At 46.6% G+C, this 144,179-nt stretch overlaps 1 protein-coding gene and 1 non-coding gene across 3 annotated transcripts; both read left to right on the forward strand.

The window, feature by feature from the left end:
• The first annotated feature begins 11,075 nt into the window (after positions 1 to 11,075).
• On the forward strand, positions 11,076 to 97,501 carry LOC119969328 (lysosome membrane protein 2-like). 2 transcript variants are annotated; one of them, XM_038802825.1, is made up of 13 exons: positions 11,076 to 11,515; positions 21,869 to 22,026; positions 37,673 to 37,817; positions 45,213 to 45,413; positions 48,856 to 48,947; positions 49,894 to 50,013; positions 58,522 to 58,691; positions 74,760 to 74,878; positions 79,712 to 79,785; positions 82,345 to 82,396; positions 96,844 to 97,005; positions 97,121 to 97,207; positions 97,295 to 97,501. In XM_038802825.1, the coding sequence occupies exons 1-12, from the start codon at positions 11,156 to 11,158 to the stop codon at positions 97,163 to 97,165; spliced, it is 1,698 nt and encodes a 565-aa protein (XP_038658753.1). In that variant the 5' UTR covers positions 11,076 to 11,155; the 3' UTR covers positions 97,166 to 97,207; positions 97,295 to 97,501. The 2 variants fall into 2 exon arrangements, with proteins under 2 accessions (XP_038658753.1, XP_038658752.1); XM_038802824.1 differs by lacking the exon at positions 97,121 to 97,207 and having other exon boundaries at positions 11,089 to 11,515.
• A 43,336-nt stretch (positions 97,502 to 140,837) lies between these two features.
• trnar-ccu lies at positions 140,838 to 140,910 on the forward strand. The gene has a single exon. It is a non-coding gene; the product is annotated as a tRNA-Arg (tRNA).
• Positions 140,911 to 144,179: the final 3,269 nt, after the last annotated feature.

The following is a 144,179-nucleotide window of genomic DNA, read 5'->3' on the forward strand; positions in this document are numbered from 1 at the left end:
TTTGGAATGGTATTTACTGAGAATGACACTTCATTAGGAGATGGTATTTACTGAGAATGAAACTTCATTTGGCGATGATATTTACTGACAATGACATTTCATTAAGAGATGGTATTTTCTGAGAATGACACTTCATTAGGAGATGGTATTACTCATAATTACAGTTCATTAGGAGATTTGTATTTACTGAGAATGACACTTCATTAGGAGATGGTATTTACTCTGAATGACACTTCATTGGGAGATGGTACTTACTGAGAGCGATTCTTCATTAAGAGATGGTATTTACTCTGAATGACACTTCATTAGGAGGTGGTAATGACACTTCATTAGGCGATTCCTGAGAATGTCACTTCATTGGGAAATGGTATTTACTGAGAATGACACTACATTCTGGGATGGTATTTACTGAGACTGACACTTCATTTGGGGATGGTATTTACTGAAAATGACATTTCATTAGGAGATGGTATTTACTGAGAGTGACACTTCATTAGGTGATGATATTTACTGAGAATGATATTTCCTTAGGAGATGGTATTTACTGACAATGACACTTCATTGGGAGATGGTATTTACTGAAAATGACATTTCATTAGGCGATAGTATTTACTGAGAATGGCACTTCATTTGACGATGATATTTACTGACAATGACATTTCGTTTTGGGATGGTATTTACTGAGAATGACATTTGATTATGAGATGGTATTTGCTGAGAATGACACTTCATTAGGGGACGGTATTTACTGGGAATGAAACTTCATTGGGAGATGGTTTTTACTGAGAATGACACTTCATTAGGAGATTTTATTTACTGAGAATGACACTTCATAAGAGGATGGTATTTACTGAAAATGACACTTCATTCTGCGATGGTATTTACTGAGAATGACACTTCATTGGGAGATGGTATGACTGAGAATGATATTTCATTAGGTGATGGTATTCACTGAGAATGACACTTCATTTGGGGATGGTATTTACTGAGAACGACATTCTGTTAGGAGATGGTAATTACAGAGAATGTCATTTCATTGGGAGATGGTATTTACTGAGAATGACATTTCATTCGGAGATAGTATTTACTGAGAATGACCCTTCATTTGGTGATGATATTTACTGACAATGACATTTCATTAGGAGATGGTATTTACTGAGAATGACACTTCAGTAGGAAATTTTATTTACTGGGAATGAGACTTCATTGGGAGATGGTATTTACTGAGAGTGACACTTCATTAGGAGATGGTATTTACTGAGAATGACACTTGGTTAGGAGACGGTATTTACTGAGAATGACACTTCATTATGAGATGGCATTTACTGAGAGTGACACTTAATTAGGGGATGGTATTTACTGAGAATGATATTTCATTAGGAGATGGTATTTTCTGAAAATGACACTTCATTGGAAGATGGTATTTACTGAGAATGACGTTTCATTAGGAGATGGTATTTACTGAGAATGGCACTTCATTTGGCGATGATATTTACTGACAATGACATTTCATTTTGGAATGGTATTTACTGAGAATGACATTTCATTAGGAGATGGTATTTACTGAGAATGAAACTTCATTTGGCGATGATATTTACTGACAGTGACATTTCATTAAGAGAGTGTACTTACTGAGAATGACACTTCATTAGGAGATGGTATTACTCAGAATGACAGTTCATTAGGAGATTTGTATTTACTGAGAATGACACTTCATTAGGAGATGGTATTTACTGAGAATGACACTTCATTGGGAGATGGTATTTACTGAGACCGACACTTCATTAATAGATGGTATTTACTCTGAATGACACTTCATTTTGGGATGGTATTTACTGAGAACGAGACTTCATTTGGGGATTGTATTTACTGAAAATGACATTTCATTAGGAAATGGTATTTACTGAGAATGTCACCTCATTGGGAGATGGTATTTACTAACACTGACACCATTTGGAGATGGTATTTACTGAGAATGACACTTCATTGGGAGATGGTATTTACTGATAGTGACATTTCATTAGGAGATTGTATTTACTGAGAATGATACTTCATTTGAGGATGGCATTTACTGTGAATGGCACTTCATTTTGGGATGGTATTTACTGAGAATGACATTTCATTTGTAGATGGTATTTACTGAGAATGACACTTCATTCGGAGATGGGATTTACTGAGAATGACATTTCATTATGAGATGGGATTTACTGAGAATGACATTTCATTAGGAGATGGTATTGACTGAGAATGACACTTCATTTGACGATGATAATTACTGAGAATGATACTTCATTTGAGGTTGGTGTTACTGAGAATGACATTTCATCAGATGGTATTTACTCAAAATGACACTTGATTGGGAAAGGGTATTTACTGACAGTGACACTTCATTAGGAGATGGTATTTACTGTGAATTGCACTTCATTTTGGGATGGTATTTACTGAGAATGACATTTCATTAGGAGACGGTATTTACTGAGAATGACACTTCATTAGGGGTTGGTATTTACTGCGAATGACATTTCATTGGGAGATGGTATGACTGAGAATGATATTTCATTAGGTGATGGTATTCACTGAGAATGACACTTCATTTGGGGATGGTAATTACTGAGAATGATACTTCATTTGAGGATGGTGTTACTGAGAATGACATTTCATCAGATGGTATTTACTCAAAATGACACTTGATTGGGAAATGGTATTTACTGACAGTGACACTTCATTAGGAGATGGTATTTACTGTGAATTGCACTTCATTTTGGGATGGTATTTACTGAGAATGACATTTCATTAGGAGACGGTATTTACTGAGAATGACACTTCATTTGAGGATGGTGTGACTGAGAATGACATTTCATTAGGAGATGGTATCTTCTGAGAATGCCACTTCATTTGGGGATGGTATTTACTGAAAATGACATTTCATTAGGAAATGGTATTTATTAAGAATGTCACCTCATTGGGAGGTGGTATTTACTGATACTGACACTTCATTTTGGGATGGTATTTACTGAGAATGACATTTCATTAGGAGATGGTATTTACTGAGAATGACACTTCATTAGGGGATGGTATTTCCTGAGAATGACACTTCATTTGAGGATGGTATTTACTGAGAATGACACTTCATTTGAGGATGGTATTACTGAGAATGACATTTCATCATATGGTATTTACTGAAAATGACACTTCACTGGGAAATGGTATTTACTGAGAGTGACACTTCATTAGGAGATGGTATTTACTGAGAATGACATTTCATTAGGGGATGGATTTACTGCGAATGACATTTCATTGGGAGATGGTATTTACAAAGAATGACATTTCATTAGGAGACGGTATTTACTGACAATGACATTTCATTTGGAATGGTATTTACTGAGAATGACATTTCATTAGGAGATGGTATTTACTGATAATGAAACTTCATTTGGCGATGATATTTACTGACAATGACATTTCATTAAGAGATGGTATTTTCTGAGAATGACACTTCATTAGGAGATGGTATTACTCATAATTACAGTTCATTAGGAGATTTGTATTTACTGAGAATGACACTTCATTAGGAGATGGTATTTACTCTGAATGACACTTCATTGGGAGATGGTATTTACTGAGAGCGATTCTTCATTAAGAGATGGTATTTACTCTGAATGACACTTCATTAGGAGGTGGTAATGACACTTCATTAGGCGATTCCTGAGAATGTCACTTCATTGGGAAATGGTATTTACTGAGAATGACACTACATTCTGGGATGGTATTTACTGAGACTGACACTTCATTTGGGGATGGTATTTACTGAAAATGACATTTCATTAGGAGATGGTATTTACTGAGAGTGACACTTCATTAGGTGATGATATTTACTGAGAATGATATTTCCTTAGGAGATGGTATTTACTGACAATGACACTTCATTGGGAGATGGTATTTACTGAAAATGACATTTCATTAGGCGATAGTATTTACTGAGAATGGCACTTCATTTGACGATGATATTTACTGACAATGACATTTCGTTTTGGGATGGTATTTACTGAGAATGACATTTGATTATGAGATGGTATTTGCTGAGAATGACACTTCATTAGGGGACGGTATTTACTGGGAATGAAACTTCATTGGGAGATGGTTTTTACTGAGAATGACACTTCATTAGGAGATTTTATTTACTGAGAATGACACTTCATAAGAGGATGGTATTTACTGAAAATGACACTTCATTCTGCGATGGTATTTACTGAGAATGACACTTCATTGGGAGATGGTATGACTGAGAATGATATTTCATTAGGTGATGGTATTCACTGAGAATGACACTTCATTTGGGGATGGTATTTACTGAGAACGACATTCTGTTAGGAGATGGTAATTACAGAGAATGTCATTTCATTGGGAGATGGTATTTACTGAGAATGACATTTCATTCGGAGATAGTATTTACTGAGAATGACCCTTCATTTGGTGATGATATTTACTGACAATGACATTTCATTAGGAGATGGTATTTACTGAGAATGACACTTCAGTAGGAAATTTTATTTACTGGGAATGAGACTTCATTGGGAGATGGTATTTACTGAGAGTGACACTTCATTAGGAGATGGTATTTACTGAGAATGACACTTGGTTAGGAGACGGTATTTACTGAGAATGACACTTCATTATGAGATGGCATTTACTGAGAGTGACACTTAATTAGGGGATGGTATTTACTGAGAATGATATTTCATTAGGAGATGGTATTTTCTGAAAATGACACTTCATTGGAAGATGGTATTTACTGAGAATGACGTTTCATTAGGAGATGGTATTTACTGAGAATGGCACTTCATTTGGCGATGATATTTACTGACAATGACATTTCATTTTGGAATGGTATTTACTGAGAATGACATTTCATTAGGAGATGGTATTTACTGAGAATGAAACTTCATTTGGCGATGATATTTACTGACAGTGACATTTCATTAAGAGAGTGTACTTACTGAGAATGACACTTCATTAGGAGATGGTATTACTCAGAATGACAGCTTCATTAGGAGATTTGTATTTACTGAGAATGACACTTCATTAGGAGATGGTATTTACTGAGAATGACACTTCATTGGGAGATGGTATTTACTGAGACCGACACTTCATTAATAGATGGTATTTACTCTGAATGACACTTCATTTTGGGATGGTATTTACTGAGAATGACATTTCATTAGGAGATGGTATTTACTGAGAATGACATTTCATTAGGAAATGGTATTTACTGAGAATGTCACCTCATTGGGAGATGGTATTTACTAACACTGACACTCATTTGGAGATGGTATTTACTGAGAATGACACTTCATTGGGAGATGGTATTTACTGATAGTGACATTTCATTAGGAGATTGTATTTACTGAGAATGATACTTCATTTGAGGATGGCATTTACTGTGAATGGCACTTCATTTTGGGATGGTATTTACTGAGAATGACATTTCATTTGTAGATGATATTTACTGAGAATGACACTTCATTCGGAGATGGGATTTACTGAGAATGACATTTCATTATGAGATGGGATTTACTGAGAATGACATTTCATTAGGAGATGGTATTGACTGAGAATGACACTTCATTTGACGATGATAATTACTGAGAATGATACTTCATTTGAGGTTGGTGTTACTGAGAATGACATTTCATCAGATGGTATTTACTCAAAATGACACTTGATTGGGAAAGGGTATTTACTGACAGTGACACTTCATTAGGAGATGGTATTTACTGTGAATTGCACTTCATTTTGGGATGGTATTTACTGAGAATGACATTTCATTAGGAGACGGTATTTACTGAGAATGACACTTCATTAGGGGTTGGTATTTACTGCGAATGACATTTCATTGGGAGATGGTATGACTGAGAATGATATTTCATTAGGTGATGGTATTCACTGAGAATGACACTTCATTTGGGGATGGTAATTACTGAGAATGATACTTCATTTGAGGATGGTGTTACTGAGAATGACATTTCATCAGATGGTATTTACTCAAAATGACACTTGATTGGGAAATGGTATTTACTGACAGTGACACTTCATTAGGAGATGGTATTTACTGTGAATTGCACTTCATTTTGGGATGGTATTTACTGAGAATGACATTTCATTAGGAGACTGTATTTACTGAGAATGACACTTCATTTGAGGATGGTGTGACTGAGAATGACATTTCATTAGGAGATGGTATCTTCTGAGAATGCCACTTCATTTGGGGATGGTATTTACTGAAAATGACATTTCATTAGGAAATGGTATTTATTAAGAATGTCACCTCATTGGGAGGTGGTATTTACTGATACTGACACTTCATTTTGGGATGGTATTTACTGAGAATGACATTTCATTAGGAGATGGTATTTACTGAGAATGACACTTCATTAGGGGATGGTATTTCCTGAGAATGACACTTCATTTGAGGATGGTATTTACTGAGAATGACACTTCATTTGAGGATGGTATTACTGAGAATGACATTTCATCATATGGTATTTACTGAAAATGACACTTCACTGGGAAATGGTATTTACTGAGAGTGACACTTCATTAGGAGATGGTATTTACTGAGAATGACATTTCATTAGGGGATGGATTTACTGCGAATGACATTTCATTGGGAGATGGTATTTACAAAGAATGACATTTCATTAGGAGACGGTATTTACTGACAATGACATTTCATTTGGAATGGTATTTACTGAGAATGACATTTCATTAGGAGATGGTATTTACTGATAATGAAACTTCATTTGGCGATGATATTTACTGACAATGATATTTCATTAAGAGGTGGCATTTTCTGAGAATGACACTTCATTAGGAGATGGTATTACTCAGAATGACAGTTCATTAGGAGATTTGTATTTTCTGAGAATGACACTTCATTAGGAGATGGTATTTACTGAGAATGACACTTCATTGGGAGATGGTATTTACTGAGAGCGACACTTCATTAAGGGATGGTATTTACTGAGAATGACACTTCATTTGGGGATAGTATTTACTGAGAATGACACTTTATTTGAGGATGGTATTACTGAGAATGACATTTCATCATATGGTATTTACTGAAAATGACACTTCACTGGGAAATGGTATTTACTGAGAGTGACACTTCATTAGGAGATGGTATTTACTGAGAATGACATTTCATTAGGGGATGGATTTACTGCGAATGACATTTCATTGGGAGATGGTATTTACAAAGAATGACATTTCATTAGGAGATGGTATTTACTGACAATGACATTTCATTTTGGAATGGTATTTACTGAGAATGACACTTCATTAGGAGATGGTATTTACTGAGAATGAAACTTCATTTGGCGATGATATTTACTGACAATGACATTTCATTAAGAGATGGTATTTTCTGAGAATGACACTTCATTAGGAGATGGTATTACTCATAATTACAGTTCATTAGGAGATTTGTATTTACTGAGAATGACACTTCATTAGGAGATGGTATTTACTCTGAATGACACTTCATTGGGAGATGGTACTTACTGAGAGCGATTCTTCATTAAGAGATGGTATTTACTCTGAATGACACTTCATTAGGAGGTGGTAATGACACTTCATTAGGCGATTCCTGAGAATGTCACTTCATTGGGAAATGGTATTTACTGAGAATGACACTACATTCTGGGATGGTATTTACTGAGACTGACACTTCATTTGGGGATGGTATTTACTGAAAATGACATTTCATTAGGAGATGGTATTTACTGAGAGTGACACTTCATTAGGTGATGATATTTACTGAGAATGATATTTCCTTAGGAGATGGTATTTACTGACAATGACACTTCATTGGGAGATGGTATTTACTGAAAATGACATTTCATTAGGAGATAGTATTTACTGAGAATGGCACTTCATTTGACGATGATATTTACTGACAATGACATTTCGTTTTGGGATGGTATTTACTGAGAATGACATTTGATTATGAGATGGTATTTGCTGAGAATGACACTTCATTAGGGGACGGTATTTACTGGGAATGAAACTTCATTGGGAGATGGTTTTTACTGAGAATGACACTTCATTAGGAGATTTTATTTACTGAGAATGACACTTCATAAGAGGATGGTATTTACTGAAAATGACACTTCATTCTGCGATGGTATTTACTGAGAATGACACTTCATTGGGAGATGGTATGACTGAGAATGATATTTCATTAGGTGATGGTATTCACTGAGAATGACACTTCATTTGGGGATGGTATTTACTGAGAACGACATTCCGTTAGGAGATGGTAATTACAGAGAATGTCACTTCATTGGGAGATGGTATTTACTGAGAATGACATTTCATTCGGAGTTAGTATTTACTGAGAATGACCCTTCATTTGGTGATGATATTTACTGACAATGACATTTCATTAGGAGATGGTATTTACTGAGAATGACACTTCAGTAGGAAATTTTATTTACTGGGAATGAGACTTCATTGGGAGATGGTATTTACTGAGAGTGACACTTCATTAGGAGATGGTATTTACTGAGAATGACACTTGGTTAGGAGACGGTATTTACTGAGAATGACACTTCATTATGAGATGGCATTTACTGAGAGTGACACTTAATTAGGGGATGGTATTTACTGAGAATGATATTTCATTAGGAGATGGTATTTTCTGAAAATGACACTTCATTGGAAGATGGTATTTACTGAGAATGACACTTCATTTGAGGATGGTGTGACTGAGAATGACGTTTCATTAGGAGATGGTATTTACTGAGAATGGCACTTCATTTGGCGATGATATTTACTGACAATGACATTTCATTTTGGAATGGTATTTACTGAGAATGACATTTCATTAGGAGATGGTATTTACTGAGAATGAATATCATTTGGCGATGATATTTACTGACAGTTACATTTCATTAAGAGAGTGTACTTACTGAGAATGACACTTCATTAGGAGATGGTATTACTCAGAATGACACTTCATTAGGAGATTTGTATTTACTGAGAATGACACTTCATTAGGAGATGGTATTTACTGAGAATGACACTTCATTGGGAGATGGTATTTACTGAGACCGACACTTCATTAATAGATGGTATTTACTCTGAATGACACTTCATTTTGGGATGGTATTTACTGAGAATGAGACTTCATTTGGGGATTGTATTTACTGAAAATGACATTTCATTAGGAAATGGTATTTACTGAGAATGTCACCTCATTGGGAGATGGTATTTACTGACACTGACACTTCATTTGGAGATGGTATTTACTGAGAATGACACTTCATTGGGAGATGGTATTTACTGATAGTGACATTTCATTAGGAGATTGTATTTACTGAGAATGATACTTCATTTGAGGATGGCATTTACTGTGAATGGCACTTCATTTTGGGATGGTATTTACTGAGAATGACATTTCATTTGTAGATGGTATTTACTGAGAATGACACTTCATTCGGAGATGGGATTTACTGAGAATGACATTTCATTATGAGATGGGATTTACTGAGAATGACATTTCATTAGGAGATGGTATTGACTGAGAATGACACTTCATTTGACGATGGTAATTACTGAGAATGATACTTCATTTGAGGATGGTGTTACTGAGAATGACATTTCATCAGATGGTATTTACTCAAAATGACACTTGATTGGGAAATGGTATTTACTGACAGTGACACTTCATTAGGAGATGGTATTTACTGTGAATTGCACTTCATTTTGGGATGATATTTACTGAGAATGACATTTCATTAGGAGACGGTATTTACTGAGAATGACACTTCATTAGGGGATGGTATTTACTGCGAATGACATTTCATTGGGAGATGGTATTTACTAAGAATGACATTTCATTAGGAGATGGTATTTACTGTGAATTGCACTTCATTTTGGAATGGTATTTACTGAGAATGACATTTCATTAGGAGATGGTATTTACTGAGAATGACACTTCATTAGGGATGGTATTTACTGCGAATGACATTTCATTGGGAGATGGTATTTACTAAGAATGACATTTCATTAGGAGATGGTATTGACTGAGAATGGCACTTCATTAGGAGATGGTATTTACTGAGAGTGATATTTCATTAGGAGATGGTATTTACTGTGAATGACATTTCATTAGGCAATGGTATATACTGAGAGTGACACTTCATTTGGGGTGGTATTTACTGTGAATGACTCTTCATTTGGGGATGGTATTTACTGAGAATGACATTTCATTAGGAGATGGTATTTACTGAGAATGGCACTTCATTTTGCGATGATATTTACTGACAATGACATTTCATTTTGGGATAGTATTTACTGAGAATGACATTTCATTAGGAGAAGGTATTTTCTGAGAATGAAACTTCATTGGGAGATGAGCTTTACTGAGAATGACGCTTAATTGGAAGATGGTATTTACTGAGAATGACACTTCATTCTGGGATGGTATTTACTGAGAGTGACACTTCATTGGGAGCTGGTATTTACTGAGAATGAAACTTCATTTGGCGATGGTATTACTCAGAATGACAGTTCATTAGGAGATGGTATTTACTGAGAATGACACTTCATTAGGAGATGGTATTACTCAGAATGACAGTTCATAAGGAGATGGTATTTCCTGAGAATGACACTTCATTAGGAGATGGTATTATTCAGAATGACAGTTCATAAGGAGATGGTATTTCCTGAGAATGACACTTCATTGGGAGATGATATTTATTGAAAGTGCCCCCCTCCCCCCCTGCCCTGGAATTATCTTCTCTACTTTGGCCTTTGTGCCTAATTGTGAGTAAGAAGTTAATGTTTATGACTTCAATTATCAGTCGCTTGAAAAGCAAATATTGCAGCCTGTAAATGAATTTTTTCTCTCTCTCTCTTTCTCTCTTTATCACTATTTGGGTGTGATTTGAGGTACGACTGTTGCCTGGCAAAATTACCGTTCCCCTTGTTAACACGTCAGCACGACAGCATGCTGGGACTCCAAGATACTGTCCTCCATATTCCCCTGAAATATTTTCCCCGTTTGGATCAGTCTTTGGATTGAAATATGTTTCACGTTATATCGTTATTGAGAGCACAAACTAAAATCTGAAAACAAGCTGTCACTCTCTAAATGGTTCGGTATTTGGAGAGTTTGTCCTGCTTTTGTGATTGGCTGCAGGGTGACCTTCCTCAGTCGGCATGTCATGGACCTTTGGTCAGGCTCGGAACATTGAGGCAGGAAACACATTCAGACATTCCAGTGGCAAATTTTATTACTCCGGCTCCACAATCAAATATTGTCAGGAGAGATATCTCTCTGGGTTCCTTTTCAATTGTGTTTTTGTTATTTTCGCGCGTTGCAACAGTTATGGTTCGCCTAAGAAACAAAGCTGCTCTGATTGGTGGGTTCGCTCTGTGTTGCTTCATCATCTTTCTGATACTGATCGTTAAAGATGTTTTTAAGAATTTAGTGGAAGACCAGATCAAAAAGGTAAGAATGAGCAACTGCTGCCCAAGTTCACACCGCACAGCAGCCTTTTCATATATCATTTATAATTAAGGTGTTTGGTAGATTTATGAAAAGATCATTTACATGACGTGGTATAAAATTGACAAAACATTTAACATCGATGTTTCCAGCGAGAGAGTCCGTTAATTTAACTTTGATCTCTTTCCATTCATTAAGCAAATGATAACACAAATGGGTCATGTCATGTAAACCATGTGAGGTGGGAGAATGAAGAGCTAATATGAAACCCTATGTGCAGGCATTTCGGGAAGTGCCTGCCACTCCTGTATGAAGATGTCCTTGCAGTGGGGGCAATCTCTTGAAGGTGGTGGTGGCATCTCCTGACTCTATCTGCTGCCTCATAAACCACTTCATCTTGTAAGAAAGAATGGAGTGTGCTGTGAACTGCTTTGAGAATGTGGCCATTGTAGAATAGTTCAGAAGTTGTTTTGTATTTAATCGTATGTCCTCAGTCACAAGTCATAACAAAGGATCAAGGGCAGCACCACGTGGCACAGTGGTTAGCACTGCTGCCTCATGGCCCTGAGGACCCGGGTTCGATCCTTGGGTCACTGTTTGTGTGGAGTTTGCACGTTCTCCCCTTGTCTGCGTGGGTCTCACCCCCACAATCCAAAGATGTGCAAGGTTAGGTGAATTGGCCACGCTAAATTGCTCCTTAAAAAATTTAAAAATAGCAAAGGATCACGAGGCAAATGAAATGCTTTATTGTGAGGAAGATGGAATATATCCAAGGATATGTGTCCTATCGAAAGGACAGGCAGATGGGCAGAGGGGGAGGATTGCATTGTCAGTAAGAAATTGAGTTAAATCGATAGCAAGAAGCAATATAAGATCAGAAAATTTTGAATCTGTGTGCGTAAAGTTGAGGAGTCACAAAGGAAAAAAGACCCTGATGGGAGTTATGTACATGCCCCCCCCCCTCCCACAGTAGTCAGGATGTGGGGCAGCAAATAAATCAGGAGTTAGAAAAAGCATATATGGAAGGCAATATTACAATAATAATGGGGGTCTTCAATATGCAGGTGGACTGGGAAAATCAGGTTGGTCGTGGATCCCAAGAAAAGGAATTTGTGGAATGTCTAAGAGATGTTTTTTTGCAGCTACTTGAGACAGAGTCGACGAGGGAACAGGCAATTCTGGATTTGGTGATGTGTAATGAGGCAGATTTGATTAGGGAACTTAAGCTGAGGGAACGCTTAGGGGGCAGTGGCCACAATATGATAGAATTCACCCTGCCGTTTGAGAGGGAGAAGGTGGAATTGGATGTACGTACAAAGACATGAGGGAGGAGCTGGCCAGAGTTGATTGGAAGGGGACCCTAGCAGGAAGACAGTGGAACAGCAATGGCAGGGGTTTTTGGGGGTTATTAGGGAGGCACAGCAGAAATTCATCCCAAGGAGGAGCAAACATGCTAAGAAGAGGGTGAGGCATCCATGGCTGACGAGCATAAAAACAAAAGAAAAAGCATACAAGGTGGTGAGAATTATTGGGAAGCCAGGGGATTGGGAAGCCTTTAAAAGTGAACAGAGGACAATTAAAAAAACAATAAGGGGAAGCAGATGAAATATGAGTGTAAGATAGCGAGTAATATAAAAGAAGATTGCAAGAGGTTTTTTTTGATATATGAAAGGTAAGAGAGAAGCAAGAATGGACATTGAATCACTGGAAAATGAGGCTGGAGAAGTAGCAATAGGAAACAAAGAAATGAGGGAGGAACTTCACAGTGGAAGACACTAGTGGGAGACCAGAGCTCCAGGAGAATCAGGGGGCAGAGATGAGTGTAGTGGCCATCACTGAGGAGAAGGTTCTGGGGAAACTGTAAGGTCTGAAAAAGTGGATAAATCACCCGGGCCAGATGGACTACACCCTAAGGATCTGAAAGCTGAGGAGATTGTGGAGGCATTGGTGGTGAACTTTCAGGAATCACTAGAGTCAGGAAGGGTCCTAGAGGACTGGAAAATGGCCAATATAACACCCCTGTTCAAGAGGTGAGGGAGGCAGAAGATGGGAAATTAAAGAATTGTTCGTCTGACTTTGGTTGTCAATAGGATTTTAGAGACGGTTATTAAGGATGAGATTGTGGAGTACTTGGAGTTACATGGTAAAATAGGGCTGAGTTAGCATGGCTTTGCCAAGGGGAGGTCGCGTCTGACAAATCTGTTAGAGTTCTTTGAGGAGGTAACAAGGAAATTAGACAATGGATAGCCAGTGAAAGTGATTTATTTGGATTTCCAGAAGGTCTTTAACAAGGCGCCGTATAGGAGACTGCTAAATAAATTAAGAACCCATGGTGTTTGGGGCAAGGCACTGACATGGATAAAGAATTGGCTGACTGGCAGAAGGCAGAGAGTGGGGATAAAGGGGTCTTTATCAAGATGTCTACCGGTGACTCATGGTGTTCCGCAGGGATCAGTGTTGGGACAACAACTATTCATTAATGATCGGGAAGAAGGAACTGAAGGCACTGTTGCTATGTTTGCAGATGATACAAAGATATGCAGAGGGACAGGTATTATTTCGGAAGTGGGGGGTGGGGGTGCTGCAGAACGACTTGGACAGGCTAGGAGAAGTGGGGGGCTACAGAAGGACTTGGACAGGCTAGGAGAGTGGGCAAAGAAGTGGCACATGGAATACAATGTGGAAAAGTGTGGAGGTTATGCATTTTGGCAGGAGACATAGAGGCATAGACTAATTTCTAAATGGGGAGATGCTTAGGAAATCAGAAGCTCAAAGGGACTTGGGAGTCCTTGTTCAAGATTCTCCAGGTTAACATGCAGGTTCAGTTGGCAGTTAGGAAAGCAAATGCAATGTTAGTATTCATGTCGAGAGGGCTAGAATACAAGACCAGGGATATACTTCTGAGGCTGTATAAGGCTCTGGTCAGACCCCATTTGGAGTATCGCGAGCAATTTTGGGACCCCTATTTAAGGTAGGATGTGCTGGACTTGGAGAGGGCCCAGAAGAGATTCACAAGAATGATCCCTGGAATGAAGGGCTTGTCATATGAGGAGCGGTTGAGGACTCTGGGTCTGTACTCATTGGAGTTTAGAAGGATGAGGGGAAGATCTCATTGAAACTTGTAGGATACTGAGAGGCCTAGATAGAGTGGACAAGGAGAGGATATTTCCACTAGTAGGAGAAACTAGAACCCAAGGGCACAGTCTCAGATTGAAGGAACGATCCTTTAAAACAGAGATGAGGAGGAATTTCTTGAGCCAGAGGTTGCGAATCTGTGGAACTCTTTGCCGCAGAAGGCTGTGGAGGCCAAATCACTGAGTGTCTTTAAGACAGAGAAATGATACGTTCTTGATTAATAAGGGGATCAAGGGTTATGTGGAAAAGGCAGGAGAATGGGGATGAGAAAATATCAGCCATGATTGAATGGTGGAGCAGATTCAATGGGCCTCATGGCATAATTCTGCTCCGATATCTTATGGTCTTATGTTCTTTATTCAAAAAGGAAGGAGACAGGAAAGTACAGACTAGTTGCCTTAGTATTTGTCACAGAGAAAATGTTAGAAGCTATTATTACAGACGTTATAGCAGGGCACTTGGAAAAATTCAAGGTAATCAGATAGAGTCAACATGGGCCGAAATCCCTTGGGTGGGAATAGCTGCAGGTATTTCCCAGCGTGGACTTCGTGGTGGGCCAAGGGGGAAAACCCTTAAGGAAGTTGCCCCCAAAATCCATCTTAGAGCCATACTCCCCCCCTCCCCCCAACAATGCCAGACCTGCACACCCCACCTCCATCAGAGCCCCCACCACACACCAAAACCCTAAATAATCTTTATTGTCATAAGTAGCCTTACATTAACACTGCAATTAAGTCACTTTGAAAAGTCCCTCGTCACCACCTTCCGGCGCCTGATCGGGTCCACGGAGGGAGAATTCAGAATGTCCAAACTACCTAACAAGCACGTTTTTTGGGACTTGTGGGAAGAAACCGGAGCGCCCGGAGGAAACCCACGCAGACACAGGGAGAACGTGCAGACTCCGCACAGACAGTGACTCAAGACGGGAATCAAACCCAAGTCCCTGGCGCAGTGAAGCAACAGTGCTAACCACTGTACAACCATGCCACCCATAAAGTGACCCCTACAGGACTCCCAGAAAAGAGACCTCTGTCAAGGGGCCCTCCAGAAAGGAGAAACCTGTCAGGTAGCCCCCCCCAGAAAATAGATATCTGTCTGGAAACTAGAGAAAAGTCCAGACAGAGCAGTGAAAAATTATACTGTTGCAACACTCACGTGGGCAATACACATGCTGGCTCAGACACAGGAAGCACAACATGTCAATTCATGGAAATAGATGCAGTCAGCTGTGTTTAAACTCCTCAGATCCTTGACCTGTAAGCTAATCATTCATTTCCCTTATTAAGCTGTGACTGACAGCTCCCCCACACACACACAGCTGTCAGCCTTGCTTCATTTATCTTCCTTCACGGTTGAGTAACTCTGAAGTGCTCTATACACAATGTGAAAATGAAAATGAAAAATGAAAATCGCTTATTGTCACGAGTAGGCTTCAATGAAGTTACTGTGAAAAGCCCCTAGTCGTCACATTCCGGCGCCTGTCCGGGGAGGCTGGTACGGGAATCGAACCGTGCTGCTGGCCTGCTTGGTCTGCTTTAAAAGCCAGCGATTTAGCCTTGTGAGCCAATGTTGGGAAACATCAACCACTTCAAAGAGAGTTAAGTGCTGTTAATTTCCAATTGAGCACTTCAAAATTACTCAAGGGTGAAGGGGGTATGGGAATGCACTTAACTCTCCCAAGTGGTTGATGTTTATAAACATTGTGGTTAGAGGAGGAGAGACGGGCGACCCTGTAACCCTGGGTGGGAGAAGGCTGCCACCCGCCACCATACACCAGGCCTGGGCGCAGGTGGCAGTCGGCGTGTGTGCTATGGGCCCCACCACCAGGCCTGGACAGCAGTGCAGAAAGCACCTGCACGACCCTCTCAGGGCAGCCAGGGTGAGTAGGCAGCTTCTGTGCCCCTGGCACCTATCCCTGTCCCACACGCCCACAACCCCACCCTCCCACCCGGAGGATGAGTGGACCCCACCTACCAGTAGTGTGTGCACTCTCCACCCTGCACCACATGCCAGCACTCATACCGATGCCATGGACGGGTGATCTGGCCATGGAGGCCACCAACTACCCACCCCTGTGCTGCATGCGTCGAACTACCTAACCAAGCCGCTAGCAGCGAGGAAGAGGAAGCGGACAATGATGTGAGCCCTCGAACTGCAGCCTGCGACACCTGACACCCGACAGCACCAATCCGGGATGACACTGACTTCCCATCACAGCTGTATCCAACACCCTCCGCCATCCCAGAGACACTCACCTCGCACTTTAGCGAGAGCATCCTGGGGCAATACCTGGTGCGCGCCACACACATGAGGTAGAGGAAGTTACCTTAAGAGGGCAGAGCGGCCCCAGGGACTAGCTGCTGTCTGAACGGGTTTTGGGCCTCTGGAAAGGGTGGTTCCATCGACTGGGGAGGTGCAGCCACAGAGCCAGGTACCAAATGAGCCAGAAAGGTAGACACCGGTTAAGTTGGCATGGGTGCAGCAACCATCCAGTGCCTGCAGCTGCAGTTGGAGGCCAACCACCTACAGGGGAAGGAGGTGGTGCCAACAATACGTGCCATCCAGGCTGATACTGCACAGGTGGAATCCACAGTGGAGGCCTTGGAAGCGAAGGTATCAGCCATGGGTCAGGGTGGCCAAGGCACAGGACAGGGCTGCCCACTCACAGGCAGCCATGTACAAGGGCCACCTGGACATTGCAGCCGCACTCCAGAGCTTCAACCAGAGGGTGGTGGCACAGTTACTGGGTGATGTGGCATAATCCCAGAGGAAGGAGGTCCGCTACCTGTGCTTCATGGCCGTGAGCTTTGAAACTCTGGACGAGATGGAAGAGGCCTCCAGGACTGGCAGTGCCAGTTAGTGGAGGAGCCTCAGGGGTTAGCTCCGCTCACACCCGCATCCCAAGGAGTAGCCCAGGGGTCATCGGGAACGCCAAGGGAGGAGGAGATGATGGGTCCCATGCCGGTGCTCCCAAGGAGGTGGTGCCGGATCACCGCAGTGCCTTGGACACCCCCCTCCCTCCTGTTACTGGCACATTTGATGGGCAGCGGGCAGAACAGGATGGCACAACACCACCTGGGCACCTGAACAGCAGCCGGACCCATCCAGGCCGGGTCACTCCAGAAGACAGCTGTCAAACGGACACAGGTCACAGGGTGGGAATCGCAGCAGGCTGCCTTTACTCCTGATGTACCGTCTGTGGATTCACCTAGACATAGCATTAGGATCTATAGGCCAGAAAGGTAGACACCGGTTAAGTTGGCATGGGGGCAGCGACAGTATAGCGATAGGGGCTAGGGCACAAATCTGTACAAATACATTCACCGTTTCACAATAAACACCTGTTCACAATATTTAGACCAACCTCGGTGCTCTGCCAGACGGGCATGAGGGCTGGGCTGGGATGGCTGCAGAGGGAGCACTGGGGGATGGGGGGGAGATGGGCGGACGTTGGTGATGGATTTGGGCCAGGGACCCCAGTTCAGCCATGCTCACCGCTTCGGTGCCCCATGCTCATCCCTCTCCAACCCATAACTCACCGTTACTCGCCCTCTGCCCCTGCTGCCCGCACCCCGCCACCCCAGGTGTTCGATGGGACCGTGTGAGGGAATGGCCAGCTCACATGCAGGGATCACCCAGGTGGACGGTGGAAAGTGCTACTGTGGGCTGGAGGCAGACATTGTCAAACGATCCGGAGCACCAGAGCCCATCGCAGAGCGGGACGCCATCATTCTCCATTCCATAGACTAGACCCGCTGTTACTGCCAACCTAGGCCCCACACCCCATTGTGAAGCAGGTAGGAATCACAGAGGAGGTTGCAAAGAGGGGGGGGGGGGGGCAATGGCACAGGGAGTATGGTCATGGGAATGGGTGATTGGCCAATGGAGGAGTTGTGGGAATGGATGTGGTGTTTGTGCTGCTGGCCAGGCCCCCTAATCTGTGGACCTGCAGGCCCAGGTGCACCCTTGTGTGGTCTCCTGTGCCTGCCCGGGCCCCATGTCCTGCCCCATGCGCCCCCTCCTCCGCACCCTCTTCGTTAGATGAGGCCTGGCATTCATCCTCCTTCTCCAGAACATTGCCCCTCTGCTGTGCAATGTTGTGGATGATGCAGCAGGCACCTGAACAATATCTTCAGAATGCCAAAGCACTGCTCGATAATGCCCCTGGTCGCATCATGGGCTTCGTTGTAGCGGGTCTTCACATCGGTCTGTGACCTCCAGATAGGCGCCATCTGCCATGACCGCAGCGGATAACCCATGTTTCCCAAGAGCCAACCCCTCACCCGGGGGTGCACCTCAAAGATGTCAGGAATCGTCGAGTGTTCCAAGATGAAGGCGTCGTGCACACTGTCTGGGTATCGGACACAGACGTGTATGATGTGCATGGCATGGTCGCACGTTCATCGAGTGGAACCGCTTTTGGTTTGTGAAGATCAGCCTACCATGGGCTGGTGCTCATAAGGAGACATAGGTCCCTGGGGCACCTCGGCGATGGCGGCGAACCTTGTTGTCTGGGCATCCTGGTGGGCTAGGTCCACATTGAATTTGATATATTGTGCCGAGCGGGCATACAGGGCTTTCGTCACCTGTGCACCGAGGTCTGTGAGATCTCGGACAGGTCCCCACTTGGTGCCTGCAAGGATCCCGTGGAGTAAATTCAGGGCGATCGTCACCTTGATGGCCACCGGGAGCGGCTATCCTCCCCCATTCCCCCGCAGTGCCAGGTGTGCCATGGTCTGGCAGATGTGACATACTGTCTCCCTGCTCAGTCGGAGTCTTCGACGGCATGCCCGGTCCGGCAGGTCCTCAAATGACAGACGCTGCTGGTCCACATGAGGCCTGATGCGGTTCCTCCTTCCCACCTCCACCTCAGCCTGTTGGGCGGTTGGCTCCCCATCCTCACCGGCTGCCTCCTGTCCCTCTGGGGCAGGCTCCATCGCTGCAGAATCCCTCCGCCCCCCCCAGGGCTGCGGTGGCCAGGATGAAGGTCACCATTCCTTGTTGGATTCTGATAGTCATTGTCTGCAGGGGGTGAAAGGCAGACATATTAGTGTGGTGCGAACCCCCGTGCCCAACCAGGTACACCGAGCTGCAGACCCTGCCCCCGCATACCTCCATCCCTCCTCCCCATCCGTAAACCCACACCCGGTCGTTCCCCATGGAGCCTGCCCTCCGCATCCCTAACCCCATCAGTGCCTGGCACTGTGGGGGGCCTCTGGTCCCAGAACCCATCCTTGCTGCCAAGTTACCGTTGGCTAATGCTACCCATGCCAGTGGAAGACTTCACGTCCCCCGTCTGGCGCCTTTCCCTAGGGGCCACTGCGGTCCTTGGGTGGGTCTAGTGATGCCCGCCAGTGGGTGGAGGCCGGTTGGGGGGGGGGGGGGGGTGTGAAGTTGGTGGGATGAGGGTGTGTGTGGGTGGAGGGTAGTGGGTGGAGTGCGGGGATGATGGGATGGGGCATCCCTATGGCTGGTCTCACTCTGCGTAACGACGGGCTATGGAGGGCAGTCAATAGGGTATGCTGCAAGATGGTTGCCTCGCGGACCGTGGCAATGGTGGTCCGTTCCTGGACGCCCCAGTTCCGGTGGGGTCACCCCGACCCCACAAATCATCCCCTGGTCACCCCCTCAAGCCATCCCTGCCAGAAGCAGGACGGGCAGCCCACGGTCGTGTCTCTGCCTATCCTACCTCTCTCTCCCTCATCAGCCACAGGGCCTGTTTCCCAATTTTTAAAACCACATGTGAAACTCGCCATCAGGAATTCCTTGAGGCGGAGGATCGTGGAGGCCCCGGAGAATAATGGATCAGGCCCACAAATGATATGCCATGGTGTTTACAGTACATAGGGAGTAGAACGCATGGACGCCGCTGTCATAGAATCATAGACTCAAATAATTTACCGTGCAGAAGGAGGCCATTCAGTCCATCGAGTCTGCACTGGCCCTTAGAATGAGCACCCTACTTAAGCCCATGCCTCCACCCCAACCCCGCAAGCCAGTAACCCCACCAAACCTTTTGGACACCGAGGGGCAATTTAGCATGGTCAATCCACCTAATCTGCTCATCTTTGGACTGTGGGAGGAAACTGGAGCACCCCGAGGAAACTCACGCACATATGGGGAGGAAGTGGAAACTCTATACAGTCATCCGAGGCCGGAATTGAACCCAGGTCCCTGGAGCTGTGAGGCAACAGTGCTAACTGTAATGATATGTATATTGACTTAGATGTAAAGAGTTAACAAATGAATGGTAATGCTTCTTACCACTAGAGGGAACCACAGAACAGTCATATATATATTATGTGACTTGGAGATTCTGGGAGTTAAGAGTTAAGAGTTACAAGGAGTTACAAAACTGTCACTAAACACTGTGCCACCATGCCGCCCTGTCGAGGCACTGGAGACTGGCATTCTGTCAGGCGCCCGGCGCCGTCCATGATTTTCACCTCATGCACGATCGCTTTTCCCGATTCTAGTATCGGCCGATGGAAAATCCTGCCCATAGTATCCCAGACAGAGAATCTCACCCCATATATGGAGTACTGTGTGCAGTATCGGTTCCCTTATTTAAGGAAGGATGTAGATGTAAACCTGGAATGGGTGGGTTGTCCTATGAGGAAAGGTTGGACAGGCTGGGCTTGTGTCCACTGGGGTTTAGAAGAGTAAGAAGTGATTTGATTGAAACATATAAGAACCTGAGGGGGTCTTGAGAGTGCGGATGTTGAGAGGATGGATGATGATGTTCGTCTTGTGGGAGAATCTAGTACTTGAACATCACTCATCCATAATCAACCATTTAAGATGCAAATGAGGATAATTTGTTTCTCTCAAAGGACCATGAGTCTCAGGAACTCTCTTCCTCAAAAGGCAGAGAGAGCAGAATCTTTGAATATTTTTAAGGCAGAGCCAGTAGATTCTTGACTAACGAGGGGATGAAAGTTCATCGGGGGTTAGGCAGGAATATGAGGTTGAGATTACAACCAGATCAGTCATGATCTTATTGAATGGCAGAGCAGGTTCAAGGGGCCGAATGGCCTACTCCAGATCCAAATTCGAGTGTTCATACAAAGAGAGAAAAAGCAAGAGATCGTATTTATAAGGGACTGTGCATTTGTTTCTGTGAAAGTCCATTTTTTAGTCAGATTATTGTGTTAACTTCAGGCTGGAAAGGAATAACTCATTACACTGGTAACTGTAAACTTTCTGAACTGATCTCGACAGCACACTAAGCTGAAGTTGAACGGCGAGGCATTCAAGAACTGGAAGGAGCCACCTGTCCCTGCTTACCTGCAATTCTACTTCTTCCATGTGGAAAACCAATTGCAAATATTACAGGGTGAGCGAGCCATCGTGAAACAACTTGGGCCGTACACATACAAGTAAGAGCCAGAGTTACTGCTGCTAGATCTCCAATCACATTTCATATAAAGATAAATACAAGTACAAGTTTCAATGTACTCTAATAATTAAGCTTACAATGAAATAGTTTAAAAATATAGACTGATTATTTGGAGATTTCTGTTTTTAATGAATGATCCCAAGTGGTTATGTTTTGCAGCAGTCAAACCACATCTCAAAGTTCTTAATGGCTGAGGGAATTTACGAGTATGGTTCCACAGAGCGAGGGATTTTAGGTACGAGGTTAGTTTAGAGAAACTGGGGTTGTTCTCCTTGGATCAAACAAGATTGAGGGGAGATTTTGTTTTCTTTATTCATTCAGAGGAAGTAGTTGTCACTGGCTGGACCAGCATTGTTTGCCCATCGGTGGCACAGTGGTTAGCACTGCTGCCTCACAGTGCCAGGGACCCGAGTTCAATTCCGGCCTCAGGTGACTGTGTTGAGTTTACATGTTCTCCCCGTGGCTGTGTGTTTCCTCCGGGTGCTCCGGTTTCCTCCCACAGTAAAAGATGTGCAGGTTAGGTTGATAGGCCACAATAAATTGTTCCTTTGTGTCTGAAACTGTGTAAATTAAGTAGGATTATGGGGCTAGGCCGGCGGAGTGGGTTTAGGTAGGGTACTCTTTCAGAGAGTGCAGGCTCGGTGGGCTGAATGGCCTCTTTCCACACTGGAGGGATTCTGTGATCCCTAATTACTCTTGCGAAGGTGGTGGTGAGCTGCCTTCTTAAACCGCTGCAGTCCACATGGTGTAGGTACACCCACAGTGCTGTTGGGGAGGGAGTACCAGGATTTTGACCTATCGACAGAGGTAGAAGTGTTGAAAATGATAACAGATTGAGATAAGTTACACAAAGAAAAGCTGTTCTAATTAACTGATGGTGCAAGGATTAGAGGACAGGGATTTATGGTTTTTGAGCAACAGATACAAGGGGTATGTGAAGAAGAACATTTTTATGTAGCGAGTGATAATAACCTGGAACTCATTACCCTTGAGTGCAGGGGAAGTGAAGATAATTAATTATTTCAAAAAGAAATTGGATGGGTACATGAGTGAAATAAACTTGCAGGGTGAAAGGGATGGTGCGGGATAATGGGACTGACTGGATTATTGTATAGAGGGCAGACATGGACTCAGCACAGCAAATGGCAATGGCTGAAGCAGGGACTTGCTGACTGACTCTCAGTCCACCCAGTTCTCAGGCTCCTCTGTTGTGCAGCCCTAGTAGTTTACCAGCTGTCCTACCTGTTCTCGCAGTGGGTGACCACTCCTTGTGTAGACGTTCACCAGACGCTTGTTCTGGCGTCAACCTGTGTAATGAACCTCTTTTAAATCCTTGACTGATCCTGGTTTCCTTCTAATGCCTGCCCTGCTGGCTGTTTTTAAAACTACAGACTATTGGTTTTGAACGGAACCCCATCCCACCCCCATTGCAAGCTGCTATTTGAACAAACCAAAGCATACCCCTTGATGCAGTGTGCTCTGTGGCAGAGCCCGTGTTGTCATTTTAAAGGACTTGGCTAGCAGTCAATCCCCTCTTCTGCAGTTCTGGGGCATTTTCTGTTTTTGATTGGGATTGGTAGAGCCTTTAGGAAGATTCTGGAACAGAAGGCAATCTCCATTTTAGTTCAGTTAAGTGAAAACCTACAATTCATGGTATCATAGAATTTACAGTGCAGAAGGAGGCCATTCAGCCCTACTGCATCAGATCTTGGAAAGAGCACCCTACTTAAGCCCACACCATCACCCTATCCCCATAACCCAGTAACCCCATCTAACCTTTATGGACACCAAGGGCAATTTAGCATAGCCAATCCAACTAACCTGCACATCTTTGGACTGTGGGAGGAAACCGCAGCACCCAGAGTAAACTCACGCAGACACGGGGAGAATATGCAAACTCCACACAGACAGTGACCCAAGCTGGGATTCGAACCTGGGACCCTGGAGCTGTGAAGCAACGGTGCTAACCACTGTGCTACTGTGCCACCTAGGAAGCAGCAGGAGCTGATTTAAACACTTTCTCTGACAAGCCTGCAAAGGTTTAACTCCTGATTTAAATGCTGTATCATTCTACCCAGCCAGGCCTGTGAAGTTTAACCTCTGACCAAAAAGCTGCTGGCAGACTCCAACCACGTCTGCAAAAGCTCTGTTTGGAAGGCTGGGGAAGACACAGTGCTAATAACTCTCCCCTGAGATCTCTATACGTCTGGAAGAAATTACCTTTTACTTTCTCTTCACTTACAGTTAATCTTGATCTGCAGAAGGAGTAGACAAGCATTCCAGAGGCAGAGAGAATAGAAACCCTTCTTTTAAATTCTCAGGTAGAGAATTTTAAGATAGTCTCAGTGGGAGTGAGGTCAGTCAAGTAAAAGTGACTCCCTGGAGGAACATAGAACATTACAGCGCAGTACGGGCCCTTCAGCCCTCGATGTTGCGCCGACCTGTGAAACCATCTGAAGCCTATCTGACCTACACTATTCCATTTTCATCCATATGTCTATCCAGTGACCACTTAAATGCCCTTAAAGTTGGCGAGTCTACTACTGTTGCAGGCAGGGCGTTCCACACCCCTACTACTCTCTGAGTAAAGAAACTGCCTCTGACATCTGTCCTATATCTACCACCCCTCAATTTAAAGCTATGTCCCCTCGTGTTGGTCATCACCATCCGAGGAAAGAGACTCTCACTGCCCACCCTATCTAACTCTCTGACTATCTTATATAAGGGCCTCACGGTAGCATGGTGGTTAGCATCAATGCTTCACAGCTCCAGGGTCCCAGGTTCGATTCCCGGCTGGGTCACTGTCTGTGTGGAGTCTGCACGTCCTCCCTGTGTGTGCGTGGGTTTCCTCCGGGTGCTCCGGTTTCCTCCCACAGTCCAAAGATGTGCGGGTTAGGTGGATTGGCCATGCTAAATTGCCCGTAGTGTAAGGTTAATGGGGGGGATTGTTGGGTTACGGGTATACGGGTTATGTGGGTTTAAGTAGGGTGATCATTGCTCGGCACAACATCGAGGGCCGAAGGGCCTGTTCTGTGCTGTACTGTTCTATGTTCTATGTTCTATGTCTCTATTAAGTCACCTCTCGGCCTTCTCCTCTCTAATGAAAACAACCTCAAGTCCCTGAGCCTTTCCTCGTAAGACCTTCCCTCCATACCAGGCAACATCCTAGTAAATCTCCTCTGAACCCTTTCCAAAGCATCCACATCCTTCCTATAATATGGTGACCAGAACTGCACGCAGTACTCCAGGAGCGGCCGCACCAGAGTTATGTACAGCTGCAGCATGACCTTGTGGCTCCGAAACTCAATCCCCCTACTGATAAAGGCTAGCACACCATATGCCTTCTTAACAGCCCTATTAACCTGGGTGGCAACTTTCAGGGATTTATGTACCTGGATGCCGAGATCTCTCTGTTCATCTACACTACCAAGAATCTTGCCTTAGCCCAATACTCTGCATTCCTGTTACTCCTTCCAAAGTGAACCACCTCATACTTTTCCACATTAAACTCCATCTGCCACCTCTCAGCCCAGCTCTGCAGCTTATCTATGTCCCTCTGTATCCTATAACATCCTTCAGCACTATCCACAACTCCACCGACCTTCGTGTCATCTGCAAATTTACTAACCCATCCTTCTACACCCTCTTCCAGGTCATTTATAAAAATGACAAACAGCAGTGGCCCCAAAACAGATCCTTGCGGTACACCACTAGTAACTGAACTCCAGGATGAACATTTGCCATCAACCACCACCCTCTGTCTTCTTTCAGCTAGCCAATTACTGATCCAAACCGCTAAATCACCTTCAATCCCATACTTCCGTATTTTCTGCAATAGCCTACCGTGGGGAACCTTATCAAACGCCTTACTGAAATCCATATACACCACATCAACCGCATTACCCTCATCCACCTATTTGGTCGCCTTCTCAAAAAACTCAATAAGGTTTGTGAAGCATGACCTACCCTTCACAAAACCGTGTTGACTATCGCTAATCAACTTGTTCTTTTCAAGGTGATTATAAACCCTATCTCTTATAACCTTTTCCAACATTTTACCCACAACCGAAGTAAGGCTCACAGGTCTATAATTACCAGGGTTGTCTCTACTCCCCTTCTTGAACAAGGGGACAACATTTGCTATCCTCCAGTCTTCCGGCACTATTCCTGTTGACAAAGACGACATAAAGATCAAGGACAAAGGCTCTGCAATCTCCTCCCTGGCTTCCCAGAGAATCCTAGGATAAATCCCATCTGGCCCAGGGGACTTATCTATTTTTACACTTTCCAAAATTGCTAACACCTCCTCCTTGTGAACCTCAATTCCATCTAGCCTGGTCGACTGAACCTGAGTATTCTCCTCGACAACATTGTCTTTCTCCAGTGTAAACACTGATGAAAAATATCCATTTAATGCTTCCCCTATCTCCTCTGATTCCACACACAACTTTCCACTACTATCCTTGATTGGCCCTAATCTTACTCTAGTCATTCTTTTGTTCCTGATATACCTATAGAAAGCCTTAGGGTTTTCCTTGATCCTATAGTTCTGCTAGTTACGAAGTTCTGCGAGTTCTAATTGGAGACAAACCTTAAACGATCCAAACCAACCAATGATTTCATGATCGCTGACTACAAATACTACCACATCCGCAGCAAAGATTAATCTCAGCTCTTTAGTTCCTGTTATTTTTTTGTATCCTTCCTTTGTGCCCCCCTGTGTCTGTCTTGTATGTCCGGGGGAGGGGAGTTTCGGGAATAGTTAGATTAGTAGACCATTGTTTTATTATTTCCATTACATGTTTATCTCTGCTCTTGTTCTAAATAGACAGTTTTTAATGCTTTACTTACAAATATGGTGCCTGTACATTATTGGAGATGTTGAGGGTCAGGGTATTAGGAAAACATAGCTCCTGGAGTACTGCGTGCAGTTCTGGTCACCACATTATAGGAAGGATGTGGAAGCTTTGGAAAGGGTTCAGAGGAGATTTACTAGGATGTTGCCTGGTATGGAGGGAAGGTCTTACGAGGAAAGGCTCAGGAACTTGAGGTTGTTTTCGTTAGAGTGGAGAAGGCTGAGAGGTGACTTAATAGAGACATATAAGATAGTCAGAGGGTTAGATAGGGTGGACAGTGAGAGTCTCTTTCCTCGGATGGTGATGACCAACATGAGGGGACATAGCTTTAAATTGAGGGGTAGTAGATATAGGACAGATATCAGAGGCAGTTTCTTTACTCAGAGAGTAGTAGGGGTGTGGAACGCCCTGCCTGCAACAGTAGTAGACTCGCCAACTTTAAGGGCATTTAAGTGGTCACTGGATAGACATATGGATGAAAATGGAATAGTGTAGGTCAGATAGGCTTCAGATGGTTTCACAGGTCGGAGAAACATCGAGGGCCGAAGGGCCCATACTGCGCTGTAATGTTCTATGTTCTATGTTCTATACACATTATTGGTTAATTCACTCATGCAGCACGGTAGCATGGTGGTTAGCATAAATGCTTCATAGCTCCAGGGTCCCAGGTTCGATTCCCGGCTGGGTCACTGTCTGTGCGGAGTCTGCACATCCTCCCCGTGTGTGCGTGGGTTTCCTCCGGGTGCTCCGGTTTCCTCCCACAGTCCAAAGGTGTGCGGGTTAGGTGGATTGGCCATGCTGAATTGCCCATAGTGTCCTAAAAAGTAAGGTTAAGGGGGGGGGGGGGGTTATTGGGTTACGGGTATAGGGTGGATACGTGGGTTTAAGTAGGGTGATCATGGCTCGGCACAACATCGAGGGCCGAAGGGCCTGTTCTGTGCTGTACTGTTCTATGTTCTATGTTTGGACTCCGGGGTCTGCGGGACTGGAATTGACTGCGCACTCGCCCAGAGTGTCGTAACATAAATTGGGGCACGTCCAGTATCTAGAACGTTGATGGCAAATCTGGGGTACATTGTAAAGTATAGAGAGACACCAGGTTTGTAGTAATATAACAGGTTGGCTATGGAAGTTGCTAAGCATTTTCTCCAGGTGGAAGGCTTGATTCTAGTTTACTTATTGGAGCTTAATAAAGACAGAGGCGGTTGATATGATTGCTAAACATTTGATGCAGGTGGCAGGAGTACAGGGAATCCGATGAGATAGTGAAGCATCAGAGACATCTGGTGGGGAAAAGGAGCTGGAGACGACTTGGTTGCAGTTAGAGCTTGAAAGGGAATTTTATAAAGTGGAGATAGAACATAGAACAGTACAGCACAGAACAGGCCCTTCGGCCCTCGATGTTGTGCCGAACAATGATCACCCTACTTTAAACCCACGTAACCCGTATACCCGTACCCAACAATCCCCCCATTAACCTTACACTATGGGCAATTTAGCATGGCCAATCCACCTAACCCGCACATCTTTGGACTGTGGGAGGAAACCGGAGCACCCGGAGGAAACCCACGCACACACAGGGATGAAGTAGGAAATAATGGAGATAAAGCAGAAAGAAATGGAGATAAAACAGAAAGAAATTGAGATGGAAATGAAAAGGCGAGAAAAAATAGAGAAAGAGAGCGAGAGGAAGGAAAAAAATGAGAGTAAAGAAAGAAACAGAGAACGGGAAAGTGGGAGAGAGGATAAAGAAAACAAGCGAGGAGAAAGAGAAAGTAACTGCCAGAACATAGAGGGGAGTCTAGTCATAGAATAGAACTCAGTGGTGGTATGTTTAAGTTTATACAGGCTCTCCCAAAATTTGAAGAGAAGGAAGTAGAAACGTTCTTTAGGGCTTTTGAGAAAATTGCAGCCCAAATGGAGTGGCCAAAAGAGAAGTGGGCATTACCCTTGCAGAGTAAGTTGGCAGGATGAGTACAGGAAGTTAAGGATTAGGACAGTCAAAAAGGCTATTCTAGATGTGTAAGAACTGGTTCCCGAACATACAGTCAGGAATGTTAGAAGTTTTTAAAAAAATATTTCTTTATTCTCCTCCTTTTTCGCATTTTCTCTCCAATTTACACCCACCAACAATAAACAATAATCAGTAAAAAAATATGTCAATCCCCATATCAATAACAACGATCCCATCCTCCCACCAAACCCAAAACATTCACCCACATGTTCACATAAACAACTGACAAAAAGGAATCAGGAATCCTCCATCGCCCCCATAAACACCGATCGCCCCCTCCCACCCAGCCCTCCCACCCACCCTCCCCAACTAATGTTCGATGTTATTCAGTTCTTGAAAGTGCAGAATGAATAATGCCCATGAATTTTAGAACCCTTCTGTCCTTCCCCTCAGTTCTAACTTAACCTTCTTAAGAGTCGAGAATTCCAACAGGTCCCCCCGCCATGCCAGGGCACAGGGTGGAGAGGCTGCTCTTCAACCCATCAGGATCCGCCTTTGGGGCGATCAACGAGGCGAAAGCCACATCTGCTCCGCACCCATTTCCAACCCTGGCTGGTCCGACACCCCGAATATAGCCTCCCGAGTGCCCGGGTCCAGTTTCACATGCACCACTTTAGAAATTATCCTAATAACCTCCTTCCGGTAATCCTCTAACTTGGGACAGGATCAAAACATATGAACGTGGTTAGCGGGGGCCCCCCGGCAACATTCACACACATCTTCTACTCCTTCGAAGAATCGGCTAAGAATTTTAGAATTAAGGAGACAGTTAAGGAGACAGTGGGACAGACCCATGCAGAATTTGAAAGGGTTAAACAGAACAATTCTAATAGATGGTTACAAGCACTGGCAGTTGAAACTACCCATGAGGCTCTGAGAGAGGTCATTCTCTTAGAGGAATTTAAGAATTCCTTACCTTCAAAAAAAGAACCCACATTTAAGACCAGAGGGGGCATACTGCCAGGCAAACAGCAATTATAGCTGACGATATGAGCTAATCCATAAATTTAAATCTGTGTTCCATCACCCCCATAATTTTGAAAAGGATAGGAAGTGGGCGAGTGCGAGGAAGGCAGGTAGCCAAGTATCACTTCAGACCAAAAAGGAAGGTTGATGGAAGTGACACTTGGAAACCTAGATGTTACCATTCAACAAGGTGGGACATGTTTGTTCAGCATGTTGCAAGTTACAAGGAAGGCGCATGAGCCTTGTGGGGGTTCATAGGGAGGATTCTGAAAAGGGAGCGAAGTGAAGAATGCTATGGCGCACGCTGGGTTCTCTATTCCTACTGCTATTCAAATACCCAGGCCCACGGGACACCCCACACACAGAGGGTTAGATAGGGTGGACAGCGAGAGCCTTCTCCCGCGGATGGGGGTGGCTAGCACGAGGGGACATAGCCTTAAATTGAGGGGTAATAGATATAGGACAGAGGTCAGAGGTGGGTTTTTTACGCAAAGAGTGGTGAGGCCGTGGAATGCCCTACCTGCAACAGTGGTGAACTCGCCAACATTGAGGGCATTTAAAAGTTTATTGGATAAGCATATGGATGATAATGGCATAGTGTAGGTTAGATGGCCTTTAGTTTTTTTTCCATGTCGGTGCAACATCGAGGGCCGAAGGGCCTGTACTGCGCTGTATCGTTCTATGTTCTATGTTCAATGTTAGCGAGTTCATTACTGTTGCAGGTAGGGCATCCCACGGCCTCACCACTCTTTGCGTAAAAAACCGACCTCTGACCTCTGTCCTATATCTATTACCCCTCAATTTAAGGCTATGTCCCCTCGTGCTAGCCACCTCCATCCGTGGGAGAAGGCTCTCACTGTCCACCCTATTTAACCCTCTGATCATTTTGTATGCCTCTATTAAGTCACCTCTTAACCTTCTTCTCTCTAACGAAAACAACCTCAAGTCCATCAGCCTTTCCTCATAAGATTTTCCCTCCATACCAGGCAACATCCTGGTAAATCTCCTCTGCACCTGTTCCAAAGCTTCCACGTCCTTCCTATAATGAGGCGACCAGAACTGCACGCAATACTCCAAATGCGGCCGTACCAGAGTTCTGTACAGCTGCAACATGACCTCATGGCTCCGGAACTCAATCCCTCTACCAATAAAGGCCATCACACCATAGGCCTTCTTCACAACCCTATCAACCTGGGTGGCAACTTTCAGGGATCTATGTACATGGACACCGAGATCCCTCTGCTCATCCACACTACCAGGAATTTTACCATTAGCCAAATAGTCCGCATTCCTGTTATTCTTTCCAAAGTACTTTGTAAGTGTAAGTACCTTACACTTCTCTACATTAAACTCCATTTGCCACCTCTCAGCCCTGCTCTGCAGCTTATCTATGTCCCTCTGTAACCTGCAACATCCTTCCACACTGTCTACAACTCCACCGAATTTAGTGTCGTCTGCAAATTTACTCACCCAACCTTCTGTGCCCTCCTCTAGGTCATTTATAAAAATGACAAACAGCAACGGCCCCAGAACAGATCCTTGTGGTACGCCACTCGTAACTGAACTCCATTCTGAACATTTCCCATCAACTACCACTCTCTGTCTTCTTTCAACTAGCCAATTTCTGATCCACATCTCTAAATCACCCTCAATCCCCAGCCTCCGTATTTTCTGCAATAGCCGACCGTGGGGAACCTTATCAAACGCTTTACTGAAATCCATATACACCACATCAACTGCTCTACCCTCGTCTACCTGTTCAGTCACCTTCTCAAAGAACTCGATAAGGTTTGTGAGGCATGACCTACCCTTCACAAAACCATGCTGACTATCCCTAATCATATTATTCCTATCTAGATGATTATAAATCGTATCTTTTATAATCCTCTCCAAGACTTTACCCACCACAGACGTTAGGCTCACCGGCCTATAGTTACCGGGGTTATCTCTACTCCCCTTCTTGAACAAAGGGACCACATTTGCTATCCTCCAGTCCTCTGGCACTATTCCTGTAGCCAATGATGACCTAAAAATCAAAGCCAAAGGCTCAGCAATCTCTTCCCTGGCTTCCCAGAGAATCCTAGGATAAATCCCATCCGGCCCCGGGGACTTATCTATTTTCACCTTGTCCAGAATTGCCAACACTTCTTCCCTACGCACCTCAATGCCATCTATTCTAATAGCCTGGGTCTCAGCATTCTCCTCCAACATATTATCTTTTTCTTGAGTGAATACTGACGAAAAATATTCATTTAGTATCTCGCTTATCTCCTCAGCCTCCACACACAACTTCCCACCACTGTCCTTGACTGGCCCTACTCTTACCCTAGTCATTCTTTTATTCCTGACATACCTATAGAAAGCTTTTGGGTTTTCCTTGATCCTACCTGCCGAAGACTTCTCATGCCCCCTCCTTGCTCGTCTTAGCTCTCTCTTTAGATCCTTCCTCGCTTCCTTGTAACTATCAAGCGCCACAACTGAAACTTCATGCCTCATCTTCACATAGGCCTCCTTCTTCCTCTTAACAAGAGATTCCACTTCTTTGGTAAACCACGGTTCCCTCGCTCGACCCCTTCCTCCCTGCCTGACTGGTACGTACTTATCAAGAACGTGCAATAGCTGTTCCTTGAACAAGCTCCACATATCCAGTGTGCCCAACCCTTGCAGCCTACTTCTCCAACCAACACATCCTAAGTCATGTCTAATGGCATCATAATTGCCCTTCCCCCAGCTATAACTCTTGCCCTGCGGGGTATACGTATCCCTTTCCATCACTAACGTAAAGGTCACCGAATTGTGGTCACTGTTTCCAAAGTGCTCACCTACCTCCAGATCTAACACCTGGCCTGGTTCATTACCCAAAACCAAATCCAATGTGGCCTCGCCTCTTGTTGGCCTGTCAACATATTGTGTCAGGAAACCCTCCTGCACACATTGTACAAAGAACGACCCATCTAATGTACTCGAACTATATCTTTTCCAGTCAATATTTGGAAAGTTGAAGTCTCCCATAACAACTACTCTGTTACTTTCGCTCTTTTCCAGATTCATCTTCGCCACCCTTTCCTCTACATCCCTAGAACTATTAGGTGGCCTATAGAAAACTCCCAACAGGGTGACCTCTCCTTTCCTGTTTCTAACCTCAGCCCATACTACCTCAGAAGAAGAGTCCCCATCTAGCATCCTTTCCGCCACCGTAATACTGTCCTTGACTAGCAGCGCCACACCTCCCCCTCTTTTGCCCCCTTCTCTGAGCTTACTAAAACACCTAAACCCCGGAACCTGCAACAACCATTCCTGTCCCTGCTCTATCCATGTCTCTGAAATGGCCACAACGTCGAAGTCCCAGGTACCAACCCATGCTGCCAGTTCCCCTACCTTATTTCGTATACTCCTTGCATTGAAGTAGACACACTTCAAACCACCTACCTGAACACTGGCACCCTCCTGCGAAGTCAAATCTGTGCTCCTGACCTCTATACTCTCAATCTCCTGTACCCCAAAACTACAATCCAGGTTCCCATGCCCCTGCTGAATTAGTTTAAACCCCCCCAAAGAGCACTAACAAATCTCCCCCCCAGGATATTGGTGCCCCTCAGGTTCAGATGTAGACCATCCTGTCTATAGAGGTCCCACCTTCCCCAGAAAGAGCCCCAGTTATCCAGAAATCTGAATCCCTCCCGCCTGCACCATCCCTGTAGCCACGTGTTTAATTGCTCTCTCTCCCTATTCCTCATCTCACTATCACGTGGCACGGGCAACAACCCAGAGATAACAACTCTGTTTGTTCTCGCTCTGAGCTTCCATCCTAGCTCCCTAAAGGCCTGCCTGACATCCTTGTCCCCTTTCCTACCTATGTCGTTAGTGCCAATGTGGACTACGACTTGGGGCTGCTCCCCTCCCCCTTAAGGACCCGGAAAACACGATCCGAGACATCACTTACCCTTGCACCTGGGAGGCAACATACCAAACGTGAGTCTCTCTCGCTCCCACAAAATCTCCTATCTGTGCCCCTGACTATTGAGTCCCCAATTACTAATGTTCTACTCCTTTGCTCCCTTCCCTTCTGAGCAACAGGGACAGACTCCGTGCCAGAGGCCCGTACCCCATGGCTTACCCCTGGTAAGTCGTCCCCCCCACAAGTATCCAAAACGGTATACTTGTTACTCAGGGGAACGACCGCAGGGGGTCCCTGCACTGACTGCTTCTTCCCAGTCCCTCTTACAGTTACCCATCTATCTCCAGTCTTTGGTGTAACTACTTCCCTGAAGCTCCTATCTATGACCCCCTCTGCCTCCCGAATGATCCGAAGTTCATCCAGCTCAAGCTCCAGGTCCCTAACACGGTTTTTGAGGAGCTGGAGTTGGGTGCACTTCCCACAGATGAAATCAGCAGGGACACTGACGGCGTCCCTCACCTCAAACATTCTGCAGGAGGAGCATTGTACTGCCTTTCCTGACATCACCTCTAGATTTTAAAAAAAACAAGAAAAAGAAAAAGAAAGGAAGAGCTTACCTGATATTACCTCAAACCCTGCTCCCGCTGAAAGGTAAGCAAATTTAAAGGCACTCACTCACCTTCACGACAGGCCCCTGCTCCCGCTTCCCAACCACCGTGGGGTGGGGGGGTTGGTTCGAGGAGGAGGTAGGGTGGGAAACACTCATGAAGTGTTTCGGGTTTAACTGTCACTTGCCAACAGCCCTTCCACAAACCACCTTCAACTTAGGCTGACCGCACTGCACGTATGCAAATTCCCCCAGAACAGCTGATCAGTAGCTTTGCTCTGCTGCCCTCTGCTGGATGCTTGCTTTCACTCAAACTCCTTGGGTCTCCTTCGCCGGTTCACCTTCAACTTAGGCTGACCGCACTGCACGTATGCAAATTCCCCCAGAACAGCTGATCAGTAGCTTTGCTCTGCTGCCCTCTGCTGGATGCTTGCTTTCACTCAAACTCCTTGGGTCTCCTTCGCCGGTTCACCTTCAACTTAGGCTGACCGCACTGCACGTATGCAAATTCCCCCAGAACAGCTGATCAGTAGCTTTGCTCTGCTGCCCTCTGCTGGATGCTTGCTTTCACTCAAACTCCTTGGGTCTCCTTCGCCGGTTCACCTTCAACTTAGGCTGACCGCACTGCACGTATGCAAATTCCCCCAGAACAGCTGATCAGTAGCTTTGCTCTGCTGCCCTCTGCTGGATGCTTGCTTTCACTCAAACTCCTTGGGTCTCCTTCGCCGGTTCACCTTCAACTTAGGCTGACCGCACTGCACGTATGCAAATTCCCCCAGAACAGCTGATCAGTAGCTTTGCTCTGCTGCCCTCTGCTGGATGCTTGCTTTCACTCAAACTCCTTGGGTCTCCTTCGCCGGTTCACCTTCAACTTAGGCTGACCGCACTGCACGTATGCAAATTCCCCCAGAACAGCTGATCAGTAGCTTTGCTCTGCTGCCCTCTGCTGGATGCTTGCTTTCACTCAAACTCCTTGGGTCTCCTTCGCCGGTTCACCTTCAACTTAGGCTGACCGCACTGCACGTATGCAAATTCCCCCAGAACAGCTAATCAGTAGCTTTGCTCTGCTGCCCTCTGCTGGATGCTTGCTTTCACTCAAACTCCTTGGGTCTCCTTCGCCGGTTCACCTTCAACTTAGGCTGACCGCACTGCACGTATGCAAATTCCCCCAGAACAGCTAATCAGTAGCTTTGCTCTGCTGCCCTCTGCTGGATGAACGTCCTAACGTTTTGAGTCCAGATGTCCCTTTGTCAAAGCTCAAAAACTCGAAACGTTCGCTCTTTTCTCTCCCTAGAGATGCTGCCAGGCCTGCTGAGATTTTCCAGCATTTTCTCGACTGCCAGGTAATAGTTCCTCACTCAGTGCAGGATTGTGACTTTTGAGGCAGTGTCCAAACAGGCCTCAAATCCTGCCCTAAGATTTAGGCAATGTCGACTTCAATGGGATGAGACAGAAACTGACCACAAAAAACTGGACAGATCTGTTAGTGGTTATATAGAGTCACGGATAGACCACATCTGGAGTTATTGTGAGCAGCTCTATTATCACAGAAAGGGGAAGTGGTGGTAGTGCGGCACTGGAGGCCGGTCATCCAGGTCACGCTGTACGACCTGACGGCCACAGTCAGTTCATTTTAGGCGGCCTGGCTGTCCTGTGGTTTACCCTCCAGGACCCTAAGGGGAACAGGACATCCCTCCTGGCCTTGACTGCATCCAGGAGCCACCCCAGGTCTGAGTCACCAAACCTTGGACCGGTCGTCTCGACGTGATGTTTGCAAGCTGAGGGGAACTGGCTGTGCAACTGCTTGTTAACGGGGGCCTGGCGAGCATAGTGCAGGGGAATGGTTGGCGAGTCTTCATTTGTGGCGAGAAGCCCGTGAAGCCTCGTTAAGTAGACCAATTAACATTAAATAGCGTTGCCGGCCTCGTTGGGTCGAGCGCTGGTAAGTTTGCGGCAGTTCCCACTCAACGCATACAGTTGAACCATGATCTTAATGAATGGCAGAGCAGGCCCTCGGGGCCAAATGACCCACTTCTTCCCCTATTTCATAAGTTTATATGTTCAAATTAGGTAACTTCATTGTATCCTGGGATCCTTCTTTGTTAAGAAGAATGTCTACTGTACATATTAAGAAGTCTTACAACACCAGGTTAAAGTCCAACAGGTTTGTTTCAAACACGAGCTTTCGGAGCACGGCTCCTGAAGGACTTTAACCTGGTGTTGTAAGACTTCTTACTGTGCTCACCCCAGTCCAACGCCGGCATCTCCACATCACTGTACATATTGTCACAGTTGAGATTGGCACCCCATCAAAAGTGAATTTATCCCACTGGTGTCAGTGTAGCAGAATTATAATCACTTGGAAATAAATAATGTTGCAGCTCAGAAACTGGACTTTCTAGTCCAACAGGTCTGTGTTTATGCTCTACAAAACCCTCCTCCTCGCTTCATTTAACCCTATCAACAAACCCTTCAATTCCTTTCTCCTTTAAACGCATTCTCTAAAAAGTAGTTACTCACTTGCAGTAGGAAAAACATTGTTTGTTCCACAATGATGTGCAGGTTTGGTTATGGGGTTGCGGGGAGGGTGGGTGGTGGGTGTTGGGTCTAGGTATCATGCTCCTTTGGAGAGTCTTTGCAAGCTTGATGTGCCGAATGGCCTCCTTCTTCACTGTAGGGATTGTCTGATTTAATGATATTAATGCCCCAGAATTTGCATAACCCCAGAGTAAGAATTGCTGTGGGGGGTGGTGTTGGGAGCACCAGTGTCAAGATTTGTTGAGCGGAGAAGAGGGGGCTTCATCTGCTGAAGGAAGGTTGGGGGGGGGGATAGTGTGGTTAAACGTGGTGGAGCTGTTTAAACTGCAGGGTTACAATGACACTCTCACAGGAGTTCTTTCAGCAACTGTCATGCCTCAGAATTCTGTCCACTAGGCTGCTCGCAACAATAAAATTGCTTGCGAGATTTAAAGGGACCTTGCAGCTGTTAACACTCAGTCAAGACAGCCATTGCTGACTCAGAACTCACAACACTAAAATCTGGTCTCATGACCCCACTGGGGTTCGTGACCCACAGGTTGGGGAGCCCTGACGTCAGGAATTGTAGATACAAAGCAGAGTCCCTCTAGAATCACACTGTGCGGTCTTAAATCCTGCTGCTTCCTTTAGTTTAAAATTATTTCATATTTGCTTCTTATTTTCTCATGTCCAAATGTTTAAATCTCCACCATGATGAATACTAGGGAGTGTTACCTAATGGCCCCCAATCAATCTCATTTCAAACAGGAAGCTCAGATACAGAGGCAAAGTGTCATTTTACAACAACGCTACTGTATCAGCTACTACTCACAGAAGCTTCATATTTGAACCAACAATGTCAGCAGGTGACCCGAGAAATGACCTCGTAACGACAATCAACATTCCATTTGTTGTAAGTAATAGTAGTAATCATTTTAATCCCAGTAGAGTTATGGTTTTTAAAAAAGAAACAATATCCAGGTATTTACTGAAAGAACTAAATCACCAGATTCTGCAGCTTAAATCAGGTGAATCTTGTGATACAAGAATTAAGTAAAACAAACACTGTTAACGACACAGTCTTAGGAATTACTTATACATTACATTGAAAAGCACAGTAAAACACAATCATGTATGCTGAAGGCTAAAATCTTCACTGTGTAGTGAATGTATTGCTATTACAATTCACCACTGTACTGTGTTATGTTATGTTGATGCCCTTGTGGGCTCTGCCTGTGGCTCCGTTACTTTGAGGCCTACCTCGTCGCCTCCTCCTCACCTGCCGTCACCGAGGCACAGAAGCTGAGTCTCCTCCATGCCCGGGTGAGCCACAGAATCTCCATACTAATCGAAGACGCGACCACGTACGCAGACGCGGTCGCAATCCGGAAGAGACATTACATGAGCCCGGTAAACGAAGTGTTCGCGCGGCATCTCCTCACCACTCGTCAACGCCCCGGGGAATCGCTGGAGGAATATCTACGCTACCTGAGGGTACTCACTCGAAACTGCAATTACAAGGACGTCACGGCCTCGCAGCACATGGCACTCGCCATCCGAGTCACATGTGGCTGGAGTCCGGTCCAACTATGTCAGACAGCGCTTGCTCGAAAAGGGCGCCCTCGACCGAGAAGAGACGGTAAAACTATCCACCTTGTTAGAGGTAGCCTTCAGAGCCTCAATGCTTTCCCCTCCGACCACGCGATACCCTCGTGGGCATCGGAGCCGCGACCATCACCCCAAGCCTGTGCCGCCCGACTGCCCGCGCAACCCGGGGGGCCGCCCTGCTATTTCTGCAGTCAGAACCAGCTCCTCAGGCAGCGTTGCCCGGCTCGGAATGTGACCTGCAGCGACTGCGCAAGAAAAGACATTTTGCCAAAGTCTGCTTGGCCCGACCCAAAGCTCCTAAATCGCAGGCCCGACTCACAGGCCCGCAGACCCCGCAGCGTGGCTGCCGGTACCCGCCCCCTTCGGATGCGTCATCAGCCTCGTGCTGTCCGTGGGGGCAGCCATCTTTAACTCTACCCGACACGTGCGACCGACGGGGGCCGCCTTCTTGGTCGCCATCTTCCATGACGCCCGACATGTGCGACCGATGGGGGCCGCCACCTTGGCCGCTGCCACCAACCACGCCGGCTACCCGCAACTGGGCACTGTCACTCTCGACCATTCACGGCCCAAGCACCTCAAGAACTCAATGATGACTGTGAATGGGCACAAAACGCCCTGTCTGTTTGACCCTGGGAGCATGGAGAGCTTCATACATCCGGACACGGTAAGGCGCTGTTCTCTCCAGATTTCTCCCGCATTCCAAACAAGCTCCCTCACTTCCGGATCGCATTCAGTGCAGATCTGGGGGTACTGTGTCGCGAACCTCGCGATACAGGGTGCCGAGTATGCCAATTTTAAACTGTATGTCCTTCCCCATCTTTTTGCTCCTCTCTTGTTAGGACTGGATTTCCAGTGCAACCTCAGGAGCCTGACCCTGAAGTTCGGCGGGCCCCTACCCCCTCTCACCGTATGTAGCCTCGCGACTCTTAAGGTCACCCCTCCCTCGCTCTTCGCGAACCTCACCTACGACTGTAAACCCGTTGCTTCCAGAAGCAGGCAGTATAGTGCCCAGGACAGGACTTTTATCAAGTCCAAGGTCCAGCGACTGTTGGGGGAGGGGATCATCGAGGCCAGCAATAGCCCCTGGAGAGCTCAGGTGGTGGTCGTCAAGACCGGGGAAAAGAACCGGATGGTTGTAGACTACAGCCAAACCGTAAATCGGTACACGCACCTCGATGCATATCCCCTTCCCCGTATAGCGGACATGGTGAATCAGATCGCACACTACCGGGTTTTCTCCACGGTAGATCTGAAGTCCGCATACCACCGGCTTCCAATCCGCCCGGAAGACCGCCACTACACGGCCTTTGAGGCAGACAGCCGCCTCTTCCACTTCCTCCGGCTTCCCTTCGGCGTCACCAATGGGGTCTCGGTCTTCCAAAGAACGATGGACCGAATGGTGGACCAGTACGGGCTGCGGGCCACGTTCCCGTACTTGGATAACGTCACCACCTGCAGCCATGATCAGCAGGTCCATGACGCTAACCTTCAGAAGTTCCTCCAAACCGCCCAAGCCCTCAGTCTCACCTACAACAAGGAGAAATGTATTTTCTGCACAACCCGACTAGCCATCCTCGGCTATGTCGTGGAAAATGGAGTCCTAGGGCCCGACCCCGACCGCATGCGCCCCCTCCTGCAACTCCCCCTCCCCCACTGCCCCAAGGCCCTGAAATATGCCTGGGTTCTTTTCATATTATGCCCAGTGGGTCCCCAACTATGCAGACAAAGCCCGCCCACTTATCAAAGCCACCATCTTCCCCCTGACGACTGAGGCCTGCCTGGCCTTCAGCCGCATCAAGGCAGACATTACCAAGGCCGCGATGTATGCGGTGGACGAGTCCATCCCCTTCCAGGTGGAGAGCGACGCGTCAGATGTTGCTCCGGCCGCTACCTTTAACCAGGCAGGCAGGCCCGTGGACTTTTTCTCCCCCGTACCATCAACGCCTCTGAGATTCGACACTCCTCGGTCGAAAAGGAAGCTCAAGCCATTATGGAAGCTGTGTGGCATTGGAGGCACTACCTGGCTGGTAGGAGGTTCACCCTCGTCACCGACCAACAGTCGGTAGCCTTTATGTTCTACAACACACAGCGGGGCAAGATCAAGAATGATGAAATCTTGAGGTGGAGAATCGAACTCTCCACCTATAATCACGATATTGTGTATCGTCTGGGGAAGCTTAATGAGCCCCCAGATTCCCTGTCCCGCGGCACATGCACCAGCGCACAAGATGACTGACTTCGGGCAGGGTCACCCGGCTTCTCCACTTCATCAAAGCCCGCAACCTGCCCTACTCCACCGTGGAGGTCAGTGCCATGACCAGGGACTCCCAAGTCTGCGCGGAGTGCAAGCCGCACTTCTATCGACCAGACAAGGCCCACCTGGTGAAGGCATCCCGCCCCTTTGAGCGCCTCAGCGTCGATTGCAAAGGGCCCCTCCACTGACCGCAACGTGTATTTTCTTAACATCGTTGATGAGTACTCCTGTTTCCTTTTTGCCGTCCCCTGCCCCGACATGACCGTGGCCACTGTCATTAAGGCCCTGCATAGCATCTTCATCCTGTTCGGTTTCCCCACTTACGTCCACAGTGACCGGGGCTCCTCATTTATGAGCGACGAGCTGTGTCAGTACCTGCTCGGTAAGGGCATTGCCTCGAGCAAGACTACCAGCTACAACCCCCGGGGAAACGGACAGGTGGAGAGGGAGAACGCGACGGTATGGAAGGCAGTCCTTCTGGACCTACAGTCTAGAAGTCTCCCAGTTTCCCGCTGGCAGGGGGTCCTCCCCGGCGCGCTCCACTCCATTTGGTCGCTCCTCTGCACAGCCACGAACGAGACCCCTCATGACCGTCGATTTGTCTTCCCCAGGAAATCCACCTCTGGGGTCTCGCTTCTATACTGGCTGACAACACCGGAGCCTGTCCTCCTCCAGAAGCACATGAGGAGCCATAAGTCTGACCCCCTGGTCGAGAAGGTCCAGCTCCTACACGCCAACCCTCAGTATGCCTACGTGGCGCACCACGATGGTCGACAGTCTCCCTCCGGGATCTGGCACTTGCCGGTTCCCCTGCGATCATCACCCACCGCCCCCACCCTACATTGAACACCGCCCCCGCCCCAACATGGCCTACACCCCCCCCTCCCCCCATCACAGACCTACAGTGATGAAGCTCCAGATGACACCCTCACGGAGTCAACGAGCCCAACATCGAAGGCCGAAGGGCCTGTTCTGTGCTGTACTGTTCTATGTTCTATGTATGCTATTACATTTCACCACTGTACTGTGTTGTATTATGTTGATGCCCTTGTGGGCTCCGCCTGAGGCTCCGCCCCTCGGGGGTGGTATATAAACCTGCAAGCCTGTCGGCGGCACTCAGTACAGAGCAGTCGCAGGCAGGCACAGACCTAGCTGCTTAAAACACTGCTTAAAATCACTTCTGCTAATCGTCTTGTGTGAATTGATGCTCGCATCACACTGCCCTTTCTGACAATATCCCCCCCCCCCCCCCCCCCCCCCCCCCCCACTACCAGCCAGGAAGTCTTTAGCTCCTTATTAGGTTCTTGAAGGTGATCCACTTTCTTTGGACTAACTCCAAAAGTTTACTAAAAGCTGTCTTATAGCCTGGGGTTTCTCAGCTTAACTTTGTGCTTCACTTTCAATTCCTGCTCAGTAACAGAAAATTAGAAACCATTTTGAATTCTGGTTTTTAATGGCTCCATTCTCCTGCTCCACCGCACCGGGAAAATTCAATTTCTCTGGCAAGATTAGGGAACCATGGATGACGGGTGGAATTGTGAGACTAGCTAAGCTGAAAAAGGAAGCATACATAAGATCGAGGCGACTCAAAACTGATGAAGCTTTGGAGGAATATCGGGAAAGTAGGACAAATCTCAAACGCGCAATAAAGAGGGCTAAAAGGGGTCATGAAATATCTTTGGCTAACAGGTTTACGGAAAATCCCAAAGCCTTTTATTCATATATAAGGAGCAAGAAGGTAACTAGAGAAAGGATTGGCCCACTCAAACACAAAAGAGGGAATTTATGCGTGGAGTCAGAGGAAATGAGTGAGATTCTTAATGAGTACTTTGCATTGGTATTCACCAAGGAGAGGGACATGATGGATGTTGAGGCTAGGGATGGATGTTTAAATACCCTAGGTCATGTCGGCATAAGGAAGGGGGCGGTTTTGGGTATTCTAAAAGGCATTAAAGTAGACAAGTCCCCAGGACCGGATGGGATCTATCCCAGGTTTCTGAGGGAAGCAAGGGACGAAATAGCTGGGGCCTTAACAGATATCTTTGCAGCAGCCTTGAGCACGGGAGAGGTCCCGGATGACTGGAGAATTGCTAATGTTGTCCCTTTGTTTAAGAAGGGTAGCAGGGATAATCCAGGGAATTATAGACCTGTGAGCTTGACGTCAGTGGTAGGCAATATGTTGGAGAAGATACTGAGGGACAGGATCTATTCAAATTTGGAAGAAAATAGACTTATCAGTGATAGGCAGCATGGTTTTGTGCAGGGAAGGTCATGTCCAATAACCGCTTGAAAGTTCCTAAAGTGTCCGACTCCACTATCACAGCAGGCAGCATATTCCACACCCTAACCACTCTCTGAGTAAAGAACCTACCTCGGACATCTCTCCTATATCTCCCACCCTGAATCTTATAGTTATGCCACCTTGTAACAGCAATGTATATTGGGCGCGGTTCTCCGAAGACCGTCGTGAAATCGACTGACTTTCACGACGGCCTCGGAGCCCGCTCCCCGCACCTAATTCACCCCCACCCGGGGGACTAGGAGCGGAGCTCCGTTCTTCTCGGATGCGCGGCCTAGACGCTCGCGTCAAAGCGGCGTGCCGAGAATGATGCGACGGTGGAGCCTATTAGACGTCAGCCACGCATGCGCAGGTTGGCCAGTTCCAACCCGCGCATGCGCGGCTGATGTCATGACGCTGACGGCACGAACCTGCGCATGCGCGGTGGCCGTCTTTCCCCTCAGCTGCCCCGCAAGACGTGGCGGCTTGACCTTGCTGGGCGGCGGAGGGGAAATAGTGCGTATGATTTGGACGCCGGCCCGACGATCGGTGGGCACCGATCGCGGTCCTGTCCCCTCCCGAGCACAGCCGTGGTGCTCTTTCCCCTGTACTCCCCCCACAAGCCCCAAACGGTCATATCTCACCCGTTTCACGACGGCAGCGACCAGGTGTGGTTGCCGCCGTCGTAAAAAGGTCGCGAACGGCAGGGTCGGCTCATCGGGGTCGGATCGTGAAAAACGGCGGCCTGCAATTCTTCCGAGCCGAGGGGGGGGGGGGATCGCGGGGGCGCGAGGGGGGCGTGAAAATTGTCGGGGGGTCCTCCCGTGATTCTCCCACGCTGCTTGGGGAGCGGAGAATCGCCCCCATTATTTATGAAATGAAATGAAAATCGCTTATTGTCACGAGTAGGCTTCAAATTAAGTTACTGTGAAAAGCCCCTTGTTGCCACATTCCGGCGCCTGTTCGGGGAGGCTGTTACGGGAGGCTGTTATTGTGTTGTTGTTATAATACCAAAAGATACCTCAATAAAATGTTTATTAAAAAAAAGGTTATCCACCCTGCCCCTCGGTTCCCTGATTGTTTAAAAATCTATCAATCTTATTCTTGAATAGACTCTGACTGAGCTTCCACAGCTCTCTTGGGAGAGAATTTTAAAGATTCACTACCCTCAGAGTGAAGGCATTGTGCCTCAACTCAGTCCTAAATGCCCCTTACCCTGAGACGATGGCACCTTGTTCTAGACTCTTAGGCCTCACACAACCATTATTGACAGAAAGACCCCTCTCTATTAGCCATTAGTGGGAGACTATCAGCTTTCAGCACCCAGATCCCTGCACCACTGAGAAGTGGACCAAGCACTTTTATTTTCTCTTATTGTCTTCGACTTATTTGTGTCATTACTGTTTCATTTGGGTCGCACTGTTTTCCGGTGGGGGTGGGGTGGGGTGGGGGCAGGGGAGAGCGGTGCATTTAGTATTTTAACTTTATAAGGGCAGCATGGTAGCATTGTAGATAGCACAAATGCTCCAGGGTCCCAGGTTCGAATCCTGGCTTGGGCCACTGTCTGTGTGGAGTCTGCACGTTCTCCCCGTGTCTGCGCGGGTTTCCTCCGGGTGCTCCGGTTTCCTCCCACAGTCCAAAGATGTGCAGGTTAGGTGGATTGGCCATGCTAAATTGCCCTTAGGGTTATTGGGTAGGGTGGAGGTATGGGCTTGGGTAGGGTGCTCTTTCCAAGAGCCGGTGCAGACTCGATGGGCTGAATGGCCTCCTTCTGCACTGTAAATTCTATGTAATCTATGTAATATAAAGGCTTCAATTAGTAAATGCAATCCTTATTTAATGGATTGGTTGGCAAGGTTAGTTTTTGAGTATTGGGATTACCCAGTAATGGACTGTGTAACATTGTTTTGACACTGCTTTCTACCCATTACTCAGTCTGTGGTTTATTCACTGTGATAAATCCTGGCTGAATTAACACTCGCTTTACCATTCGATAAGGTGACATTAAAACTACTGCATGTTTTTTTAAATCAATTTTTAAATACTTTATTTTTCTGACCCTTGTGATTGTTGGTTTCTAATGGGGGTTTCAACGTGCATTAGCTTTGGCAAGGCTTTGTTTGTGAGAAGGAGACTGATATTTCTCATTTAATTTCCTTTCCCAGACTCTGCTGCAAATGCTCAAGCACAGTGGGATGGCCAAGAAAGTCATTGCATCAACGTTATTTTCCTTGAAGAGAAACACGCTGTTCCAGACCCGCAGTGTGAATGACTGGCTGTGGGGTTATGAGGATCCTGTGCTGAAAGTCGGTCACCAACTGTTGCCAAGCATTTTCCCAAGTAGTCAATTCGGATTTTTTTATCAAGTGAGTAACCTGTGCATTGGAATGGGGTCCAAACAGCATCCCCCTCCCCACAGAATGATGTTTCTGCATGTTACCTTTTGAATAAAATCCATCTTTTACAGAGTCTAGAACTCACTGCCTGAAAGGGTGGTGGAGGCAAAGGTCCTCAAAAATTTAAGAAGTATTTAGATGGCCATTTGCGGTGCTAAGGCATACAGACAATGGGCCCAGTCCTGGAAAAGGGGATTAGAATACTGCGGTGGTTGTTTTTGACTGGCGCAAACATGATGGGCCGAAGAGCCTTTTCTGTGCTGTAGGCCTCAATGATGCTAAATGACCAAACACTAACTGTTCCTATTTGAGTTTCATTTTGACAATTACTTTTGATTGTAATTTTTCTCAATAATTACCATTCATCCAGCACATTTAAGAATGACCAATGACCTAAGGCTTTGCTCAACCTGCTTCACAAGAACACCAGAAATAGGGGCAGGAGTAGACCATTTGGCCCATCGAACCATGTCCACCTCTCAATCTGAGCATGGCTGATCTTGGGCTTCAACTCCTCATTCCCCTGGGATTCTGGTGGTGTAATGTAAGGGGAGGACGTGCACGAGGTGGCTTCCGCTAGAGTACTGCACTTTCTGCCCTTTTCTCGCAGTTTCAGGGGATATTTTCCTTTGAACCCCACATAATTAATGGGATAAGGAACCTACATGAGTGAAATGCTCCAAAACATCAGGGGAAAGACAGTAGAAATTCGGCAATGGAATCAGAGGCTTCTCAGAGCTCGTTGACAGATAAAATGGCGATGGCAGCTTCTGGGGCTCCGGCCACTCCACTAATGGCCGAGGTGCTTTCGAGTACCTTGGCGAACGAATTTGCTAAACACTAACGAATTGTGTGGGAGGATCTCCCTGTGGTGAAATTCATCAATGTAAATACACAAGGGGTTAATGTAGATACACTAGGACACTGTAAATACACAAGGGGTTAATATAAATACACTGGGACTAAATAAACACTAGAGGGAGCACCAGAGACATCATGACACACAGGCATTCAACCAATAGGTCAGTAAGATAGGACACGACCAATTGGCATTCAAGACACACCCAGAGGTGACACTACCACAAGGGGGCTACCCATATAAAAGGACAGAGCACACATTCTCTTTCTCTTTCCATAGGCAACACTCAGAGAGACGGGCAGATCAGGGAAGCATCACACCCACCGCATGGATTAGAGCAGACTGGTTAGTTAGATTGAGTTACTATAGCAAGATCAGCAGGAGAGTCGAACTCAAGTAGGAGAATTGTTAATGGTTCAAATAATGTGTTGAATCTATCTCCAAGTCTGAACCTTCCTTTGTCCGAGTGTACATCAAGGAAGCAGCTTATGCTACGTGAAGAAGCATAACACAACACTCCCGAAATAGATGGAAGAGACCTTGGCCCCATCCAAGCGGCCATGGAGAAGACCAACGAAACGTTGAAAGCCCATGGAGCCACGATAAAAGATATGGAAGTGGCCCTTTTGAGACACAGTGATCAATTCTTTTCACTCTATCATAGAATCGCAACAGTGCAAAAGGAGGTGGTTCAGCCCAATGAGCCTGCACTGACCCTCCGAAAGAGGGTCATCTGGTCACAGTCAGAAAATCATGTATATGTTTCAATCCAGGAACAGGCCACTAAGCTGAGATGATAGTTTGCTGGTGTTTATAGTACAGTGCGGGTTCAATCCTTGTACCGGTCGGGGTTATTCATGAGGGCCTCACCTTCTCAACCTTGCCCCTCGCCTGAGGTGTGGTGATCCTCAGGTTAAATCACAATCAATAAAGAACAAAGAAAATTACAGCACAGGAACAGGCCCTTCGGCCCACCAAGCCTGCACCAACCATGCTGCCCGTCTGAACTAAAACCCCCTACCCTTCCGGGGACCATCCCGCTATTGAAATGAAATGAAATGAAAATCGCTTATTGTCACGAGTAGGCTTCAATGAAGTTACTGTGAAAAGCCCCTAGTCGCCACATTCCGGCGCCTGTCCGGGGAGGCTGGTACGGGAATCGAACCGTGCTGCTGGCCTGCTTGGTCTGCTTTATAAGCCAGCGATTTAGCCTTGTGAGCTAAACCAGCCCCAGATTCCCATCCTATTCATGTATGTGTCAAGATGCCTCTTAAAAGTCACTATTGTGTTTGCTTCCACTATCTCCCCCGGCAGCGAGTTCCAGGCACCCATCACCCTCTGTGTAAAAAACATGCCTCGGACAACTTCTTTAAACCTTGCCCCTTGTGACGAGGATGGAGGAATCCTACAGCAAGATCTGGACAGATTGGGCGAGTGGGCAAACCAATGGCAGATGCAGTATAATTTGGATAAGTGTGAGGTTATTCATTTCGGAAGCAAAAACAGGAAGGCAGATTACTACCTGAATGGTTGTAAATTGAGAGAGGGGATTGTGCAGCGGGACCTGGGTGTCCTTGTGCACCATTCACTGAAGGTAAGCATGAAGGTGCAGCAGGCGGTAAAGAAGGCTAATGGTGTGTTGGTCTTCATTGCGAGAGGTTTTGAGTATAGAAGCTGATGTGTTGCTGCAATTGTACAGGGCCTTGGTGAGGCCACACTTGGAGCATTGTGTGCAGTTTTGATCTTCTTCTCTGAGGAAGGATGTTCTTTCTCTTGAGGGAGTGCAGCGAAGGTTTACCAGACTGATTCCAGGGATGGCCGGACTGTCATATGAGGAGAGATTGACGAGGTTGGGATTGTTCTCGCTGGAGTTCAGAAGATTGAGGGGGGATCTCATAGAGACTTATAAAATTCTAAACGGACTAGACAGGGTAGATGCAGGGAAGATGTTACCAATGATGGGTGTGTCCAGAACCAGGGGTCACAGCTGACGATTCAGGGTAAACCATTTCGGGCAGAGATAAGGAGACACTTCTTCACACAAAGAGTGTTGCGCCTGTGGAATTCATCACCACAGGATGTAGTTGATGTTAAAACTTTGAATACATTCAAAAGGCGGCTGTATGCAGCACTTGGGTAGAATGGGATCAAAGGCTATGGGGAGAAAGCAGGATTAGGGTATTGAGTTGGATGATCAGCCATGACTGTGATGAATGGCGGAGCAGGCTCGAAGGGCCAAAAGGCCTCCTCCTGCTCCTATCATCTATGTATCTATGTACCTATGTATGTACCTTAAACCTATGACCCCTAGTAATTGACTCTTCCACCCTGGGAAAAACCTTCTGACTATCCGCTCTGCCTATGGCACTCATAACCTTGTAGAATTCTATCAGGTCGCTCCTCAATCTTTGTTGCTCCAGTGAGAAAAAGCCAAGTTTCTCCAACCTCCCCTCGTAGCTAATGCCCTCCATGCCAGGCAACAGAGGAGAGATATAAATAGCGAGGTTCAGCGAAACCAGTCACATTCTATAACAGCATTTAATATGATTTCAGATGAATGGAACAGAAAATGGAGAATATTTATTCAACACAGGACAAAATGACTACATGAAATTCACCGAAATAATAACGTGGAATGGACAGAAGTGAGTAACTATTCATTATTACAATTGTCAAAGCTAAAATCTAATCTTGATTCAATATGAATGAACTGTCGGTGGATAGTCTATGCAATATTTGACGTACAATAGATTCTTGTAGCCATTTGCCTCAAGGTATTATACTGCTGTTAACAAAATGCAAACATCATTACCTGGCAAACTTGTATTTATAGAATACCTTTCATGATCTCAGTATTTCTCAAAGTGCAGGCATCCCCTGGGGGACATCCATGATTGACGTTCTGTCTGGTCCCCGTTTGTGGAGACCAGCACTGAACGGCACTCACCCGAGGTCTCCGAGACCAAGGGGTTAGATCCCAATGCCTCAGGTAGGTCATGGGAAAGCTTATTAGAGACAAGCTGTCTCAGTCTTACAAAATAGTAAACCCGTCTACAATGGGGATTCATTTCGCAATGTTTCACAATATCCCATTAGATCTCGCATGGAGAACTAGATAGATCCTGGAAGAGGGATACGCCGGCATCTACCGGCCGTGACATCTTTCGGGTGCAATGCAGGTGGTAGATTGTGCCCTAATATCCTCCCCAAAAGTGAGTTTGGAAGCCATTTCGTTGGGTGTTGTGTGTGCACCGAGGATGCAAAGCATCTTTTCATGATCTCAGATGCCTCAAAGGTCTTTACCAGCAGCGGCATCCTCTGAGAATGTTGTGAGGTGCCCCCCATTTCTTGGACATGGCAAGTACGTGGCCTTCTGTTTTTGAGGTTAAAGCGTATTGGTGGATTTGTTTGGAGGAACTTTAGACCTGGATGGACCCTAAATACTGTCTGGGAGTGCTTCATGTTAACACTTGATGCAGTACAACACTCTCCCAATGTGTTGTAACAATGTCCCAGGCCTTTGCCCAGAGAGAATTAGTCAAGACAAATCACTGAATGAATGACGCATATTGAATATTTTCTTTTGAACAGATCTCTAAACTGGTGGGCATCTAATTTTTGCAACATGATAAATGGAACCGATGGAGCGAGCTTCCACCCATTAATCAAAAAGAATGAAAAGCTTTACGTCTTTGCACCAGATATTTGCAGGTAATTGCACAGAGAAGGTGAGGAATATGTACAAGTCAGGTTTCTATAGGATGAGCGGTGTGCATGTGGCAGGTTTCTATAGGATGTGCGATGTGTACTAGTCCGATTTCTATAGGATGTGCGGTGTGTATGAGTCAGGTTTCTATAGGATGTGTGATGTGTACGATTCAGGTTTCTATAGGATGTGCAGTATGTACGGGTCAGATTTCTATAGGATGTGCGATGTGTATGAGTCATGTTTCGATAGGATGTGCGATGTGTATGAGTCGGGTTTCTATAGGATGTGTGATGTGTATGTGGCAGGTTTCTATAGGACGCGTGGTGTGTATGTGGCAGGTTTCTGTAGGATGTGCGATGTGTATGTGGTAGGTTTCTATAGAATGTACGATGTGTATGAGTCGGGTTTCTATAGGATGCGCAGTGTGTACAAGTCAGGTTTCTATAGGATGTGCAGTGTGTGTGTGACAGGTTTCTATAGGATGTGTGATGTGTACGAGTCAGGTTTCTATACGATGTGTGATGTGTATGTGGCAGTTTTCTATAGGATGTGTGATATGTATGTGGCAGGTTTCTATAGGATGTGTGATGTGTATGAGTCAGGTTTCTATAGGATGTGTAATGTGTATGTGGCAGGTTTCTATAGGATGTGTGGTGTGTACGAGTCAGGTTTCTATAGGATGTGTGATGAGTATGTGGCAGGCTTATATAGGATGTGTGGTGTGTATGTGACAGGTTTCTATAGGATGTGTGATGTGTATGTGGCAGGTTTCTGTAGGATGTGCAATGTGTACGAGCCAGGTTTCTATAGGATATGCGGTGTGTACAAGTCAGGTTTCTATAGGATGTGTGATGTGTATGTGGCAAGTTTCTATAGGATGTGTATGAGTCAGGTTTCTATAAGATGAGTGGTGTATACGGGTCAGGTTTTTGTAGAAGGAGATGTGAGTATGAGTCGAAATTCTATAGGATGAGCGGTGTGTACGAGTCGTATTTCTTTTGGATGAGCGGGGTATATGGGTCAGGTTACCACATGTCGAGCAGTGTGTATGAGTCAAGTTTCCATCGGATGAGCAGTGTGTATGAGTGTGGTTTCTTTCGGATGCGCAGCGTGTATGAGTCAGGTTTCCATAGGATGAGCAGTGTGTTTTTATAGGAGCAGTATGTGAGTGAGTTTCCATCGGGTGACCAGTGTGTACGAGTTGGGTTTCTATAGGATGAGCACCAAGTGTCCATAGAATGAGCAGTATGTATGAGTGGGGTTTCTATAGGATGAGCAGTGTGTATGAGTGGGGTTTTCATAGGATGAACAGTGTGGACGTGTCAGGTTTCCATAGGATGTGGAGTGTGTATGAGTTGGGTTTCTACAGGATAAGGAGTGTGTACGACTTGGGTGTCCATAGGGTGAGCAGTGTGTACGAGTCAGGTTTCTATAGCATAAGCATAGAACATAGAACATAGAACAGTACAGCACAGAACAGGCCCTTCGGCCCTCAATGTTGTGCCGAGCCATGATCACCCTACTCAAACCCACGTATCCACCCTATACCCGTAACCCAACAACCCCCCCCCCCCCCCAACCTTACTTTTATTAGGACACTACGGGCAATTTAGCATGGCCAATCCACCTAACCCGCACATCTTTGGACTGTGGGAGGAAACCGGAGCACCCGGAGGAAACCCACGCACACAGGGGGAGAACGTGCAGACTCCACACAGACAGTGACCCAGCCGGGAATTGAACCTGGGACCCTGGAGCTGTGAAGCATTTATGCTAACCACCATGCTACCCTGCTGCCCCAGTGTGTAGTGTGTAGGAGTCAGGTTTCTCTCGGGTGAAGAGTGTGTACATGTAAGTCCTCCATAGGGTTAGGAGGGTGTTTGTGTTGGGTTTCTATAGGATGGGAAGTGTGTATAAGTCAGGTTTCTCTAGGGTGAGGAGTGAATACAAGTCAGGTTTCTATAGAGTGAGGAATGTGTACAAATTGCATTTCTATAGGGTGAAGCGTATGCACAAGTCATGTTTTTAAAGGATGAAGACCATGCACAAATTAGGTTTTTATAGGGTGAGTGATATGTACAATAACGTTTCCATAGGGTAAAGTGTGTGTATAATCAGTTTTCCACAGGATGAAAAGTGTGTACATATCAGGTTTCTATAGGGTGAGGGATGTGTACAATTGAGTTTCTATAGGTAAGTGTCTGTACAGTCAGGTTTCTACAGGGTGAGGAGTGTGTACAGATCAGGTTTCTGTAGGGTTAGGGGTGTGTATATGTCGGGTCTCCATTGGGTGAGGAGTGTACAAATTGAGGTTCTGCAGGGTGAGGAGTGTGTACAAACTTGGTTTCTATAGGGTGACAACTGTGTACAAATCAGGTTTCTGCAGAGTGAGGCGTATGTACTGTAGTGACCTGCATATCTGTGTGCATGTAAAGGGTTAATAAACAGAAGTAACAGTATATACTAACGGTAAACACTAGATGGCAGCACTAGAGATGGGTATAAAAGATAAACTCAAGGAGAGTTTCCGCCTCTTTGTGTTTGAAGTGACTAGTGACCAGAGGTAGAGAGAGACAGCTTAGAGTGCAGGTGATGTTAATCATAGTTAATACATATTTAATCTTGTTAATTTAATCTATAGCTTAGTTGTTGAAGAGAGAACAAACTCACAGTTAATTTGTTATCGTTACTCAATAAACAGTATTTGCTTTATTTGAAGACTTGGAGTGTTAATGAACATTGAGTGTATGACCATCTTGGCAGAAAGCAAATGAGTAATAAGATATTACACAATGTAGTACAACATGTAAGGGCAGCACGGTAGCAGAAATGGATAGCACTGTGGCTTCACAGCGCCAGGGTCCCAGGTTCGATTCCCCACTCGGTCACTGTCTGTGCGGAGTCTGCACATTCTCCCCGTGTCTGCGTGGGTTTCCTTCGGGTGCTCCGGTTTCCTCCCACAGTCCAAAGACGTGCAGGTTAGGTGGATTGGCCATGATAAATTACCCTTAATGACCAAAAGGTTAGGGCGGGTTATTGGGTTACGGGGATAGGGTGGAAGTGAGGGCTTAAGTGGGTCGGTACAGACTCGATGGGCCAAATGGCCTCCTTCTGCACTGTATGTTCTATGTACATGTTGAGTTTCTATGGGAAGAGAAGTGTTCAAATCGAGTCTCCACGGGGTGAGGAGTATGCACAAGTCAGGTTTCTACAGGATGAGGAGTGTGTATAAATCGAGTCTTCACGGGGTGAGGAGTGTGTATAAATCGGGTTCTCATGGGGAGGAGTGTGTACAAATCGAGTCTCCATGGGGAGAGGAATGTACAAATCGGGTCTCCATGCGGTGAGGAGTGTGTACAAATTGAGTCTCCATGGGGAGGGGTGTGTACAAATCGAGTCTCCATGGGGAGATGAATGTGTACAAATCGGGTCTCCATGTGGTGAGGAGTGTGTACAAGTCAGGTCTCCTTGGGGTGAGTAGTGTGTACAAATCAGGTTCTCATGGGGAGGAGTGTGTACAGATGACAATAGCCAACCGGCATATGCCATCAGATGTTTCCCCCTCCTTTGTTGGCAGTTGTTTAGGCCATTTGCCGTTCATCTCTATTGTACCTTACAGCGGTCAGAGGAGTGCCTTCATTTTGGGTCGGGTTTTGGGGCGGGCAAGGCAGAATGGATTGCGGGGCTTAGACATAACAAAATACGTTTGACCTCTTCTGCCTTGTCTAGGCCATTCAAAATACAATATTGTCAAAGAGAGTATTTGGGTCCCTGGAAAGTTCAAACACTCAACAGCTTCAGCAATGCCCATGAGTTGGGTCATGGTGTTCGGAGTTATGTATGTCACGTTGGGGTTCTATCCATCCTGTCGTCAGGTATGACCAGTTTCATCGGGACGGGAACTGGATTGGTGACTGGATCTCCCAGGATGGGAACCAAATCGGGTACTGAGGTTATTGGGTTGGGAACTGAATCAGGTGCTGTAGGTTCCATTATCTGGAATGGAGGTGGGGTCCCCAGTCAGTAGTGGGGCAGGCCATCGCATGAGCACAGTATGGTTAATGTTTTATGCCAATAATCCACCATTGTATTTGTATCTGCGCTGTTGTCCTTGTATTTGTATCTGTGCTATGCTGTTGCCCTTGTGGGCTTCTCCTTTGGGCCATTGTATGGCATTATCCATAGGGGAACATGTTGGGGCATGTATGGGCTCCGCCCATGGCTCCTCCCCTTGAAGGGAGGTATAAAGAGCAGTCGACCTGTAGGCGGTTCTCAGTATTGGATCAGTCGCAGGCAGGCACTAAGTTGATGAAAGCCACGGTTTACTTCTACTCATGTCTCGAGTGAATTTATGGTCGCATCACACAGGCATCCTCCTCTAATACCTCCCATTCTACACCTGGGTCACTGTCCCCTGACTCCGTGGTGAAGGCGCACCTTTCACCCCTCTTTATAGTTAATTGCGACTTTAATTCTTTAATCACATGCAGGGATTTGGTGTGGGCTGTATTTTCTTTACCTGTGTGGTGTAGAACCTTTACTGCAGCCTGCACTCACTGCATTTACGTTTTACTTCCTCCAATTGTTGCAGCTTGGCTTGTATCTCACCAACAGTCTGCTGCACTTTCTTGTATGCCTTATCACATTGAGCCTGGAATTAGCTCATATGGATCAGGTTGACCTGGTTTCTTTCCTCTTGTGTGCCTACCTCTGCTTCCAATTGTTGGATGCGCACTGTAGCGCCCATCAGGTATTATTTTAATTGTGTTACCTGTCTCGTTTAACCCTGATTATCTCCGTCTCTCTCCCACGGAGCTTTTCTGGACAACTGGCGATCGCAATGGCCTGATTAAGTTTGGGAGCCTGTTTTCGCACCTCTGAATGGCCATGACTCCAACAATTCTCTCCCTCGGATCCCAGGCCTGGTTTTGGGATAAGGCCCCACTGCACCCACTTGGGCCATTTGCTATTCAAATGTGTACAGAAGACTTCCTCCCATTCCCCACGACTGGTCATGAGTATGTTTCTCTTTCTCCTGCCCGGGTCTGCCACGGGGGTATTGGAATGAATCGGGGTAGGGGTCCAGCTTTCACTAAAGTTCCTCCCACAGATTTCACCCAACTCCCTTGACTATCCTATTTCTAACTACAGTTTGTTAACCTCATGTTACATACACTGGAAGGGATTCTCCATCCTCCTGCACCCGTTTTCTGGTGTGGTGTTCCCCCACTGGCAGTGAAATTCTCTGTCCCAGCAGCCAGCCATTGGGGTTTCCCATTGGGGGCACCTCCACGTGGTCAGGAAATCTGTGGGCGTGAGTGCGCTGCCGGAAACGTGGAAAATCCCATCAAAGGAGAATCTAACCACTGGTTTATGGCCCAAATTATGTTTGAATCTGTTTTGGTCCTTCACTCACTTGAGGCTGTCCTTCACATGGGGTATTCAACCTCTGAATTCAGGCTCAGACAGGGTGTTGGAGAATATGGGGTGGATGAGTCTGACTTCAGAGCAACAAAGTTACTTCTTATCGAACCCCACGTTGGCTGCCAAGGTGTTGTATCTGTCCAATTCAGATCTTCAACCATCCTATTACTCAAAGTTTTACCCAGGTGCCCTTAGTTGTGAGATGAACAAAGGACAAAACGCGGGTATAAATTCAACAAACTTTATTAAATACCAATATTAATTACCCTTAAATAACCCACATATGATACAATAAAATACGCAAGATTCAGCCGTAAAGGTGGCTCGGTTGAACTGTCGATCTGATCCTTGACTCTCTCTGGTCCATCTTTCCAAAGTTTAGTCCCACTGGCAGCCTCTTCCTTCCTTCCTTCTCTGGTCAATCTTTGGATGGTCACGGTCACGTCCCATGTTGAGTCTTCACAGTTGATGTTCCTCAGGTTCCTTATTTTTATCCCCTCCTTTCACTCCCTTTTGCCACTACCCCTGACTTCCTGCCAATGGCGCCTTGGGAGGGGGCCACAACACCCAATGGTCCAATTGATGACCTGTTGACAGGACACCTGGGCCTGCCCCCGGTGTCCAGCTTCGATAGTGTAGCTGGCACATACCCCCTACCAAATAAGGTATCAGCGGGAACTCTAGGCAACAAAAGGTCTGACCAGATCTGTGCAACTGACAACGAGCTTGTGCATATGAATAGCGTGCAACGATCTTTTGATGGGTGATTGTCAGGGCATGTCCAGACTTGTTCTGGTAGCCTGTCCTGGGACTTGTGTATTGAACTTCGGTCTGTATGAATTTCAACAGCTTGCCTGAGGTTGGACTGTATTTAATTTAAAGTGTTCAATTCTTTAATTTAGGATATCCAATTTTACTCGGGCTCAAAGCTAGACCCTGGTATGTCATCACATCATCCTCTTCCTTGGCACTCTATGTGTCACCGCCCTTTCTGCTCTGGGAAATTCATCACATAATGATGCTATAGGCCACATCTGATGATCTATTACGGAGCATGTCCCTCTGAGGGTTTTTTTCTCGGCAGCAGATATCTGACAATTTATAAGATGCTTACTGTGAGGCTTGGTTTCATTGAGGAGAACCAGATATGCATGTACAGGAGGCCCAAAAGAAGCAAACTTAAGCCTGTTCAGGTACTTTCATTGCTCGTTGAGAAGGTGATGGTGAGGCTCCTTAATTGGACATCATCGGTTCATGTGGTGTAGGTCCACTAATGGTGCTGTCAGGGAGGGAGTTCCAGGATTTTGACCCAGCGATAGTGATGGAATGGAGATATGTTTCCAAGTCAGGATCGTGAGTGACTTGGAGGGAAAGATGGTTGTACTGTTCCCAAGTATCTGCTGGCTTTGTCCTCCGAGATGGTAGAGGCCATGGGTTTTGAAGGTGCAGTGAAAGGAATCTTGTTGAGTTTCCGCAATACATCTTGTTCACATTGCTGCCATTGGGCAGAGGGTGAAATTGTCCTAGATGGTGTCGAGCTTCTTGAGTGCTGTTGGAGCTGCACTCATCCAGGCAAAAGAGAGTATTCTATCACACTCTTGACTTGTGCCTTAAAGATGGTGAGTTACTCCGCCAGAGAATTTTCAATCTCTGACCTTTTCTTGTAGCCACAGTATTTATATGGCTAGCCCAGTTCAGTTTCTGATCAATGGTAACCCTCAGGCTCCTTCATTAAATCTTTCAAGATAAAGATAGAACGTTTTTTGAAGAATAAAGGAATAAAAGGTTATGGTGTTCGGGTGGGAAAGTGGAGCTGAGACCACAAAACATCAGTCCTGATCTCATTGAATGGCAAAGCAGGCTTAAAGGGCCAGACGGCCTACTCTGCTCCTAGTTCTTATGTTCTTATGTTGATAGCGAGGATTCACCGATAGTAATGACATTAAATTTTAGATCCTCTCTTGGAGATGGTACGAATATTACTTGCCACTTGTCTTCCCAAGCCTGGATATTGTCCAGGTCTTGCTGAATTTTGACATGGACTGCAGCATGGTAGCTCCAGGGACACAGGTTTGATTCCCGGCTTGGGCCACTGTCTGTGCGGAGTTTGCATGTTTGCCCTGTGTGTGCATGGGTTTCCTCCGGGTGCTCTGGTTTGCTCCCATAGTCCAAACATGTGCAGGTTAAGTGGATTGACGATGATAAATTGCCCTTAGTGTCCACAAAGGTTAGGTGGGGTTGCTGGGTTACGGGGATAGGGTGGAGGTTTGGGCTTAAATGGGGTGCTCTTTCCTAAGGTCCAGTGCAGACTCGATGGGCCAAATGGCCTCCTTCTGCACTGTAAATTCCATGATTCTATGATTCTATTCTATGATTCTATTCTATGATTATCTGAGGAGTCACAAATGGTGCTGAACATTGCGCAGTCATCCGCAAACACCCCACTTCTGACCTGATGATGGAAGGAAGGTTACTGATGAAGTTACTGATGATTAGGCTCCAGGAGCAACCTCGAGCTTTCCCTGATTCTTCTTCATCTAACACCTATATTAATGTTCCAAAATGTTGTAACCTGGAAGGCAGGGGGTGAGCTGAGATTTGAGTAATAACATGAAAAGTAGATTGTTCCTGATTAAAGAATGACACTGGCAGAAAATGGGAAATGATTGCCCAGCTATCTGCCCTGTGAAGGGAAAAGTCTTTCATCTTCCAGAATGAATTCTGTTTGAAAGGCAGAACATTCGAGCCAATTATGATTTGAACAGCACTATTTTTCAGCTAAGCCTGTTCTGGTCAGAGCATTGAAAGCCTGAGGCTGGGGAAGGGGAGGAGTGCTGGGGTGGAAGGTATAGAGGAGGAGCGGTGAAGATGAAGTGGAGGGGGTTTGGCAGAGAGAGAGGTGGACAGGAGAGCAGAGAGAATGGAGAGGGCAAGGAGGAGGAAGGGGACAGGAGGTGGAGGAAGGACGGGCAGGGTGTTAAGGGTGGAGAAGAGAGGGAGAGGTGGGGGAAGGGTGGAGAAGGGTGGCGAGTAACTTAACAACTCTAAGCACAAAAATGACACTGAACTCTCCCTGCTTCATACAGGTCATTCTATCTGACGTTTGAAAAGGAATTGGAAGTGCAAGGAATCAACGCTTATCGATTTGTTCTTCCAAAAGAAACTTTTGCAAATGACCATCCGAGTAATGCAGGATGTTGTCCGGACGGAATCTGCCCTTTGTCAGGGGTTCTAAACATCAGCGTCTGCAGACAAGGTGAGACATTACAATTATCCTCTTCGGCAGGGTACAGGCAGTACAATCTGCATTTTACAACTCCTAATGATTGAATCGTTTAGGCATTCCCACAATCATATTGTTCTCTTAGCATTGGCAGAAGATTACACAGGTAATCCAGGTCATCCAGCCCATCTGGTAGAGAGGTAAAGCTGTGTCAGCTGTGGCTTTAATGGACAGCATGCCCCTGGACTAAAATATTGTGGGCTTGATTCCCACTCTAGAGTCTTGAGCACAAAAGTCCAGGCTTGACGCTCTTAATGCAGTTGAGAGAGTACAATATAATAATCGCTTATTGTCACAAGTATGCTTCAATGAAGTTACTGTGAAAAGCCCCTAGATGCCACATTCCGGCGCCTGTTCGGGAGACCGGTATGGGAATTGAACCCGCATTGTTCTGCCTTACAAGCCAGCTGTTTAGCCCACTGTGCTAAACCAGCCCCTGCCTGTGACAGTGCTGCACTGACAGAGGTGCTGTCTTTCAGATGAGACATAAACCATGTCTGCTGTCATAGGTAGATGTAAAGATCCACAGACTTACTTTGAAGATGAGCAGGGTGTAATCCCCAATACCCTGTCGACATGTATCCTTCGACCAACATTACTAAAATGGACTATCAGATCATTATAAAATGCAGTTTATGAAAATCTTGCTGTGTCTGTGTGCCAATGGGCACATGTGTTTTCTACAATGGAAAGGCGTAGGGTATAAGATTGTTAAAAGGGAAGAGGGAGTTTTTGAGGTGTGCATGTAGGGTGTACTGTGAGGGGAGGGGCACTGGGGAGCTATAGTGCAAGATATCCAATTGAATAGGCCCTTCATCAGAGTGTGTCATGAAAGGACAGTAGGTGAGAGTTTGTTTCAGAGGGTGGGAGTGGCCAATGGTGGGGGGGGGGGGGGGGGAGGAAGAGAAGCAATGGGAGGGATGAGCAGTGAGCTCAGCTACATTACTGAGGATGTAGAGATACCTGCAGTAGCTCTAATCTTCAGTCCTGTGAGTTGGGTGAGGCATGTCAAGCTGCCAAGTTATTTAAATAACTTGCCTTTTAAAATTTGATAAAAAGCCCGTGTCTGCGAGTTGGAAATATTTTTTCCAATTTCAATACCTGTTTGTTGGCATAACCATAAGTGAAATTATCATAGCATTGAGGGATGTAAGTTCACAGGTAGGTTATTGAAGATTAGTTGTCTTTGATGTGGACTTATGAATACAAATGTTTGTTTATTTAAAATAGATTACATACCTGAGACAAGTTAAATGTATTGAATGGGTTTAAGTTTTTATTTTTACGTAGTTGAGTCTGTAATAGATATTTAGAACTTTATTTCATCTCATCATGACTCCTGAGGTCTGCAATGGTGGATACTTGGTGAATTGGCATTGCCTGTGTAAGGGCGAAAGGTAGTGGGTGGTCACTGTCTGTGTGGAGTCTTCACGTCCTCCCCGTGTGTGCGTGGGTTTCCTCCGGGTGCTCCGGTTTCCTCCCACAGTCCAAAGATGTGGGGGTTAGGTGGATTGGCCATGCTAAATTGCCCGTAGTGTCCTAGTTAAGGGGGTTAAGTAAGGTTAAGGGGGGGTTGTTGGGTTACGGGTATAGGGTGGATACGTGGGTTTGAGTAGGGTGATCATTGCTCGGCACAACATCGAGGGCCGAAGGGCCTGTTCTGTGCTGTACTGTTCTATGTTCTATGTTCTAAATGACCTCCCATATCAAACCCATACTGCCTAGCTTCATGTGCCAATCCTTGTTTATGACCGTGGGCACAGGTGTGAAGGTGGGTATTTGGCATCTCGATACCAAACAACTCCAGCTTGGTAAGGTTTGTCAGCATTAACTGATAGTTTACCTCAGAGAAGGTAACTCTGACATCCATAAGACATAGGAGTAGAATTAGGCCGTTTGGCCCATCGAGTCTGCTCCACCATTCAATCATTGCTGATATGTTTCCCATCGCCATTTTCCTGCCTTCTCCCATAACCTCCAGATATAAGTTAACTGGCAAGGTCTACATCGGTTATAAGTACAGAAGATCATAAACGATGCACGGCGATGTTTTTTTAAAAAAATAATTTTTATTGAAATTTTTTGAAAAATGTATAGCAACAGAACAATAATAATAAAAACAACAATAAATACCCCCCCCCCCCCCCCTCCGGCACCCGTAACAACGCATATAACGGACCCCCCCCCACCCCCAAACCCAATAAACAACAAAATAAATTAACAATAATTAAATTAACATAAACAATACCCCCCTGAACCCCCCCCCCCTTTCACCCCCTCCCCCCGGGTTGCTGCTGACCTAGTTCTTTATCGTTGAGCCAGAAAGTCGAGGAAAGGCTGCCACCGCCTAAAGAACCTCTGTACCGACCCCCTCAGGGCGAATTTGACCTTCTCTAGCTTAATGAATCCCACCATGTCATTGATCCAGGTCTCCACGCTTGGGGGTCTCGCATCTTTCCATTGCAACAAGATCCTCTGCCGGGCTACTAGGGACGCAAAGGCGAAAACACCGGCCTCTTTCGCCTCCTGCACCACCAAGTGCTCCACCCCAATCCCAAATATCGCGAGTCCCCAGCCTGGTTTGACCCTGGATCCAACCACCCTCGACACCGTCCTTGCTACCCCCTTCCAGAATTCCTCCAGTGCCAGGCATGCCCAAAACATATGGGCATGGTTCGCTGGGCTCCCCGAACACCTGATTCACCTGTCCTCACCCCCAAAAAACCTGCTCATCCTCATCCCGGACATATGAGCCCTGTGCAGTACCTTGAACTGGATGAGACCAAGCCTCGCACATGAAGAGGAGGAGTTCACCCTCTCCAGGGCGTCCGCCCATGTTCCTTCCTCAATCTGCTCCCCCAGCTCCACTTGCCACTTAGCCTTCAGCTCCTCTACCGACGCCTCCGCCACTTCCTGGTAGATGCCAGACACCTTCCCATCCCCGACCCTCAACCCCAAAAGCACCCTATCTCTTACCCCCCGCGGGGGCAGCAAAGGGAACCCCTCCACCTGCCGCCTAGCAAACGTACCTGAACATATTCCCCGGGGGGAGCTCAAATTTCTCCCCCAGCTCACCCAGGCTCGCAAACCTCACGTCAATGAACAGGTCTCTCAACTTCCTTATGCCCGCCCTGTGCCACCCCAGGAACCCGCCATCAATGTTCCCTGGGACAAACCGGTGGTTCCCCCGCAGCGGGGCCTCCACCGAGCCCCCCACTTCCCCCCTGTGTCGCCTCCACTGCCCCCAAATCTTGAGGGTAGCCGCCACCACCGGGCTCGTAGTGTACCTCGTTGGAGGGAGCGGCAGCGGCGCCATTACCAGTGCCTTCAGGCTCGTGCCTCCACAGGACGCCATCTCCATCCATTTCCATGCTGCCCCCTCCCCATCCATTACCCACTTACATACCATCGAGACGTTAGCCGCCCAATAGTACCCAGAGAGGTTGGGCAGCGCCAGCCCCCCTCTATCCCTGCCCCGCTCCAAAAAGACCCTCCTCACCCTCGGACTCCCGTGCGCCCAAACAAATCCCGTGATGCTGCTGTTCACCCTCCTAAAAAAGGCCCTCGGAATGAAAATGGGGAGGCACTGAAACAAAAACAAAAACCTCGGGAGCACCGTCATTTTAACGGACTGTACTCTACCCGCCAACGACAGCGGCAGCATGTCCCGCCTTTTAAACTCCGCCTCCATCTGCTCCACCATCCTAGTAAAATTAAGCTTATGCAAAGTCCCCCAACTCCTAGCCACCTGAACCCCCAGGTACCTAAAACTCCTCACTGCCCTTTTTAGCGGGAGCCTACCAATCCCCTCCTCCTGATCTCCCGGGTGTACAACAAACAGCTCACTCTTGCCCAGGTTCAACTTGTAGCCCGAGAAACTCCCAAACTCAGCAAGAATCTCCATCACCTCCGGCATTCCCTCCACCGGTTCTGCTAGATACACGGCGATGTTAAGGGTAATTGAAGCTCTTCAGCAGCTCACCCAGGAGAAGGACACACTCCAAAATCAAACCCCACTACATCCTATCAGCTGCGATGCTTGTGCACGCATTGTACCAGTGTAGAATCAGCTACCTCAGGCAAGGCTCTGACAAACACCAATCTCTTAATTATACTCAAGAAATATCTTGCTCTGCAAGTTATCATCACCCAACATATGAGACTTGCCAAGGCTTTTGGCAATGGGGATCGGCAGGGGATGGCAATTTTCAATCAGAAACCTGCATACAGGTGGCCTCAGGGTGATGGTCTCGCTCCACAGTTTACGGCAGATATGGAGTTTATATCCCCCTGGGGTGCAGAACAGATTCAGCCACAGCTCTGCTCACCCCGATTCAGAGAAGGGGAAGGGAAGAACTCTAAACATAACCAGCTCTCCCTGCACCTGCCAGATTACTGCTCCTGCCTAATCATCCACTTACCCTGGTCGAAAGAACATCATGTGAAGCTCTGTTCATGGAATGTCAGAACACTTGTAGATTACAAAACAAGGTCAGCGCACAGAACCGCCTTCATAGCTCGCGCCGGCCCCCGGGCAATATGGCGGAGCCCTACAGACCTAGCCCGCCCACCGATCAGTCGGCCAGATCGTGGGCCAGGCCACCGTGGAGGCCCACCCCAGGGTCGAATCCCCCCGCCCCACCACCAGGATGGCCCCCGCAGACAGAACGCTGAGGTCCCGCCGGGTGGGACCATACGTAACCCACTCAGTCGAACCTGGCGGGCGCTGGGCCCATTGAGGCCCAGAGAATTACCGGGGGGGGGGGGGGGGGGGGGGCACTTTCAACAGCCCCCGACTGGCACGGTGGCGATCCCACGGGCGCCTGAAAATATGCGCCGGAGAATCGGCTAGCTGGGGCAGCGTGGCGCGATTCCCGCGCCCCCGGTGATTCTCCGGGGGTCGGAGAATCCCGAGCCAGATGCTCGGCACAGAGTCAACCACAAACGAGGCTTGATTTAAAAGTCCTTAAAGGCAGGGTCAAGAGACGGGGCGGAATTCTCCAGCCAATGACTGGCAGTGGCAGTGGGTGCCCACCGTTAGAACCCCCCCCGCCTCCTCCCCAGGTTCCCGAGAGTGTGGGGTGGTTTCAGTGGAAATTCCCATTGACAGCAGAAGCAACAGAGAATCCCATTGGCAGCAAACGGTGCACTGCCTCCCATTGCTGAGAAACACACAGCTGCCAGGCCGGACGATCCAGCCCAAGAACTGGAACAGAAACTAGCCACAGGAATTGCTGATATCCAGGTGGACAGTAGTGCCATCTAAGATTCTTGGGAAAAGTTAAAGGATTGATTGATTGATATTTATTGTCACATGTAGCGTAGTACAGTGAAAAGTATTTTTCTGCGGCTAATGGAACATACACAGTACGTACACAGTAGACAAAAGAATAATTGATAGAGTACATTGACAAATGGCTCATCAACAAATAGTGATTGGTTACAGTGCGGAATAATGGGCCAAACAAAACAAAACAAAGAGCAACATAGGGCGTCGTGAATAGTGTCCTTACAGGGAACAGATCAGTCCGAGAGGGAGTCGTTGAGTCTAGTAGCTGTGGGGAAGAAGCTCTTCCTATGTCTGGATTTGAGGGACTTCAGTACCTTCTGCCTGATGGAAGGGTTTGGAAGAGGGCAAAGCCTGGGTGTGAGGAGGTCTCTCACAATACTATCGGCCTTCTTGAAGCAGCGGGAGGTGAAGAGACAATCAATGGGAGGATGGCAAGCTTGTGTGATGCGTTGGGCTGAGTTCACCACACTCTGCAGTTTCTTGCGATCTTGGGCCGAGCAGTTGCCATACCAAACTGTGATGCAGCTGGATAGGATGCTCTCTATGGCACATCTGTCGAAGTTTGTGAGAGTCGATGCAAACATGCCGAATTTCTTTAGCTTCTGTGAGAAGTAGAGACGTTGTTGGACTTTCTTGACTGTTGCATCAACGTTAGTGGACCAGGACAGGCTGTTGCTGATGGTGACCCCCCCCCCCCCCCCCCCCAAGAAATTAAAGCTATTGACCATCTCATCTTCAGAGCCATTGATGTAAATGGGGATGGGGGGGAGGGGGGGGGGGGTCGTGCTACGCTTCCTGAAGTCGATGATCAGTTCCTTGGTCTTTCCAACATTTAGAGAGAGGTTGTTTTCATTACACCATGCAACAAAGTGATCTATCTTGCTTCTGTAGTCTGATTTGTCAGATGTTGCTTACTGCACAGCATCTGGGATTATAGGATTCATTAAACAGAAGCACCAAGACTGGTTCCTCAACATCGACAAAGCCCCAAGTTTTATCATGATCCAGACCAGACCCCAACAGTGGTTAGGATACTGGACTGAAACCCCAATATTTTATTCTAATTTTGTAAGACTGTGAGGAAAGGCTACTTTGCCCCAGGAGTGATTACACAAAGAAATAGGGGTATGATATATTAAAACAAACTTTATTACTAACACTGTATTAAATAATCTTTGACATTACACCAGAAAATAACTTACAATTGCCCCTTAAACAATGCTAATCAATACAGTGGCAGAGTAACCTTTAACTGCTATCTCTATTCCCACACAAACAACAAATAAAAAAGCATGTCAGTTCTCAATCCATTGTTAAATGCAGTTAGCACTCAGGAATATCTGCTATACAGAGATATTCTCTGAGACCGTTTTAAAGAAAAGACCTGAAACCTGTCAGAACCATGCGTAACCTTGATTGTATTCCTTCAGAAGCTGTTTCAGCTTGTTTCTGCTCACACTCTTCTGAACTGCTTTGAAAGAAAATACTAATCTATCTGCAGACATATCTTTTAACTGAACTGAGATACTTGACTTCTGCTCACATCTCCAACTAACGCCCAACTGAACTGCTTTTCTGCAAAGCACCTGGCACGTTAGCTCCAACCAGTAATTGCATCACCTTACCAAGCTGAAATCTAATTAACTTCACAGAGACAGCCCCCCTTAATCCAAACAAATCAGCATTAGCCCAAGCTTTTTATGACGCCTGAATTGAAACCCTGCCTCCCAACCTTTCAAACTAGGACTCATTGAAAACATGACTGCAGCAGTCACACGCACTTCAACACAGACTTTTAACACTTACTGCACTAAATACATATAATGCGATATATATGAAATTTCTACATTGATCACACCTGGCGCACCTCTAGACGGACTGCATAATGCTCACAGATCTTGCATATCTGACAAGAAATAAGCAGCAAAAAACTGCAGACATCATCGTACAGAACGCATACGGCAGCCAAACGCAGGGAGATGAACTGATGGTGTGAAAAGAAGACTGTCGACCTTCATGCAGCTGCTGATAGGAATGACCTGAAGGCTCCACATGTCGGTCTGTGGTTGGACACTGGTCCCAAAAACCAATAGTGTGACACCCATCCTCTCAGCAGATGGCAATCAGCATCTAATAAATAGGTAAGAGATTGGACAGAGCCTTTCAACAATTTTCAAAACCAACAATCCCCCATGTGCAATGAGTCTCTTCGACAACACCACACTCTGGAAGATCTTGCTCTCCATCCTTTTCAAGTGGCAGTCACAAAGGCCAGAAATAATCTTTCAATGGGCAAGTCCCCGGGAGCTGATAGCATCGCACCTAAAATATTGAAGATTCAAGGGACTCACATGGTTACGAAACTCACTGGTCTCTTCCGTCTAGTCTGGAACCCAGGCACTGTTCCCCAAAACTACAAGGATAACGCCATAACTCATCTCTTCAAATGAAAGGGAGTTAGACCATTTGTGGCAATCATTGTGAAATATAATTTCTTTCAACAGCTGGAAAATGTTTATAAACATCTACCTATGGTAGGCACGTCCTTACCACATCCAAAGAAGTTAAGTGCTTTCTGCTGAGATAAAGAGGAAGTGAAAGCACTTATCTCCTAGATATTTATAAATGTTGTGGTTAGCTTCACCACAGGGCATTTGAGATGCATTCAAGCATGAAGGGAAATTAAAATAAAGAATCCAGATATCTGGCTGGAAGCTATTTCCCTGTCAATTAAAGCCTAGTAAAAAGCTATTTCTCCATACAACCTGAAGGCTTCTCAATTCATCGGGCAGACATCATTGCGTCATCAGGCAAAGCGAAGGGTGGAAAGATTTTCCTCCTCATCAACCCCTCCTGGTGCTTAAATGTGGCGACCCTGGTGACCTACCGCTCCCCAGACCTGGAATAGCTGACTGTGAAGTGCCGCCCATACTATCTTCCACGTGAGTTCACTTCAGCCATTATCACAGAGATCTACATCCCACCCCATGCAGGAGTGAAGAAGGGACTGGACGAACTGTACACAGTTATAAACAACAATGAAACAGAACACCCAGAGGCCTTGTTCATCGTGGCTGGGGACTTCAACAAGGCCAACCTCAAGGGTGTACTGCCAAAATTCCACCTGCACATTTCCTGTCCCACTCTTGACCACTGCTACTCCAAAATCAAGGGCGCCTACCATTCCATCCCCCGATCGCACTTTGGAAAATCAGGTCATAAGACGGTGCTCCTTTTCCCAGAATACAAGCAGAAACTCAAGCAGGAGAATCCAGCGAAGAAGGTTGTGCAGTGATGGTCCGAGGAAACAGAAGAGCTCCTACGTGACTGCTTAGCGACAGTGGACTGGTCCATACTTAAGAACTCAGCGACCAACTTAAATGAGTATGCCACCACCTTCACAGACTTCATCAGCAAATGTGTGGATGACTGCGTGCCAAAGAAAGCAGTTTGTATGTTCCCCAACCGGAAACCATGGCTCAATTGCGAGATTGACTCTCTGCTGAAGGACAGATCTGAGGCATTCAAGTCAGGTGTCCCTGACCTATACAAGAAATCCAGGTATGGCCACCGCAATATCAGACCAAGCTACAGTCACAGACTACCTCATAGACTCGGTGGTTGTGGCAAGGCCTAAACAACGTAATGGGCTACAAAGCGAAGCCAAGCAGTATCTCCAGCAGCAGTGCACACCTTGCCAATGGACTCAATGCATTCTATGCTCGGTTCGAGCAGGAAACCAACGACCCGCTGTTGAGTGCCCCAGCAGCCCATAACACATCCGTACCCACCATCACAGCTTCCGAAGTCAGATCGGTCTTCCTGAAAGTGAACCCTCGGAAGGTGACGGGTCCGGACGGGATCCCTGGTCGTGCACTCTGAGCCTGCACAGACCAGCTGGCAGAGGTATTCACGGACATCTTTAACCTGTCCCTACTCCACTCCAAGGTCCCCACCTGCTTCAAGAAGACCACCATCATACCGGTGCCAAAGAAGAACTAGGCAACGTGCCTCAATGACTACCGTCCTGTGGCCCTGAATTCAGTCGTAATGAAGTGCTTCGAGAAGTTGGTCATGAAGCGCATCGACTCCATACTCCCAGAACACCTTGACCCACTTCAATTCGCATACCATCGCAACCGGTCCACATCAGACGCCATTTCCCTGGCTCCACACTCATCCCTGGAGCATCGCAACATCAAGGACTCCTACAACAGACTCCTCTTTATTGACTAAAGCTCCGCCTTCAACACCATAATCCCAGCCAAGCTCATATCAAAGCTCCAAAACCGAGGACTTGGCTGCTCACTCCGCAACTGGATTCTTGACTTTCTGACCGACAGACCACAATCCGCAAGAATAAACAACAACACCTCCTCCACAATAGTCCTCAATACCGGGGCCCTGCAAGGCTGTGTACTTAGCCCTCTACTATGCTCCCTGTACACACACAACTGCGTGGCAAAATTTGGTTCCAACTCCATCTACAAGTTTGCTGAGGATACGACCATAGTGGGGCGGAACTTGAATAACGACGAGTCAGAATACAGGAGGGAGATTGTGAACCTAGTGGAGCGGTGCAGCAACAACAATCTATCCCTCAATGCCAGCAAAACTAAAGAGCTGGTCATTGACTTCAGGAAGTAAAGTACTGTACACACCCCTGTCAGCATCAACAGGGCCGAGGTGGAGATGGTTAGCAGTTTCAAATTCCTAGGGGTACACATCACCAAATATCTGTCCTGGTCTACTCACGCGACGTTACCATCAAGAAAGCACTATACTTCCTCAGGAAACTAAGGAAATTCGGCATGTTCACATTTACTCTTACCAACTTTTACAGATGCACCATATAAAGCTTCCTGTCTGCCTGCATCTCAGCCTGGTAGGGCAACTGCTCGGCCCAAGACCGCAAGAAACATCAGAGAGTCATGAACACAGCCCACATCACACAAACCTGCCGCCCATCCATTGACTCCATCTACACCTCCCGTTGCCTGGGGAAAGCGGGCAGCATAATCAAAGACCCCTCCCACCCGGCTTACTCACTCATAAGAACATAAGAACTAGGAGCAGGAGTTGGCGATCTGGCCCCTCGAGCCTGCTCCGCCATTCAATGAGATAATGGCTGATCTTTTGTGGACTCAGCTCCACTTTCCGGCCCGAACACCATAACCCTTAATCCCTTTATTCTTCAAAAAAAACTATCTACCTTTACATAGAACATAGAACAGTACAGCACAGAACAGGCCCTTTGGCCCTCGATGTTGTGCCGAGCAATGATCACCCTACTCAAACCCACGTATCCACCCTATACCCGTAACCCAACAACCCCCCCCCAACCTTACTTTTTAGGACACTACGGGTAATTTAGTATGGCCAATCCACCTAACCCGCACATCTTTGGACTGTGGGAGGAAACCGGAGCACCCGGAGGAAACCCACGCACACACGGGGAGGACGTGCAGACTCCGCACAGACAGTGACCCAGCCGGGAATCGAACCTGGGACCCTGGAGCTGTGAAGCATTTATGCTAACCACCATGCTACCGTGCTGCCTCTAAGGTCATTTACCTTAAAAACATTTAATGAAGGAGCCTCAACTGCTTCACTGGGCAAGGAATTCCATAGATTCACAACCCTTTGGGTGAAGAAGTTCCTCCTAAACTCAGTCCTAAATCTACTTCCCCTTATTTTGAGGCTATGTCCCCTCGTTCTGCTTTCACCGCCAGTGGAAACAACCTGCCAGCATCTATCCTATCTATTCCCTTCATAATTTTAAATGTTTCTATAAGATCCCCCCTCGTCCATCTCAATTCCAACCAATACAATCCCAGTCTACTCACCCTCTCCTCATAATCCAACCCCTTCAGCTCTGGGATTAACCTAGTGAATCTCCTCTGCACACCCTCCAGTGCCAGTATGTCCTTTCTCAAGCAAGGAGACCAAAACTGAACACAATACTCCAGGTGTGGCCTCACTAACACCGTTTACAATTACAACATAACCTCCCTAGTCTTAAACTGCATCCCTCTAGCAATGAAGGACAAAATTCCATTTGCCTTCTTAATCACCTGTTGCACCTGTAAACCAACTTTCTGTGACTCATGCACTAGCACACCCAGGTATCTCTGCACAGCGGCATGCTTTAATATTTTATCGTTTAAATAATAATTTGGTTTGCTGTGATTCCTACCAAAATGGATAACCTCACAGTTGTCAACATTGTATTCCATCTGCCAGACCCTAGCCCAGGAACTGATTTAGCTCACTGGGCTAAATCGCTGGCTTTTAAAGCAGACCAAGCAGGCCAGCAGCACAATGCGATTCCCATATCAGCCTCCCCAGACAGGTGCCGGAATGTGGCGAATAGGGGCTTTTTACAGTAACTTCATTGAAGTCTACTCGTGACAATAAGCGATTTTCATTTTTTTCATTTTCATTCTCTTAACCTATCCAAATCCCTCTGCAGACTTCCAGTATCCTCTGCACTTTTCACTTTACCACTCATCTTAGTGTCATCTGCAAACTTGGACACATTGCCCTTGGTCCCCAACTCCAAATCATCTATGTAAATTGTGAACAATTGTGGGCCCAACACGGATCCCTGAGGGACACCACTAGCTACTGATTGCCAACCAGAGAAACACCCATTAATCCCCACTCTTTGCTTTCTATTAATTAACCAATCCTCTATCCATGCTACTACTTTACCCTAAATGCCATGCATCTTTATCTTATGCAGCAACCTTTTGTGTGGCACCTTGTCAAAGGCTTTCTGGAAATCCAGATATACCACATCCATTGGCTCCCCATTATCTACTGCACTGGTAATGTCCTCAAAAAATTCCACGAAATTAGTTAGGCACGACCTGCCCTTTATGAGCCCATGTTGTGTCTGCCCAATGGGACAATTTCTATCCAGATGCCTCGCTATTTCTTCCTTGATGATAGATTCCAGCATCTTCCCTACTACCGAAGTTAAGCTCACTGGCCTATAATTTCATGCTCTCTGCCTGCCTCCTTTTTTAAACAGTGGTGTCACGTTTGCTCATTTCCAATCCACCGGGACCACTCCAGAGTCTAGTGATTTTTGGTAAATCATCATTAGTGCATCTGCAATTTCCCTAGCCATCTCTTTTAGCACTCTGGGATGCATTCCATCAGGGCCAGGAGACTTGTCTACCTTTAGTCCCATTAGCTTGCCCATCACTACCTCCTTAGTGATAACAATCCTCTCAAGGTCCTCACCTTTCATAGCCTCATTTCTATCAGTCGCTGGCATGTTATTTGTGTCTTCCACTGTGAAGACCAACCCAAAAAACCTGTTCAGTTCCTCAGCCATTTCCTCATCTCCCATTATAAAAACTCCCTTCACATCCTCTAAAGGACCAATATTTACCTTAGCCACTCTTTTTTGTTTTATATATTTGTAAAAAGTTTTACTGTCTGTTTTTATATTCTGAGCAAGTTTACTCTCATACTCTATCTTACTCTTCTTTATAGCTTTTTTAGTAGCTTTCTGTTGCCCCCTAAAGATTTCCCAGTCCTCTAGTCTCCCACCAATCTTTGCCATTTTATCTGCTTTTTCCTTCAATTTGATACTCTCCCTTATTTCCTTAGATATCCACAGTCGATTTTCCCTCTTCCTACCGTCCTTCCTTTTTGTTGATATAAACCTTTGCTGAGCACTGTGATAAATCGCTTGGAAGGTTCTCCACTGTTCCTCAGCTGTTCCACCATAAAGTCTTTGCTCCCAGTCTACCTTAGCTAGTTCTTCTCTCATCCCATTTTAATCTCCTTTGTTTAAACACAAAACACTAGTATTTGATTTTACTTTCTCACCCTCCATCTGTATTTTAAATTCCACCATATTGTGATCACTCCTTCCGAGAGGATCCCTAACTATGAGATCATGAATCAATCCTGTATCATTACACAGGACAAGATCTAGGACCCCTTGTTCCCTCGTAGGTTCCATTACATACTGTTTTAGGAAACTATCGCGGATACATTCTATAAACTCCTCCTCAAGGTTGCCTTGACCGACCTGGTTAAACCAATCGACATGTAGATTAAAATCCCCCATGATAACTGCTGTACCATTTCTACATGCATCAGTTATTTCTTTGTTTATTGTCTGCCCCACCATCTCGTTACTATTTGGTGGCCGATAGACTACTCCTATCAGTGACTTTTTCGCCATACTATTCCTGATTTCCACCCAAATGGATTCAACCTTATCCTCCATAGCACCGATGTTATCCCTTACTATTGCCCGGATGTCATCCTTAAATAACAGAGCAACACCACCTCCCTTACCATCCATTCTGTCCTTCCGAATAGTTTGATACCCTCGGATATTTAACTCCCAGTCGTGACCATCCTTTAACCATGTTTCAGTAATGGCCACTAAATCATAGTCATTCATGATGATTTGTGAACACGCACAAACAGACTCAAAAACAGCTTCTTCCCTGCTGTTAACTAACTCCTAAACGTAGGGGCCTCACGGTAGCATGGTGGTTAGCATCAGTGCTTCACAGCTCCAGGGTCCCAGGTTCGATTCCCGGCTGGGTCACTGTCTGTGTGGAGTCTGCACGTCCTCCCCGTGTATGCGTGGGTTTCCTCCGGGTGCTCCGGTTTCCTCCCACAGTCCAAAGATGTGCAGGTTAGGTGGATTGGCCATGCTAAATTGCCCGTAGTGTAAGGTTAATGGGGGGGATTGTTGGGTTACGGGTATACGGGTTACGTGGGTTTAAGTAGGGTGATCATTGCTCGGCACAACATCGAGGGCCGAAGGGCCTGTTCTGTGCTGTACTGTTCTATGTCTATGTCTAACCACCGTGCCATTGTGACGCCCATGTTTCACCATTTTAAAAGCTTGACCAGCTTTTAAAATTTTAGAAAGAGCCATAAGGGTGTCTATCTATTTTACAAAAGATACAATGGGGTCTTAGTCCCCTCACTCTGAGAATCAACATTAAAGCAGGTGATCCAGACAATATTGCCGTCTTGTATGTCTGTTGCCCCAGTCTGTTGATACATAATGTTTTCCCGGTAGTGCAGCTTTACACCCGTGTTACAGCCAGACCTGTCACAATAGGTATATAACTGATTCAGAAAACATGGGCGGAATCTTCCATTCTGAAGTCTAAGTTCCATGTTGGCTGCGGAAGTAAAAGTGATTTCTGCTGTGGGGGCCAGTCCAGCTGACCACATGTGATCTTGTACTGTGAGCTCGCTGATTCTCGCATTGGGTACAGGCAGAAAGTCACTATCCCTGTCGGTGCCTCAAGTGGTTGAAGGTCCATGTGCCATATTTGTAGGGCACACGGACAACCGGCACTATCCCATCCACGTTTGCCGAGGCCCCAGCACCACCCTCACTCATTAACCCTTCCTAGGTCTCCTCCATGCAACTTGCTCTACCGCAGGCCCAGTCTCAAACATAGGCTGGCATTTAGAGATGCCCCCGAAAGAGGACAATGCAACAACAGCTCACCAATAAACAATGAAAGAACGCAACCTGACCACTAGCACACCACTTATATACAGTCATAAAATGTTCTAATTTCTCAATGGCCTGGTGATAGAATCTACCTTTTTAGTATAGAATCTACCTTTTAGTATATAACAAATTAAAGGAATAAATGGCCCAAGATTTCAAATGGCTTCTTGAAATAGATTGTTAAAATACCCACATTTCGAACAAGACAGTGAGAGATGCTGTTTCCCATGGGAATCATCAGATAAGAAAGCTAGCTTTAACCAAGGACACATTTGGTTAATTAAAAGTGTCTGGGCAACACTCCCAGAAACTGTTTTCATGACAACAGATAAGATTCATAAGAAGGACGCATTTCATCATCTCATGTTAAAATTTGACGGACAAGATGTTGATTGAATTGAATTAACTGTGTCATATCTTAAACCCAATCACAGCTAGAAAGGAGGGTACCACTAGTGACAGCAATAATCTTTTAAAAATACGTACCGGCCTTGAACAATTCATTCTGGAATCACTTACTTTAAATCTCTGAAGCTACTTTTCTGTAGCTCTGAACAGCCATTTTGTTTTATTTTCAACTTTCCTGTATCGTGTATTCAACAAGAAGATATATCAGGAGCTGTAATTTGTATTGAATTCGACTCAGTACTCTGTATTTGTTTGGACAAAACAAACTTTAAAAAGACTCTGTATTTGCTTGGAAACTGACCTCTGACAAGAGACATCTACAAACTAAATGAAGAAAGACAATTTACTTCATAGATGAAACTCTGTTTCATAATCTGATGAGTAGTGTATATCATGCGGCGACACATAATATACACTAAACAAAGTTCAGATCTAATACATGGGACTTTAATTTAACGGGGGAGCTTAACTCCAGCAAGGTGGCTTTTTAATCAGCATTACATGACATACTAATGTACACTAAAGTACTTCCCAACATTTTTCATTAGGAAGCTCGGCCTGCCTTTAACCCGCCTTTAAAATCCTTAAAAACAGAATTCCGACATTTCAGTAACCGCCATAGGCAGGATCAGAAGATTCCACGCCACGTGTGTGTAATTCTCTCTCGAGGCCACAGTGTGTGTAGAGTTTATTTCACAATAATATCGTACCTCATTCTAAGCCCATGCATCTTGTCCACAATATGATGCACCATTGAGTGTTCACAGATAATAAATGCACTGATCTCTCTTTGAAAAATAAACTCCTCTTTCTCTTTATTCTGAAATCTCAGGAGCGCCAGTTCTCATATCGTCTCCTCATTTTTACAATGGGGATCCGAAGTTAGTGAGTGACATAGGTGGAATGAACCCTAATATGGAAGCTCATCAAACATTCCTTGATATAGAACCGGTAAGTGTGATGAACTACTGGTACAATATGTGTTTTACATAAACCTTTCCAAAAATATGACATTCAAGTTGTTGACTGGCCATTTTAGTTGATGAAGATAAAACTACCAGACTAACTAAGCTATCTTGGTTGCGGAGAGTTTATTAACTTAGATCAATGTCAAAAATACTCCACACCAACAGTGTCCCAGCTGTCCCCATTTTCGGTGTTTCATCTGTCCAGCAATGCGATTGTCATTAAACCCTCACAATGTAATTAATAAGACATAGACAGAAGTTAGAGTGCGTGAATCCACCTCTCTAAGATAGAAGGATGAAATGCCAGATAACTGTAGTTTCATAGAATTACATAGAATTTACGGTGCAGAAGGAGGCCATTCGGCCTATCGAGTCTGCACCGGCTCCTGGAAAGAGCACCCTACCCAAGGTTAACACCTCCACCCTATCCCCATAACCCAGTAACCCCACTCAACACTAAGGGCAATTTTGGACACTAAGGGCAATTTATCATGGCCAATCCACCTAACCTGCACATCTTTGGACTGTGGGAGGAAACCGGAGCACCCGGAGGAAACCCACGCACACACGGGGAGGATGTGCAGACTCCGCACAGACAGTGACCCAAGCCGGAATCGAACCTGGGACCCTGGAGCTGTGAAGCGATTGTGCTATCCACAATGCTACCGTGCTGCCCTAGCGGGTTTCAGCGGGTTTAGAATCAGCGAACTCTGGAAGTTTTTGCAGAGATCATTTAGACCCAATTGTGTTTGTGCCAGCCCCTCACTACAGAATCCCTACACTGACCCAATGACCACCCTATCTTCTCTGTTTCAAATATGTATCCAATTGATGATGCAGTGGCCTCTTCCCCAAACACGGTCTGTAGTGAAGTATTCTGAGCTCCAACAACTCATGGTGGACAGAAATTTTCCCAATACTTTTATCTCGCTGACTTTGACATCACATCAGTACTTTTTAAAGACTTTAAGAAATATATATTGTTTTAAAAAATATGGATTTTTATTAAATGTGAGAAATTTGACATTCAGCAAATAAAATCCGCTTTTCGAGGCTAGTGAGGGTTTATAGCTATAATTATGAAGTTAGTTCACGTCTTAACGCCCAGGATCACCTCGTTCACAGATCGCAGAATTGTTACAGTGCAGAAGGAGATCATTTGGCCCATCATTTCTGTACTGGCTCTCTAAATGGGCATTTCATCAGTACCATTCTGTTGCCTTGTCCCGTAACTCTGCCATTCTTTCTTTTCAAATAGCAGTTCCAGTTAATTTTTAATGCTTTGATTAGACCTATATCCATCACAGTCATAGACAGTACATTCCAGATCCTAACCACGCGCTGTGTGAATCTGTGTCCCCCACACTCTCAGACAGTACATTCCAGAGATTCATCACTCACTGTGTGAATGTCTCCACCACACTCTCAGACAGTGTATTCCAGATCCTAACCACTCGCTGTGTGAATCTGCCTCCACCACACTCTTAGACAGTGTATTCCAGACACTAACCACTCGCTGTGTGAACCCACCTCCACCACACTCTCAGACAGTGCATTCCAGATCCTAACCACTCACTGTGTGAATCAGTCTCCACCACACTCTTAGACAGTGTATTCCAGATCCTAACCACTCACTGTGTGAACCTACCTCCACCACACTCTCAGACAGTACATTCCAGATCCTAACCACTCACTGTGTGAACCTGCCTCCACCGCACTCTCAGACAGTACATTCCAGATCCTAACCACTTGCTGTGTGAACCTGCCTCCACCACACTCTCAGACAGTGCATTCCAGATCCTAACCACTCACTGTGTGAACCTGCCTCCACCGCACTCTCAGACAGTGTATTCCAGATCCTCGCCACTCGCTGTGTGAACCTACCTCCACCACACTCTCAGACAGTGCATTCCAGATCCTAACCACTCGCTGTGTGACCCTGCCTCCACCACACTCTCAGACAGTACATTCCAGATCCTAACCACTCGCTGTGTGACCCTGCCTCCACCACACCCTCAGACAGTATATTCCAGATCCTAACCACTCGCTGTGTGAACCTGCCTCAACCATACTCTCAGACAGTACATTCCAGATCCTAACCACTCACTGTGTGAATCTGCCTCCACCACACTCTCAGAAATTACATTCCAGATCCTAACCACTCGCTGTGTGAATCTGCCTCCACCACACTCTCAGAAATTACATTCCAGAGATTAACCTCTTGCTTTGTGATAAAGCTTTTCTCACATCACTTTTGCTTTTTTTGTATTCGGTCATGGGATGTGAGTATCGCTGGACCAACATATTTTACCCATATCCATTTACTTTTTTTTCAAAATTTTGCGTACCCAATTCATTTTTTCCAATTAAGGGGCAATTTAGTGTGGCCAATCCACCTACCCTGCACATCTTTGGCTTGTGAGGGTGAAATATACGCAAACGACACAAGGACAGTAACCCAGAGCCGGCATTGAACCTGGGACCTCGGCGCTGTGAGGCAGCAATGCTAACCACTGCGCCACCGCGCTGCCGCACCCATATCAATTTACTAATTGCTATACAACTGTTCCTTCCCATTCCTGGTCTCATTCAACAAGGCCTTTCTCCCTGGGTTTTACAGTGAGACTAAACAGCATTAAGGTGGCAGTCATCAAAACAGCCTCTGGTCATCTGGGACTATGGCAACTTTACCTTGAATTCTGGTAATTCCTGTTTCACAATCACAGCAAGATTCAGGGCCTTGTCTTCACTCCCTTACTACCAACTTCATTCCTTTCCTGACATCAATCTGAGGGTAAACCAGATTGTTTGTAACCTTGGTATCATATTTCATCCCAAGATGACCTGCACCATCACCAACACAGCCTATTTCCAAATATCCCCTGGCTTTACCCCTGTCTCAGCTCATCTGCTGTTGAAACCTTCATTAATACCTTTCTTTGCTTGTAGACTTGGCGATTCCATTGCACACCTAGTATCATATTCTGTCTGAGGTCATCCATAGTCTGTTTTTCGTATCCTAAGCCACACATCACCTCATACTGCTGACTACACTGGTTATCAGTTATACATCTGGGGCTTTTGAATCTTGTTTTCTGATCCCTTCATGCTCTAGCTCTCTTCTCTTCTCCTGCAGCCCCATAACCCGCTGGGATCTCTGTGCTTCTCCAATTCTGGCCTCTTGAGCCTCTCGCATCACTCCATCATTGGTGACCATGCCTTCAGCTGGTTGGACCGTGAGCTCTGCACGTATCTGCCTATATCTCTCTGCCTCTCTATCGCTCTTTGAGACAATCCTTAAAACTAATCTCTTTGCCTGTCATCTGTCCTGATATCTCCATCATGGCTTGGTGTCAAATTGTAATTGATAACACAATGTAGCACCTTGTGACATTTTACTACATAAGGGCTCCATACAAATACAACTTGTTGTTGTATTGCATACACATAATGATCAAATGTTTGACATTGAAGGGGATTGATGTAATCCTGCACCTCACTCCTATTATCCTCTGCCCTTGAAGAGATTATCATCTAAAAATTACACATTGTATCGATTTCCCACAGGATAGTGACTCTATTGTGGAGCCCCGAAAAGGTGAGTCCAAAGTAGTTTATTTCCCACTCACAGTTAGGAAGTACAGCAACTAAGCAACAGTCCTGTTCCCAGCCGGGACCATCCTGAGATGTCGGCTCCTTCCTGGGTCGACTTTTATCTCGGGTAATTAACGAGTCCTCTGTTGAGCCTCCACCCCTTAGCGGAGGCGTGTGTACTCCATGAGCCCACGGGGAGATCAGTCGGGTCTCATGGGGGTTATAACACACTCGTAGAAAAATAATGGATCCACATCCTGTTTGAAAGCTTCTATTCTTGTTGCCAGAGCTTTTGGTCATGTTTTGGATTAGCATTTAACGTTGCAAATAGCGAATAGTAGAATTGGTTTTCATTCCACGAACATCAACCTGTAATATATCAGATTCCTGTTTCAGTGGAAGGCAGTATCAGGGGTCTTCTGTTCCCGTCTCCCAGACTGGAGTCTATTATTCATGATCTCTTGTGGCTGACAACTGCTGGTTCTTCCTTTGTCACCTTTGATGGTCTCCGGCTTCTCTTCCATGGTGTTGGCTGTGGCTCCACCTCCTCTCAAATTTGTGTTTGCTTTCACGTTCCACTCCAGAGGTTGAGTACATCATTCAAAACTAGTGCTGAGAGGATGCAACTTTACGGAGGAAGGTTAAACCCTGTCTTCTCTCGCCAGTGGGTTTAATGGATTCCACAATACCATCATGAAGAAGAACAGGAGAGTTATCGACAGTGTCCTGGCCAATACTGATCCCTTAATCAGCATCGTGAAGGAATTATCTAATTGTTGTCGCCGGGAGTTTGCTGTGTTCCAGTTGGCTCCAATTTCCTGGATCAGTGAACCCCCCCCCCCTTTCAAAGATATTGGCTGTAAGATGCTGTGGGATGTCCTGAGATCATAGAAGGTGCTATATAAACGCAAATCTTTCTTTCTTACATGCCCCTTCCACAGTTTCATTGGCCACAGCCTGATTCTCTTGGCCGCCTCCTTTGTCCCTTCTCTTGCCTACATTCCATTGATGCTACTCTCTCCTGCCTGCCTACTCACTCATTTCCCAACTCACTGTGCCCCTCCTTCACCAACTGTTGCTGCTGGACGCTGCCCCAGCTCCTTCAGCTTATTGCCCCCGGCAGAAGCCATTGCCCCTCTGTGCCCATAAACCTTGAATCACAAAGAGATAAACGATAAACTAATCTAGCTGAGAAATAACTTTGTGCTTGCATTATTTACAGATGACCGGCATCCCTGTCAGAGCAGCAAAGAGAATGCAAATCAATCTTCACGTTGAGTCGGTGAAATACATTCTGTAAGTGGCATACTTTATTCTCTGGGATAACTGGCAGTTCATGTTGCTTATTTTAGGGTGAATATAAGTGCTTTCCAACTGTACAGCTTACCCACTGTCTGTGAGAATGACTGAGGGCGCCCATTGCCTCTTCAACATCTGCTTAAATTTTGAGACTCGATTACAAGAGCTTAGAGAGAAATATTTCAGTTCCTGTCTCTCTCTCTCCACCGATGCTGCCTGACCTGCTGAGCATTTCCAGCATTTTCTTTCAGATTTTTACTCCAGATTTCCAGCCCTTCCAGTATTTTACTTTTGTCCGATTTAGAATATTCAGCCAGTCGGATAGCGAGTGTGTGTAGGTTATAATTCACTCGGAGTCCGAGTCAGCAACCACATGCATGCTATATTCTGGAGTTATAGATAATGATGGTCGAGCCTTCAATGTTTTTTTACCAGGAATCTCTCCCTCTTTTACCTCCTGCAGTTGGCGTACAATCAAAGGACTTTGTAAGTTGATACTCAGCCTGTTTGGCTGCGTTGTGAATGCACATTCCATAGCTGTCAGTTCCTGGGATGGGACTCGAACCTCAGTTCGAACTGACCTTTCAGTACAGAGGCAGGAACTTACTTACTATGCCACATGACTTCAATCGGTAGTTTGAATCAGAGTTCAATTCAGAAAAATTGAATAGTCTGGTTCAATTAAACCTGAAAGCTATTTTTGTTATGAGCAAGAGTGAGTTTACGTTGAATATTCAGCAGAAAAACAAGTCATTTGAGCCTCGCTGGCTCTGCTCCACTCTAACTCCGCCCATCCTCTTTCTTCGACGTATAGCAGCATAACCCTTTATCCTCTTCACCTGTATATGCTTATCAAGCCTCTCCTTAAATATATCTCCATATTCATAGATAGATAGAATCCCTATACTACAGAAAGAGGCCATTCAGCACATCGAGTCTGCACCCACTGTCTGAAAGAACACCCTATCCAGGCTTACTCCCCCGCCATGTCCACGTAATTCCACCCAACGTGCACATCCCTGGACACTACGGGGCAATTAGTCATGGCCAATCTATCTAACCTGCACATCTTTGGACTGTGGGAGGAAATCAGAGCACCCGGAGGAAACCCAGGCAGACACGGGGTGAACGTGAAAACTCCAAAGAGACAATGACCCAAGGCCGGAACCGAATACGAGTCCCTGACACTGTGAGGCAGCAGTGCTAAAAACACTGTGCCACTGTGCTGAGCTCAGACTGAGTTTCCAACATTACAACAGTGACTACATTTCAAAAGCCCTTTGTTGGCTGTAAAGTGCTTTGAGACATCCAGTGGCTGTGAAAAGTGTTACAGAAAAATCTTTCTCCTTCCAGGCTCTCGCTCCACATTCCACTGGTTCCACATTCGCTGGGTATAGGCATATCTTTGAAAACCCCGATTTGATTTCTAATGGCAGCAATTCTCTGGTCTGGCTCCAGAGTGCCGCGCCGGCGCCAAAACGGGAGTATTTACTCCAGAGTCGGCACTGGTTCCGAGAGACCCGATTCTCAGCGCCGCGGGGTCCGCGCATGCGCAGTTGGGACAGCGGCAACTAGCGCATGTGCACTGGCCGTCATCCCCACGCCTGCCCCGACGTCAAATGCGCAGTGATCCAGGAGCCGGCGCGGAAGAAAAGAGGTCTGCAGCCAGATTGGTGGACCCCGATCGCGGGCCAGGCCACTACGGAGGTCCTCCCTGGGGTTGGACCCCTCCTCCCCCCCACAGGCCGCCCCGGACCCTTCAACCCCGAGGTCCCGCTGGCCCAGAGCTTGTTAGAACGGCGCCTGCGAGCCTCGGATTTTTTCGGACGGCCGCTACGGCTGTTTGCGGCGATTCTCCGCGCGGCCTGTCGCCATTCGTGTGCGGCCGTTTTCACAGGGGTGAGAGAATCGCGTCCCAGCATCGGGGCGGCGTGGCGTGATTCGCGTGGCGCCGCGGTGATTATCCCACCCGGTGGGGGGGTCGGAGAATCTCGCCCAATATCTCTAGTTTCCCTCTCCTTCACACCAGTAAAGCAGTTGATGTTTTTAATAATAAAAATAATCTTTATTGTCACAAGTAGGCTGACATTAGCACTGCGATGAAGTTAATGTGAAAAGCCACTAGTCGCCACATTCTGGCGCCTGTTCGGGTACACAGAGGGAGAATTCAGAATGTCCAAACTACGTAACAGTACGTCGTTCGGGATTTGTGGGAAGAAACGGGAGCACCCGGAGGAAACCCACACAGACACGGGGAGAACGTGCAGACTCCGCACAGACAATGACCCAACCCGGGAATCGAACCTGGGACCCTGGAGCTGTTAAGCGACAGTGCTAACCACTGTGCTACTGTGCCGCCCTTCAGCTGCTTCATCACTGACCTTCCCTCCATCATATGTCGTCTTGTAATTTGGTGGAGTCCTCATTGGCAACGTGTTTTTGATTCCCAATTTCTAAATCAATTTGATTTTACTCAACTTCTTACATGCAACAGTTTGTCACAAATATTTAACAACAGATATTCTAACATGTCATTTTCAATATATTTACTTGCAGCCAAACTGGCCAAATAAGGACAATGATTTTACCAGTTCTCTTTTTAAATGAGGTATGTTACGTAATTTTTTTCGGTTATATGTTAAGAATATTGTTATTGCACTAATGTGACATCTTCCATTTTTAATTATGCCAGTTATTCAAAGAACAAAGAACAAAGAAAAGTATAGCACAGGAACAGGCCGTTCGGCCCTCCAGGCCTGTGCCGATCATGATGTCCTCAATAAAAAAAAACTTCTGCCCTTACTCAGTCCATATCCCTCTATTTCAGACCTATTCATGTGTCCATCCAGATGCCTCTTAAATGTTGCTAATGTGCCCGCTTCCACCACATCCTCTGGCAGCGGGTTCCAGGCACCCACCACTCTCTGCGTGAAAAACGTACCCTGAACATCTCCCTTAAACTTTCCCCCTCTTACCTTGAACCTGTGCCTCCTGAAATTGACACATCCACCCTTGGAAAAAGCCTCTGGCTATCCACTCTGCCTGTGCCTCTCATAATTTTGTAGACCTCTATCAGGTCTCCCCTCAGCCTCCGTCTTTCCAGTGAAAACAATCCTAGTTTATTCAACCTCTCCTCAGAGTAAACACCCTCGAGACCAGACAACATCCTGGTGAACCTTCTTCGCACTCTCTCCGAAGCTTCCACCTCCTTCTGATAAAGTGGTGACCCGAACTGCACGCAATACTCCAAATGCGACCTAACCAAGGATTTATACAGCGGCAACATGATTTCCCAACTCTGTAGCCAGTTTTCAGAGGCTAGATTCACAGTATAAAAAGGATCCAGCTACAGTGCAGACTTTGTTTGCACTGAGTGCTGAACTTGGTGCATTTGAGTGCTACAGTGAGAGTTTGGTGACTCAGGGAGTTAGGTGAGGAGGGAGCAAGGCACTCCTTTCATTTCATTTCCGCAAAGAGGGAGAAGGGAGCCAGGAGTTTAGAGTGCAGCTGACTGGAAGCAGAGTCGGAGGGCGGAGATCCAGTTGGTCTACAGGGCAGCTATACTCTGTAAAGAAAGAGGGGACGGAGGCTAGGGCAGTTGCATGCTCCTCCTGTAGGATGTGGGTGGTGAGGGATACCACCGGTGTCCCCGCTGACTATACCTGTGGGAAGTGCACCCAACTCCAGCTTCTCAGAGACCGTGTTAGGGAACTGGAGCTGGAGCAACTTCGGATCATCCGGGAGGCAGAGGGGGTTATCGAGAAGAGTTACAGGGAGGTAGCCACACCCAAGGTACTGGACAAGAGTAGCTGGGTTACAGTCAGGGGAGAGAAAACTAACAGGCAGACAGTGCAGGGATCCCTCGTGGCCGTTCCCCTTCAAAACAAGTATACCATTTTGCATGCTGTTGGGGGGGATGACCTACCGGGGGAAGGCCCTAGCGGCCAGTTCTCTGGCACTGTGTCTGGCTCTGGGGCTCAGAAGGGAAGGGGGGTGAATAGAAAAGCAATAGTAATAGGAGATTCAATGGTTAGGGGAATAGATAGGAGATTCTATGGCCGCGAGCGAGACTCCCGGAAGGTATGTTACCTCCCAGGTGCCAGGGCCAGGGATGTCTCGGATCGTGTCTTCAGGATCCTGAAGGGGGAGGGTGAGCAGCCAGAAGTCGTGGTGCGCATTGGTACCAACGGCGTAGGTAGGAAAAGAGGTGTGGAGGTAATAAACCAGTTTAGGGAGTTAAGCTTGAAGTTAAAGGCCAGGACAGACAGAGTTGTCATCTCTGGTTTGTTGCTGGTGCCACGTGATAGCGAGGCTGGGAATAGGGAGAGAGCGCAGTTGAACACGTGGCAGCAGGAATGGTGTAGGAGGGTATTTGGATAATTGGAGTGCATTCTGGGGAAGGTGGGACCTGTATAAGCAGGACGGGTTGCATCTGAACCAGAGGGGCACCAATATCCTGGGAGGGAGGTTTTCTAGTAGTCTTCGGGAGGGTTTAAACTAATTTGGCAGGGGAATGGGAACGGGATTTGTAGTCCAGCAACTAAGGAAGCCGATATTCAGGACGCCAAAGCGTGTAGTGAGGCAGTGGGAAGGTAACACTGACAAAGGAGAGTACTTGCAGGCACGGAGATGGGTTGAAGTGTGTATACTTCAACGCAAGAAGCATCAGGAATAAGGTGGGTGAACTTAAGGCACGGATCGGTACTTGGGACTACGATGTGGTGGCCATCACGGAAACTTGGATAGAAGAGGGGCAGAAATAGTTATTGGAGGTTCCTGGTTATAGATGTTTCAATAAGATTAGGGAGGGTGGTAAAAGAGGTGGGGGGGTGGCATTGTTAATTAGAGATAGTATAACAGCTGCAGAAAGGCAGTTCGAGGAGGATCTGCCTACTGAGGTAGTATGGGTTGAAGTCAGAAATAGGAAAGGAGCAGTCACCTTGTTGGGAGTTTTCTATAGGCCCCCCAATAGCAGCAGAGATGTGGAGGAACAGATTGGGAAACAGATTTTGGAAAGGTGCAGAAGTCACAGGGCAGTAGTCATGGGTAACTTTAACTTCCCAAATATTGAGTGGAAACTCTTAGATCAAATAGTTTGGATGGGGTGGTGTTTGTGCAGTGTGTCCAGGAAGCTTTTCTAACACAGTATGTACATTATCCGACCAGAGGGGAGGCCATATTGGATTTGGTACTTGGTAATGAACCAGGGCAAGTGATAGATTTGTTAGTGGGGGAGCATTTTGGAGGTAGTGACCACAATTCTGTGACTTTCACTTTATTAATGGAGAGGGATAAGTGCGTGCAACAGGGCAAGGTTTACAATTGGGGGAAGGGTAAATACAATGCTGTCAGACAAGAATTGAAGTGCATAAGTTGGGAACATAGGCTGTCAGGGAAGGACACAAGTGAAATGTGGAACTTGTTCAAGGAACAGGTACTGCGTGTCTTTGATATGTATGTCCCTGTCAGGCAGGGAAGAGATGGTCGAGTGAGGGAACCATGGTTGACAAGAGAGGTTGAATGTCTAGTTAAGAGGAAGAAAGAGACTTATGTAAGGCTGAGGAAACAAGGTTCAGACAGGGCGCTGGAGGGATACAAGATAGCCAGGAGGGAACTGAAGAAAGGGATTAGGAGAGCTAAGAGAGGGCATGAAAAATCTTTGGCGGGTAGGATCAAGGAAAACCCCAAGGCCTTTTACACATATGTGAGAAATATGAGAATGACTAGAGCGAGGGTGGGTCCGATCAAGGACAGTAGCGGGAGATTGTGTATTGAATCTGAAGAGATAGGAGAGGTCTTGAACGAGTACTTTTCTTCAGTATTTACAAACGAGAGGGGCCATATTGTTGGAGAGGACAGTGTGAAACAGACTGGTAAGCTCAAGGAGATACTTGTTAGGAAGGAAGATCTGTTGCGCGTTTTGAAAAAATTAAGGATAGACAAGTCTCCCGGGCCTGGCGGGATATATCCAAGGATTCTATGGGAAGCAAGAAATGAAATTGCAGAGCCGTTGGCAATGATCTTTTCGTTCTCACTGTCAACAGGGGTGGTACCAGAGGATTGGAGAGTGGCGAATATTGTGCCCCTGTTCAAAAAAGAGAATAGGGATAACCCTGGGAATTACAGGCCAGTTAGTCTTACATCGGTGGTAAGTAAAGTAATGGAAAGGGTACTGAGGGATAGGATTTCTGAGCATCTGGAAAGACACTGCTTGATTAGGGATAGTCAGCACGGGTTTGTGAGTGGTAGGTCTTGCCTTACAAGTCTTATTGACTTATTTGAGGAGGTGACCAAGCATGTGGATGAAGGCATAGCAGTGGATGTAGTGTACATGGATTTTAGTAAGGCATTTGATAAGGTTCCCCATGGTAGGCTTATGCAGAAAGTAAGGAGGCATGGGATAGTGGGAAATTTGGCCAGTTGGATAACGAACTGGCTAACCGATAGAAGTCAGAGAGTGGTGGTGGATGGCAAATATTCAGCCTGGAGCCCAGTTACCAGTGGTGTACCGCTGGGATCAGTTCTGGGTCCTCTGCTGTTTGTAATTTTCATTAATGACTTGGATGAGGGAGTTGAAGGGTGGGTCAGTAAATTTGCAGATGATACGATGATTGGTGGCGTTGTGGATAGTGAGGAGGTCTGTTGTCGGCTGCAAAGAGACATAGATGCAGAGCTGAGCTGAGAAGTGGCAGATAGAGTTTAACCCTAGGTTGTCCATTTTGGAAGGACAAATATGAATGCGGAATACAGGGTTAACGATAGGGTTCTTGGCAATGTAGAGGAGCAGAGTGATCTTGGGGTCTATGTTCATAAATCTTTGAAAGTTGCCACTCAAGTGGATAGAGCTGTGAAGAAGGCCTATGGTGTGCTAGCGTTCATTAACAGAGCGATTGAATTTAAGAGCCGTGAGGTGAAGATGCAGCTGTACAAAACCTTGGTAAGGCCACATTTGGAGTACTGTGTGCAATTTTGGTCCCCTCATTTTAGGAAGGATGTGGAAGCTTTGGAAAAGGTGCAAAGGAGATTTACCAGGATGTTGCCTGGAATGGAGAGTAGGTCTTACGAGGAAAGGTTGAGGGTGCTAGGCCTTTTCTCATTATAACGGAGAAGGATGAGGGGCGATTTGATAGAGGTTTATAAGATGATCAGGGGAATAGATAGAGTAGACAGTCAGAGACTTTTTCCCCGGGTGGAACAAACCATTACAAGGGGACATAAATTTAAGGTAAATGGTGGAAGATTTAGGGGGGATATCAGAGGTAGGTTCTTTACCCAGAGAGTAGTGGGGGCATGGAATGCACTGCCTGTGGAAGTAGTTGAGTCGGAAACATTAGGGACCTTCAAGCGGCTACTGGATAGGTACATGGATTATGGTAGAATAATGGAGTGTAGATTAATTTGTTCTTAAGGGCAGCATGGTAGCATTGTGGTTAGCACAATTGCTTCACAGCTCCAGGGTCCCAGGTTCGATTTCGGCTTGGGTCACTGGCTGTGTGGAGTCTGCACATCCTCCCTGTGTGTGCGTGGGTTTCCTCCGGGTGCTCCAGTTTCCTCTCACAGTCCAAAGATGTGCAGGTTGGGTGGATTGGCCAAGATAAATTGCCCTTCGTGTCCAAAATTCTATGATCTATGATTAACCTAGGACAAAATTTCGGCACTACATCGTGGGCCGAAGGGCCTGTTCTGTGCTGTATTTCTTTCTATATATCTCTATATATCTATTGTACTCAACGCCCCGGCATTCAATTCTTTCCGAGTGTGGATGTCAATCTGGTTACAATTTGTGAGCAGTTTTATTAAACATCATACAATAACTAATTTAACAATAGTTTACTTTTCTGGAGCATCCCTGATACTGAAATACCTTCTATAGGCCGGAATTCTCCAACCTTTGGGAGTCTTCCCCCCCCCCCCCCCCCCCCGCTGGCAGTGCACCCCAGCTCATGGGTTTCCTGGCGGCATGGGGTGGCTTTAATGGGAAATCCCATTGACAAGCAGCGGAAGTGGAGAATCCCGCTGCCTGCAAACGGAGCGCCGCCAGGAAACACACGTCTGGATTCCTATGTTTTTGGGACTATGTCCCCACGCCATCGTAAAAACAGTGGAGTTTCACGCCAAACCAAATTGTGTGAAATGGCCCCATTTTCGTAGCCCTGCAGGGGGCCAGCAGGGACCCACCGTAAATCTAGCTGCTTTTGCTGTGAATACGGGCCCTCGCACTTCCGGTTCTAAGGCCACGTATGTGCATGGCGGCGGCTGCACCGTGCTCCATGGCAGACTCAGACCACGGAGCTGGACACTAAAAATAGAGCCCCCCGATCGGCCGCACGTCCGACCCTAACCGCCCGCCCAAAAATTGCCCCTCCGCATATAAGGCCCTCCCTGACCTCCAATCGGCCTGCCCATGACCAGGGCGGCCACGGACTGAGTCCGCAGCCACCACGCTAGTTTCCCGACCAGCAGGACCATGAGTGGTACAAACCATCGGAAACTGTGGCCGGTCGCGTGTGGAATGTGGAGCGGGCCACCAGCAATGGCCACAGGTCGGGGATATGCTGCGCTTTTCGGGGCCTGGAGAATCGGGGAACCTCCGCCGGTCCCGATTCCGTGCGGGGAAATGGATTCTCCGCCCCAGCCCGGCTGCGATTTTGGTGTCGGTATGCAGAGAATCCAGCCCCACATGTCTGAGGGACCGGAGAATCCAGCCCATCATCTCAGAGTAAAGAGGCTATAAGTGGAGAAAGGTGAACTGGAGGAATGGAGAGCACTTGGATGAGTGGACAAATAATTGTTTGGAAAAGCACTTTGAAAATAGGGAAAAAGGTTGCAAGGCAGGGGGAACTGGCCGTACAATTTGGGAGTGGGGGGGGTCAGAGGTAGGCAAGGGTCTGTATGAGCAGAAGCAGTGAGAAGTAGAAAATGCGGAAATGTTTAGTGGCAGAGGGCGGGGCCGGGGGGAAGCATTATGAATTAGCTGAGGTTTAGGCAGAAAGATTGTCAGAAAAGTAAGAACACAAGCTGCCAAAGGCCCAGACTGACGTGAGTGAGATACAAAAAGGGGAAGAAAGTATTCATTATGGCACAGCAGACGTGGGGACCAAAGCTTAGATTATTGTCATGTAGCGTAGCATGATTCCACTGTTCCTGACTGACTCGGAGGAGACAGCTTTGGGATCTGATGGAGTTTGGAGGTAAGACAAATTTAGAGGAACCAGAAAATACGTCTTATTTTTATTTTTGATGTTTGAATTGGAGAGATTTTCTTTCTGATTGGAGTCTGATTCACCCAGAGGTCTCCTGGCCCTTGCTTAGCCTGATGCCATGAGCCATCATTTACACCATGAGACATGGTGTCGGTGTCAAGGACTCCCAGGGCAACTCCCTTCTGACTGAATACCACTATGCCACTATCTCTACTGGGTATGTGCTCTGCCGATGATTGACTGGAAGATATTATTCAGTTTGTATGTGAGGCTTTTGCTTGACGACAGCTCTCCAAATCTTGTCACAAGCCCGAGATGTTAGGAAAGAGGACTTTGCAGGGTCAAAATGGCTGCCCAAGTTGGTGACAAATGGTCCATCTGGCCTCATTCCTTTTAGACTTTGGTACAAATTAACTTGCAAAGAGCAAGTAAAGAGTCAACCACATTGCCGTAGATCTGGAGTCACATGTAGGTCAGACTGTCTAAGGATGGCAGATTTCCTTCCCAAAAGAACATTAGATCTAGATGGGCTTTTACAACAATCAATGATAGTTTCATGACTCATTGCTGAGACAAGCTTTTATTCATTAAATTTAAATTCCACTCGCTTGCATGATGGGATTTGAACTCACATCCTTTTATTTTTTTTCATGGGTTGTGGGCGTCGTTGATCAGACCTACATTTGTTGCCCATTCCTAATTGACCTTGAGCTGTGAATTGTTAGGTCATTGCAGAGGGTAGTTTGCGTAAGGGCATTTGGGCAGATCGCATAAAGACGGCAGTTCTCTCACTTAAAGGGCAGTATTATAGAACATAGAACAGTACAGCACAGAACAGGCCCTTCGGCCCTCGATGTTGTGCCGAGCAATGATCACCCTACTCAAACCCACGTATCCACCCTATACCCGTAACCTAACAACCCCCCCCCAACCTTTACTTTTTAGGATACTATGGGCAATTTAGCATAGCCAATCCACCTAACCCGCACATCTTTGGACTGTGGGAGGAAACCGGAGCACCCGGAGGAAACCCACGCACACAGGGGGAGGACGTGCAGACTCCACACAGACAGTGACCCAGCCGGGAATCGAACCTGGGACCCTGGAGCTGTGAAGCATTTATGCTAACCACCATGCTACCGTGCTGCCCACTGAGCAGGATGGGTTTTTAATGACAATCAATGGGCACCATTAAGGAATGGTAAAAGCATATTATGGTGCATTTACTGTTGCTGTGGTGAAAGGAACAGGTCAGAGGCTATGAATCCTATGGTGAGTAACTCACTTCCTGACTCCCAAAGCCTGTCCACCATTGAGATTTAGATTTATTATCACGTGCACCCCGGCAGACTGAAACATACTGTTCTGCGTACAGTCCAGGCAGATTGTTCCATACATGTAAAACATAGGACATACGATAAATACACAATGTAAATACATAGACATCAGGTGAACAGATGGAGTGTAGTCTACAAGGCACAAGTCAAGAGCGTGATGGAATACTCTCCACTTTCCTGAATGAGTGCAGCTCCAACAACACTCAAGAAGCTCAACACCATCCAGGTGAAAGCAGTCACATGATTGCTCCCCCTTGCACAAACTCCTTCTACCACCGATGAATAGTGGCAGCCGTGTGTATCATCTGCAAGATGCACAGCAAGAACACAAGGCTCCTTCGACAGCACCTTCCAAACCCACGACCACTACCATCTAGAAAGACAAAAGCAGCAGGTATCTAGGAACACTGCCACCGGGAGGATCCCCTCCAAGTCACTCATCATCCTGACTTGGAAATATATCGGCCCTTCCTTCACCGTTGCTGGGTCAAAGTCCTGGAACTCCCTCCCAAACAGCACTGTGGGTGTATCTAGACCTCAGGGACTATAGTGGTTCAAGAAGACAGCTCATCGCCATCATCTTAAGGGGCAATTAGGGGGGGATGGGACAATTGGGCGCGGCCGTTTGGACGCAGCCGTTTGGGCGCCATGGGACAATTGGGCGCAGCCAATTTGGCGCGGCCATTTGGGCGCAGACGACAGAAAACCTTAAATTAGTTCATTTAGTTTAGTTCATTTGGTGATTATGAGCAAGGCTCCTCAAGTACTCAAATTTTCAAATTTAAGAACACTTTCATGTATTCTTTTATCTTTATTGTAAATTAAAAACCTTAAATTAGTTCATTTAGTTAAAAACCTTAAATTAGTTCATTTAGTTAAAAACCTTAAATTAGTTCATTTAGTTAAAAACTAAAGTTAAAAAACCTTTAGTTTAGTTCATTTGGTAATTGTTCATTTAGTTAAAAACTAAAGTTAAAAAACCTTTAGTTTAGTTCATTTGGTAATTATGAGCAAGGCTCCTCAAGTACTCGATAGCATCCATGTTTTCAAATTTAAGAACAGTTTCATGTATTCTTTTATCTGCATCTCTATACTTTTTTAGTTTTTGTGGCGGTTCATGGCCGGCTAGTAACCTTTCATAATATGCATCTCTAAAGCATCCAGATATTCATCGATTTTGTTCAAAGGGACAAAGGCAATGGCAATAATCATTTTAGCTTTTAACGCGAAATCTGGATCAGTGTTATACAAACTACGGAACCCCATACTAGCTAGATGTTTTTGCATATTTTGAGCTAAATGAAAAAAACATCCTTTTATTTGAACATCAGGGAATATGTCTTTCATAGCACTGTGCGCAGCTTGTTCATAATCACAGACGATTGAACTGGGTTTCAAGTTGGGTTCGATTTCTTTCAATAATGCGAACATTCTCGTATATGTGGTGCGTTGCTTGTTGGGCAAAAGAGCATAAACCGTAGGAGTAACTCCTCCGTGTTTTTTTTACCATAATTACATATATCTGAGAAAAGAGGCTGGGAGCAATACTGAATGTGCCATCTGCAAACCACATATCAGATGTCAACAAGTGCTGTAGCCAGCTCTGTCTTCCGAAGATTAATATCCGGTCGTGACCTGGTCCGCTATCACAAAGTAAAAATTTTTCTTTCACTCCTGGTTGAGGGACATATATCCTGTAGCATTCTGGCACAATCAATTGTTGTAAATCACTTGGATTGGTGAGGGCGTTCAATACATAATTACGCTTTCTGCTTATCATTCTCCTCAAAGCAGATATATTAGGAATGGCTGGTAGACTGGCTTGGGATATGTCTGTCAAACATTCATTAACAACTACAGTCGGTGCCTCAAGGGTTTCCTGTGCTCTCTTTTTTATTTTAGTTTTCACGAGTGCAACCTCTACTTGTGCAGCAGAAGCATCATGCGAATGGCTGTTCAGCTGCCTCACCACGTTTGCAGCTTTAGTATGGAGACGTGCTTTGCACCGGTTTTTTTGCTCACAACGCCAAAATTTCACTTCGCTGTCACCTTTGCTTGTTTTGTCAAAGACGTAAAGGAATCCGTTATGAACAAATTTTTCTTTACCACGTTTTGTTGATACTGCCTCAGCCATCATATGGGTATGCGAATTGGTTTAGTTACAAAATATATAAAAAGATGGTGATAGAACGCACCAGCAGCCAACTCAACTGAGGCTAATTCACAAATAAAGAAATGTTATTTTGGTGCCAAAACGTCAATAATGCCAATATATAACGCCAATATATAAACAGATGGTGATAGAACGCACCAGCACCCAACTCAACGCACCCGCACCAGCCAACTCACCTGAGGCTAATAATAAAGAAATGTTATTTTGGCGCCAAAACAGCCGGCGCCAAAACGGGTTGGCGCCAAAACGGCCGCGCCCAAATGGCTGCGCCAAAAAGTACCTAACCCCAATTAGGGATGGGCAATAAAGGATGGCCTAGCCAGCGACACCCGCATTTCAGGAATTAATTTGAAGAACCCATGACCTTGGTAAGATTAATGGAAGCCGAGAACTGAAGAGAATAGGAGGGAAAAAGGATGATTTCTCTTAGTGATGGTGATGTTAATGGTAACATGGACAACACAGATATAGACCATTCAGCCCAATTATTGAATTGAAAGGCAAGAGAACACTGAAGATGGAATAATATAATTGTGAAGTCGATTACAGAGGTATTGATCTCACCTTAAATGATTTTTCAAAGGAAGAGGTGGTCAGAATTCAAGAAACCATTTGTGAATGAACTTTAAGGCATTTTCAATGTGCTACAAATATCCTTCCCATTCAACCACTGATGGATTGGCAAGGGACAATTATTTGCCATTGCTCACTAAAAGTCTAAAACTTAGTACTCTCCACCACCAAGAACTCCATAATTTCTTCTCATCTAACACCGGGTGAAATGTATGTTAACTTTTAACCAACCAGTAAGAGATCTAGGCATGTTAAGTATTGATCCTGGGTTGAGGGAGTCTCAAAAATGGCATTGATCATCTCTTTGAAGCATAAATTTCACCAATTAATATTCAAACGGTAATAAAAATGTAATGCCGTTAAACCAGCATATGGGATTAATGTTCAAAATGTTGTGTTTTGCTTGTATTTTCAGTAATACATAGTAATACATAGTAATACATAGTAATACGTAGAATATACAGTGCAGAAGGAGGCCATTCGGCCCATCGAATCCGCACTGACCCACTTAAGCCCTATTCCCATAACCCAATAACCCACTTCCAGCCGATCCCCATAACCCAATAACCCCATCTAACCTTTTTGGACACTAAGGGCAATTTAGCATGGCCAATCCACCTAACCTGCACGTCTTTGGACTGTGGAAGGAAACAGGAGCACCCGGAGGAAACCCACGGAGACACGGGGAGAACGTGCAGACTCCACACAGACAGTGACCCAGCAGGGAATCGAACCTGGGACTCTGGTGCTGTGAAGCCACAGTGCTAGCCACGTGTGCTACCGTGCTGCCCCTGTGTGTGGGTACAGCAAGCAATTAGGAAGGCAAATGGTATCGGGCCTTCATTGCAAGAAGATTTGAGCACAGGAGCAAGAAGGTCCGACTGCAGCTGGACAGGGCCCTGGTGAGACCACAGTCAGGGTATTGTGTACAGTTTTGGCCTCCTTACCTAAGAAAGGATATACCTGTCAGAGGGACTGCAGCAAAGGTTCACCAGGCTGATTCCTGGGATGGCAAGATTGTTGTATGAGGAGAGATTGGGTCAACTGAGCCTCTATTCACTGGAGTTTAGAAGACTGAGAGGAGATCTCATTGAAACTTATACAGTTCTGACAGGGCTGTACGGACTGGATGTTACCCCTGGCTGGGGAGGCTAGAACAAGAAGTCACAGTGTCAGGATACAGGGTAGAACCTTTAGGCTGTCTTCACTTATGGGGACGTGAACCTGTGAAATTCTCTATCATAGAAGGCTGTGGAGGTCAAGTCATCAGTTCAAGTACCTGTTTGGTTGCCTGGTGAAATTACAGTTTGCTATCACTCAGTCACAATTCCCATCATTGTAACAGTCAGGTGTCAGGCAAATGTGGTACTCCTCCAGTGCTTCGAGGTTGAATTGTCAGGTAAGAAAGAAATGGATAGACTCTGAAGGCATCAAGATGAATGGGGAGAGCGCGTGAGTATAGCATTGAAATAGAGGATCAGCCATGATCACATTGAATATGGCGGCACGGTGGCACAGTGGCTAGCACTGCTGCTTCACAACACCAGCGACCCGGGTTCAATTCTGGCCTCAGGTGACTATCTGTGTGGAGTTTGCACGTTCTCCACGTGTCTGTTTGGGTTTCCTCCGGTTTGTTCCCACAGTCCAAAGATAAAACCGTAAGACATAGGAGCAGAATTAGGCCACTTGGCCCATCGAGTCTGCTCCGCCATTCAATCATAGCTGATATTTTCTCATCCCCATTGTCTTGCCTTCTCCCCATAACCCCTGGTCCCCTTATTAATCAAGAACCTATCTATCTCTGTATTAAAGCCACTCAGTGAATTGGCCTCCACAGCCTCCTGCAGCAAAGAGTTCCACAGATCCACCACCCTCTGGCTGAAAAATGTCCTCCTCATCTCTGTTTTAAAGGATCGTCCCTTTAATCTGAGATGGTGTCCTCTGGGTCTAGTTTTTCCTACAAGTAGAAACATCCTCTCCACATCCACTCTATTCAGGCCTGGCAGTATCTTGTACGTTTCAATAAGATCCCCTCTCATCCTTCTAAACTCCAACAAGTACAGACCCAAAGTCTTCAAATGTTCCTCATATGACAAGTTTTTCATTCCAGGGATCATTCTTGTGAACCTCCTCTGGACCCTTTCCAAGGCCAGCACATGCTTTCTTAGATATGGGGCCCAAAACTGCTCACAATACTCCAAATGGGGTCTGACCAGAGCCTTATAACAGCCTCAGAAGTACATCCCTGGTCTTGTATTCTAGCCCTCTTGGCATGAATGCTAACATTGCATTTGGCTTCTTAACTGCCGACTGAACCTGCACTTAAGCCTTAAGAGAATCATAAACAAGGACTCCCAAATCCCTTTGTGCTTTTGCTTTCCGAAGCACTTCCCCATTTAGAAAATAGTCTACTCCTAGATTCCTCCTTCCAAAGTACATAAGCTCACAATTTTTCACATTGTATTACATCTGCCACTTCATTGCCCACTCTCCTAGCTTGTTCAAGTCCTTCTGCAGCCCCTTAGCTTCCTCAATACTATCTGTCCCTCTACAGATCTTTGTATCATCTGCAAACTTAGCAACAGTGCCTTCAGTACCTTCTTCCAGATCATTAATGTATATTGTAAACAGTTGTGGTCCCAGCGCAGACCCCAGAGGCACACCACTAGCCACCGGATGCCATCCTGAAAAAGACCCCTTTATCCCCACTCTTTGCCTTCCGCCAGTCAGCCAATCCTCTATCCATGCCAGGATCTTACCCTTAACACCATGGGCGTTTAACTTATTTAACAGTCTCCTATGCGGCACCTTGTCAAAGGCCTTCTGGAAATTAAATAAATCACGACCACTGATTCTCCTTTCTCTAACTTGCTTGTTACCTCCTCAAAGAACTCTAACAGATTTGTCAGACACGACCTCCCTTTGACAAAGCCGTGCTGACTCAGTCCTAGTGCTTCGTGATCTCATCTTTAATAACAGACTCTAAAATCTTACCAATGTCCGAAGTCAGGCTAACCGGCCTATAATTTCCCGTCTTCTGCCTCCCTCCCTTTAGATGTGCAAGTTAGATGGATTGGCCGTGATAAATTGCCCCTTAATGTCCAAAGGTTATGTGGAGATACTTACTTGGTTACGGGGATAGGGTGGGGGAGTGGGATTAAGTAGGGCACCTTTTCAAAGGGCCAGTGCAGACTCGATGGGCTGAATGGCCTCCTTCTGCACTATAAATTCTATGATTCTGTAATGGCGGGGCAAGTTCAAAAGGCGGAATGGCCTCCTCCAGCTCCTAGTTTCTATGCACGGGCTACAACATCCTTGCAAATTTTGCCCCAATGATGCCATGAAACTATCTGGAGAAGGCAAAGGTTTCATGGTGGCTCAGTGATTCACACTGCTGCCGCACTATGCCAGAGTTCAATTCTGGCCTTGGGTGACTGTCTACGTGGAGTTTACACGTTCTCCTCGTATCTGCGTGGGTTTCCTCCGGGTACTCCGGTTTCCTCCCAATGTCCAAAACGATGTGTGGGTTAGGTGGATTGGCCATGATCAATGCGCGGGGTTACGGGGATAAGGCTGGGGAATGGGCCGAGGTAGAGTGCTCTTTCAGAGGGTCGATGCAGACTGATTGGGCCAAGTGGCCTCCTTCTGCACTGTAGGGATTCTATTCAAAGAACTCAAAGTATAAACCAGGAATTAAGGCAATCAACGGATAATGTGCAAGAGAATGTTAGTGATTTTGTGTTGTATTTTTCTCCCATCTGTCTAATAGAACGCTATAATAAACGACAAATTAGCAGCTAAACTGAAAGCGGCACTTTCTAAAATGAATATGGCGACATACATTCCTTACATTTTTCTGTCCGTTGGAATCTTGCTTTGTCTGACTTCTCTCATTATGGCCTTTGTTGCCTGGAGACGCACAGAGAATCAGGTACATTTACCTTTATCACCAACATTATTTCAGTGCCTTATCATTGAAGATTTAGTTCTCGCAGTTGAAAAGCTGATTCAGTAATGTCTGAGATAAAGCTAATTGACTATTTCAGTTTATTGACAGATTGCCAATTAAAAGTAAACAGCACATCCCTTGAGATTTCAATATCACCTTATGTTTTCAAAGCACTCATTTGAAGGTCAATTAAGACTTTACATATTGCAAATTTGACATTTTTGTTGAGTGAGAAGACTGAAATGTATAATCTGTTCCTTTGTTACTTCAGGGTTTTGGACCTGTAAATGTAAACCTGCCACATGTTGATAGGCATTGAAGTACAAGAGGAGATGCGGAGACAGCCACAGCTACAATCGGAAGTTCATTGTCAGCTGCAGTAACTTTACCGTTGAACAGATAAAACTGAAGCCGCGATTGATGAACGATATACTAATAGGACTGAATTACTAATAAATTTGAACAGTGGTCCCTTCAAGTTTTTCAGACACTTGTTATTGTGACTGATGGATGGCAAGTTGGAATAACGTCACCTGTAAAATAATATTGAGTTAAAAAAACACCAATCATTCTGAAACAAAGATTATACCAAGAATCAATTACTTTAAACATTTATATGTATTTTTAATTTCTCCACTTTGGTAGCAAAAACGAGAAGGCAGACTATTACCTGAAATTTTCAAAAGCCCAGCGAATACAATCCTAACCGATTCAATCTCTCCTCATACGTCAGTCTCGCCATCCCAGGAATCAGTCTGGCAAACCGTCACTGCACTCCCTGTAGAGCAAGAACATCCTTCCTCAGATAAGGAGGCCAAATCTGCACATAATAATCCAGGTGTGGCCTCACTAAGGCCCTATATAATTGCAGCAAGACATCCCTGCACTCAAATCCTCTCTCTATGGAGGCCAGAATACAATTTGCCTTCTTTACCACCTGTGTAGAGCAGGTAGACTGCATGCTTACCTTCAGTGACTGATGTACGAGGACACCCAGGGCTTGTTTCACATAATAATAATCTTTATTGTCACAAGTAGGCTTACATTAACACTGCAATGAAGTTGCTGTGAAAATCCCCTAGTAGCCACATTCCGGCACGTGTTCGGGTACACTGAGGGAGAATTCAGCTTGTCCAAATGACCTAACAGCACATCTTTCAGGACTTGTGGGAGGAAACTGGAGCACCCAGAGGAAACCCACGCAGACATGGGGAAAACGTGCAGACTCCGTGCAGACAATATCCCAAGCGGGAATCGAACCTGGGACCCTGGAGCAGTGAAGCAACAGTGCTAACCACTGTGCTGCCCACGCTACCGTGCCACCCACTCCACATTCCATGCTCCTAATTTATGCTCATTCAGATAATAGTCTGCCTTCCTTTTTTGCTACCAAAGTGGATAACTTCACATTTCTCCAAATGATACTGCATCTGCCATTCATTTGCCCACTCACTCAGCCTGTCCAAATCACACTGAAGGATCTCTGCATCCTCCTCACAGCTCACACTCCGACCAAACTTAGTGTCATCTGCAAATTTGCAGATATTACATTTTGTTCCCCTAGCTAAATCATTAATATATATTATGAATAGCTAGGGTCTGAGCACCGATCCATATGGTACCCCACTAGTCACTGCCTGTTATTTTTAAAAAGACCCATTAATTTCTATTCTTTGTTTCCTGTGCCAACCAGTTTTCTATCCATCTTAATACACTACCCCTAATCCCATGCGATCTACTATGGGAAGACCACATATCTTTAAAATAGGTGACTGCCCCTTGAAGGGTTAATGTAATAGTCAACTTACTTTTTTTTTAAAAAACATTTTATTAAGGTATTTGTAATGTTATAATAACAGTAACAACAACAGTAAACAATGCAAATCCAAATATAAACATATTGCATAAATCATCTCCATCCCTAACAAGTCCCTCCTACGCCAAACAGAAAATAGCATAACTAACCCCCCACCCCCTCTTTAAATTTTTTGCCTTTGCTGACAGTTAATTTTCCCGAAGAAGTCGATAAATGGCTACCACCTCCGGATGAAGCCGAGCGTTGACCCTCTTAAGGCGAACTTGATTTTCTCAAGACTGAGAAACCCAGCCATGTCGCTAGCCCAGGTCTCCGATTTCGGGGGCTTCGAGTCCCTCTATGCTAGCAATATCCATCTCCTGGCTACCAGGGAGACAAAGACCAAGACGTCAGCCTCTCTTACCCCCTGGACTCCCGGATCTTCTAACACTCCAAAAATCGGCACCTCTGGACTCGGCACCACCCGTGTCGTTAGTACCATGGTAATGACATCTGCGAAACCCTGCCAGAATGCCCACAGCTTCGGGCATGCCCAGAACATGTGGACATAATTTGCTGCCTCGCACACCTGTCCTCTACCCCAAAAAATCTGCTCATCCGGGCCACCGTCATGTGTGCCCTGTGAACTATCTTAAATTGTATCAGGCTAAGCCTGGCACATGATGAGGACTCTACTCGAGGCATCCACCCACAGACCTGCCTCTATCTCTCCCCCAGCTCATCTTCCCACTTGCCATTTAGCTCCTTTATCTGAGTTACCTCCGACTCCATGAGTTCTTTGTAGATATCCGATACCTTCCCCTCCCCTACCCCATTCGAGAAACTACCCTGTCCTGTATTCCCCATGGCAGTAGGAGTGGAAAGGTCTAAACCTGCCTTCTCAAAAAATCCCGTACCTGCAGATAACTAAATCCATTTCCTGCTGGCAGTTCAAATTTCTCCTCTAAATCCTTCAAACAGGGTAAGCTCCTGTCTGAAGTGTTGGCGAGTGTAGACTTGAGAGATGAACAGATACTTCCAACACTGATGAAGGTTCAACTCAATTTTATTAACTAACTTCTAACTAACTAATACACAATGACTGTGGGTCTAAATGATGCTAACTTAAACTAGAGACCTAAGCCTTGTCCGAACCAGTTGATTCTCTCAGCACATGGCGTGAGTCTGTGCTGGGCTGGATGAGTTCTTGTTACACTGAGAGGCATCACCCAAAAATGAGCGGGAACCGTGGTGCCCTCTGCCTTTTTAGTGTGTATTCTAACTGGTGATTGGCTGCGGTGTTTGTACATGTTGATTGGTCTCTGTGTGTGTCCATCAGTGTGTGTCTGCACCATGATATACTGGTATATACTATGACACTGTCTATGAATAAATCCCCCATCCTCTCGATCCCTGCTCTCTGCCACCTCCGTAACTCCCCATCCAGCCTTCCCAGTACAAACCGATGATTGTTACAAATTGGGGCTCAGACCGATGCTTCCTCCACTGCCCCCAGACTCTCAGGGCTGCCACTACTACTGGGCTTGTGGCGTACCGGGCCAGTGAGAACGGCAGAGGTGCCGTTATCAGTGCCCCCAGACTTGTGTCCTTACACGATGTCGCCTCCACTTGCTCCCACTACCCACTTCCTAATCATGGCTATAATTGCCCAGTAATAGTTGCTCAAGTTCGGCAGTGCCAGTCCACCCTCCCCTCGACTGCGCTCCAGCAACACTTTCTTCGTTCGTGGGGTTTTACCCGCCCATACAAAGCCCCAAATCACCTTGTTTAACTGTTTTAAAAAGGCCCTTGGGATAAAGATGGGGAGGCACTGGAAAACAAACAGAAATCTGGGGGCGGACCGTCATTGTCACGGTCTGTACCCTCCCCGCCAGTGACAGGGGGAGCATGTCCCACCTTCTAAAGTCCTCCTTCATTTGCTCTACCAGCCGGGTCAGATTTAGCTTATGTAGTGTCTCCCATTCCCGTGCCACCTGGATTCACAAATAGCGGAAACTCCCTCCCACCACTCCAAATGGCAGCTCTCCCAGTCTCCTCTCCTGCCTCCTCGTCTGGATCGCAAACATCTCACTTTTCCCCATATTCAGTTTATACCCTGAAAACCGCCCAAATTCCCCTAAGATCCGCATAATCTCTCCATCCCCCCCTAATGGGTCAGAAATATACAGGAGCAGGTCGTCAGCATACAGCAAGACCCTGTGTTCCACGCCCACCCCCCACCCCCCGGACCAACCCCTTCCAGTCCCTAGATGCTCTTAGCGCCATCGGAGTGGCTCTGTGGCCAGGGCAAACAACAGCAGGGAGAGGGGGAACCCTTGCTTGTCCCTCGGTGCAGCTTAGAATAGCCCGACATCGGCCAATTTATTCGTACACTTGCTACTGGTGCCTGGTACAGCAGCCAAACCCAATCAATGAAGCCCTGCCCAAACCCGAACCACCCTAACACCTCCCACAAATAATTCCACTACATCCGGTCAAAGGCTTTTGCTACATCCATCGCAACCACTACCTCCATCTCCCTCCCCTCTGAGGGCATCATGATAACATTTAAGAGCCTTCTAACGTTGACCGTTTGCTGCCTGCCCTGAACAAACCCCGTCTGGTCTTCCGCTATCACCTCCGGGACACAATCTTCTATCCTTGAGGCCAAGATTTTAGCCAACAGTTTCCTTAAATTCCTTAAACACCCCATTCACCCCTGCTGGGTCCATGACTGTGTTCCCTCCTCTGTCTTTCACTCTTCCTATCTCCCTGGCCGCCTCCCTTTTCCTCAGCTGCTGCGCAAGCATCCTGCTGGCCTTTTCTCCATTCTAGTACATCGCCCCCCCTTGCTTTCCTCAATTGCTCCACCGCCTTCCCTGTGGGCAACAGACCAAACTCCATCTGTAGCCTCTGCCGCTCCTTCAATAACTCTGCCGCTGAGGCATCCGAATATCTCCTGTCTACCTGGGGTATTTCCCCAACCAGTTTATGAATCTCTGCTCGCTCAACCTTTTCCCTATGGGCCCGTATCGAGATTAGCTGCCCCCTAACCACTGCCTTCAGCACTTCCCAAACTGTTGCTGCCGAGACTTTCCCCGTATCATTTATTTCTAGATAGTTCTGGATGGACTCCCTCACCTGCCCCCACACCTTCTCATCCGCTAACAACCCCAAGTCTAATCTCCATTGCGGGTGCTGAACGCCCTCCTTGTTCTCCCGTAAATCCACCCAACGTGGGGCATGGTCTGACACAGCAATCGCCAAATACTCGGTATCAGCCAATCCCGCCAGTAAAGCCCTACTCAAAATGAAAAAATCGATCCGGGAGTATACTTTGTACACATGGGAGAAAAAAGAAAACTGCTTCACTCTTGGCCGTCCGTACCTCCATGGGTCTACGCCCCCCCCCCCCCCCCCCCCCATGTGCTCCATGAACCCCTTTTACTTTGCCACGGCTGGCACCCTCCCTGTCCTTGACCGATCCAACCTTGGACCTATGCCATATTAAAGTCCCCCCCCCCATGATCAGCTTATGCAAATCTAGGTCCGGAATCTTCCCCAGCCCTCGTCTCATAAATTCCACATCATCTCAGTTTGGTGCATATATATTCACAAGCACCACTGGCATCCCCTCCAGCTTCCTGCTCACCATGATGTACCTACCCCGCGCGTCCGCTACCATTTTCCATGTCTCAAATACCACCAGTTTGTTGATCAGGATCGCAACTCCCCTAGTCTTAGAGTCCAATCCCGAATGAAAAACTTGGCCGACCCACCCTTTCCTAAATCTGGTCTCATCTATTACCCTCAGGTGTGTCTCCTGCAGCATTGCCATGTCCGCTATCAATCCCCTCAAATGCGCAAACACACGAGCCCTCTTAACCGGCCTATTCAGGCATCTAGCTTTCCGTGTGCTCAGTCTTGTTGGGAGGCTTCTCGCCGCCCTCCACTGCCGATCAGCCATTCCTTTTCTTAGTCCCAGCCTCCAGCTCACGTCCCTCGCCTCCGTAGGCCCGCCCTTGGGCATCCACCGTCCTCTACCTCCCATTTTTCTCCCAACAACAGTCCCTTCCCTGTCAGCAGAGCAGCTCCCCCCACCCAAACCCCCTATCAGCAGCACCAAATCCCAACCCCCCTGAACAAACTTATCACCGGCTCGCCCCCCCCCACTGCGCTTCTGTCAGCTAGCCCGCCCAGCTAGCCTGGTAGCCCCACCCATAGTATCAGACATCCAACTCTTATTGTGGAGCATCAGCCTCCCATAGCATCAGACATCCAACTCTTATTGTCCTCTCTCTATCCCCGCTTGAACATACATATTTAAAACATCACAGTCCCCAATAAATACTCATAAGAAAAAATCCTCCCACTGGAACAAAGTTAACTTACAGATCTGAGCAACGGCCCAAAGATTGTAACAGAAAGCACTGCATGTACAGTTCAAAACGAAAATAACTTTTACAGAATCAATGCAGCATTACCCTCCCCCAAGGTTCAGTGTCCTCAAACACTTGCCAGCCTTTTATCTTTGACAAAATCCATTGCCTCATCCTGCGTTTCAAAGTAATGTTCTTGACTCTCATAGACCCTCACAGACACGCTTCATATAACATTCCAAACTTCACCCCCTTCTTGAAGAGGGCCGATTTTGCCCTATTGAATCCAGCTCGTCATTTGGCCAGTTCCGCACCCAGGTCCTGGTAGATGCTGTTCTCCCACTTGCAGCTCAGTGAAAGCTTGGCCCACCGCAAAATCTGTTCCTTATCCAGGAACCGGTGCATTCGCACCACCATCGCCCTTGCTGGTTCATTCACTCGCGGCTTCCTCGCAAGCGCTCTATGAGCTCAGTCCACTTCCAAAGATCGAGTGAACGCTCCATCCCCCATCAACTTTTCCAGCATACTTGCCACATATGCCCTTGCGTCCGATCCCTCGTTGCCCTCCGGGAGGCCAACGATCCTCAGGTTCTGTCTCCGGGATCGGTTCTCCAGGTCCTCCACCTTCTCCTGCAGCCTATTCTGGTGGTCCCTCATCAGCCCTACCTCAGCCTCCAACGCGGTTAAATGGTCCTCTTGATCGGACACCTTCTCCTCCACCTTCTGGATCGTCAGTCCATGGGCTTCCAGCCCCTGTTCCACCCGATCGATCACTGCCTTAATCGGGTCTAACCCTTCCTTCTTTTGCTTGGCGAAGCTCTCCTGAATAAACTCCACCAACTGTACCATTGATCACTGTGTCACCGAACTGGGATCATGCCCCTCCGCCATGCTTTCCCTTGCTGCAGGTTCTGCACTCGCCTTCTTTACGCGACTCTTTCTTCTTATACATAGAACATAGAACAGTACAGCACAGAACAGGCCCTTCGGCCCTCGATGTTGTGCCGAGCCATGATCACCCTATTCAAACCCACGTATCCACCCTATACCCGTAACCCAACAACCCCTCCCCCCTTAACCTTACTTTTTAGGACACTACGGGCAATTTAGCATGGCCAATCCACCTAACCCGCATATCTTTGGACTGTGGGAGGAAACCGGAGCACCCGGAGGAAACCCACGCACACAGGGGGAGGACGTGCAGACTCCGCACAGACAGTGACCCAGCCGGGAATCGAACCTGGGACCCTGGAGCTGTGAAGCATTTATGCTAACCACCATGCTACCGTGCTGCCCACGACCACTTCTGGTCCACGTCTCCATCTACTAGTGGGGGATTTCTCCTCACTGTCTCACTCTTCACTGATTTTTCCAATAAAACCCCAAAACATTCGGGAGAAAAGGTCCTTCACGAGCGAGAGCCACCAAATACACGACCTCTTACTCCATGGCCGCCACCAGAAGTCTCAGTCAACTTACGTTTAATAATAATAATCTTCATTATTGTCACAAGTAGGCTTACATTAACACTGTAATGAATTTACTGTGGAAATCCCCAAGTCGCCACACTCCGGTGCCTGTTCGGGTACACAGAGGGAGAATTCAGAATGTCCAAATTACCTAACAAACACGTCTTTCGGGATTTGTGGGAGGAAACCGACACAAACACGAGGGGAATGCGCAGATTCCGCACTGGCAGTAACCCATGCCGGGAATCGAACCTGGGACCAGAGCACTGTGAAGTAACATCCAGGATAGAGCCTATGATGAGTCACTGCAGCTAAAGCACATCTACATAAAAATACAGCAGCTAATAATGACATTTAAAGTTGTCAAAACATTCAATGTTTACTTGTCAGAATGTTCCTGATTCCTCAGCAGGCTTCTCCCAATGGTCGTGAATTCTCCAACAAGGCAGGTTTCTTTCAAAAGCTGCCCCAGCATATGGAAATAGTGCAGGGCTGGCAGGAGGTGGGACCGGGGCATTGAGGGAAGAAAATTTTAATTTCCTATACAGTCATACAGCACAGAAACAGGCCCTGCGGCCCACCATGTCTATGACAACCATCAAATACCAATCTGTACTCATCCCATTCCCCAGCACTTGGTCCATAGCCTACTATTCCCTGGCGATTTAAGTTCTCATCCAGATGCCTCTTAAATGTTGTGAGAATACCTGCCTTCACCACCCTGTCAGGCAGCACGTTCCATATTTCCACCACCCTCTGGGTGAAAAATTTTTTCCACACGACCCCTCTAGCCATGGGGAAAAGATTCTCACAATCTTTTAGTTTTTAGTTTTCAGTAGTTGGGAAGTTAGTTCAGTGGGAATGGAGGTTAGGGCAGTTGAATGTTCCTCCTGCAGAATGTGGGAGGAAAGGGTCACCTCGACCCTGCTGACTACATCTGCGGGAAGTGCACCAAACTCCAGCTCCTCGAGAACCGCTTTAGGGAGCTGGAGCTGGATGAACTTCGGATCATTCGGGAGGCGGAGGGGGTTATTGAGAGCACTTATAGGGAGGTAGTCAAACCTCAGGTAAAAAAGAAGGTAGATGGGTAAACGTCAGGGGAGGGAGAGGGAACTGGCAGGCAGTGCAGGGATCCCCTGTGGGCGTTCCCCTCTATAACAAGTATACCGTTTTGGATACTGTTGCGGGGGACGACTTACCAGGGGTAAGCAATGGGGCAGAGGTCTCTGGCACAGAGTCTGTCCCTGTTGCTCAGAAAGGAAGGGAGAAGAGGAACAGAGCACTTGTCATTGGGGACTCCATAGTTAGAGGAACAGACAGGAGGTTCTGTGGGAACGAAAGAGACTCACGGTTGGTGTGTTGCCTCCCAGGTGCCAGGGTTCGTGATGTCTCTGATCGTGTTTTTGGGATCCTTAAGGGGGAGGGGGAGGGGGAGCAGCCCCAAGTCGTGGTCCACATAGGTACCAATGACATAGGTAGGAAGAGAGATGGGGATTTGAGACAGAAATTCAGGGAGCTAGGGTGGAAGCTGAGAGCTAGAACAAACAGTTGTTATCTCTGGGTTGTTACCCGTGCCATGTGCTAGTGAAGTGAGAAATAAGGAGAGAGAAGAATTGAACACGTGGCTACAGGGATGGTGCAGGAGGAAGGGTTTTGGTTTCCTGGATAATTGGGGCTCATTCTGGGGTAGGTGGGACCTCTACAAACAGGATGGTCTTCACCTGAACCAGAGGGGTACCAATATCCTGGGGGGGGGGGGGGCGGGGGGGTGGGGGGAGATTTGCTAGTGCTCTTCGGGGGGTTTAAACGAATTCAGCAGGGGGATGGGAACCTAAATTGTAGTCCCAGTGTACAGGATGTTGAGAGTAGTGAGGTCAGGGATAGGGTTAAAAGCTCGAAAGAGGGCACCGGCAAGCAAGACGCTGGTTTGAAGTGTGTCTACTTCAACGCCGGGAGAATCCGGAATAAGGTGGGTGAGCTTGCAGCATGGGTTGGTACCTGGGATATCGATGTTGTGGCGATTTCGGAGACATGGGTAGAGCAGGGACAGGAATGGTTGTTGCAGGTTCCAGGATTTAGATGTTTCTGTAAGAACAGAGAAGATGGTAAAAGAGGGGGGGTGTGGCATTGTTAATCAAGGAAAGTATTACGGCGGTAGAAAGGACGTTTGAGGACTCGTCTACTGAGGTAGTATGGGCCGAGGTTAGGAACAGTAGAGGAGAGGTCACCCTGTTGGGAGTTGTCTATAGACCTCCGAATAGTTCCAGAGATGTAGAGGAAAGGATTGCAAAGATGATTCTCGACAGGAGCGAGAGTAACAGGGTAGTTGTTATGGGGGACTTTAACTTTCCAAATATTGACTGGAAATACTATTGTTCGAGTACTATAGATGGGTCAGTTTTTGTGCAGTGTGTGCAGGAGGGTTTTCTGACACAGTATGTAGACAGGCCAACAAGGGGCGAGGCCGCATTGGATTTGGTACTGGGTAATGAACCCGGCCAGGTGTTAGATTTAGATGTAGGTGAGCACTTTGGTGATAGTGATCACAACTCGGTTATGTTTACTTTAGCAATGGGCAGGGATAGGTATATACCGCAAGGCAAGAATTATAGCTGGGGGAAAGGCAATTATGATGCTATTCGGCAAGATTTAGGATGTATAGGATGGGGAAGGAAACTGCAGGGGATGGGTACAATCGAAATGTGGAGCTTTTTCAAGGAACAGCTACTGCGTGTCCTTGATAAGTATGACCTGTCAGGCAGGGAGGAAGTTGTCGAGCAAGGGAACCGTGGTTTACTAAGGAAGTTGAAGCACTTGTCAAGAGGAAGAAGAATGCTTATGTTAGGATGAGACATGAAGGCTCAGTTAGGGCACTTGAGAGTTACAAGTTAGCCAGGAAGGACCTAAAGGGAGAGTTAAGAAGAGCGAGGAGAGGACACGAAAAGTCGTTGGCGGATAGGATCAAGGAAAGCCCTAAGGCTTTCTATAGGTATATCAGGAACAAAAGAATGACTAGAGTAAGATTAGGGCCAATCAAGGATAGTAGTGGAAAGTTGTGTGTGGAATCAGAGGAGATAGGGGAAGCGTTAAATGGATATTTTTCGTCAGTGTTTACACTGGAGAAAGACAATGTTGTTGAGGAGAACACTCAGGTTCAGTCGACCAGGCTAGATGGAATTGAGGTTCAAAAGGAGGACGTGTTAGCAATTTTGGAAAATGTAAAAATAGATTAGTCCCCTGGACCAGATGGGATTTATCCTAGGATTCTCTGGGAAGCCAGGGAGGAGATTGCAGAGCCTTTGTCCTTGATCTTTATGTCGCCTTTGTCGACAGGAATAGTGCCGGAAGACTGGAGGATAGCAAATGTTGTCCCCTTGTTCAAGAAGGGGAGTAGAGACAACCCTGGTAATTATAGACCTGTGAGCCTTACTTCGGTTGTGGGTAAAATGTTGCAAAAGGTTATAAGAGATAGGGTTTATAATCATCTTGAAAAGAACAAGTTGATTAGCGATAGTCAACACGGTTTTGTGAAGGGTAGGTCATGCCTCACAAACCTTATTGAGTTTTTTGAGAAGGTGACCAAACAGGTGGATCAGGGTAAAGCTGTTGATGTGGTGTATATGGATTTCAGTAAGGCGTTTGATAAGGTTCCCCACGGTAGGTTATTGCAGAAAATAAGGAAGTATGGAATTGAAGGTGATTTAGCGGTTTGGATCAGGAATTGGCTAGCTGAAAGAAGACAGAGGGTGGTGGTTGATGGCAAATGTTCATCCTGGAGTTCAGTTACTAGTGGTGTACCGCAAGGATCTGTTTTGGGGCCACTGCTGTTTGTCATTTTTATAAATGACCTGGAAGAGGTTGTAGAAGAATGGGTTAGTAAATTTGCAGATGACACGAAGGTCGGTGGAGTTGTGGATAGTGCTGAAGGATGTTATAGGATACAGAGGGACATAGATAAGCTGCAGAGCTGGGCTGAGGGGTGGCAGATGGAGTTTAATGCGGAAAAGTGTGAGGTGGTTCACTTTGGAAGGAGTAACAGGAATGCAGAGTACTGGGCTAATGGCAAGATTCTTGGTAGTGTAGATGAACAGAGAGATCTCGGCATCCAGGTACATAAATCCCTGAAAGTTGCCACCCAGGTTAATAGGCCTGTTAAGAAGGCATATGGTGTGCTAGCCTTTATAAGCAGGGGGATTGAGTTTCGGAACCACAAGGTCATGCTGCAGCTGTACATAACTCTGGTGCGGCCGCACCTGGAGTACTGCGTGCAGTTCTGGTCACCACATTATAGGAAGGATGTGGAAGCTTTGGAAAGGGTTCAGAGGAGATTTACTAGGATGTTGCCTGGTATGGAGGGAAGGTCTTACGAGGAAAGGCTCAGGGAATTGAGGTTGTTTTCGTTAGAGAGGAGAAGGCTGAGAGGTGACTTGATAGAGACATATAAGATAGTCAGAGGGTTAGATAGGGTGGACAGTGAGAGTCCTTTTCCTCGGATGGTGATGACCAACACGAGGGGACATAGCTTTAAATTGAGGGGTGGTAGATATAGGACAGATGTCAGAAGCAGTTTCTTTACTCAGAGAGTAGTAGGGGTGTGGAGCTCCCTGCCTGCAACAGTAGTAGACTCGCCAACTTTAAGGGCATTTAAGTGGTCACTGGATAGACATATGGATGAAAATGGAATAGTGTAGGTCGGATAGGTTTCAGATGGTTTCACAGGTCGGCGCAACATCGAGGGCCAAAGGGCCCGTACTGCGCTGTAATGTTCTATGTTCTATGTTCTATCTAACCTATCTATTGCTCTCATAATTTTTTCCACCTCTTGCAGATCCCTCCACCCCCCACCTCCCACCCAACCCCTGCCTCCCACAGTCTCCTCTGCTCCAGGGAAAACAAACCCAGTCTTTCCTTATAGCTGAAACTTTCCTTCCCAGGCAACATCCTGTAGGTTTGGTTATCTCTATGCAAAGTTTCTCCAGCTCCACGCACAAAAACCTAAATCTCTCTGATTCATTACCAATCAGCGAACCATTTCCACTTATTATTCTTTCTTTTAAACTCCTCTGTTTTGATCGGAAGAATGATAGAGCAGGCCAGAAGAACAGTGTATGCAATCAGGAGCAGTGAACTGTCGGTTTAATCAACTCTCTCAGGAAGGCCCAGTGTTAGCTTCACATTCGTGTGGTGGAATGGTGAACGGACAATAGAGAAAGTTACGGGATTTGGGAAAAGACAAGCTAGTTAGTAGTCGAAAGTTACTCGAGTGGGAGATAAACCCCACCACAGATGGGCTGGCCGGGTGTCTGTTTCCCTGGTGATATTGTTACGTAACAGATCTCCCCAGAGAACCTGAGAGGGAATAAGCTGTTGCCATGTGATGTTTCGCTGCCCCTAGTGTCCAGCTGCAGTGCAGCTTTGGCAGAGATCAGTGAGGAGGCCACCCTCCTGACCGCAATGTGTCTGAAATTACACCTTAATTACGGCTTTAGCAGACGTACTGCCTAGATGTATTTTAAACCAGGATTTTAATAACTTCACTGCAACAGAATATGAAATATATCAATTTCTACATTCATCACCATATAAACTGTAGTTCCCTATGAAATTTGGCATTCTTGCATCTGTCCGGGTAGATAGATTCATAGAGTCATAGAGGTTTACAGCATGGAAACAGACTCTTCGGCCCAACTTGTCCATGCCGCCCAGTTTTTACCACTAAGCTAGTCCCAATTGCCTGCATTTGGCCCATATCCCTCCATACCCAGCTTTCCCATATAACTATCTAAAGGCTTTGTAAAAGACAAAATCATACCGCCTTTACTACTGCCTCTGGCAGCTCATTCCAGACAATCGCCACCTTCTATGTGAGAAAATTGCCCCTCTTGACACTTTTTTATCTCTCCCATCTCACCTTAAAACTATGCCCTCTAGTTTTAGATTCCCTACCTTTGGGAAAAGATGTTGACTACCTTATTTATGCCCCTCATTATTGTACAGACTTCTATAAGTTCACCCCAAGCCTCCTACGCTAAAAAAGTCTCTCCTTATAACTCAAAATATCAAGTCCCAATCACGCCCCATTAAATCTTTCCTCATTTAATAATATTCTCTCTATAATAGGGTGACCAGAACTCTACACAGTATTGCAATGTGACCTTACTAATGTCTTGTACAACTTCACCAAGACGTCCCAACTGCTGTATTCCGTGTTCTGACCAATGAAACCTAGTATGCTGAATGCCTTCTTCACCATCCTGTCTACCTGCGACTCCACTTTCAAGGAGCTATAAACCTGTATCCCTAGATCTCTTTGTTCTGTAACTCTCCCCAACACCCTACCATTAACTGAGTAGGTCCTGCCCCGATTTGAACTACCAAACTGCATCACCTCACACTTATCTAAATGAAACTCTATCTGCTATTCATCAGCCCACTGACCCAATTGAATAAGATCCCGTTATAATTATAGATAACCTTCTACACTGTCCATTATGCCAGCAATCTTGGTGCCATCTTCAAACGTGCTAACCATGCCTCCTAAATTCTCATCCAAATCATGGATAGAAATAATAAATAACAGTGGACCCACCACTGATCCCTGAGGCACACTGCTGGTCACAAGTCATTAGTTTGAAAAAAAAACCTCCATAACCACCCTTTGTCTTCTGTCGTCCAGACAATTTTGTATCCAATTGGCTACCTCACCCTGGATCCCATGCGATTTAACTTTATGCAACAACCTACCATGAGGTACCTTGTCAAAGGTCTTGCTAAAGTCCATGTAGACAATGTCAACTGCTTTGCCCTTATCTACCTCCTTGGTTACCCCTTCAAAAAACTCAATCAAATTTTCCACTCACAAAGCCATGCTGATTGTCCCTAATCAGACCTTGCCTCTCTAAATGCCCGCAGATCCTGTCTTTCAGAATACCTTCCAACAACGTACCCACCACAAACGTTATGCTCACTGGTCTGTAGTTCCCTAGCTTTTCCCTGCGGCCCTTCGTAAACAAAGGCACCTCACCTGTGGCTGTCGACAATTCAAATACCTTTGCTAGGGTACCCACAATTTCCTCCCTAGCCTCCCACAACATCCTGGCATACATTTCATCAGGTCCCAGGGATTTATCTTGCAGACTTCCAGCACCTCCTTCTCTGCAATATGTACACTCTTCAAGACGTCACTATTTATTTTCCAAGTTCCCTAACATCCAGGCCTTTCTCAGCAGTAAATAACGATGAGAAATATTCATTAAGGATCTCACCCATCTCTTGTGGATCTGCACACAGATGACCTTGTAGATCTGGGTATTTTCAAATTGGTAAACCTGCAATTTCGTGGCAATTACAGTCCCTTTAACTCCGATTGTCAGTTACCCCTCCCCGGCACAGTTGTTAATTTGAAATGTTGACACTCAATTCTGATTCATGTCATCTACATTAGACTTAATTTGTCATTTTTCCACCCATTCCACAAACATGTCAATATCCTTATGAAGCTGAACATCACCCTCTGCACAATACACAATACTTGAACTTTTCAGCTCATCTGTAAAGTTTGACGTTGTGTACTTTTAGGTCCAGGTCAATAAATGTATCAGGGAGAGCGGGGATCCGAACACTGCCCCCTGGTGATTAATTGAAAAATGACATTAACTCTTTGAATACTGAACATTTCTATAATGTCACATGTCCCACAATGACCTGATAGCTCTAGAGACAAAGGGCTTTTACATAGCCCCAGTGGCCTAATAGCTAAGGCACTGGCCTTCTAAGCCAGGGATTGTGGGCTCAAGTCCCATCTGGAGACGAGCAGCTTTTAGAACAAGATTTTCTTCCAAATGTTCAACCAATTTGGGCTCTTCCTCCGCAGCAACATTTTCTCTCACATCTTTTTCATTGGCACAATCCAGTACAATGTTTTGACTAAACTGTGCGTCATCCCCACATTCAGGCAGTAATTGATGCGACCATCAATTCACTCGAAGACTGATGTCGAAGTAAACAGTGGTTTTAATCAGCTTACAACTTTGCCTCTCTTTACAACTCTTCCGGAGCTTCATTCCTGCGGACTGGTGTGCCGGGTGGAAGGGAGCACGGGAACCAAATAGGTGTGGGGGCGCTGGACATGGGAGGTTGGGGGCGGGGGGGGGGGGGGGGGGGGGGGGGGGGGGGGGGTATAGTGTGGGGGGTACAGTAGTGGTAGTGGTGGAGGAGCTTGTGGGTGCCAGGTCTCGGAGGGAGACGGTATCCTGCCGGCTATCAGGGTGTTCGACATATGCATAGCGAGGGTTTGAGTGCAGGAGCTGGACCCTCTCTACCAGGGGGTCAGTCTTATGGGTCCGAACATGCTTCCGGAGGAGGACAGGACCCGGTCTCATCAACTAGGACGGAAGCGAGGCCCCTGTGGTAGTTCCCCGAGGGAAGACAAACAAGCGGTCATGAGGAGTCTGGTTTGTGGCCGTGCAAAGGAGGGACCTAATAGCGTGGAGCGCATTGGGGAGGACCTCTTGCCAGTGAGAAACCGGGAGATTCCTGGACCATAGGGTCAGTAGGATGATCTTCCAGACCGTCGCGTTCTCCCTCTCCACCTGCCCGTTTCCCCTGGGGTTGTAACTGGTAGTCCTGCTCGAGGCGATGCCTTTACTGAGCAGGTACTGAAAATGAAATGAAAATCGCTTATTGTCACGAGTAGGCTTCAATGAAGTTACTGTGAAAAGCCCCTAGTCACCACATTCCGGCGCCTGTCCGGGGAGGCTGGTACGGGAATCGAACCGTGCTGCTGGCCTGCTTGGTCTGCTTTAAAAGCCAGCGATTTAGCTGAGTGAGCTAAACCAGCCCCTGACGCAGTTCGTCGCTCATGAATGACGAGCCCCTGTCACTGTGGACATAATTGGGGAAACCAAACAGGGTGAAGACACTGTGCAGGGCTCTGATAACAGTGGGGGTGGTCATATCGGGGCATGGGATGGGAGACGGGAGAACTCATCTATAATGTTGAGAAAATAGGTATTGCGATTATTTGAGGGGAGAGGTCCTTTGAAATCAATACTGAGGCGTTCAAAGGGCTGGGATGCCTTTACCAGGTGGGCCTTATCTGGTTGATAGAAGTGCGGTTTATACTCCGCACAGATTTGGCAGTCCCTGGTCATGGCTCTGACCTCCACGGTGGAGAAGGGCAGGTTGCTGGCCTTGATGTAATGGGCGAGCCAGGTGACCCCCGGGTGGCAGAGGTCATCGTGGATAGCCCGTAGTCGGTCATCTTGCGCGCTGGCGCATGTGCCACGGGACAGGGCATCTGGAGGCTCGTTGAGCTTTCCAGGACGATATACTATATCGTAATTATAGGCGGAGAGTTCGATCCTCCACCTCAAGATCTTATCATTCTTGATCTTGCCCCGCTGCGTATTATCAAACATGAAGGCAACCGATCGTTGGTCGGTGACAAGGGTAAACCTTCTACTAGTGAGCAGGGCCGGCTCAAGGCACCGGCAACTCGGGCTGTTGCCCGGGGCGCCATGTGCTAGGGGGCGCCAGACTCGGGTCCCGCGCATGCGCAGTTGGGCCGGCGCCAACCAGCGCATGTGCGGTGGCCGCACTCCCCCAGTGTGGCCGCACTCCCCCAGGGCGGCCCCCCCCCCCGGTCCGTCCCCTCGGTCCGCCCCCCCGCTCGGTCCGCTCGCCCGCTCGGTCCGCTCCCCCCCCCCCGCCTCGGGTCCGTCCCCCCGCCCCCCCCTCGGGTCCGCCCGCCTCGCCCCCCCCCCCTCGGGTCCGCCCGCCCCCCCCCCCCCCTCGGGTCCGCCCGCCCTGCCCTCCCCCCGGGTCCGCCCCCCCGGGTCCGCCCCCCCTCGGCCCCGCCCCCCTCTCGGCCCCGCCCCCCCCCCCCAAGGGCGCCGAAGTTCAGCTTGCCCGGGGCGCCAGCAACCCTAGGGCCGGCGCTGCTAGTGAGGTAGTGCCTCCAGTGCCGCACGGCTTCCATGATGGCTTGGGCTTCTTTTTCGACCGAGGAGTGTCGAAGTTCAGAGGTGGTGAGGGTGCGTGAAAAGAACGCTACCGGCCTGCCTGCTTGGTTAAGGGTGGCGGCGAGAGCGACCTCTGATGCGTCGTTCTCCACCTGGAAGGGGACAGACTCGTCCACTGCAAGCATGGTGGCTTTGGCGATGTCCGCCTTGATGCAGTTGAAGGCCTGGCGAGCCTCAGCTGCCAGTGGGAAAAGGGTTGCCTTAAATAGTGGGCGGGCTTTGTCCGCATACTGGGGGACCCACTGGGCGTAATAGGAAAAAAACCCAAGGCACCTCTTGAGGGCCTTGGGACAGTGAGGGAGAGGGAGTTGTAGGAGGGGGCGCATACGGTTAGAGTCGGGCCCTAGGACCCCGTTTTCCACGACGTAGCCGAGGATGGCTAGCCTGGTTGTGCGGTAAACGCATTTCTCCTTGTTATAAGTGAGGTTAAGTTTTTGGGCGGTTTGGAGAAATCGGTGGAGGGTGGCGTCGTGGTCCTGCTGATCATGGCCGCAGATGGTGACGTTGTCCAAGTACGGAAACGTGGCCCGCAGCCCGTACTGGTCCACCATTCGGTCCATCGCTCGTTGGAACACCGAAACCCCATTCATGGCGCTAAAGGGGACCCGGAGGAAATGAAAAGGGCGGCCGTCTGCCTCAAACGCCATGTAGTGGCGGTCCTCCGGGAAGATTGGGAACTGGTGGTATTCAGACTTCAGATCCACCGTGGAGAACACGCGGTAGTGCGATCTGATTGACCATGTCTGCAATCCGGGGAAGGCGGTACGCATCGAGGTGCATGAACCGGTTAATGGTCTGGCTGTAATCAACCACACTCCGGGACTTTTCCCCAGTCTTGACGACCACCACCTGAGCTCTCCAGGGGCTATTGCTGGCCTCTATGACTCCTTCCCACAAGAGACGCCGGACCTCAGACCTAATAAACGTCCTGTCCTGCATACTGTACCGCCTGCTTCGAGTGGCTACTGGCTTGCAATCAGCAGTGAGGTTAGTGAAGAGGGGAGGAGGGTCGACTTTTAGGGTTGCGAGGCTGCATATGGGCAGGGGTCCACCAAAACTAAGAGTTAGGCTCCTGAGATTGCACTGAAAATCGAGTCCTAAAAGGAGAGGGGTGCAGAGGTCTGGGAGCACATACAATTGAAAATTAGTATACTCGGCGCCCTGTATCGCTAAGGTTGCAGTAGTGCACCCTTGGATTTGAACTGAGTGCGACCCAGAGGCGAGGGAGATTGTTTGTTGCATCGGGAATATCGGGAGCGAGCAGCACCTTACCAGATTTCAGTGAATAAAACTCTCGGTGCTCCCGGAGTCGAACAGGCAAGGTGTCTCGTACCTGTTAACCCGGATGGCCATCATGGAGCTCCTGAGGTGTTTGGGTCGCGACTGGTCCAAGGTGACTACTGAGTTGAGGGTAATCGCCAGCGTGAACGGCGGTGCTAGGGCGGCCCCGCGATGACTGTCCGTGCAGGTCGTACGCGTCGAGTGGCGTAGTTGATGGTGGCCAAGGTGGCGGCCCCGGTTGATCGAGCGTGGCGGGCGGTGAGGAAGATGGCACCCAAGATGGCGGCCCCCATGGATCGCACGTGGCCGGCCGCGTGGGGGAGGGTAGCCAAGATGGCGGCCCCCATGAGTCGCATGTGTTGTGCGGAGTCGGAGTCGGCAGAAATGCTGCCACATTACGGGGTCTGCGGGCCTGAGAGTCGGTGGATCGGGTCTGTGAGTTCGAGTGTTTAGGCTTGGCCAGGCAGACCTTGGTGAAGTGTCCTTTTCGCCCGCAGCTGCTGCAGTTCGCATTGCGGGCCGAGCAGTGTTGCCGGGGGTGTTGAGGCTGGCCGCAAAAATAGCAAGGTAGCCCCCCATGATGAGCGGGAGACCGCGCGGCACAGGCCTGGGGTAGTCTCTGGTCGGGAGCCCACGAGGGGGTCGCGTGATCGGCTGGGAACGCAGTGAGACTCTGAAAAGCGACCTCCAGCGAGGTCGGCAGTTTTACCGTGTCCTCCAGGTCCTGGGCCCCTTTTTCGAGCAGGCGCTGCCTCACATAGTTCAATCTGACCCCCGCAACGTAAACATCTCGGATGGCGAGCTCCATGTGCTGAGTGGTCGTAATGGCCTGATAGTTACAGTTGCGCGCGAGGGCATTGAGGTCATGCAGATAGTCATCCAGCGACTCCCCAGGGCGCTGGCGGCGAGTGGTGAAGATATGCTACGCGTAGACCTCGTTCACAGGCCGCACGTAGATGCATTCGAGTATGGCGAGGGCCTCTGTACAGGGGGTGGCTTCGCCAATCTGGGCAGAAATTCGATGGCTCACCCGTGCGTGGAGGAGACTCACTTTCTGTTCATCCGTGATGGATGACGTCGACGATGCAGCAATGTAGGCCTTGAAACACCAAAGCCAATGTGAAAAAATTTCTTTCGCCTGTGGATCGAGCTCCAGTGTGTCAGGTTTGAAGGCAGACTCCACATTAGTTCTCTAAGCTGATTAAATTGATGCGACCATCAATTCACTCGGAGACTCGAGTCGAAGTAAACAGTGGTTTCAATACGGAAGGTGGTCCCGCAGGTCAGTTGCTCTTATACTTCCTATAAGGGGCGGAGCATGTATGATTCATGCTGTCACAGTCTGGGATGAAACATACGCACACTTTTCCTCCAAAACTGGAAGATGCTGCCTGCTCCTTCTCCTGATATTCTTTTGACACTCTGAGTGAACGTCAGAAGGACATCGAAAAGTTGGTGGAGTGGGCTGATAGTTGACCGATAAAGTTCAATGGGGAGATGTGTGAGATGATGCCTTTTGGTCGGAGGAACATGGAAAGACAATATAAAATAAGGAGAAAATTCTTAAGGGGGTGCAGGAGCAGAGGGACCTGCGTGTATAGGTACCTGGGTCATTGAGCATGGCAGGACAGATGGAGAGAGCAGTTCATAAAACATATAGGGCGGGATTCTCCGACCCCCCGCCGGGTCGGGAATCCCCGGGGGGGGGGCAGGAACCCTCCCCACCGCTCTGACGCCAGCTGCCGTATTCTCCGGCGCCGCTTTCTGGACAGCCCACCCAGCAATTCTCCAGGCCCCGATGGGCCGAACGGCGTCAGTTTCTGGCCAGGCCCGCCGGCGTGGATTGGACATGGTCCCACACGGCGGGACCTGGCTGGTAGGCCGGCTGGTGCGGTCCTCGGGGGTGCGCGGGGGGGTCTGGCCCGGTGGGGGGGGGGGGGGTGAGGGGGGGCCACGGTGGCCTGGCCCCCGATCAGGGCCCTCGATCTGCGGGCGGGCCTGTGCCATGGGGGCACTTCTTCCTCCCGCACCAGGCTCTGTAGGGCTCCGCCATGGCCGGCGTGGAGAAGAGAACCCCCTGTGCTTGCGCTGGAATACGCAGGCAGGTCTGTGCATGTGTGGAACTACGCTGGTGTTTCTGCGCATGCACTAACTCGCGTCGGCCCTTTGGTGCCTATTGGCGCGGCGCCAACCCCTCCGGCACCGGCCTAACCCCTGGAAGTGCAGAGGATTCTGCAACTTCAGGTCGGCCCAACGCCGGAGTGGTTCGTGCCGCTTTTTACCTCGGCTTCGGACCATCGCGGGGATTTGGGAGAATCCCGCCCTTAGTATCCTGGGCTTTATTAATAGGGACACAGAGTACAAGAGGAAGGAGGTTATGCTGAGTTCATACAAGACATTAGTTATACCTCAGCTGGAATATTGTGCATCAGATTATAAGAAGAATGTGAACGCATTGGAGAGAGTGCAGAAGAGATTTATAGAATGGTTCCAGTGAGGAGAAATGTAAATTATGTGGATAGATTTTAAGGGTGGAACTGTTCGCCTTGGAGAGAAGAAGACTAAGAGGAAATTTGATCGAGAAGTCAAATCACAAGGGGACTGGACAGAGTAACATAGTAGATCGAGGGAACCTCTTCCAGCTTGTAAAAGATCATGAACAAGAGATTTAAAGGGATTCCCTGGTGTATTCTCCATGGTAATGCCTTGACCAATAAGAGTCATGTTGCAATTCAATCAACTCCCTTCCCTCACGCAGTATAAATTGTTGCTCCCTTTGAAATTTGCCACTCTTGCATCTGTCTGGGTAGATCTCAGTATTTTCAAATTGGTAAAAAGCTCGGAACAGTGGAAGTCCAAAGTGAAGATTGAGAAAGATGCTGCCAGAATTGGAGAATTTTAGCCATGTTGAGAGGTTGGACAGCCTGAGGTTGTTTTCTTTGGAACAGATGTGGTTATGGGAGATTTATTTCGGGATTGTGGGCACAGGAACAGACCCAACCAGTTCATGCCAAGATTGAATTGATGTGAGAAAATTACAATGAGTCTGGAGTGGATAGGAAGGAGCTGCTTCCCTGAGCACAGACGTTAAATAACAATGGATAGAGATTTAACTATTTGATTGAAGGAGCTGAGGAGAATTTACGTCCAGCCAGACAGGGGCGGCAGTCTGAAAGTGTGGGAGAGTTAGAAATTCTGATCGCATTTAAGAATACCCGTGTAAAAGTTTTGATACGAAAGCCACAGCATGAGAGCTGGATAATTTGGTTGGAAGCAGCAGAAGCTGAATGGTCTCCTCCTGTGAGTGAAGCTTCTTTGACTCCATCTACCAGAAACACACAGTGCCCCCTGAGGAAAAGTGCCTGCTTACTGCACATATACTAATATTCAATCAGCATTTGTAATCAAACACAAAGAGCACCTAATCCCAGATGGGATTTGAACCCACAATTCCTGGTTCTAGAAGTCAGTGCTTTATCCATTAGGCCACTGGGGCTGCACAAGAGAGTGCGTGCCGTTTGCTCTTTGCTCCTTTCTCTCCACATATTCAGTGGAAGATTTGATGTGTTTGTGGGTCAGCCCTTTCTTTTCAAACACAACCTCATTGTATCAATTCCAAAGCTCCCAGTAATGACCGCGTGATTGCATCTGACTGACACTTTTTTGTTAAGTATATTTGTTGACGTTTTATATAATAAAATAACAATAGAACAAACAAATGAGGAGCATCGATAAGGTAGATAGTCGACATTATTTCCCAAAGGTAGAGGAGTCTAGAACTAGAGGGCATAGGTTTAAGGTGAGGGGAGAGAGATACAAAAGAGCCAGACGGGAAATCTCTTCACACAGAGGGTGGTGAGCATCAGGAATGGGCTGCCACAGGCAGTGGTACAATTTTTTCCTTTAAAAAGCAGAGGGATATGGACCAAAAAGTGGGACTACTTAGTGATAGAAACTGGGTGGCATGGACAAGCTGGGCCGAAATGCCTGTTCCATGCTGTAAACATCAATGACTCTATGTCCCTAATCAGACAACAAATCTGGGGTTTAGAGTGGATAAGTGTGAGGTTATCCATTTTGACCAAAAAATAGTCAGGCAAACTATTATCTAAATGAAAAGCAGATTCAAAATGAGTCTGGGCAGAGGGATCTGAGTGTCTTTGTTCATGAAACGCAGAAAGTCTATGTGCAGATACAAATGTAATAAGGAAGGCAACGTTTACTGTAAAAGGACTGGTGGTATAAAAGTGGAGATGTATTGTTGTGACTGTTCTCCTCCATCTTGAAGTCCCATTTTTAATGTCCGAAACATTTCTCGTCCCGATGCAAACCCCATTCCCTCCCCCTTCCTTACTCATTCTGATGTTTTGCTTTCAGTGACCACTGACCTTTGTTCTGCCATTTGCACTTCCTGATATCTTACCTTTAGTCCACTCCGAGCACACTACTTATGCCATGAACGTTTCCTCTGTCTCGTGCCATACACATCTTTGTTGCAGTCTCTCCTAGCACCCACCAATCACTGAGCTTCTACTCTGCTCCAGCTGTTCCACCATCCCCCCACGGAACAGTAAAAATTCCATCACATTTCTCCCTCTCTTTAGCCCTGAGGAAGAGTCACATGGACTCAAAATATTAGCTCTGTTTTTTCTGCTCACAGATGCTGCCAGAACTGCTGGGTTTTCCCAGCATTTACTATTCTTGTATCAAAATACATTCCATGATAGACAAGTAGCTTTTTTCTTAACTCAGCAACTAACCTCAGCGGGTGGGGTGACACGACAGCACAGTGGTTAGCACTGTTGCATCACAGCATCCCAGGTTCACTTCCTGGTTTGGGTCACTGTCTGGATGGAGTCTGCACGTTCTCCCTGTGTCTGCGTGGATTTCCTCCTGCAAGTCCCAAAAGGTGTGCTTGTTCAGTACATTGGTCATTCTGCATTCTCCCTCGGTCTACCTCAACAGGTGCCAGAGTGTGGCGACTAGGGGATTTTCACAGTAACTTCATTTCAGTATTAATGTAAGCCTACTTGTGACAATAATGAAACTTATTATTACTGTTCTCTCTCTCTCTTGCTTTTCACTGACACAATCTAACACAATGTTCAAACTGTGCACCATCCCAATCTTCAGGGGAAGAATGTCACCTGCAATTTCCAGGCAATTACAGTTGCTTTAACACCGATCGTCAGTTACCCAACACCTCAGGCACAGTTCTTAATTTAAAATGTTGACACTCAATTCTGATTCATGTCATCTACATTGAACTTAATTTGTCAATTTTCCACCCATTCCACCAGCCTGTCAATATCCTTATGAAACTGAACATCACCCTCCTCATAATACGCAATACTTCCAAGTTTCAGCTCATCTGTCAAGTTTGAAATTGTGTACATTAAGGTCCAGGTCAGTAAATGTATCAGGGAGAGAGGGAATCCAAACACTGGCCACCTGGAGACTGTTTTATCTATTTGTAATGTAGGCATCAAATCTGGGCCAGTATTCATTGTCCAACCCAAACTACCCTTGAACTGAGTGGCTTGCATCTCAGAGCAAAATTTATCACCACATTGCTGTGGGTCTGGAGTAACGGCAGATTTCTTTCCCAATGTATTTTTACCACAATGGTCATCATCAGACATTTAAGTCCACGTTTTATTTGTTGAATTCAAATGTCACCATCAGCTGTGGTGGGATTCGGGTCCCCTGGGTCACTGATACCAGCCCAGTGACAATACCATTTTGCCATTACCTCCTCCTCAAGCATGCAAGATAACTGTTCACACCCACTCGCTGTTTCAGTCACTCAACCAATTTTGTATTCATCTTGTTACTGTCACTATTATTCAATCAGCCTGATTGTTTACAAGTTTACAAGTCTGCTGTGATAGAATTTATCAAATGTCTTTTGCAAATCCAAGTGCCCAACATCAGTCGCATTACCCTCATCGACTCTGCACATCATCAAAACCTCAACTAAAACAGGTTTTCCATGAAAAAAAATCCATAACGAACTTCCTTAACAAACCTACATTTGCCCAAGTGGCTGTTAATTTTGTGCCTAATTATAGTTTCCATATACATCCCCACTATCAGCCCCTCTACAATAAATGATTATGAAGGTTCATCTGGACCAATTGCCAATGTACAAGAGAGAATCACATCATTGTTGGGAGCTTTGTAATTGATAGAATACAGTATAGCTGTGAATGAAAAGAAAGGGATCGTCCACAAAATGCCTTCAAATTTAGCAGTGATTAGTTCTTTGTGATTCTGTTATCAGGATGGATGCTGTAGTGCTCACAAAGACCATAGAAACTTAGTTCATTAACGAAGCTAACTTTTATTTAAAAATGTGGATATACCGGTGTTGGACTGGGGTGATCACAGTAAGACGTCTTACAACACCAGGTTAAAGTCTAACAGGTTTGTTTCGAATCCCTTTCCTCATGCAGTTTAAATTGTTGCTCCCTTTGAAATTTGACATTCTTGTATCTGTCCGGGTAGATCTGAGCATTTTCAAATTGGTAAAAAGCTTGGAGCAGTGGAAGTCCAAGTGAAGATTGAAGATGCTGCCAGGAATGGAGGGGGCGATTCTCCCAGAGGGGGAGAAATCGTAAGGCTGGCGTCAAATCCGGGCGGGTTTGATGCTTGCCAGAGTTTGTGCCGGCTGACGTGTCATATGACATCAGCCGCGCATGCGTGGATTGGAAGACTCCAACCCGCGCATGCGCGGATGACGTCATCGCGCATTTGCGCGAAACCCGCGCATGCGCGGGCCGGGATGCCCCTCAGCCGCCCCGCGAAGTGATACAGCGGGGTGGCGTAGGGACAAAGAGTGCGCGGGCATCGGACCCGCTGCCTGCGATCGGTGCCCACCAATCGCGGGCCCATGGCACCCTTGGCACGGCCGTGGTACTGCCGTGCCAATCGGTGCCATGGTTTTAAAAATCGGGACTTTACGGCCGTTTTTACGAACGGCCAGACCAGGTGTGTTTGCCGTTCGTAAAAACAGCCGTAAAGGGCTGGGAACTCGGCCCATCGGACAGCTGAGAATCGCTGCTAGCCGTAAAAAAACGGCGGCAGCGATTCGTATCGGGAGTCGGGCGTGGGGGGGGGGGAGAATAGCGGGAGGGCGTCGTGAGTGCGGAGAATTGCTCCCGGAGAATTTCAGCCATGTTGAGAGGTTGGATAATCTTCGGTTGTTTTCTTTGGCACAGGAAGATTTATTTAGGGATTGTGGGTATAGGATCAGACCCAATCATTTCATTATTTTCATTCACAGCTATATCTTTAATAGCAGACAAGGAAAGAGCTTACAATGACAATGAAACACTAACTCCTAACTGCTATCTTTTATCTCGAAATACATTTAATAGAATATATATTTGAAATCCCTACAGTAATCACACAAGCAAAAACTAAAAGCTAAACTGCCTGCTTTAGACCTCCCATTAATAATATCATCTTTATCCTACTCAGATCCTCTGATCTGCTTACCTAAGTCCAAACACAATGGCTGGAATTCTCTGTCCGTTTAGGCTAGCCACACACTTAGGTCCCGCTGATGTGAATGGAATGTTGGTGGAGCACCAAATTCTCTGTTGTCGCTGACAATGGTGGTGGGGTGAACTTAAATCTGAGAAACTCGGCCATGCCTCAAGTGATCTACTCTGCAGGGCATCTCTAGCATTCATCACGAATTTACATAAGGTCCCTCTTTATAAACACATACATGGTTGGAATGAATGATGAAAAGATGATAAAACTGCCACACCCTCACCCACCTCAATGGGTTTCTATTTTAATTTCAACTCCAGCTTAATCCTAAGAAAAGCATCTGCAAATGGCAGGATCAACCTGGTAAATTCCAGCTCAAGTATTGTTCACAACACTGCTGTGAGGCAATTTATCTTTTGCAAATTCATGTGCACCAATCAACCACATTATCCGCCTCAAAGCTCTGCACACCATCAAAATCTGATGTGGAGATACTTGCGTTGGACTGGGGTAAGGACAGCAAGACGTCTTACAACATCATGTTAAAGTCCAATAGGTTTTTTTCAAACACTAGCTTTCGGAGCACTGCTCCTTCCTCAGTTGAATGAAAAGGTAGGTTCCAGAAACATATATATAGACAAAGTCAAAGATGCAAGACGATACTTTGAATGCAAGCATTTGCAGGTAATTAAGTCTTTACAGATCCAGAGAAAGGGATAATCCCAAATTAAACCCGTACGAATGGGATATGGCGCTTGACTCATCGATCGACAGTTCCAACGCGCCACAGCAAAAAACCGCACCGACCTCCTCAGAAGACAAACACGGGACAAACCGACAGAGTACACTTCGTCGTCCAGTACTTTCCCGGAGCGGAGAAACTAGGACATCTTCTTCGCAGCCTTCAACACGTCGTCGATGAAGATGAATTTCTTGCCAAGGTCATCCCCACAACCCCACTACTTGCCTTCAAACAACCGCGCAACCTCAAACAAACCATTGTTTGCAGCAAACTACCCAGCCTTCAGAACAGAGGCCATGACACCACACAACCCTGCCATAGGCAATCTCTGCAAGACGTGCCAGATCATCGACATGGGTGCCACCATTACACGTGAGAACACCACCCACCAGGTGCACGGTACATACTCGTGCGACTCAGCCAATGTTGTCTACCTCATACGCTGGAGGAAAGGATATCCCGAAGCGTGGTACATTGGCGAGACCATGCAGAAGCTGCGACAACGGATGAACGGACATTGCGCGACAATCACCAGGCAGGAATGTTCCCTTCCAGTCGGGGAACACTTCTGCAGTCAAGGGAATTCAGCCTCTGATCTCCGGGTAAGCGTTCTCCAAGGCGGCCTTCAGGACGCGCGACAACGCAGAATCGCCGAGCAAAAACTTATAGCCAAGTTCCGCACACATGAGTGCGGCCTCAACCGGGACCTGGGATTCATGTCGCATTACATTCATCCCCCACCATGTGGCCTGGGCTTGTGAAATCCTACCAACTGTCCTGGCTTGAGACAATTCACACCTCTTTAACCTGGGGTTACCCCCTATCTCTGGATCTGTAAAGACTTAATTACCTGCAAATGTTCGCATTCTAAACATTGTCTGGCATCTTTGAATTTGTCTTTATATATGTTTCTGGAACATACCTCTTCATTCACCTGAGGAAGGAGCAGTACTCCGAAAGCTAGTGTTTGAAACAAACCTGTTGGACTTTAACCTGGTGTAGTAAGACTTCTTACTGTGCCCAAATTCAAGAGCTGTGAATTGTCTAAAACCAGGACAGTTGGTAGGATTTCGCAAACCCGGGCCAAACCCGGGGGTGAATGTAATGCGACATGAATCCAAGGTCCCGGTTGTGGCCGCACTCATGTGTGCGGAACTTGGTTATAAGTTTCTGCTCGGCGATTCTGCGTTGCCGCACGTCCTGAAGGCTGCCTTGGAGAACGCCTACCCGAAGATCAGAGACTGAATGCCCTTGACTGCAGAAGTGTTCCCCAACTGGAAGAGAACATTCCTGCCTGGTGATTGTCGCGCAATGTCCGTTCATTCGTTGTCGCAGCGTCTGCATGGTCTCGCCAATGTACCCTGCTTCGGGACATCCTTTCCTGCAGCGTATGAGGTAGACAACGTTGGCCGAGTCGCCCGAGTATGTACCGCGTACCTGGTGGGTGGTGTTCTCACGTGTAATGTTGGTACCCATGTCAATGATCTGGCCCGTCTTGCAGAGATTGCCGTGGCAGGGTTGTGTGGTGTCGTGGTCGCTGTTCTGAAGGCTGGCACTTAATGATGTTATTGTGACTCTTCGCCGTGGGTCCAAAGGAAAAAAAATGTCACGACGGCATTGCTGCAACAGCCTCAGTACCCAACACCGACAACTGCCAATCTCCAGACGCAATTCTGCAACTCATCCGCTTCATTCGGGATCACAACGTCTTCACCTTCGACAACAAGTTCCTCCTCCAGACACACGGAACAGCCATGGGGACCAAATTTGCACCTCAATATGCCAACATCTTCATGCACAAGTTTGAACAAGACCTCCTCACCACACAGCACCTTCAACTGACATTATACACCAGATACATCGATGACATTTTTTTCCTTTGTACCCACGGCGAAGAATCACTGAAACGACTACACAATTACATCAAGCCCACGCATAACCTCACGATGTTCCACTTCTCCAGCTTCCACCCTAAACACATTAAAGAAGCCATTCCCTATGGACAAGCCCTCCGTATACACAGGATTTTCTCAGATGAGGAGGAGCATAACAGACATCGACAGATGTTGAAAGATGCTCTCGTATGAACGGGATATGGTGCTCGACTCATCGATTGATAATTCCAACGTGCCACAGCAAAAAACCGCACCGACCCCCTCAGAAGACAAACATGGGACACAACTGACAGAGTACCTTTCGTCCAGTACTTTCCTGGAGCAGAGAAATTACAGCATCTTCTTTGCAGCCTTCAACATGAAGATAGACATCTTGCCAAGGTCATCCCCACACCCCCACTACTTGCCTTCAAACAACCACGCACCCTCAAACAAACCATTGTTTGCAGCAAATTACCCAGCCTTCAGAACAGCGACCACGACACCACACAACCCTGCCAGGGCAATCTCTGCAAGACATGCCAGATCATCGACATGGGTACCAACATATTACACGTGAAAACACGACCCACCAGGTACGCGGTACATACTCGTGCGACTCGGCCAACGTTGTCTACCTCATACGCTGCAGGAAAGGATGCCCCGAAGCGTGGTACATTGGCGAGACCATGCAGATGCTGCGACAACGAATGACCGGACATCACGCGACAATCGCCAGGCAGGAATGTTCCCTTCCAGTCAGGGAACACTTCAGCAGTCAAGGGCATTCAGCCTCTGATCTCCAGGTAAGCGTTCTCCAAGGCGGTCTTCAGGACATGGGGCAAATCAGAATCGGCGAGCAGAAACTTATAACCAAGTTCCATACACATGAGTACGGCCTCAACCGGGACCTTGGATTCATGTCGCATTACACTCACCCCCCACAATCTGGCCTGGGCATGTGAAATCCTCCCAACTGTCCTGGCTTTAACCTGGGGTTACCCCTCTCTCTGGATCTGTAAAGACCTAATTACCTGCAAATGCTTGGATTCAAAGAATCAACTTGCATCTTTGACTTTGTCTATATATGTTTCTGGCACCCACATTTTCCTTCACCTGAGGATTGGATTGGATTGGATTGGATTTGTTTATTATCACGTGTACCGAGGTACAGTGAAAAGTATTTTTCTGCAAGCAGCTCAACAGATCATTCAGTACATGGAAGAAAAGGGAATTAAACAAAATTCAAGAAAAGACATGAGAATACATAATAGGGCAACACAAGATATACAATGTACATAGAACATAGAACATAGAACACTACAGCGCAGTACGGGCCCTTCGGCCCTCGATGTTGCGCCGACCTGTGAAACCATCTGAAGCCTATCTGACCTACACTATTCCATTTTCATCCATATGTAACTACATAAGCATTGGCATCGGTTGAAGCATACAGGGTGTAGTGTTAATGAGGTCAGTCAATAAGAGGGTCATTGCGGAGTCTGGTGACAGTGGGGAAGAAGCTGTTTTTGAGTCTGTTCGTGCGTGTTCTCAGAATACGCAGAAGGAGCAGTGCTCCGAAAGCTAGTGATTCGAAACTAACCTGTTGGACTTTAACCTGGTGTTGTAAGACTTCTTACTGTGATCAAATTCTAAGCTAAGATATTTAAACAGGATTTCCACTAAACAAATCCATGATGATTTTCCTTAATAAACCTGCATCTGCCCAAGTGACTGTTTAATGTGTATCGAATTATCATTTCTAGAAACTTCTCCACCATCAGCCCACTACAATAAGCGATTAAGGAGGTTCATCTGCACCAATTTCCAATGTACAAGAGACAATCACATCCTGTTACATCATTGTTGGGAGCTTTGCAATTGATAGAATATAGCTGTGAATGAAAAGAAAGAGCTGCTCCACAAAATGTCTTCAAATTTAGCAGGGATTATAGACAGGAACTGACGTTTTGACCCATAATGACCCGATTGGTCTAGAGACAAAGGGCTATGTCACAAGCTGTAGCAAGAGCAGATGTACAGCTGCAGTGGCCTAATGGATAAGGCACTGGCCTCCTAAGCCAGGGATTGGGGGTTCAAGTCCCATCTGGGGTGGAGTAACTTTTAAAGCCGCCATGCACAACACTGACAGTGAGATTTCCTTCCAAATGTTCAATCAATTTGGGCTCTTCCTGTGCAGCAACATTTTCTCTCACATCTTTTTCATTGCCACAATCCAATACAATGGTTTTACTAAACTGTGTGTCATCCCCACATTCAGGCAGTAATGGCACCTACACTTTCCTACACAAATACTGTCCCTTTAATTCCTGTCTTCAGTTCACCCAACACCTCAGGCACAGTTGCTAATTTGAGATGTTGACAGCCAATTACAACACAAGCAGAAACTCAAGCGGGAGAATTCAGCTAAGAAGGTCGTGCGGTGCAGGTCCGAGGATACAGCAGACCTCCTACGTGACTGCTTAGAGACAGTGGACTGGTCCATATTTAAGAACTCAGCGACCAACTTAAATGAGAATGCCACCACCGTCATGGACATCATCAGCAAATGTGTGGACGACCGCATGCCAAGGAAAGCAATTTGTACGTTCCCTCACTGGAAACCATGGCTCAATCGCGAGATTGACTACCTACTCTGCTCTGAGGTCACAACTTTCCTCAAGAAGACCACCATCATACCGTTGCCAAAGACGAACCAGGCAACGAGCCTCAATGATGACTGTCCAGTGGCCCTGACTTCAGTTGTAATGAAGTGCTTTGAGAGGTTGGTCATGAAGCACATCAATTCCATACTCCCAGAAAGCCTCGATCCACCGCAATTTGCATTCCACCGCAATCGGTCTACAGCAGACGCCATATCCCTGGCCCTACACTCATCCCTAGAGCATTTTGACAACTAGGACTCCTATTTCTTGACTACAGTTCCGCCTTCAACATCATATTCCCAGCCAAGCTCATATCAAAGCTCCAAAACCTAGGACTTGGCTCCTCACTCTGCAACTGGATCCCCGACTTTCTGACCCACAGACCTCAATCAGTAAGAATACACAACAACGTATCCTCCACAATAGTCCTCAATACCGGTGCCCCGCAAGGCTGCGTACTTAGTCCCCTACTCTACTCCCTGTACATACACGACTGCGTGGCAAAATTTGGTTCCAACTCCATCTATAGGTTTGCTGACGATACGGCCATAGTGGGCCAGATCTCGAATAACGACGAGTCAGAATACTGGAGGAAGATAGAAACCGAGTGGAGTGGTGTAACGACAACAATCTATCCCTCAATGCCAGCAAAACTAAACAGCTGGTCATCGACTTCAGGAAGCAAAGTACTGTACACACCCCTGTCAGCATCAACAAGGCCGAGGTGGAGATGGTTAGCAGTTTCAAATTCCTAGGGGTACATACACATCACCAACAATCTGTTCTGGTCCACCCACGTCGACTCTACCACCAAGAAAGCACAACAGCGCCAATACTTCCTCAGGAAACTAAGGAAATTCAGCTTGTCCACATTAACTCTTACCAACTTTCAGAGATGCACCAGAGAAAACATCCTATCTGGCTGCATCACAGCCTGGTATGGCAACTGCTCGTCCCAAGACCGCAAGAAACTTTAGAGAGTCGTGAACACAGCCCTGTGTGGGAGTTCAGGGACGCGGCCGATGCCCCTGACTCCTTCATGTGTGGGAAGTGTATCCAGTTGCAGCTCCTGTTAGACCGCATAACGGCTCTGGAGCTGCGGATGGACTCACTTTGGAGCATCCGCGATGCTGAGGAGGCCGTGGATAGCACGTTCAGTGAGTTGGTCACACCGCAGATTAGGATTGGTGAGGGAGAAAGGGAATGGGTGACCAAAAGGCAAAGAAAGAGCAGGAAGGCAGTGCAGGTGTCCCCTGCGGTCATCTCCCTCCAAAACAGGTATACCGTTTTGGATACTGTTGGGGGAGATGACTCACCAGGGGAAGGCAGTAGTAGCCAGGCTCATGACACCGTGGCTGGCTCTTCTGCACAGGAGGGCAGTAAAAAGACTGGCAGGGCTATAGTCATAGGGGATTCAATCATAAGGGGAGTAGACAGGCGTTTCCGTGGTCAAAAACGAGACTCCCGAATGGTATGTTGCCTCCCGGGAGCACGGGTCAGGGATGTCTCCGATCGGCTGCAGGACATACTGAAGGGGGAAGGTGAACAGCCAGTTGTCATGGTGCATATAGGCACCAACGATATAGGTAAAAAACGAGATGAGGTCCTACAATCAGAATTTAGGGAGTTAGGAGATAAGTTAAAAAGTAGGATCTCAAAGGTAGTAATCTCAGGATTGCTACCAGTGCCACGAGACAGTCAGAGTAGAAATTCAAGAATAATCAGAATGAATACGTGGCTTAAGAGATGGTGCAGGAGGGAGGGGTTCAGATGTTTAGGACATTGGAACCGGTTCTGGGGCGGTGGGACCATTACAAATCGGATGGTCTACACCTGGGCAGGACTGGAACCAATGTCCTAGAGGGTGCTTTTGCTAACACTGTTGGGGAGGTTTTAAACTAATGTGGCAGGGGGATGGGAACCAGATTAGCAAGTTAGAGGTCAGTAAAGAGGCAGCAACTAAAGCCAGTAAGGTACTAGATGATAAACTCAATGTGACTAAGGGGAAGAGTAGACAGGGAAGAGATGATGATTGTAAAGGGACAGGTGGTCTGAGGTGCATTTGTTTTAATGCGAGAAGTGTAGCAGGTAAGGCAGATGAACGTAGGGCTTGGATTAGTACCTGGGAATATGATGTTATTGGTATTACTGAGACTTGGTTGAGGGAAGGGCAGGACTGGCAACTGAATATCCCAGGGTATAGATGCTTCAGGAGGGATAGAGAGGGAGGTAAAAGGGGTGGAGGAACATAAGAACATAAGAACTAGGAGCAGGAGTAGGCCATCTGGCCCCTCGAGCCTGCTCCGCCATTCAATGAGATCATGGCTGATCTTTTGTGGACTCAGCTCCACTTTCCGGCCCGAACACCATAACCCTTAATCCCTTTATTCTTCAAAAAACTATCTATCTTTACCTTAAAAACATGTAATGAAGGAGCCTCAACTGCTTCACTGGGCAAGGAATTCCATAGATTCACAACCCTTTGGGTGAAGAAGTTCCTCCTAAACTCAGTCCTAAATCTACTTCCCCTTATTTTGAGGCTATGTCCCCTAGTTCTGCTTTCACCCGCCAGTGGAAACAACCTGCCCGCATCTATCCTATCTATTCCCTTCATAATTTTAAATGTTTCTATAAGATCCCCCCTCATCCTTCTAAATTCCAACGAGTACAGTCCCAGTCTATTCAACCTCTCCTCATAATCCAACCCCTTCAGCTCTGGGATTAACCTAGTGAATCTCCTCTGCACACCCTCCAGTGCCAGTACGTCCTTTCTCAAGTAAGGAGCCCAAAACTGAACACAATACTCCAGGTGTGGCCTCACTAACACCTTATACAATTGCAACATAACCTCCCTAGTCTTAAACTCTAGCAATGAAGGACAAAATTCCATTTGCCTTCTTAATCACCTGTTGCACCTGTAAACCAACCATCTGTGACTCATGCACTAGCACACCCAAGTCTCTCTGCACAGCGGCATGCTTTAATATTTTATCGTTTAAATAATAATCCCGTTTGCTGTTATTCCTACCAAAATGGATAACCTCACATTTGTCAACATTGTATTCCATCTGCCAGACCCTAGCCCATTCACTTAACCTATCTAAATCCCTCTGCAGACTTCCAGTATCCTCTGCACTTTTCGCTTTACCACTCATCTTAGTGTCATCTGCAAACTTGGACACATTGCCCTTGGTCCCCAACTCCAAATCATCTATGTAAATTGTGAACAATTGTGGGCCCAACACGGATCCCTGAGGGACACCACTAGCTACTGATTGCCAACCAGAGAAACACCCATTAATCCCAACTCTTTGCTTTCTATTAATTAACCAATCCTCTATCCATGCTACTACTTTACCCTTAATGCCATGCATCTTTATCTTATGCAGCAACCTTTTGTGTGGCACCTTGTCAAAGGCTTTCTGGAAATCCAGATACACCACATCCATCGGCTCCCAGTTATCTACTGCACTGGTAATGTCCTCAAAAAATTCCACTAAATTAGTTAGGCATGACCTGCCCTTTATGAACCCATGCTGCGTCTTTTGCTGAGCACTGTGAGAAATCGCTTGGAAGGTTCTCCACTGTTCCTCAGCTGTTCCACCATAAAGTCTTAGCTCCCAGTCTACCTTAGCTAGTTCTTCTCTCATCCCCTTGTAATCTCCTTTGTTTAAACACAAAACACTAGTATTTGATTTTACTTTCTCACCCTCCATCTGTATTTTAAATTCCACCATATTGTGATCGCTCCTTCCGAGAGGATCCCTAACTATGAGATCATGAATCAATACTGTCTCATTACACAGGACAAGATCTAGGACCGCTTGTTCCCTCGTAGGTTCCATTACATACTGTTTTAGGAAACTATTGCGGATACATTCTATAAACTCCTCCTCAAGGTTGCCTTGACCGACCTGGTTAAACCAATCGACATGTAGATTAAAATCCGCCATGATAACTGCTGTACCATTTCTACATGCATCAGTTATTTCTTTGTTTATTGCCTGCCCCACCATAACATTACTATTTGGTGACCGATAGACTACTCCTATCAGTGACTTTTTCGCCTTACTATTCCTGATTTCCACCCAAATGGATTCAACCTTATCCTCCATAGCACCGATGTCATCCCTTACTATTGCCCGGATGTCATCCTTAAATAACAGAGCAACACCACCTCCCTTACCATCCATTCTGTCCTTCCGAATAGTTTGATACCCTCGAATATTTAACTCCCAGTCATGACCATCCTTTAACCATGTTTCAGTAATGGCCACTGAATCATAGTCATTTACGATGATTTGTGCCATCAACTCATTTACTTTATTCCGAATACTACGAGCATTCAGGTAAAGTACACTTATGTTGGTTTTTTTACCTCTGCTTTGAATCTTAACATCTCCAGTTTTATTCCTTTTGTTATTACTGGGCCTATTCACTGAGCTCCCCTCAGTCACTGTACCTTGTACTGTCGCCCTTTTAGATTTTTGACTATGTCTTCTCTGCCTTGCACTTTTCCCCTTACTTCCTTTTGCTTCTGTCCCTGTTTTACTACCTTCCAACTTCCTGCATCGGTTCCCATCCCCCTGCCACATTAGTTTAAACCCTCCCCATCAGCTCTAGAAAACACCCCCCTAGGACATCGGTTCCAGTCCTGCCCAGGTGCAGACCGTCCAGTTTGTACTGGTCCCACCTCCGCCAGAACCGGCCCCAATGCCCCAGGAATTTGAATCCCTCCCTCTTGCACCAACTCTCGAGCCACGCATTCATCCTATCTATCCTGACATTCCTACTCTGACTAGCTCGTGGCACTGGTAGCAATCCTGAGATTACTACCTTTGAGGTCCTACTTTTTAGTTTAACTCCTAACTCCCTGAATTCCGCTTGTAAGACCTCATCCCGTTTTTTACCTATATCGTTGGTGCCTATGTGCACCACGACAGCTGGCTGTTCACCCTCCCCCCCCCCCCCCCCCCCCCCCCCAGAATGTCCTGCAGCCGCTCCGAGACATCCTTGACCCTTGAATCAGGGAGGCAACATACCATCCTGGAGTCTCGATTGCGTCCACAGAACCGCCTATCTATTCCCCTTACGATCAAGTCCCCTATCACTATAGCCCTGCCATTTTTCTTCCTGCAAATATGTAGACAGATTATAGAACAATGTAGGAGCAATAGGGTGGTTGTGATGGGAGATTTTAACTTCCCCAGCATTGAATGGGACTCATGTAGTGTTGGAGGCGTAGATGGAGCAGAGCTTGTAAGGAGCATCCAGGAGAGTTTTTTAGAGCAGTATGTAAATAGTCCAACTCGGGAAGGGGCCATACTGGACCTGGTATTGGGGAATGATCCCGGCCAGGTGGTTGATGTTTCAGTCGGCGATTACTTTGGGAATACCGATCAAAATTCCATAAGTTTTAGAATACTCATGGACAAAGACGAGAATGGTCCTAAAGAAAGAGTGCTAAATTGGGGAAAGGCAGAGTATAACAAAATTCGGCAGGAGCTCGGGAATGTGGATTGGGAGCAGCTGTTTAAGGGTAAATCCACATTTGAAATGTGGGAGTCTTTTAAGGAAAGGTTGATTAGAGTGCAGGACAGACATGTTCCTGTAAAAATGAGAGCTAGAAATGGCAATGTTAGGGAACCATGGATGACGGGTGGAATTGTGAGACTAGCTAAGATGAACAAGGAAGCATACATAAGATCGAGGCGACTCAAAACTGATGAAGCTTTGGAGGAATATCGGGAAAGTAGGACAAATCTCAAACGCGCAATAAAGAGGGCTAAAAGGGGTCATGAAATATCTTTGGCTAACAAGGTTAAGGAAAATCCCAAAGCCTTTTATTCGTATATAAGGAGCAAGAGGGTAACTAGAGAAAGGATTGGCCCACTCAAAGACAAAAGAGGGAATTTATGCGTGGAGTCAGAGGAAATGAGTGAGATTCTTAATGAGTACTTTGCATCGGTATTCACCAAGGAGAGGGACATGACGGATGTTGAGGCTAGGGATGGATGTTTAAATACTCTAGGTCATGTCGGCATAAGGAAGAGGGAGGTTTTGGGTATTCTAAAAGGTATTAAGGTGAACAAGTCCCCAGGACCGGATGGGATCTATCCCAGGTTACTGAGGGAAGCAAGGGACGAAATAGCTGGGGCCTTAACAGATATCTTTGCAGCATCCTTGAGCACGGGTGAGGTCCCGGAGGACTGGAGAATTGCTAATGTTGTCCCTTTGTTTAAGAAGGGCAGCAGGGATAATCCAGGGAATTATAGACCTGTGAGCCTGACATCAGTGGTAGGCAAACTGTTGGAGAAGATACTGAGGGATAGTATCTATTCACATTTGGAAGAAAATAGACTTATCAGTGATAAGCAGCATGGTTTTGTGCAGGGAAGGTCAAGTCTTACAAACCTAATAGAATTCTTTGAGGAAGTGACAAAGTTAATTGATGAGGGAAGAGCTGTAGATGTCACATACATGGACTTCAGTAAAGCATCTGATAAAGTTTCCCATGGCAGGTTGATGGAAAAAATGAAGTCGTATGGGGTTCAGGGTGTACTTGCTAAATGGATTTTAAAAACTGGCTGGGCAACAGGAGACAGAGTAGTGGTGGAAGGGAGTGTCTCAAAATGGAGAAAGGTGACTAGTGGTGTTCCACAGGGATCCGTGCTCGGACCACTGTTGTTTGTGATATACATAAATGATCTGGACGAAGGTATAAGTGGTCTGATGAGCAAGTTTGCAGATGATACTAAGATTGGTGGAGTTGCAGATAGCGAGGAGGACTGTCAGAGAATACAGCAAAATATAGATAGATTGGAGAGTTGGGCAGAGAAATGGCAGATGGAGTTCAATCCAGGCAAATGCAAGGTGATGCATTTTGGAAGATCTAACTCAAGAGCAGACTATATGGTCAATGGAAGAGTCCTGGGAAAAATTGATAAATTGATGTACAGAGAGATCTGGGAGTTCAGGTCCATTGTACCCTGAAGGTGGCAACGCAGGTCGATAGAGTGGTTAAGAAGGCATACAGCATGCTTGCCTTCATCGGACGGGGTATTGAGTACAAGAGTCGGCAGGTCATGTTGCAGTTGTATAGGACTTTGGTTAGGCCACATTTGGAATACTGCGTGCAGTTCTGGTCGCCACATTACCTGAAGGATGTGGATGCTTTGGAGAGGGTGCAGAGGAGGTTCACCAGGATGTTGCCTGGTACGGAGGGTGCTAGCTATGAAGAAAGGTTGAGTAGATTAGGATTGTTTTCGTTGGAAAGACGGAGGTTGAGGGGGGAACCTGATTGAGGTCTACAAAATTATGAGAGGTATGGACAGGGTGGATAGCAACAAGCTTTTTCCAAGAGTGGGGGTGTCAATTACAAGGGGTCACAATTTCAAGGTGAGAGGGGGAAAGTTTAAGGGAGATGTGCGTGGAATGTTTTTTACGCAGAGGGTGGTGGGTGTCTGGAACGCTTTGCCAGCGGAGGTGGTAAAGGCGGGCACGATAGCATCATTTAAGATGCATCTGGACAGATATATGAACGGGTGGGGAACAGAGAGAAGTAGATCCTTGGAAAATAGGCAACAGGTTTAGATAAAGGATCTGGATCGGCGCAGGCTGGGAGGGCCGAAGGGCCTGTTCCTGTGCTGTAATTTTCTTTGTTCTTTGTTCTCGTCCATCACATGAACCTGCCTCCCATCCATTGACTTCATCTACACCTCCTGCGACCTGGGGAAAGCGGGCAGCATAATCAAAGACCCTGCCCACCCGGCTTACTCACTCTTCCAACTTCTTCCATCGGGTAGGAGGTACAAAAGTCTGAGAACACGCACAAAAAGACTCAAAAACAGCTTCTTCCCCACTGTTACCTGACTCCTAAACGACCATTCTTATGGACTGGCCTGATTAATACTACATCCTGTATGCTTCATCTGATGCCGGTGCTTATGTAGTTAAATTGTATACCTTGTGTTGTCCTATTATGTATTTTCTTTACCTTTCTTTTCACGTACTTAATGATCTGTTGAGCTACTTGCTGAAAAATACTTTTCACTGTACCTCGGTACACGTGACAATAAACAAATCCAATCCAATCCAATGTGTGATTCATGTCATCACATTCTGGGATGAAACACACACACACACTCTTCCTGTAAACTGGAAGATGCTGCCTCCTGCTTCTCCTGATATCCTTTTGAGCTCCTGACTCTCTGATTGAACTTCACAAGGACATAGACAAGTTGGTGGAGTGGACAGAGAGTTGACAGATAAAGTTCAATGTGGAGAAGTGTGAGATGATGCATTTTGGTCGGAAGAACATGGACAGACAATATAAAAAAGGAGTAAAATTCTGAATTGGGTGCAGAATCAGAGGGACCTGGGTGTACATATACAAAGATCATTAAATATGGCACGACAGGTGGAGAGAGCATTTCATAAAGCATATATTATCCTGGACTTTCCTAATAGGGACACAGTGTACAAGAGCAAGGAGGTTATGTAGAATTTATACAAGGCACTAATTAGACGTCAGCTGGGGTATTGTGCACAGTTTTGGGAACCACACTATCGGAAGGATGTGACCACATTGGAGAGAGTGCAGAAGAGGTTTACAAACATTGTTCCAGGGCGGATAAATTTATGTTATAGACAGATTGAAAAAGTTGGACTCTGTTCTCCTTGGAGAGAAAAAGGCGAAGACAAGATTTGATAGAAACGTTCAAAATCATGAGGGGGATGGACAGAGTAGACAGGGAGAAACTTCCAGCTCATATAAAAATCAAGAACAAGAGGGCACAGTTTTAATATGATTTCCTGGTGCATTCTCCATGGCAATGGCTTGACCAATCGGAGCCAAGTTGCCACCGATCAGCTGCTTTTCTCATGCAGTTTAAATTGTTGCTTCCTTCGAAATTTGGCTTTTTTGTATCTGTCTTGGTAGACATGGGTATTTTCCTTAATAAACCTGTATTTTTCCAAGTCACTGTTAATTTTGTACCGAATTATCATTTCTCGAAACTTCCCCACAATCAATCCACCTACAATAAACGAGTAAGGAGGTTCATCCGGACCAATTGTCAATGCACAGGAGACAATCACATCCGGTTACATCATTGTTGGGAGCTTTGTAATTGGAAGAATATAGCTGTGAATGAAAAGAAAGGGCTGATCCACAAAATACCTACAAATTTAGCAGTGATTGTTGATGGGAACTGACCTTTTGTCCCATAATGGCCCCCGATTGATTAAGAGACAAAGGACTATGCCATAAACTGAAGCAGCAATACTGGGGCAGCCCCAGTGGCCTAATGGATAAGGCACTGGTCTCCTAAGGCTGGGATTGTGGGTTCAAGTCCCTTTTGGGGGAGAGTAATTTTTAAAGCCACCATGTACAACACTGACAATGAGATTTATTTCCAAATGTTCAATCAATTTGGACTGTTCCTCTGCAGCAACATTTTCTCTCACATCTTATCCATTGGCACAATCCAATACAATGTTTGTACTAAACTGTGCGTCACCCCCAGATTCAGGCAGTAACGTCACCTGCACTTTCCAGCCCAAATACTATCCCTTTCATTCCTGTCTTCAGTTCACCCAACACCTCAGGCACAGTTGCTAATTTGAGATGTCGACTGCCAATTACAACACACGTATGATTCATGCTGTCACATTCCGGGATGAAATACACACACACTCTTCCTCCAAACTGGAAGATGCTGCCTGCTCCTTCTCCTGATATCCTTTTGAGCTCCTGACACTCTGATTGAACTTCAAAGGGACACAGACAGGATGGTGGAGTGGGCAGAGAGTTGACCGATAAAGTTCAATGTGGAGTGATGCATTTTGGCAGGAAGAACACGAAAATAAAAACTAAGGAATAAGATTCTTCAGCGGGTGCAGGAACAGAGGGACCAGGGTGTAGATGTACCTGGATCATTGAAGGTGGCAGGGCAGGTGAAGAGTGCAATTCATAAAACATATAGTACCCTGGGCTTTTTTAATAGAGACATAGACTACAAAGGGAAGGAGGTTATGCCGAATGGATACAAGACATTAGTTATACCTCAGCTGGAGTATTGTGCACAGTTTTGAGCACCACATTATAAGAAGAAAGTGAATGCATTGGAGAGAACATAGAACAGTCCAGCACAGAACAGGCCCTTCGGCCCTCGATGTTGTGCCGAGCATTGTCCGAAACCAAGATCAAGCTATCCCACTCCCTGTCATTCTGGTGTGCTCCATGTGCCTATCCAATAACCGCTTGAAACTGTCTGACTCCACTATCACAGCATGCAGTCCATTCCACACCCTAACTACTCTCCGAGTAAAGAACCTGCCTCGGACATCCCTCCAATATCTCCCATCCTGAACCTTATAGTTATGCCCCCTTGTAACAGCTACATCCACCCGAGGAAATAGTCTCTGAACGTCCACTCCATCTATCCCGCTCATCATCTTATAAACCTCTATTAAGATAGATATATTTACTCCGCTGAGATCCTTACAGTGATTGTTTTTTCTTTGGTTAGAGGAGGAGGTAGGGAGGGAAACACTGAAGAAGTGTTTGGAGTTTAACTGTAACTTGACAACAGCTCCTCCACAAACCACCTTCAAGATCTGGTGACCGCAATGCACTGATGCAAATTTTCCCCGCAACAACCAACCAGCAGCTCTGCTCTACTACCCTCTGCTGGATCTAATTGCCATCTGATCAGCTCCCATTCCTCATGCAGTTTAAATTATTGCCCCCTTTGAAATTTGGCATTCTTGCATCTGTCCGGGTAGATGAGTATTTTCAAATTGGTAAAAAGCTTGGAGCATTGGCAGTCCAAAGTGAAGATTGAGGAGGATACCGCCAGGAATGCAGAGTTTTAGCCATGTTGAGAGGGTGGATAATCTTCGGTTGTTTTCTTTGGAACACATGTGGTTATGGAAGATTTAGGGATTGTAGGTACAGGACCAGACCCAACCAGTTAATTCTTTTCATTCACAGCTACATCTTTAATAGCAGACAAGAAATTAAACAATGCTATACAATGACAATGAAACACTAACACCTAACTGGTATCTTTTATCTCCAAACACATATTATACAATATATATTTGAAATTCCTCCATTCATCACACTAGTAAACTAAACGCTAAACTGCCTGCTACAGACGTGGCTCCTCCCATTAATAATATAATCTTTATCCTACTCAGACCCTCTGATCTGCTTACCTAAGTCCCAACACACTGGCTGAATTCCCTGTCTGTTTATGCTGGCCTGCTGGTCTTGCTGCAGCGAATGGAATGTTGGCTGAGCACCAATTTCTCCGTTCTTGCTGACAACGGTGGTGGGGTGAACTCGGATCGGAGAAACTCGGCCATGCCTCAAGTGATCTACTCTGCAGGGCATCTCTAGCATTCATCACAAATTTACATGAGGTCCCTCTTTATAAACACGTACATGGTTGGAATGAATGATGAAAAGGTGTTAAAACTGCCACCCCAATGGGTTTCTATTTCAATTTCAACTCCAGCTTAATCTTTGAGAGAAGCATCTGCAAATGGCAAGACCAACCTGCTAAATTTCAGCTCAAGTTCACAACAATGCTGTGAGGCAATTTATCTTTTGCACTGGACTTTTGCAAATTCATGTGCACCACATCAACCACATTATCCTCCTGACAGTTCTTTGCACACCATCAAAATCTAAACTAAACTATTTAAACAGGATTTCACAAAACAAAACCATGATGATTTTTCTCAACAAACCTGCATTTTCCCAAGTGACTGTTAAATTTGTATCGAATTACCATTTCTATAAACATTCCCATTATCACCCGCCGACAATAAGCGATTAAGTCGATTCGTCTGGACCAATTTCCAATGTACAAGAGACAATCACATCCTGTTACATCATTGTCGAGAGCTTTGGAATTGATAGAATATAGTTGTGAGTGAAAAGAAAGGGCTGATCCACAAAATACCTTCAAATTTAGCAGCGATTGTTAATCGGAACTGACCTTTCGTTCCATAATGAATCGATTGGTCTAGAGACAAAGGGCTATGTCACAAGCTGCAGCAAACACATCAGCACAGCCCCAGTGGCCTAATGGATAAGGCACTGGCCTCCTAAGCCAGGGATTGTGGGTTCAAGTCCCATCTGGGGTGGAGCAGCTTCGAAGCTTCTATATTGAACACTGTTATTTAGATTTCCTTCCACATGTTGGATTAATCTGCAGCAACATTTTCTCTCACATCTTTTTCATTGGCACAATCCAATACAACGTTTGTACTAAACTGTGTGTCATCCTCACATTCAGGCAGTAATGCCACCTGCACGTTTCAACCCAAATACTGTCCCTTTAATTCCTGTCACCAGTTCATCCAACACCTCAGGCACAGTTGCTATTTTGAGATGTCGACAGCCAATCACATCACATGCATGCTCACATTATCACATGACGGGATGTAATACACACACAGTCTTCCTCCAAACTGGAAGATGCTGCCTGCCCCTTCTCCTGATATCCTTTTGAGCTCCTGACTCTCTGATTGAACCTCAAATTGTCATAGACAAGTTGGTGGAGTGGGCAAGAGTTGACCGATAAAGTTGAATGTGGGGCAGTGACCACAATTCCATATGTTTTTGGGTAGTTTTGGACAGGGATGAAGATACTGGGGAAAGGTAAACATTAGACAGGAATTGAAGAATTTGGATTGGGTGCGGCTGTTGAATAGGAAATCAACATCGGACATGTGGGAGTCTTTCAAGCGACAGTTCATTCGGATTCAGGAAAGTCAAGTTCCTCAGAGAACGAAGGATAAGCATGGAATGTTTAGGGTGCCTTGGAAAATGAAGGATATTGTGAATCTCATCAAAAAGAAATAGGAGAGTTTTGCACAGACTAGAAGGGTGGGGACAGACGAAACCCTTGAGGAGTATGAAGAAAGTCGGAAAGTACTGAAACGGGATATTAGGAGGGCTAGGAGGGGTCATGAAAAATCCTTGGCCAGTAGGATTAAGGTGAATCCCAAAGCTTTTTATTCATATGTAAAAAGCAAGAGGGTTGCCAGGCAATGGATTGGACCACTTAAGGACAGTGGGGGGAATCTCTGTGTTGAGCGAAAGGAAATGGGTGAGATACTAAATGAGTACTTTGCATTCGTGTTCACCAAAGAAAGGAACTTTGGGGAAGTTGATTCTTGGATAGGGTGTGTGGACAGTCAAGATCATGTTAACATTGAAAAGGAGGAGGTATCTGGTCTTTTAAAAGGTATTAAGATAGATACATTTCCTGGGTGGATTGGATTAACCACAGAATACTGAGGGAAGCAAGAGAGGAAATTGCTGTGGCCTTGACTGACATATTTGCATCCTCATTGGCTACAGGTGAGATCCCAGAGAACTGGAGAATAGCTACTGTGGTACCACTGTTTATGAAAGGTAGCAGGGATAATCCTGGAAACTATAGACATCGGTTGTCGGTAAATTATTGGAGAGAATTCTCAGGGACAGGATTTATACCCATTTGGAAACAAATGGACTCATAAGCGATAGCCAGCATGGTTTTGTGAAGGGAAGGTCATGCCTCACCAAATTGATTGAGTTATTTGAGGAGGTGACAAAGATAATTGATGAGGGGAGGGTGGTGGATGGTGTTTAGATGGACTGCAGTAAAGCCTTTGACAAGGTGCCTCATGGCAGACTGGTATAAAAGGTTATGTCACATGGGATCAGAGGTGAGGTGGTAAGATGGATACAGAACTGGCTCGGTCACAGAAGGCAAAGGGTAGCAGTAGAAGGGCGTTTTTCTGAATGGAAGTTTGTGACTAGTTGTGTTCCACAGGGACCTGTGCTGGGGCCTCTGTTGTTTGTAGTGTACATAAACGATTTGGAGGAAAATGTAGCCAGTCTGATTAGTAAGTTTGTGGATGACACCAAGGTTGGTCGAGTGGCAGATAGAGTTGAGGATTGTCAGAAGATACAGCAAGGCATAGATAGGTTGGAGACTTGGGCAGAGAAATGGTAAATGGAGTTTAATCCGGACAAATGCGAGTTAATGCATTTTGGTAGGTCTAACATAGAGGGGAAATATATCTTAAATGGCAAAACTCTTAGAAATATAGAAAGTCAGAGAGATCTGGGCGTGCATGTCCACAGATCTTTGAAGGTGGCAACACAAGTGGACAAGTTTGTCAAGAAAGCATATGGAATGCCTGCCTTCATTAGACAGTGCATCGAGTATAAAAACTGGCAAGTCATGCTACAGTTGTATAGAACCTTGGAAAGGCCGCATTTGGAATATCGTGAACAATTCTGGTTGCCACACTACCAGAAGGATATGGAAGCTTTGGAGAGGGTGCAGAGGTGGTTCACCAGCCTGGAGTGTGTTAGCTATGTGGAGAGGCTGAATGGACTCGGACTGTTTTCATTAGAACGACAGAGGTTGAGGGGTGACCTAATAGAGATCTACAAGATTATGAGGGGCGATATCATCTCTGACCTGTAATGCAACTCCTACACCCCTTTTATCTCCTTCTCAATCCCTCCTGAAGCATCTATACCCTGGGATATTTAGTTGCCAATCTTGCCCTTCCCTCAACCAAGTCTCAGTAATACCAACAACATCATATTCCCAGGTACTGATCCAAGCCCTAAGTTTATCTGCCTTACCTGCTGCACTTCTCGCATTAAAACAAATGCACCTCAGACCACATGTCCCTTTGCGTCGTCATCTCTTCCCTGTCTACTCTTCCCCTTAGTCACAACGAGTTTATTATCTAGTACCTTACTGGCTTTAGTTGCTGCCTCTAACTTCCTAATCTGGTTCCCATTGCCCTGCCACATTAGTTTAAAACATAATCAGTTTAAAACCATCAGTTTAGCCACGTGTTTAGCTGCATTATCCTTCCATTTCTAGCCTCACTGGCATGTGGCACAGGGAGTAATCCTGAGATTACAATTCTAGAGGCCCTGCTTTTAGCTTACTGCCTAAAGGTATACTTGTTAGAAGGCGGAAAGCCACAGGGAATTTCTGCACTGACTGTCTGCATCTTGGGTGTGACCACATCTCTATAACTCTATAAATATAGGGCAGCACGGTAGCATTGTGGATAGCACAATCACTTCACAGCTCTAGGGTCCCAGGTTCGATTCCGGCTTGGGTCACTGTCTGTGCGGAGTCTGCACATCCTCCCCGTGTGTGCGTGGGTTTCCTCCGGGTGCTCCGGTTTCCTCCCACAGTCCAAAGATGTGTGGGTTAGGTGGATTGGCCATGATAAATTACCCTTAGTGTCCAAAATTGCCCTTAGTGTTGGGTGGGGTTACTGAGTTATGGGGATAGGGTGGAGGTGGAGGTGGTGACCTTGGGTAGGGGGGGTAGTGTGCTCTTTCCAAGAGCCGGTGCAGACTCGATGGGCCTTCTGCACTGTAAATT

This window comes from Scyliorhinus canicula, chromosome 7 (assembly GCF_902713615.1).
Source record: "Scyliorhinus canicula chromosome 7, sScyCan1.1, whole genome shotgun sequence".
Lineage (NCBI taxonomy): Eukaryota > Metazoa > Chordata > Chondrichthyes > Carcharhiniformes > Scyliorhinidae > Scyliorhinus > Scyliorhinus canicula.

Coding starts and splice junctions, on each gene's coding strand:
- LOC119969328 (XM_038802824.1), top strand. CDS start 11,156: ATGGTTCGGTATTTGGAGAGTTTGTCCTGCTTTTGTGATTGGCTGCAG. Junction 22,027..37,672: donor CTTGGGCCGTACACATACAA/GTAAGAGCCAGA, acceptor CATTTCAAACAG/GAAGCTCAGATACAGAGGCA. Junction 79,786..82,344: donor GAGTCGGTGAAATACATTCT/GTAAGTGGCATA, acceptor ATTTACTTGCAG/CCAAACTGGCCAAATAAGGA.